The sequence below is a fragment of the Nicotiana sylvestris genome, chromosome 11 (genome assembly GCF_000393655.2).
Source record: "Nicotiana sylvestris chromosome 11, ASM39365v2, whole genome shotgun sequence".
Taxonomy (NCBI): domain Eukaryota; kingdom Viridiplantae; phylum Streptophyta; class Magnoliopsida; order Solanales; family Solanaceae; genus Nicotiana; species Nicotiana sylvestris.
In genome coordinates this window covers 101,289,306-101,411,201 of record NC_091067.1, presented here as the reverse complement: position 1 = coordinate 101,411,201, position 121,896 = coordinate 101,289,306, and the positions used below count along the sequence as shown (strand labels likewise).

The following is a 121,896-nucleotide window of genomic DNA, read 5'->3' as shown; positions in this document are numbered from 1 at the left end:
TGTTGTAAGAATCCATAATCTTCAAATCCTGAATTCACCTCCTTGTTGCACATGTCAATATTTCATTCATGTCAAGTTATTTTTCCAAGGAAATCGTATTATCATATAATGCAACATTTTTTAAATTATAAATCTTACCTCATACCATCAAGCGGCAAAATAATCAAAGAATATGAAATTTATGAAACAAGATGTTCGACCACTAGTCACAAAAAAGCCCTATGTAACAACAAAAAGAGTAACTTGGATCAAAGCTTTCAACTGAGATTATGGACAGAAGTTTGTGCAATTACACCATTTATCCTTGACATAGAAAACTCCCTCACCCACCAGGTAGCAACATAAAACAACACTGACATTCTGCAATACTCACAATCACACTTACAACATAGTTGAAAGATAACGTATAGAAATAATAAAACCGTGATGGGTGATTGGGATGTCTTCATCAGCTGCTGCCACCACCAAAGAGATATCCCAGAGAAGATCCACCACCAGGGGCAGCATGGATTTTGGTAGATGGTCGGTCCTATAACAAGGCAATAACTCAGTTAAAACCAGACAATATTTCCCTAACAAATGACATATGATTATAAAAGCAAGAAAAAGGTCTACTCAACTGCAAAGTAAAAAGAATTACACCATCATAATTCAATGGTGACAATCAATAAGGTTTTCTAACCAAAATACTTGTTTAAGTTTCTTGACTGAAAGGAGTCACGCAGGCCTACCCCTTAAATCCTCAACAATTCCTTACAAATCAGTCACAAAGATCAATCACTTAAATTTCAAGCTAACAGAACATTCTCACTACTTAACACTACCAAACAGGCTATTAGAGAAGTACTACCTCATAGTTATATTTAGTACAAAGAGGGGGCTTGTGAAGATGTCTTAAGTTCACCTAAGCTTAGTTTTTATCGGTAACTTTCTTGGCATTACCAGACACCTTATATTTACTATAGGAGAATGCATGTTATCCGTGGTTCCCTGAGTCCTCCCTTATACCCCCTTTTGCTTCCAAAAAAACCTCTCCAGCAAAGCATTATAAGAATTGTGCACAAGTATGTACCGTGATAAAGTTGCCCGTATTTTGACCATCTGCCCTGATACTCTGAATACCTGCGGGAATCTGCTTAGTAGCATCAGCAGGAGGAGCAGCAGCAACAGGCTTTGGAGATGGTTCTTTATTTATTGGCTGAGCTTCACTTTGAACAGCCTGGGGATTTGTTGGGGTTGATTTTGGAGCCTCACCACTCCCAAACAAGTATCCTAATGAGCTCTGACCTCCTCCACTGCTGACTCCACGACCCATATCTTTGCTTCTTACTTATTAGATCCAACGATACCTGATTCAAGCCAGATGATAGAATTGAACCATGAACAGCAAGGATAACATAAAGATCCTCAAAGAAGCACAATGAAAATTAAAAGCAGCATAACACAAGAAGAACTAGTACAAGGACAACAGGTCAAAGCACAGAAATAAAGTACGCTAACAAATATGACAATTTTGTATAGCACTGATCAATCTATAATAGTATAATAAAGAAAAATCATGAAAGAAACTCTAAAATTTAACTGCAAATATATAAAACTCAACCATCATGAGAGTTACATGCTTTGGAAGTCCACATGCACCTATATATTATCTAGAACCACTTCGAAGAAAGATGCTTATGCTTCGAGCACTCATCAGAAAAGGCATGAATCATTTTGACAACAGCAACACTATGCCTCAAAACCATAGTGTCTGGAGGGTAAATTTCAGAGCTATATCCATATGAAAATAGGAATAATGATCAGGATGTATTATGATTAAAGTGTGATGTTTTTGTTGGTAGTAGGAAGTTCAGGCGTATTTTTATATCGATACGGTAATGCGGATAATGGTCAGGGTGCATTATGATTAAAGTGTGATTGTTTTAGTTGGTAACAGGAAGATCAGGTGCATTTTCTCGAGGCTCAGAGCACCTTATGAACCAGAAAAAACAGCTACAAGAAGAAGAAAAATGACAAATTGAGCTTCCATTTTGATCCTTTAAGTTACACTCTCAACTTTGGTAATGGAGATTTTGGCTTCTTTAGGTTGTAAAGAGTACCCTTAACTCTGCCTCCCACTACCCATCACAAGCACTTGATGTTTTTCAAGAATTTGGGCTTCTAGTTAACTAGCTTACTGATTTAATCAATTATTTTCCCTTTTCTAAATCCACCCTATCTCTTAGTTTCCAAGTGTTCAGAGGAGGCATGAAGCATTATGAGGCTAGGAAAGTGATCAGAGGAGGCATGAAGCATTATGAGGCTCTCAGTCGTTATATAGTTGATGATTTTAAAAAAAGACAGGCTCTCAGTCAGAACGACGAGTAATACTCACATGTCAGTTTATAAATCATCTTTTCCTCCTTTATATTAAATCAAGGTCAACATTGACCTATATTGACTAGAGCCGAAAGAAGAGGTATTATCACAATATGCCATTACCCTTTTCCTACGTGCTTCAGCATTTGTTAAGCTCCTTCTAGACTCCAAATTTTCTCCAAAACAACCACTAAACTTCTTGCCAACTTTCCCATTAAAATTGAAAGAGAGACCCTACTACAGATAAAACTACTTAACTAATCCCAAAAAAAAAAAAAAAAAATTGTGAATGATGGTGGTCTTCGGTGCAAAAGCTCACCAAGGTTTAGACAAATGGAAAAAAATCACCTAGTGTTTTTACCTCCGCAGAGATTTGTACCTGAGACCCCATGATTCCCTTCCCACGGACTTCTCCAATCTTTGACACCAATTATTCATCAAACACTTCCTTAAGATGCGACATGTTAAAAACGCCAACAACTGGAGGAAAGCCCACTTTCCTTTCACTATAGGATCCTCATCACTCAAGACCTCCTTTTAACAATCAGAAATTGAATAACTATAAAATCCATCTACTGCGCCTCAATCCTAAATTAGTTAGAATCAGCTATATCAATCCTTTGTATCCGTTCCTCTATTGTTTTGAAATATACCAGAATTCCTTAATTGTTCAGAGTGAAGTGAAAATTGCTCACTGAGTGAATCAAACTCTCATAATTATATCAAAACAACTTTTTAGCACAAAAGGAATAAAATCAAAATCCAAAACCAAATTAGCAAACAAAAAAAACCACAAATCCCTAAAAAATGAGAAATCAACAGCTTAGCTTAGTGACTTTCCTCAAACCTACATACAAGCACAGTACATATACACATAAACTTGAAGTTCAATATATGTAAACGGGAAATAGAGATCTAGGGTTTAAGAAATTTGGGGTTACCTTGTTTGCTCCAATTGATTGAATGTAAACAATGAAAGTAAATGAAAGGGATGTGAAATTATATAGTCACACTTTATATTTGCTAGTTCACCGACAAGTAATTGTAAAATTGGGTGATATAATGTGATGTTGCAGCAAATGGGTGTTGAAATAAAAGGTTCGTGTGGGACAGCTTCTTTTTTGGAAAAATAGAAGGGAATAACAGAGGAAAAAATAAGAAAGGAAAATAAATCATATATTCGTATTCTTTTTTTATGGATACTAGGAAAATCATATATTCTTATTCTTAAATCAAAGATAAAGAGTGGCAGTCACGTAAGTTAGTGGGAAAGCATCACTCTTTTGTTTAATTTTTCTGTTAAATTAAAAAGGATGTTTTATAAAACATAAGGATGACAATGAACAGGAATGGTATGAATAATTCAGGATCTAAAGATTTTATGTTGAGTTTTCACTTTTTTTCATTGTAATTTGCAAAATTGACTTTTTCAATCATGAACTTTTGTTCATTTTTCATTCACCAAAACCATGATGATTGTAAAATTCCCGGTAAATTTCAAGCAAATAAGACAAGCATGTTTTTGGGGGGGGGGGGGGAACCTGATTTATTTGAGATTTTAAAAAAATAGTATTTGAAATTAAGTTAAATTTTTTTTTTTGGGTTGAAATAAGACTCTACATGGGGTATTCATGGTTCGGTTCAGATCGATTTTTCCTTAAAAAGAAATAAAACCAAGTAAGTCGATTTTCAAATATTGGAACCAAATCAAACCAATTAAGTCGTTTTTTTATCGATTCGATTTATGTCGGGTTTTTTCCGGTATTTATCGATTTTTTCTTAAATATGAGATAGACTACCAAACACATATTCGGGCGACTACATTTTCAACATAATACTATCAAACCAATTGCTCTTTGAAAAATCTATTATTTACCAAGATATATTGATGATAATTGAATCAAATAGTGATGAATAATTTAAGGATTCAATTAAAATTAATTAGATTATTTTTAACATGAAGTAGATTCTAGTAATTAGCAAAAGAAAACTATCAATCAAACTAAAATGTAAAGACAAATAACTAGATTATTATAATATCAAAGAATTAGACTAGAAGCGCAAACCTTTAACATGTACCGTTTTAGAAACTTTGTATATATAATGGGTTTGGTTCTTTTTTCGTTGTATTTTATTAAAACCAAAACCAAATCAAATTTGATATATTTTTAAAATCAAGACCATAACTAAATCAAACAAAAAAAAGTATCGATTTTTTTGTCTATTTGATTTGATTTTTCGAGTTTTTATGAACACCGTATCTCTATGTATGTACATTGTGTTTTTGGTTTACACATATCTTATAGTATTTACTTACGTTATCATTTGATGATTCTTGATCTATAAGAACTAACATATACTACGCCCAAATGAATGCATTAGAAGTGACATACAAAATATTCTTATTATTTGGAGACCACCATTGGGTTAGATTTTATTGGCTATTTGATGATTGACAAAGGAACTCAAGCATGAACAGGTTCATATACAATGTACACACACACGGGCAGATTCAAGCACAAGGCATGCACGTGAAGGAGATAAGCTTAGAGTTATATGTGATATTTTCTGAACAAAACGGTTGTATAAGTGATACGGAGAAGGACTCCTTACCCGAAGAGAACTCTATCCTAGATAAGGGAGGAGTTAGACGTTGAAGATAACTAGAACTCTTCCATCATGGAAGAGTATAGCATTAGAACTCTAGTTATTTCCTATTCTTTGGAGCAACTACTGATAAGTTAAGTAAAGAATTTGCTAAATTAATAGAGAGTGAATTTGAAATGAGTATGATGGGTCAACTTAATTTCTTTTTAGGCTTACAAATTAAACAAAATTCAAATGGAACTATGATCCATCAGCAGAAGTATGTAAAAGAGTTGCTTAAAAGGTTTAAAATGGAAGATTCCAAAGAAATTGACACTCCTATAGCAACAACCACAAAATTGGATGTAGATGAACCTAGTTCATCTGTTAATCAAAAGTTGTACAGGAAAATAATTGGCTCTTTGTTATATCTCACTGCTAGCAGACCTGACATTGTTTTCAGTGTAGGTCTTTGTGCTAGATTTCAAGCAAATCCAAAGGAGTCTCACGTGAATGCTGTCAAGAGGATCTTGAGATACGTAAAAAGCACCATTGACCTTTGTCTATGGTATCCAAAAAGTAGTAATTTCAACTTAGTGGGATATGTTGATACTGATTATGCAGGTTTTCTTGTGGATAGAAAGAGCACTTCAGGTATGACACACTTTTTTGGCTCATGTCTTATGTCTTGGGCCACCAAAAAGCAAAATTATGTGGCCTTATCTACTGCTGAAACTGAGTATGTTGCTGCTGGCCTCATATTGTGCTCAATTGTTATGGATCAAACGACAATTAATGGACTTTGGAATTGATGTAGGTTGTATCCTCATCTTTTGTGATAACACCACAATTAGTATGACCTAGAACCCAGTTCATCACAAAAGAACTACGCACATAGATGTTAGGCACCACTTTTTGAGGGACAACTATAAAAAGGGTTTGATCACTGTGAAATATTGTGCTACTGACAAGCAAATAGCTGAAATCTTCACAAAAGCTCTAAGTAGAGATCACTTTGAAAGGAACATGCTAGAACTAGGGATGATTAAGATCATCTAAAAAGAACCAGTTCTAACACAAAAATTGATTAGAAAATATGTGATTTTTGTACATAATTAGATTAGATTTTACTCAGTCTCATACTTTCACTAGTATACTCTTGTGCCATGTGCTAAAATGTCTCATTAATCTCTAATGATATTATTTTTATTTTCTTGGAAAATTTAGACTTACATTAGAGATTTCTCAGTGAAGAACCTGGTTCATTAAGATTACATGGTACATACTCTCCACTCTGCATATTTTGAAATAATTATATTTGGATCAATGATAAAAAGGAGAGTCCCATTTAGTCCTAACCTCCTTAAGCTTATCCTTTATGAAATGAACCAATTTCACCCAAAGAGAGTCCCAAAACGCAATAAATGCTTAGATATTAGGGAGAGTCCTCAACATCTTTTCAAACTCGACTCCCAGTTTGATTAGACTTCTGAGCTTCTGAAAAAGTTGTCGTTATCCAATTAAATTCTCCCTCTTTATATTGATTTAGTCTTAGTCGTTTCTTCACTTCTAAATTTCCAGCTGCCAAATAATTCTCTTTATTTTCTCTCTATCTTCTAAATACGTATATACTCAGCTTCTCTGATCCTCTAACCATCAATGACTAACATTTCTAAAAATCCCTCATCACCGCCCAAAGAATCCACATCTACACCTTCAACCACACCTATCTCTAAGAAAGAAAGATTCAAGTTGCTTGCTCGCAAAGTAGTTTCTAGAGGACAACAAATCAAGAAAATCAATGAGAAACTGAGGGCAAGTCAGGTAGATGAACCCTAAAAATCTGAAGATTCATTCAAGTTTTCAACTGAGGGGGAAGAAAATATTTCATCTAAAACAGAGCAGGCAACATCTGGTCCAAAATATTACATCAGAGATAATCTCCGATGTTGCTGAAAATCTGGAAAACAGGTTTGTTTTGGCAGGAACCATGGCTGGGGTTGAAACAACTAAGTTTAGGAAATAAATGGTAAAAATAAAAAGAAAAAATAAAAATAGAATGAGGGTGCTCAAGGAAATGTGAGGGGAATGAGAAAAGGAGCGGCCGAATCTTCACCTGCACCTGTTGATTTGGTTGAAGAAATATGAGCTATAGAAGTGTGGAGTGAGGAATCGGTTGGAGAGGAAGAAATTTTGAGAGAAAAAGGGGGTAGTGGGTCTGAATAAGTGGCAGAGGGGTTGGTTAGGTTGGGGAAGAATGTTCAAGAACCTATTCCATCAGTACAGAAACCCCTCGAAGACCTACTAAAACACATATCTAACAGCTATAATCCAAAAAGGAAGAAGAGTTTAGGAGTTAAAATCTCTGGAACTACTTGGATAAACAAGAAGAGAAAGGTTGCCTCTTCTATCCTTGTAGAGACTCCTCCCACAAGAGGAAGAGCTAAAAGGAGTCAGAAGAAGCATAGTGAGGCTGAACTTGAGAAGCCTTAAAAGAAAGTAAAAGAAATGCTGCTGCAAAGGGAAAGAAGAAAGTGAGTGATCCTGTTGAGGTAGTTGAAATTAAGGAGATGGACCCGGTCCTTCATGATGAAGAGAAGGCAGAAGAGGTGGAGGTTGTGACTCAAAAGGCAAAGAAAATAAAGACTTCCAAAAAGAAGTCTCCTTCGAAGACAAAGTCTATAGAGCCTTCTAACTTTGCAAAAAGAACCAAGTTTGCCATGAAGTCTTGAAAAGTGAAAGTAGTGGAGGAAGAAGAAAGTGAGAAGAAAAGGAATCTAATGATGAGCAGGACATGATAGTTAAGTTTGGGAAAAGAACCATCTTGAAGGGTAGACTCCTCAGGGATTTGGAGGAGGAAGACATGATTATGCTGTTGGAAAAATTACAAATGCATGGTTCAAAAGAACATGGTCCTTCAGATAGATGGAAAGTTTGCTAGAACTAAGATTGTGGAGTTCATGGCAAATTGTAAGATGAAAAATGGCAGAGTCACCAGTGTGGTAAAGGGGGTGACTGTGAGCTTTGATGAAAAGGAATTGGGAGAAATTCTAGGAGTACCTGCTGAAGGGTACAATGATTAAAAAAAGTTAAAATGGCCAAGCCTAGAAAACCTCCAGTCACGACCCGAACCGATGGGTCACGATGGGCACCCGGTACCTTACTCAACCGAGTACCAACATAATATATCTTTTTGTATCATACTATCATAGATAATTGAGCCGGAGAGGCTGCCATGAAATAGATAGAATACAACATGTAATACCAACTTATACATAAAACATATGGGCCTCTAAGCCAAAATAACCACTCGTATATTGAACATAGGCCGACAAAGCCATATAATTTTTTTACGTACATGACATCTGTCTACAAGCCTCTAAGGATACATAATTGTCATAAAGGTTGGGCAGAGCCCTGCCATACCAAACAATACACATCTAAATCATACTGACCAAACAAGCAACTCCGGAGCAAATGGAGTGCGCCAACATCTTCTGCTGAGCTGATCGCCTACTTGGAGGACCCTCAACCTGTCTATCAAGACCTGCGGGCATGAACGTAGTGTCCCCAGGAAAAAAGGACATCGGTACGAATAATGTACTGAGTATGTAAGGCACATAAATAAGTATGTAAAAGACATGGAAGAAATATAGAGTAAATGACTCAACCTGTAAGTCTGGATAACTCTGTAAATCATGAAATACTTGTAGTGCCATGCATATATGTATGAATGTCATGTCATGCATAGGTACATATGTTTATAACATTATCAAGCCTCTGAGGGCATCCCATCATATCATTTCAGTCACTGTGAGCAAAATCATCAACGTATACTAGCTGATCAGGTGGTGGTACGTATATAACGCCATAACCTTTCCCATATCCCCCATATATATATATATATATATATATATATAATGACATATATACATATAATGCATATATAATGCCATCTGGTCATGGGTCAATGTGCATATGTAAATGCATGTAAAAATATGTTAATAAAATCTGCCGGTACGTCATAAGACCATTATGCCTCTAATTAATAACATGAAATAAACTTTACCAACTTACGTATTTTTGAGAACCATGAACAGATGATAGAGTAATATAACACATGGGAAATCAAGAACATAAGTATCTCTAGTATTTCTATGAATAGAGTCATTTATGGAAGTTGTACATTTTCTCGTTTTGTTTGTATCGTATGGATCATGCCAAAAGAAAGAAGGGATAGCCTTAATATACCTGAGTTGATTCTTTTGACAATCCCTCTAACATACGTCAATTGTGACAAATCATGTAACGGCGAATCGAAGTAGAGAAAATTCGTATGATATTCTTGAGAAAGATTGCACCCGTACTCCCTTAGAATCGCAAATCTCACGCTTTATCGTATTATGAAGTTTCAAACGAGCTATTTGAGCTTCATCGTTAGCAAGTTTAGCATTAACGTTGCTGGTCTAATTCACATCCATAATGATGCAAAGTGATAAACATATCCAACTCCTAGGAGATTAAAGCTTCTCCATGTAAAATAAAAATATGTCTTTCCCACTTGCCAAAATATGTATCAATTTGTTTAGGCTTAAAGGAAATCTTTCAATTATATTAGAAAAGGGAGTGAAATGTAGTAGAACCCATCTACTTTAGCCTTGTGTAAATTAACATACATATGAAACTATACCAAATAAGAAACAATTCCAAGGTAATTCCAAGAATCCTTACGTGTAAACAAGGCATCATATGTCTTGTGACTCATTATGCACATTGTTGCCACTTTGGCTTAGTTTAATACCATGTGACAGCCCCAAAATAATCCTTGTCCACTTAATTATTATAATTGATACCATAATTATGAATTATCTTAATTGTGGTAGTATTTAATACCATAATTATCCCCACAATTAATCAATTATCCACATAATTAAGAATTATCTCAAATTACTTAAAATTCTACTTATTTTTAATACCCTTTTATATATCATACTGTCATGGTCATATGGTACCTTGTATGGTATTAGTCCATAAATAACGGATTTTAACGCTCGGCCCGTATTTTATCCCAACATGCCAAACTTGGACGAAAATTCATTTTCTTTGACTTGCTTCCCCTCTCATCTTCACGAATTTACTCCTCACTTGTTTGAAATAGCATAATACTTAATCTCCAAATAATCATTTTCTTGGACTGGTGTCAATTACCTTACGACAAATTCAGCGTACAATATTACAGGGTGCAACATCGTTGTAATTTAATGCTGAGAAGCATAACATCATCGTAATGTAGTACTGCATGGCGTAACAACATTGTAATATAATACCGGGGGATGAAATATCGACATAATTGCAGGGCGTAACATCATTCCCCCCTTTGGAACATTCGTCCTCGAATGTTTACTGATGCACTTATCAGTTTCATAACCTATGTCTTTCGAATACTTTAGTACTCTTCTTGCCATCCCGGCAATTGTTCTGTAAATAAATCCAATAGCCAGGGCATTCCCCACTTTAGACCTCTTTTTCATATCATGACTTGTGGTTGGAATCCTTCCGATCTCGTAACTGTTGCTACCTTCTATCATGCAGCATGTACGATTCTGACCTTGTAAGTGCGCTTATGCGTCTCTTCTTTCCCTTTTCCTCCGATTTTAGCCATTACTGAAGTTCTTCACTCAGTATTTTTTCAAACTTACGAATATTGCTATATCTTATTTCATAGACCCGGTTATCCATCCGTATGACTTTGCTGCATCTATGTAGGTCATACTATACCATAACTCTTACCTCGATTTCTCGTTACTAAGGTCTGCTACCAAATTTCAGGTTACTTTCATTACTTATTTAATATGTATAAATCTATGTCCTTTAGTGCTTCCACATTACTGTTCATCTTAAGAATGACGGCTTAATCTCATCTAATACTTTATAATTTTTATCTATCCATTGTTGATTCACCTCAATATTGATCTATAATCTACCCTTGATAACTTAACCTTTTATGTAACATTACGGCTAGGGTTCACGTTTCATCAGGGAACATCTGAAATGATTAGATTGATCCACCTGGGGCAATACCATGCTTTCATAACCGTATCTCACAGCATCCCAATGTGATTCACCTTACGTGGGTATTTTAATCCTATCCAATTCATGAAATCTCTTTCTCTTCTTCGTCATATGATTTCTTAATCGAAGGCTCAAACGTCATCCTTTATCTCAATTACACCCTCATTGTATTACCAGGGCAGCATTCCATCTCTTCTAAATGCTATTAGTCTTAGATTACTTTGAGTTCATTCAAGCTATAGTGAGCTTTGTATAACTTAGAGGAACCATCTGCTCTTCTTGTTATCATGGGCTTAATCTTGAGGACTTATCCATTTTCGTTACCTTCTCACTCGCCCATTCTTATCCTTACTCATGTCTTCTAGAACCTTGTCGCTTCACTATACAATATCTTGCGACCTACACATATCTATTTATATTACTTGCAATCTTTCAACTTGCTTGCATCATAGATTTTCTTATGTTATTTTGGAACATCAAGCGAGCCATCATATCGTCTCTAACTCTTCTTTACTCTCATAGTCAGGATTTTCGGTAACTAGACCATAGGCTGGAAGATATGCTACTGACGAAGCCGCTATTATTCTTAGATACTGAATCCCCGCGCTTCTAGCCTTCTATATGAAGTATGGACTATTCACAAACTTCTGCCTTTGAGTATCTCGTACGTTGTTCACCTTTATCTTACTTGTGAGCACGTGATTTTTGTATACTCCCATAAATTCAAAACAAAGTAATTTCGTTTCATTATTTGCAATTTTGTGAATTTTGTGGCATTTGCTGTTATTATTTACATTTTTTTGTTTGTGCATTTCGTTTTTTAATTAATGAAAAATACAAAATATGCTGCATTTGCATTTAGGATTTAATTTTTGCATGTTTGAAATAACTAGTAATTTAGTGTTTCTAAAACTGGAAAATCACAAAAAAATAGTTCATTTTTGCATTTTAATTTTAATTTCTCGAGTTTTGTTAGCTTTCTTTAAGTTGGTATTTAATTAGTATGGTAATTATTTTTAGAGGTTAATTAGTTTAATTTGATAGGATAATATTAGTTTTAATAATTAATTTAGGATTTATTTCTAATTTTGGAAAGAAAAGAAATTTGGAAATTGAAAAAAAGAAAGATTCGAAAAACAAAGGGAAATTCGATTTGGGCCATTTATGTAAACCCCCATTCAGCCCAATTGCCCCCCGTACCCTCCCAATTCTAGCCCAAACCCGCCTATACCCGGTCCGGATCCCCCTTTCAGGCGAAACGACGCCGTTTTGACCAGTGCCAATCTGAGCCATTGATCATCACCTGATCGAACGGCTCGGAACTAAAGCTGGGGGAGTATATATATGTCCGAATATGCACCCCCCTCCGTTCATCGTCCCAACATCCCCAACTTCAGAACCCTGCCCCCAAACCCTAGTAGCTGCCCCAGAATTCCCCACCATCCGGTGGCGGCGCCGGCGTCCAATCGCCACCAAATTAACACCATGAACTCCTTTCCACCTCCCCATCCCAAATCTCCAAACAGTTCCTCTCGAATCCCCTTCCTTCGCCTCGAATCGCAGATCTGAGGTTAGCACAGGAAACCCTAAAATTCCCAGATCCACCCAAAATCACACCATGCAACCCCTCATCTCCTTCCTGCCTCAAATATGTGTTTGTTTCGTTTCAAAATGGTCCGTCAGTGGTAAAGCAGAAGGCCGGATAGCCAAGTTTTTCCTTGGGTTCCTTTCTGGTTTAGCAAGGTCAAGTGAACCTAATACCGTCATTAATCGTTTGGTTTTTGTTAAGGATAACCGATTAATGACCGTCAAAGGTTCACTGTCTCCTCCAAGGTTGTTCGAGTTCATGCAGTTCTTGCCGAAGCAGGTTTGGGATAATTTCCCTTTGCATCGATTGGTTTCTGTTGATTTCTTCTGTTTGTTTGCTTGGTTGTTTGTTTTACAGCTTTCCAGAATTTTCGTCTCTTGATTAATTGCATTATGTTCTGATTGCAAGTTTGTTAGTTAGCTTGTTTGTGTAGTTGTCGATGACAATCGGCTTCGTAAGGTTTGAGTTTAATTTGGTTTCAATTCACGAGATTTTCTTTTTCCGCTGGGTTTCATTTCACATTTTGTGAATTAATTTTGGAAATGAGTCAAGTATAGTTCACCGTTCGCATTAATTCTTGTTTTAAGAACATTTTCTGAATTCATGTTTATGTGTGAAGGGTATTCAAGCTAGTTTCTCATAATTTCAATAGTTATTTTGGATTTCAATTTGTTTGAAAGTGTCAGCCCGTTTGCTTACTGTTATTGAGATTGTGAGCATTCAGAATTTAAGGGGGGTAAGTGAATAATGGGGAACTTTAGGGGGTAATTTGGAGATGGTTTCAACTTAAAGAATCTTTAATAACTGATGGGAAGCTTCCTAAATGGACAACTGCCCAAAATGGTTAGGGAAAACAAGCTGTAAATTGAAAATATCTAAAGGGAATGGACAGCTGTCCAAAAATCAATTTTAAAAGATGCCCTATGAGGGTATTTTGGAAAAAAAGTTTGACTGCCTTGCCTTGGAAGGCACACAGCAGACCCTCAGCCTTTAAAAAGAAAGCCTTCTTCTCATTCAAGAGAGTTTTTTACACCTTAGAGAGACCAAAAAAGGGCTGAAATACAGGAGAAATCAGAACCACTAAAAAAAACAGAAACCACTGTTCCATTGAAAGTTTTCTATAATTCTTGAGGCTATCACTTCCGGAATGATCTCTGAACAATCGAGGGCTAAAATGGCTTGAGACTTAGTCATTAAGGATAGGTGTTGGGTGTTTGCTTGTGTGATAGTGTGTTTGACACTACAATTTGGTCTGCTGAATTGTATTTTTTGGGGTTGAGCTATTTTGGTACACTGTTCCATTGGATTTGAGGTTCACTTTGCTGCTTGTTACTGCTGCTGGGTTTTTGATTATCTCGCTGTTGCTTTCTTCACATTTTCAGGTACACATGTTGTGAATTTAGAAGCTATGCATGAAGCTTTGACTTGCAGAATGAAATGAAATAGCTCCAATATGTCTGGGCTCTTTTGATCAGTGCTACTGTTTCCGTGTCTCATGATTTGGTGTATAATTATTGTAGTGATTGTTTATTATGATGACTGTAACTAATAGGTTGCTAACATGAAAATTAGCCGCAATAATTACTGTTTGATTAGTTGCGTAGTAGTTTAACAGGACTGGGAAAGACAATCAGCTGAATTGTGTGGGTAAAACAGTCATGCAGTTTTGTGCTTTTGGGTATGAGTTTCGCTGCATCTGCTACTTTGTTGCTTCTGTTTTTGCAAATTATAGATTAATCTCAAGTTGACTGTGATGGGTTAAGCATATACACTGTCCAAATGTTTAGGGGATGAAAATTGGTAGCTGCAGTTTGTCAAATTCAGTTCAGTGGTGTTTGTACTTGGTCGTTTCATGCATTATGGTCTGTCTATAGACGTTAAATCTTATATTTGTTTGCCCATTTGTTTGATGATTTAAAATGTAAAAATGCCAAAGATCAATCTCTTATTTGGTATGGTGAAATGCGAAATTGGAAACGTGAAATGCCCATTTGGGCTCTATTGAGCCTAAACTCATAGGGCTGGTATGGGATGAGAATAAGGCATTAAGCCTTGATCCTGAATTTCTCCTTTTCCGCATAGTGTGTACAAGTTGGGCCCGTTAACGAGTGTGGCCCAAATTATTTCAATTCTTAAGTGTTGTAATTGTAAATGCATCGTGGGGTTTAGACTCAAAAGGGACGGACCCCTTGTTTATTTATCCCCTTTTAAGCTTAGTTTTAAGTTGTCATCTTTGAGTTCTTTTGGGTTTCCTCTTTATTTGAGTCAGGGCATTCCGAGTAATTAAGAAGTGAGCCATAATTAGACACTTAGTAACAACTGGCTTCTTGTGCTAATCTCATAATATAAAGGTACAATAACAAATATTCGTAGAGAAACCTTTAGGGCCGTTTAAAATACAATTGTGATTGTGTACACGTTCGCGTGACATGATTACAATTCTAAAAACCAACTCGGAGTATGCATTCGCGCAACTTCAAGCAAACATTCTTAATAATAAAAATGGGTTTTCGTCGGATTAATTAAATTAGCTCATATAGTCCGAGGTGCGCCGTCTACCATTTAATCATACGAAACGTCAGAATGTTTGCAGTTTGCTTTAGACACGCACAACTTTAGCCAAACCTTTTTCTTTATAATAAAGTGTTAGTAATTGTGGACACGTTCGCATGACATGATTTTTGACACGCCAAACAAATGGGTACACGTGCGCGTGACTTGTTTTTGAGATAATTTTCTTAATTAAAAGCGGTAAAGGATAAATGCACATAGGTTCTAAAATCAGTAACTAGACAATTTTAATAAGCCAAGTATGATCAAAGCGACCGTGCTAGAACCACGGAACTCAGGAATGCCTAACACCTTCTTCCGGGTTAACAGAATTCCTTACTCGGATTTCTATATTCGCAGACCGTAATTAGAGTCAATTTCCTCGATTCGGGATTTTAACCGGTGACTTGGAACACCATAAATTATACCAAGTGGCGACTCTGATTTTAATAAATAATCCCATTTCAATTGTCACTTAAATTGGAAAAAACTCCCTTATGCCCTTTCGGGTGTAGGTAAAAAGGAGGTGTGACATTACTTACCTTAAAATCTCGCATCATATCTTCTATCTCTTTCATGACCTCCCTTCCACATAGGTGTAATTCACGTTCATAACTTGAAGCTCTATTATAATACTTGCACCTCTGGTGCATACACAATCCGACGGGAGCTTCATACTGACTTTTTATGAGGCCGGTACTCTTCAGTTGGCTTCATCGTAGAGCCGTTATGAAATATGGCTACTATACTATCTTTTTTATACCTCTGCTATTTAAGAGTGATCGCGAGGTCTATAATTCTCATGGTCCACTCCTGTTTTACTTAGTCGATGTAACTCTTTAGTTTCCTTTTATTTTCTGATCAGCCTTTATGTAGGCATAAGTTATCTTCCGATCTACGGCTCCTGGTATTAGTTATTACTTCAGCCTTTCATAGGTGCTGAGGGATATTCATGATAAAATCCTTTAACAATTCAATCCTTCGTCTATGACCTGGGCTCAATTCTTTCCTTTTACGTATACTGAATCTTCTACGGCTGTATATGCTACAGGTATAAAATTCCAAACTCTTAAGTGTGTTCATAACATCACCAACTCGGGATCATTGATCGAATAATTCCTCTTGTTCCTTCTTAGCTTTCTTTAACATAAGCTATTACTTTCCCTCGTCTTTTTCCCCTTTGTTGTGTGTATACTTAGCTTATCTTAGTTCCCACGCATGCCAGAGTTTTTATGCAACTCATATGATCTCAAATATTACTTTTAATTTTACTTCCTGTTCATTAGCCACGGTAGGTGACACTTTCCTTTGGAGTGCCTACAATGTTGTTGTGAGACTGTTGTTACACGACCATTTCCTCTTTAGGTAGTTGTGCTTAGGTTGAAGCCTTCTTCCTTATTTTCTCAGCTAGTTTTTCGTTTGTAGTACTTAGGGAGAACCCTTGACTCTCGTAAAGCTGCGAGCTTATTACATACATTTTTATGTCCTTCCTTACCTATAATCATCCGTAGTTGCTTACCTCCGTTTCCTTATGCTTGTAGGGTTGCTTCTGAACTGATATCTTGACTGTTTTCCTAGTGGCACTTTCTTTTATTCCCGTAACACTTATACGGTACCTTTAACTACCCCGACTCCTATTTGAATTATCTCAAGTATTATAATGACATTAATACGAGGCATAATTCTCCATGTTGGGGTTTACTACGTTTATCTTGCATGATCTGCTGATTTGTCTGTAACTTCTTGTCTAGTCATGACTAGGCTCTTCCTGAATCAACTACTAACTACTCATTGGCCCATTCTCATATCTATATTCCGCATAATCTTTCTTGGGTTATTTCCTATGTCTTAACTCACCTCTCGCATTAGCTCCTTATTTATCAAAAATATCCCGGGTAGGAACCCTTACTTCCTTTTCTTGGTGTCGTGCTTACATAATGTTCTGCAATCATAGTATATTTGTAACGTTTGGATATGTGCAATCTCATCCCTTTCTCATTTTTATCGTATTCTTCCTTTATCATTCCATATTCCCCCTTTAGGGGAGTACTAAGACTTGGAGCTATGACGACCTGCCTATAGATGTTTTTCCTCTTCATCTTTGGGGTCCTTTCACATCGTCAATGACCCTTACTCACCTTGCGATAATCCTTCTATACTAAGGATAACAAAATTCCTTACTCACGAGCGTGACACTTAGTATAATGGGCACATACAGTCCCTTAAGATGAACTTTGCTCACATTGCTTATTTAGGGAAGCGTCTTCCTAAATGACCATTCTCTGAATTTCTTATGAATCTTCTTTTGTTGTCCATTCTATTATCGTCGGAACAAAATTTGAAATTCTCATGATGCCGACTATCATCAATCACTCAGCCCTTAATCATGTTTAGTTTATCTTGTTCACCAATTCATACTGGTTCTATTACTCTGGGGTCTAACTTTTCCTTTTGGTAATCACGTTAGAGCTGGGAACTTATTTCTCGAAATGCGGACATGACTGTATGGCCTATGCTCTTTTGTTGTCCTAAGGCTTGTCACCTATCGTCTATTGCTTTATTTTACTATAGATTCTGTAATACTATCATCTTTTGATCTACCGTTGTCATCCATATATCATATCTTACTCATAATGCTTCATTTACTTTTTTCTTATTTCCCGCTAACATTTATGCCTATCATTTTATTCTAAAAACTCGAACAAGACATTCTTTTGCTTTTACCTCCCCTTTACTCCATCTAGTGGCTCTTTGGGTTGCTTAACGTTCTCGCTTTACTAGGGACGCGAGCCATACTAAGGTAATATTTATCCCTTCAAGGATTCCGGTGTCTATCTTTATAGTACTCATATCTAGATGCACTATTTTAGAGTGCGCCATCTGGGTGTCTCAAAAGGAGATCTATTAGCACATTTGCAATATCCTTCGAAAATGTCAACTAACGCAAACAATAAATTCACCATTTTAAGTTACTCTAGCCCTTGCCGGATCCTGATATCCCGTCCTTTTCTTAATCTACACATGTTAGCCCCCAATAGGGTATAACTGAGATAGGTGTGACCAATTATACATACCTCTATTACTGTTGAGGGTAACTCACAATGCTTATATTTTTTTGCCGGAACTGTAATACTGATAATCTTCATTAACTGGGTGACTCGTATCCTTCTTCACCTTGCTTCTTTTACTTGTTGAAACTTGTGTCTCCCTCCTTATTCCTTTTTACCGTAAGAGCGGATAGGCATTCTTGCCTTAGAGATCCTTATCAAGAAGCTTACACATCTTAGTATACACATGATTTGCTGAATACCTATTGAGTTCCTTTGACTCAATTCTTCCACAACTATATCTCTTGCCAACTGTCTTTCTAGATGTAGGTATCGTCGTACTATAGGTAAGATAGAGTATAGAAAATTGAGTTCTTACAACTGAGCTCTACCACACGATCTAGAGTAGGAAGAAATAGTGACAATACTAAATGCCCTGTAGCCTCCTGCTTATAAGTGTGGTGCATGACAGACCCATAAACAAGACTCTACTAGACACAGCTTAAAGACTCCCTAGAACAGAACTGCTCTGATACCACAACATTTGTCACGACCCGAACAGATGGGCTGCGACGGGCATTTGGTACCTTACTCAACCGAGTACCAACATAATGTATTTTTTCGTATCATACTATCATAGATAACTGAGCCCGAAGAGGTTGCCGTGAAAGAGGTAGAATACAACATGTAATACCAACTTATATATAAAACATATGGGCCTCTAAGACCAAAATAACCACTCGTATACTGAACATAGGCCAACAAGGCCATATAATTTTTTTACGTGCATGACATCTGTCTTCAAGCCTCTAAGTATACATAGTTGTCATAAAGGTCAGGACAGAGCCCCGCCATACCAAATAATATACATCTAAATCATACTAACCAAACAAGCAACTCCGGAGCAAATGGAGTGCACCAACATCTTCCGCTGAGCTGATCGCCTACTTGGAGGACCCTCGACCTGTCTATCAAGACCTACGGGCATGAACGCAGCGTCCCCAGGCAAAAGGAACGTCAGTACAAATAATGTACTGAGTATGTAAGGCACATAAATAAGTATGTAAAAGACATTGAAGAAATATAAAGTAAATGACTCAATCTGTAAGTCTGGATAACTCTGTAAATCATGAAGTACTTGTAGTGTCATGCATATATGTATGAACGTATACTAGCTGATCAGGTGGTGGTGCGTATATAATGCCATAACCTTTCTCATATCCCATATACATACATACATATATATATATATACATACATATATATATATATATATATATATATATATATATATATATGTATGTATGTATATATATATATGTATGTATATACGCGTATATAACGCCATCTGGTCATGAGTCAATGTGCATATGTAAATGCATGTAAAAATATGTTAATAAAATCTCCGGTACGTCATACGACCATTATACCTCTAATTAATAACATGAAATAAACTTTACCAACTTACGTATTTTTGAGACTCATGAACAGATGATAGCGTAATATGACACATGGGGAATCAAGAACATAAGTATCTCTAGTATTCTATGAATAGAGTCATTTATGGAAGTTGTGCATTTTCTCGTTTCGTTTGTATTGTATTATCATGCCAAAAGAAAGAAGGGATAGCCTTAACATACCTGAGTTGATTTTCTTGACAATCCATCTAACATATGTCAATTGCGACAAATCACGTAACGGCAGATCGAAGTAGGGAAAATCCATATGATATTCTTGAGAAAGATTGCACCGTACTCCCTTAGAATCGCAAATCTCACGCTTTATCGTATTATGAAGTTTCAAACGAGCTATTTGAGCTTCATCGTTAGCAAGTTTAGCATCAACGTTGCTGGTATAATTCACATCCATAATGATGCAAAGTGATAAACATATCCAACTCCTCGGAGATTAAAGCTTCTCCATGTAAAATAAAAATGTCTTTCCCACTTGCCAAAATATGTATCAATTTATTTAGGCTTAAAGGCAATCTTTCAATTATATTATAAAGGGAGTGAAATGTAGAAGAACCCATCTACTTTAGTCTTGTGTAAATTAATATACATACGAAACTATACCAAATAAGAAACAATTCCAAGGTAATTCCAAGAATCCTTACGTGTAAACAAGGCATCATATGTCTTGTGAATCATTATGCATATTGTTGCCACTTTGGCTTAGTTTAATGTCATGTGGCAACTCCAAAATGATCCTTATCCACTTAATTATTATAATTAATACCATAATTAATAATTATCTTAATTAGGGTAGTGTTTAATACCATAATTATCCCCACAATTACCAATTATCCACATAATTAAGAATTGTCTCAAATTACTTAAAATTTTACTTATTTTTAATACCATCTTATATATCATACTATCATTGTCATATGGTACCTTGTATGGTATTAGTTCATAAATATCGGGTTTTAACGCTCGGCCCGTATTTTATCCCAACATGCCAAACTTGGACGAAAATTTATTTTCTTTGACTTGCTTCCCCTCTCACCTTCACGAATTTACTCATCACTTGTTTGAAATAGCATAATCCGTATAATCTCCAAATAATTCTTTCCCTGGACTGGTGTCAATTACCTTACGACAAATTCAACATACAATACTATAGAGTGCAACATCGTCATAATTTAATACTGAGAAGCATAACATCATCGTAATGTAGTACTTCAAGGCATAACATCGTCGTAATATAATACTGCGGGATGAAATATCTATATAATATTGCGGGGCATAACACCTCCCCACTTCACTTGCCATTACAAGAAAGTTTGGTGACAATGAAGAAGAGTTTCAGCCCAAGGCCATATACGAAAGTGAGATGAAGCCACCCCATAAAGTGATGTTTGAATTTGTTAACAAGTTTGTGCTGCCCAAGTAGGAAAGAAGGCATATTGCCACATTTATGAACCTGGTCCTTACGGAATGTCTCAACAATGGGAGACAAATCAATTGGACTGGGTTTATCATCCAGCTTCTTGATAGGATTCTAACTAGCACCAAAACTCATATCATACCCTATGGTTTCATTCTCACGGTCGTACTTGCTCACTTCAAGGTTCCCATCAAGAAATGGGAAGTTGGTACTAGCAAGGATCACTTTGGGGAAAGCACTTAGACAACATGTGACTATGAATTCCACACTACTCCCAAAGAACCTGGTTCATCCAAGAAGGTACGTATGAACAACAAAGTGCGAGCTTTGGTATAGGAGAGTGAAGCTAAGGATGATGAGATTGAGAGGCTAAATAAGAGGCTGGCTGAAGTAGAAACTGAGAGGGATGCTCAGGGCTGAGCTTGCAAATGAGAAAGAGAAGAATGAAGACATTCTTCATGATATGCTGAAACTACTTCAGGCCAAAACCTAAAACCTGGTCCTTCCCATCCTTGAAACCTTCCTAGCTTAGTGAGACAAACCAGTGACTCGGATGGGATTTCTTTTTGTTCTTTTTGCTCATGATCCAATATCTTTATTTTTCTTTATGTTATGTAGATGAATAATATCAATGTTAATCAACTATTTTTATGCTTAACTTTGTTGATTCTTCTTAGATAGCTAATATCATTAGATTGATATATGATGCTTGATTCCATGATTACATTTGAAGTAGCCCCAGTGGTAATGAGTAATATCTATTAAAATCTGGTTATCTAACATAAATGTGCAACTTTTCGATGATGCCCAAAGGGAGAAGATAAGTTGTGCTTTTTACTTGAACTGTGATGTTTATAACCTAATAAACCTGGTACTTGATAATTTGTGACATTAAAATAGAAAGTTTTCTAACATTGTGTTGATGTTGAGCTGATTTGCGACTTTAAAATGGAAAGTATTCTAATATTGTGTTGATGTTGAGCTGAGTTAAAATAGGGCTTATGCTTATGAATAGCATAGAGTTTGTCATCATAAAAAATGGGGAATTTTTTGGCCTAAGTGAAGTTTGTTTTGATGATTGGAAAGGAACTTATCACGACCCAAAACCCAACCCGTCGTGATGGCGCCTATCGTGAGACTAGGCTAGCCTCAACTCAACAATCAACACGATAATAATAAGTTTGAAAATATTTACGGAAGCTTTTAACAGTTAAAGAACTATTTGAAACATAAAAAATTCCAAGAATAAATACAATCCAGCCCAAAACCGGGGTGTCACTAGGTGCATGAGCGTCTAAGAAAAATATATAGTCTAATATAATGTCTAAGGAAACTATTGAAATATAACTGGAAAGTAAGGTGGAGAGCCAAGGCCTGTGAACACTGTGCAGATACCTCAATAATCTCCTACGTTAGAAGCCTCGATCAACCACTGCCACTGGATCCAAAATGCCTGAATCTGCACACGAGGTGCAGGGAGTAACGTGAGTACACCAACTCAGTAAGTAACAAGTCCAACCTTTGGACTGATAGGTAGTGACGAACTCAACCTCATCAAAAGTAACAGAAAAAATATACATAAACGTAGGCATGCTTTTAGTTAACTAAACAACTCGAGCAGTAAAACAGAGCAGGTAAATACAGGATAAGGAAATGTAACTCTACTACGTCTACATGCTAATGCACATGCTATATGAAATGCACCATGCTGCGTGCCTCATGTGCCTACAAATCTCAAATGCTCGTTCACTTAGTACTGTATATGGCTTATACGGCCCAGGGAAGATCCATCCCGGAATATATACATTCCTGACAGCAGTCACTCAGTATTGAGGAAGGCCATTCCAGCCTATGGAGAAGATCCATCTCCAGATAATAACACTAGCAACCTCACAACCACTCGGTACTATATATGGCTCACAAGGCACAGGGAAGATCCATCCCAGAATATATACACATCACTGACAATAGTCATCCAGTACCGAGGATGGCCATTCCAGCCTATGGAGAAGATCCATCTCCAGATAATAAGTACTTTGGACAAGATCCATGTCCAGGGAAGATCCATCCCTCAATAATATCAACTGCACTCACTAGGGGGTAAAGACTCCTAAGGGGATCCTTTCAGCCCAAGCGCTAGAACAAGCAAATGAAGGCATAGTCAACATCCTGCTGCGGCGTGCAGCTTGATCCCATCCTGTCACTCAATATCAGGCTCTCGGCCTCACTCAGTCATCACTCTCCATTCTCACATATACGGTCTCAAAATGCCATGATACTAGCCTGAAAGAATGATATGATATCCCAATCAATAATAATCGAGACCGAGACATGATATAATATGAATGAACAGGACTGAGTACAGAATATCAATGAAGCTAATGATATAGCAGCAAGAAACAACTTCTCAGGTCTCAACAGTATCGGCGTGAAGCCTTAACATGATAATTAGCATGATTTACAGCTCATTAACTTAGTCACATAATCATAACACAAATATCAGTAGGAAGGAGCCACTAAGTGGTGCCATGGAATGATCCAGGCCATAATTCTCACGGTGCACGCCCACACGCCCGTCACTTGGCATTTGCATCACCTCAATAGTAATCATAGAACACATAGTTCGGGGTTTTAAACCCTCAGAACCAAGTTTGGAAGCGTTACTTACCTCAAGCCAAGCCAAACTCTAGCCCGCGATGCCCTTGCCTCTCAATTCGGACTCCAAATGCTCTGACTCTAACCAAAATCAGTATATTATAACCAATATACGCTAAAGGAATGAAACCCATACGAAAATTATCAATTTAGACCAAAAATCCCAAATTTGCGCAAATGCGGCCCCCAGGCCCATATCTCGAAATTCGATAAAAATCACATCACAAGAATCCTCATCCTCCCACGAGTCCATACAAACTAAAGTCATCTAAATCGGACCCCAAATGGCCCATCAAATCCCCAATCAAAGCTCTCCAAAACTCAAGCCCTAATCCTTTAGCTTCACCCCAAATTCCCAACTAATTTCACGATTAGGTAGTGAAAAAAATCATCACAAACACAATAAATAAGACCCAAGTAGCTTACCTCACTAAAACCCCTTGATTCCCTCTTGAAATCACTGCTTTGAGCTCCTAAATCGCACAAAAATGATGAAGAAATGATTGAAAATTGCGAAGGGGCCTTTTTATACATTCTGCCCAGCACTTTCACACCTGCGACCCATTTCACACACCTACGGGCCGCTTCGATGGTCAAGATTACCGCATCTGCGGTTTCCACTTAAGTCACAAGGACCACAGCTGCGCCCAGGCACCGCACTTGCGGTGCCGCAGATGCGTCCAAATAATTGCATTTGCGGTTCTTCTCCTGAAGGCCAAACTCGCATCTGCGAACTCCTCATCGCTTCTGCGGCCTCGCACCTGCGGTCCCCAATCCACAGGTGCGGAAATGATAGGAATAGCAAAATCTGCAGCACAACTCAAGTTCCAAACTTCCCGTCAACCACTCAAAACCATTTCGAGGCCCTCGAGACCTCAACCAAACATACCAACAAGTCACATATCACTATTCAAACTTATTCCAACCTTCAGAACACTCAAAACAACATCAAAACATCAAATTACTCTCGGATTCAAGCCTAAAGACTTAGAAATTCTCAAATTCCACCAACAACGCGAAACCTATCAAATCACCTCTGAATGACCTGAGATTTTGCACACACATCACATATGACATTACTGACCTACTCCAATTTCTAAAATTCCATTACGACACCGATATCAAGATTTCCACTGCCGACCGGAAACTCCAAATTTCCAACTTTGCCAAATCAAGCCTAATTCAACCATGGACCTCCAAATTACATTCCGATCACGCTCCTAAGTCTAAAATCACCTAACAGAACTATCTAAATCATAAAAATCCAAATCCGAGATCGAATACTAAAAAGTCAAAACTTGGTCAAACTTTCAAATTTAAAGTTTCAAACTGAGAATCATCCTTCCATATCTATTTCGATTAACCTGAAAACTAAGACCGACGACTCACATAAGTCATAATACATCATACGGGACTAGTCATGCTGAAGATCTGGCTAGCGAAGTGCAAATGCTTAAAATGATCGATCGGGTCGATACATCCTCCCCCACTTAAACGTACGTTCATCCTCGAACGTGCATATAGTTGTTCCAAAAGCTAATAAATTGTTGTATAACCTTACCATGCATACCTAGGGGTGATCCCACATCACCCCATCCCATATAGGTCTGATAATGCAACATGATTGAACTTCGCAATCCAACCAAGCACATGAACCTTAGAACCAAATTTCCATTTCCGAACTTATCTATAAGATCAGAATCTCTCATCTATACGTTATATAAGTCTAAACAAGCTGTATCAAACCATATCCGTAACCCAAGATGTAATCACATGATATACCACATAACTCAACCACTTGTAGCAATAACTTCTGATCATAGCAGCTGCTCAAACAACCCAACATCGGTAATAAACCTCATATCAAACAAAGCCTCATTCTAACACTTTCATATACTGCCCATGATGAAAGAAACATGCAGAAATCATAACCATTCTTCATATCAACCGTCATGGAGTTCCCTCTCCTCCGGCAAGGACCATAGTAAATTTCTAAGCCGAATCTCGATATTATCCTTCCCACATGCTGAAAGCAAATCCGATATTATTCATTCAAGATCCCAACGACCTCATCTCATCCAATACGGCTACTCTAGTGACATGACACATCGATACAATCTCAAGCCACAACCCGTGCACCAATAAGCAACAGTCCACTTGTCCTCAAATCATGGAAAGTCACTCAAATGAAATTGCTGTACCGCCAACTCACCAGTACCACCAAAACACAATGCTGAGAACCCATCACACATCGTAGAACCAGAACATACAAATCTAACCTGAAGGATCATACCTCCACATAACTTCGCTACAATGCGCGACCCTATCCAAACACTGGTCCACATGAAACACCTAAAGTCACTATGCTCAAAATCTACAACCACGCACAATTTGATGTCTAGTACCAAAAACAAATCATCATAACCACGGCGAAGCAAATGACATAACACCACACAAACCTAAAAGGACACAACCGATACGCCATCCACCGAGCAATACCCAATACTCTTCCCGCTCAAATTCCAATATGAGACCCCAATAGAACAGCACCATATGTGCCTATAACCAACAAATCATAACGCCTCGCAATATGGAAAGGTAACTCATAGATCACCCTAGAACACTAATAAGCTCAATAAAAATTGAATCAACACATCCCTCAACAATAGAAACTCGGAGTCAAAAAAGCTGACTCGATGTAGAACACACATCCATATTGGCCTGCCAATGAACCCCTTATCAAGGAGTTCCTGAAGTTGCTCCTTTAATTCTGCCGGTGCCATACGATACGGTGCTTGGTCACCAAATCAATGCTGAAATCAACAACCCTATCCGATGGCATGCCCGACAGCAGGAACACATCCGGAAAAATCCCTCACCACCGGAACTAAATCAATGGTAGGAGTCTCTGCATTGACATACCTCGTGAAGGACAAATAAGAATGACAACCCATTCCCAACCATCAGCTGGGCCTTCAAAAATGAAATCACTCTACTAGGAACATAAATCGTCGAACCTTACCACTCAATCCGTGGAATCATCGGCATAGCCAATGTCACCTTCTTAGCGTAACAGTCCAGAATAGCACGACACAAAGACAACAAATCCATACCCAATATCAAATCAAAATCCACCATGCTAAGCAACAATGGATCCACTCGAGCCTCCCAACCTCCAATAGTCACCACACAAGACCGATATACGCGGCCTATAACCACGCCATAACCTGTCTATGAGAACTCTCGATCTCCAAATCCATGAGGCACGCGAATCACCATATCCAATCTCAACTCCACCGCTCAAATACATAACACACCTCTAATACTCAATCATTCCATGAGGGATACTCCTAAAATTCTTCTGGGCCACCAAGCATACTCGAATATCAGTAGTCGATCAAACAAGAGAGTGCCGCAATGCCAAGAAAGTACCCTTAACTCAAACACATTGCGCTTTCTGAAATGTTTACCCTCATCAAGCCGCACCAATTCGTAATATCATTTACCTAGTTATCTGAATTTGTCCGTGCTACCTAAGAATTTATGACCTTCCTTTCATAACCGAACCATGACCTTACACATGCAAATTTCAACCCTACACAATATACCGCATATACCATGCCATCCTATGACAAATATGAGAACTTCATAATCTATTCCGAGACACAAGCAACTACGTACTCCACTAGCCAAGAACTTTCCATTTGATCCAATCTAGAAGAAAAATTGTTATACATCACATGCTCTTCAAGCTAGTAGAAATTATACATCTCTAACCGTGGTAGAACCATCACGAACTCTCCGAATTCCATTTGCACAAAACCAAACCGTCAGGACTAAATCCTTCTAACTCAACCGAGCTACGCGAGTCACCAAAAACCTAAGATCATTGGCACGAAAAACCTATAGAAACTCATCACCTCATAACCACCCAAAGAACTAATCATATCCCTAATCATGCCGATCTGGCCTACTACCGAGTTGTCCTATTTATCCAAGTTATTTCTAAATTTCCTTCAAATTGATATTTTCCCTTGCCATATTACTGCAATCCTCAATCCAGACTCACTATACGAGACTCAAGCATGAAACCGCACGGTCTAAGGCTTACAAGCCATTGAATACTCTTTTAAATATTCCCAAAAATACCACATTCAAAATATTTACCCTGAAGAGACTTCCCGATACTGATGTGTAGAATCCCTAATGATATAGAGATGCCACAAGTCTTGACACCTTCCAATGTAAACTTGAGTTTCTGGCCAAATACACCTCCTGAAGGTCTCCAATTATTACATATAAGCCTTAAACCCATTAAAACCATTTTTGGGAGTCATCCACTCTACTCGGGTTTCAATTACACTAATCAAACAAATCGAACGACCTGTGCCCCATTAGAACAACAACACCTATGGAAGCAACCCCACCTTAATGCAACCAAATAAATTCCTACTCTACGCGCCATACATCTTTCACCATTAACAATTCAAGTCATTCCATGATTCTCATTCACCCATAAAGCATGCCATAACCTTTTATTAAAATTTCTTTTACTCGAGCCATCCTCGATCTCAACCCCCGCAAGCCACAACTGTTTCACTAATATACCTCAAACTGAAACAAATACAACACATAACCGTGCAATCAACTAATCAATAGCAGACTCCCACACTTGACTCAAAGCCATAGGTCAAAACACGTAGAGCTCACAATGCCCATACTCTGCTACTGCCATAATACCATGGTGAGTTTAAACTAAATCTTTCATAAGTTTGTGCAACACAAACCATCTAGTACTTCAAATCATCTGCAAATCTCACATTTATCCTTGTAACAGTCAAGGCAACTCTCACATTCGATCCAAACTCAAACTGCAACGCATATAATTCACTGGTAAAAAGGACTTTTGACAAACAACATAGGAATCACACCACTTCAGAATACTCTGCAGGAGATAACCCACCTATTTCGCCTTAAACTAACTTCTCTTTATACCCTTCCACTGCTATAAACATCACTCAACCACCAAATTTTCCTGAGTTTGAACTCAAATCGCGATATAAAATCCACCTCACTCCCTAAATAACAACATGAAAAGATCCTTCAATACACCCTAACTCATGCTATACATCAAATCAGGATAGAAATCAAGCACCAAATAGTTCTTTCTACCCTTTAGCAAACCCTTCTCGTCACATTCAAATCATATAAACACATCTTGCAGTCACATCATACTTATCACATAGCTATCTAGTCATCACTTCCACTAATAAAGGCACTACCAAAAATATAAATCCAGAATCACGTGCCCACACAATCAACACCTCAACGCTCAAGCTATGGGCAAAACCCGGCCTCAAGTCCTCCAAACTAGCCCAACATCAATACACAGAAATCACATCTCACACTTTAATCAGGGAATCACAAGCCATCAATGCACTGATACCGAACGCTCATGTGCGTATATGAACGCGTGGAAGGAATTCAAAGAGTTACATTTCAACCTGAATCAATGTCGCATGATATGAATTCAAGAATGTGAGATTTCCTAAAGGTTATGCAGCCTCTTGAAGATAAGTACAAAAATCTCCGTGCTAATCTGCAAGACTATACTAAACCTGCTCATGACTCGTGACACCTATGTAACCTAGGCTCTAATACCAACTTGTCACGGTCCAAAACCTGACCCATCGTGATGGTGCCTATCGTGAAATTGGCTAGCCTCAACTCAACAATCAACATAATAATAATAAGTTTAAAAACATTAACGGAAGCTTTTAACAGTTAAAGAACTATTTGAAACATAAGAAATTCCAAGAATAAATACAATCCAGCCCAAAACCGGGGTGTCACTGAGTGCATGAGCGTCTAAGGAAAATACATAGTCTAATATAATATCTAAGGGAACAACTGAAATACAACTGAAAAGTAAGGTGGAGAGCCAAGGCATACGAATGCCGTGCAGATACCTCAATAATCTCCTACGTCAGAAGCCTCGATCAACCACTGCCATTGGATCAAAGTGCCTGAATCTGCATATGAGGTGCAGGGAGTAACGTGAGTACACCAACTTAGTAAGTAACAAGTTCAACCTTTGGACAGATAGGTAGTGATGAACTTAACCTCGTCAAAGGTAACAGAAATAATGTACAGAAACATAGGCAAGCTTTCAGTTAACTAAATAGCTCGAGCAGTAAAACAGAGCAGGTAAATACAGGATAAAGAAGTGTAATACTGCTACGTCTACATGCTAATGCATATGCTATATGAAATGCACCATATTGCGTGCCTCATGTGCCCACAAATCTCAAATGCTTGTCCACTCAATACTGTATATGGCTCATACGGCTCGGGGAAGATCCATCCCGGAATATATACATCCCTGACAACAGTCACTTAGTACTGAGGAAGGCCATTCCAGCCTCTGGAGAAGATCCATCTCCAGATAATAACAATAGCAACCTCACAAGCACTCGGTACTGTATATGGCTCACAAGGCCCAGGGAAGATCCATCCTAGAATATATACACATCACTGACAACCGTCATCCAGTACCGAGGAAGGAAATTCCAGCCTATGAAGAAGATCCATCTCCAGATAATAAGTACTTCGGATAAGATCCATGTCCAGGGAAGATCTATCCCTCAATAATATCAACTGCTCTCACTGGAGGGGGGTAAAGACTCCGGAGGGTCTCCTTTCAGCCCAAGCACTATAACAAGCCAACGACGGCATAATCAATATCCCGTTGCGGCATGCAGCCCGATCCCATACCGTCACTCAATATCAGGATCTTGGCCTCACTCAGTCATCACTCTCCAGTCTCACACACACGGGCTCAAAATTCCATGATACTAGCCCAAAATAATGATATGATATGCTAATCAACAATAATCGAGACTGAGACATGATATAATATGCATGAACAAGACTGAGTACAGAATATCAATGAAGCTAATGATATGACAACAAGAAATGACCTCTCGGGTCTCAACAGTATCGGCGTGAAGCCTTAACATGATAATTACCATGATTTACAGTTCATTAACTTAGTCACAAAATGACAATACAGATATCAGTAGGAAAGAGCCACTAAGCAGTGCCATGGAATGATCCAGGACACAATTCTCACGGTGCCTGCCCATATGCCCGTCACTTGGCATTTGTGTCACCTCAATAGTAATCATAAAACACATAGTTCGGGGTTTCGAACCCTCATAACCAAGTTCGGAAGCGTTACTTACCTCAAGCCAAGCCAAACTCTAGCCCGCGATGCCCTTCCCTCTCGATTCGGCCTCCAAATGCTCCGACTCTAACCAAAATTAGTATATTATCACCAATATGCTAAAGGAATGAAACCCATACGAAAATTATCAATTTAGACCAAAAATCCCGAATTTGCGCAAACCCAACCCTCGGGCCCATATCTCAGAATTCGATAAAAATCATATCACAAGAATCCTCATCCTCCCATGAGTCTATACACACCAAAGTCATCAAAATCGGACCCAAATGGCCCCTCAAATCCCCAATCAAAGATCTCCAAAACTCAAGCCCTAATCCTTTAGCTTCACCCCAAATTCCCCACTAATTTCATGATTAGGTAGTAAAAAAATCATCACAAACACAGTAAATAAGACCCAAGTAGCTTACCTCACTGAAACCCTTGGTTCCCAATTGAAATCACTACTTGGAGCTCCAAAATCGCACAAAAATGATGAAGAAATGACTGAAAATCGCGAAGGGGCCTTTTTATACATTCTTCCCAACACTTTCGCACATGCGGCCCATTTCACGCACTTCCAGGGTGCTTCTGCGGTCAAGATTACTGCATCTGCGATTTCCACTTAAGTCACAAGGACCGCATCTGCACCCAGGCACCGCACCTGCGGTCCCGCAGATGCGTCTAAATAACCACATCTGTGGTTCTTCTCCTGAAGGCCAAACTCGCATCTGTCACACCTCCTTTTTTCTACCTGCCCGAGGGGGTATATAAGAAAGTTTTTTCAATTAAAGTGATATAATTCAAAATAGGATTATTGTATTATTTTTATCAAAGTCGCCACTTGAAATAGTTTATTTGGTGTCCCAAGTCACCGGTTTATTTTAAAATCCCAAATCGAGAAAATTTCGACTTTATTTTAAAAGTCTGCGAACCAGAAATTCTAAGTAAGGAATTCTGTTAACCCGGGAGAAGGTGTTATGCATTCCTAGGTTCCGTGGTTCTAGCACGGTCACTTAAACTATTAATATTGGCCTGTTATCTGATTTACTACATGTTTTAAATCTAGTGTACATTTTTAGATTTTTAAAACACTTTTAATTATTTTATGGAATTATTATGGAACAAGTTACGATTGTCGTACACTTGTTTGTTTGATACACATTATGAATCGTGTTACGGGAACCGTACCTACGATCTACAACATGTTTACTTTATTAGAGTTATTAGAAGTTGTGGCCGGGTCACATAAATGTACCCCTGGATTTGGAAATTAGGTATCACAACTACGTCACGGGAACCGTACCCGTAGCTATGATGATTTTATAATTGATCGCGCCTAAAGAAACTGGCACAGTTGAATTATTTTCCTAATCTCTAAGATTGTTGTGATGCCAAATTTATGGACAAGATATTACTACTAACGAATTTTTCTTTATCGACTAGAAAAAAAATCAAACTTGGAGAAATATAAGACTTTTAAGAAAAAAAAGAAACAAAATGGATGAACATCAATCGTGAACCAAAAAGATGGGATAAGGAGATCAAATGGGCAATAGAGCAGATGGAAGGCAATGGAGCTAAGACCATGGTGTACAGGCTAGGTATGACTGGAGCAATGTATTACATATGGTTGGAAAGAAATAGGAGAATGTTTCAGAAGATTAAGAGAAGTAGTGATGCTATTACTAAATAAATAGTTAGAGACATTCATTGTATAGGTGATAGGCATGGTAGACTAAGAAATAGTATGCAAAAGCTCAACTATTATCCTTAGAGTAGGCATTGAAGAAGAGATGTTACTAAGTTTGGGGATGAATGTCCAAACTTAGAGATATACGTGTATATATTTACGTGGAAATAAAGTTAATTAACAAAAAAAATTATTATAGTACATGCACATTAATCAGGCAAAAGAAAAAAAAATAATTTTTGACAAGAAAAGTATCAATTTCTCCCATCCCAATCAAATATTAGCAAAAATAAAACTATAATTTTGAATTTAAACAGAAAGAAATATATCAAAGCTCTATCAAATGATTTATCAAATGATCAAGCAAAATTTGAGGTGCAACAAAAAGTAAAGGTAATTCTTTTATGAGAGAATAGATGCACGAAATTGATTATTCAATTAAAAGACTATATATATCACAATCGAAATAAAAATTAATTAAAACAATTTAAACGAAAACTTAAGACATGCTATTCAAACAACGTAGAATCCCAAATCAACACGCGCACCAAGCTATTATAACATAATGAAATGAGAATAAAAATTGAGAAATGGACCTTTTATTGACGAACAAAGCTGAAAATTGCAAATCAATCGGGCTAAACATAGCAACAATCCTTGGACTGAAACCCCGAAATTACAAATCGGAACCTCGAATCGACACCGGAAAACCTTCTAGAACATGATGAAAAAATCCCACTCGGTCTCAGCAACAACCACAATAATCGCAATCACCACTGCATAACAACGGAAAATTCCATCAAATACGTCATATCCATTCTTAAAAGATCTCACGGCAGAGTAAACATTAACAACAAATTGATTAAGGGGAAAAATTGTAGCTTCCAATTGATTCATCGGTTGACAACAAGAACGAGGCTGCTGGGCTACCTTATAGGCTTATAGTATTAGTAAATGGGTCTGATTTATGCAGTTTTGCACTCAATATTTAATGCTAAAGCTGGATCTATATCCTATTATTGTTCTTCTCCACGAAAAGAAGACCCCTCTTCTCCGGTTTCGTTTCTTCGTTTACGTCATCCCTTGAAGATGCTGCGCTGCGCCAACTTTTTCTTTTGTTCCTCTAGGGATTTTTTGGTCTTAGCTAAGTCTAGGTCTAGGTCCCCTTGATTTTTAGGAGTTAGTATTATTTTATAGGGGTAGGAACTAGGTTAGATTAAATTGGGAATGAGTATGGGCTCAATGTTTTGGGTTTGAAGGGATTTGAGTCATGAATTTGGGCTAATTAACTTTGGGGTAGGAAGACTAAATCAAAATTTCTTTTTTCATTTTTCTTTTCTCTTATTTTAAAATCTAATAAAATCCTAAATTAATCCTAAATCAATTTAATTTGTAAAAATTAATTTTTTTTATCTATTAAAACAACTAATTAACTTAAAACTAAATAAAAAAACTACTTTCTAAAGACTAAAATCTAAATATGTAAAAATGACCATTTTTGTGATTTTTCTTAATAAAATTAATTCCTACATGCAAATTGGACATAAGATGACATGAAATTAAAACATGATATTTTTTTATCATTTTTCTATGATTTTAAAATATTAAAAATGCATGAAATGCAACTAAATAAAGAAAAACTTTTAAAATCCCTTAAAAATCATTTTTGGTTTATTTTTAGGAGTTATTTTCATGCAGGGCAAAAATTAGGTGCTCACAGCTGCCCCTCTTTGCTCGGAAACATGAATAGTTTTCGGGCAAAGATAAAGTGAGCAATTATGTGAGGTTCCGTCGAGGCTCCAGTCCGCGGTCCTGTTATTACATCAAAATCAAAATGAAAAAGACTAACTAAACCTATCAGCTACGAGTTACAAGATTCTTATCTATAAATCTTCTGAAGCTTGCTTGAGTCTTGGATGGTTCTTCCTGCAGACTCTGATCTGAATCTTGATGCTCGTTAGCTGCAACCGCTGGTTCATTCTTCTTAAGTTTTTTGGATCAAGGCGGGACATGCAAAGCTTGCGACGTCAATCATATCTTGATCAGTCTGCATCTTTTCTCCGCTTCTGCACCTTGAGTTCAAATTCTTTTCTTGTTTCTTCTTTTCTTTTATTTGGGTTGAGACTTCATCTTCTGGTCATCTCGAACCTTGTGCGTCACGGTGAAAACATGTTCAGGCACCAAAGCAAACAAATGAACGAAATTTTCTGTCCCAGTTTTCACTCGAAAAATTTCATGAGCTATTTGTAACAAAAAAACTAAACTATTTCTTTATTGTAAAATCAGGATTGTGTATCCTTGGGAAAAAGAGATTAGGGAGTGGAGCCCTATATCTATAATGAAATCAACCAGAGAGTGAAAACCCTATGTCGGAAAAGTGACTAGGGAGAGGAGACCCTATGTCTAAAATAAACTCAACTAGGGAGTGGACACCCTATGTCGGAAAGGCGACTAGGGAGTGGAGACCCTATATCTAAAAATAAACTCAACTAGGGAGTGGAGACACTATGTTAGAAAGGCGACTAGAGAGTGGAGACCCTAAGTGGAGACCCTATGTTGGAAAAGCGACTAAGGAGTGGAGACCCTATGTTCAAAATAAAATCAACTAGGGAGTGACGACCCTATGTTGGAAAGACGACTAGGGAGTGGAGACCCTATGTCTAAAAATAAACTCAACTAGGGAGTGAAGACCTTATGTTTGAAAGACGACTAGGGAATGGAGACCCTATGTCTAAAATGAACTCAACTAGGGAGTGGAGACCCTATGTTGGAAAGGCGACTAGGGAGTGGAGACCCTATGTCTAAAATAAAATCAACTAGGGAGTGGAGACCCTATGTTGGAAAGACGACTAGGGAGTGGAGACCCTATGTCTAAAATAAAATCAACTAGGGAGCGGAGACCTTATGTTGGAAAAGCGACTAGGGAGTGGAGACCCTATATCTAAAATAAAATCAATTAGGGAGTGGAGAATCTATGTCTAAAACAAATGTTGGAAAAGCGACTAGGGAGTGGAGACCCTATGTCTAAAATAAATTCAACTAGGGAGTGGAGACCCTATGTTGGAAAAGCGACTAGGGAGTGGAGACCCTATGCCTAAAATAAATTCAACCAGGGAGTGAAAACCATATGTTGGAAATACGACTAGGGAGTGGAGACCCTATGTCTAAAACAAACTCAACTAGGGAGTGGAGACCCTATGTTGGAAAAGAGATCAGGGAGTGGAGGCCCTATGCCTAAAATAAACTCAACTAGGGAGTAGAGACCCTATGTTGGAAAAGCGACTAGGGAGTGAAGACCCTATGCCTAAAATAAAATCAATTAGGGAGTGGAGACCCTATGTTGGGAAAATGACTAGGGAGTGGAGACCTTATGTCTAAAATAAATTCAACTAGGGAGTGGAGACCCTATGTTGGAAAATCGACTAGGGAGTGGAGACCCTTAGCGCATTAATCAGGCAAAAGAAAAAAACTAATTAAAACAATTGATTATTCAATTAAAAGACTATATACATCACAATCGAAATAAAAACTAATTAAAACAATTTAAACAAAAACTTAAGACATGCTATTCAAACAACGTAGAATCCAAAATCAGCACGCGCACCAAGTGTTGATACCCAATTTTTTCCTATATATTTTTCAAAATACCTTCAAAATAGCATATGTACGCATATATAAGTATGTCCAAATATTATTTTTTTCTTAATTTTTAAAGGTTTTTAAATTAATTTATTTCCCCATTTTATCCATAAAAATCCAATAATTATTTTCAAAATTATTATTTTTGGTAATTCATTTATTGGACTTTCACATTTATGCTAAAATATAGCTAATATAATTTTTGCATATTTTTACAAATGTATTTAGTATTTTTAAAGGCTAAATTGCATAATTGCTCTATTAGCTTCTTTTAGGATTTAATTGCGTTTATATTCATAGAAATTAAGTCCAGCATTTTTAAATTGATAATTATATGTTACAAACCATTTTAGTACTTTCAATATATTTTCAGAAATTAATTTACTATTTTTATAATTTAAAAAAGGGAAAGTTGGCTATTTAAACAATAGCCCAATTTCATTTCAATTGTAGCCTAATTTGAACCCCAAATCAGACCCAATTCCCCGGGCCCAATTTTGTTTAAACCCGACCCCTAACCCAACTAAACCGACCCAACCCAGATCCCTATCGAACCCCTTTAATCCTAGCCATTGATCATTTAGATCAACGACCACTATATGCCCTTTCCCTTTTTAACCCTAAACGACCCCTAAACCTATCTCGTTTCTCACCTACCGCCACCTTTGAATCCCTCTTCTCTCTCAACTCCCTATGAAACTCCTACAAACCCTAGCCGCCTCCATCAAACCAAACCCTAATCCACCTTGATACCTACCTAATTCATGGCCTTTCATGGTCATTTGAGACCTGTACCAGCCTTCTATGGCTCCTATGTGTTTGGTTCTATGGTTTCACGACCAGACTTCGAAGGAGTTTGGTCCAGTCCTTGCTCGACTGGTGTTCATGGCCTTTCTCCGACCATCCACGACCTTTCCTGGCCATTCATGGCCTTTCAAGGCGGGTCCTTGGGATTTTCTAGTTAGATCGTTAACTTTCGAGATCTTTCTCGTTTTCTTTTGGGTTTTTTGAAACCCTAATCTCTAAGATTCGATTTGTTTCAGATCTACCTTAGATCTGTGCTTACCATGAACTTTTAAGCATTTTTCTCGAAGGTTCTTCAACGTTGTTTTCAAAACGACTCTTCATTATTCTGATTAGGGTTTTCCTTTAAGTTATTTCAAAAATCTTTTCTTTGATTCTCGATGTTGTTTTATGACTTTATATGTTCGAACTGCTTGTTATGTTTTCCTTCCACTTGAGTCAGCATGTTGTAAACCCTAATTTCTTTTGGGTCTAATTCGAATCCTGAAGCTGTTTGTTTAAATGTATACTTGTTTAATTAAGTTCCTCGTTCTTGTTTGATTTGTTTGTGTTACCATTTTAAAACTCGATTATTGTTGAAAAGCCCTAGGTCTTTGGGGCTGAAATTGTTTGTTTGAGTACTTGACTCGACTGAAAGCTTTTGTTTTAGACTTTCTTTTCTTTATGTGACTGATCTGATTCTGAGTTTTACTATCTTTCTTACTCAACTTTTGTCGAAAACCCTAACTTTTCAAGAGTTTCCTCACCTGCTACTGTGAGACCTTTGCATGTTTCTGATACTTTGTTTTCTTCACTGTTGAATTCAATGTGACTTGACCTACTTGATTACTATGCTTCGAATATTTGCTTTACCACTGAACCCTAGCTTATTTCTGCCACTACTGCATGCTTGTGATTATCTCTTTTGCCAATGTGCTTGGCCTCGCATGTCTAATGACCCTGCTCACTTTACTTATATACTGAAGTGCAGAAGCATGTTTCTTCTTTGATTGATCTTAATCGTGTGACTGATTTCAAAAACTTTTCTTTTATGACCTCTAATTTCACTCGCCTATTAAAGTTAATTGATTCCTTTCCTTATTTTGCCTTACTGAATCTTTTCCCAAAATAAGCATATTTCTGTGCTTAGACTTAATTACTTACTCAATGCTTTTACTACTCCTTTTATGGCAATAATCAGTTTGTCTCTAAATTGATCTTCTTTCCTTATTTTGAATATGTCATTACCCGTTAAACAGTGACTCCTTAATTAAAAAGAGTCACTTGTGTAATTGATTCTGACTTGTGATTGTTTCCATGTTTGTGGTAGAACTTTACTTATTACCTTATTCCTCATCCGTTTTCAAAACTATAAATACCCTGCACCACTCTTCTTTCAAAAACACGAACGAACCACTTGAGTTCAGAACACACTTCACTCAAAGCTCTCTCTCTTTTCTCTGTTACTACTTGTGTTGCTACTTTGTCTAGCCGGCTGAAAGCCAAGGCTAGGCTGTGGAAATTTGCTTACTTTTCTTTCTGCATTTGCCTCTTTACTGGTATGTTCTAATTAATCTTCCAGCATCAACAACAACACGTTTCTTTACTATTTCCTTCACTCTTGCCTATTTCCTGCTTGCATTTAATCCAGTTACATTACCAAGCATGCTGTAATCTGCCCCTTCCTCTTCTGAATTAATGTATTTTTCTTATGTATAAACTCTGTCAGTCACTTATTATGACTTATGAATCCCAAACCCCCATATCCCCTATGTGTTTGTGTTCTTTGGTTGGTTTGAGGGCATGTCAGCATTAGACATTGCTGTGCATGACCCAAACCTTACCATCCATGGGGTCATATGCTTCATATCTCCTTTATGTGTTGTGTTCTCCGGCTGGTTTATGGGCATGCCAGCACCAGCTATTGCTGTGCATGTCCAAACCTGACCCCTCTTAGGGTCATATGCTCCATGCAATATATTCCAAAACCCTTGACCCCTTTGTATAGAAATGTTGATTTTGTGTAGTGTTAGCTTTACTATTACTATTTTCAAATTACCCTTACACCTTACTATTCTCAACCCAGTTTTAAACAAAATCCCTACTCCTACACTTCCACTATACTCTTAGACTTAGGTTCTGCCCCTCTTGTATGAGCCTTGCCATGGGACCCATGAGCTCCCTCTGAATTTGGACATATAAGGGCTGGCCCTTCCACTTTGTGCTCACCTCTATCTGGTTATGCAAACTTGGGTATAAGCACTGCCCGGGGTCCTTTGAGACCCTTAGGGAACTTTGACACACTCAAGTCTGAGAAAGGCTTTGAAACAAATGGCATTTGAGGTGGTTTGTTCCATAACTCAGAGAGGAAGTCAAGAATCAGGTTTCCTCTGGTTGTAACTTCTTCTTTTAAACTATTCTGATGTAATTCATTATTCAGTTTGTAATAATTTGTAATAAACATTGGGGTTGGGTAGTGAAAAGGGCTGGGTAAATGTGCATGCTTAAGGGTAGATATCATGCCTATAAGATCTGTTGTTTTAAATTCTGCATGTTTAACTCTGCATTTAGATGTCATGCCTATAAGATATGTTGTTTTGCACGTTTAACTCTGCATTTAGATATCATGTCTATAAGATCTATTTTCTTTAAAACTCTTCATGTCTAACTCTACATTTAGATAACATGCCTATAGGGTTTGTCTTCAATTCTGCATATTTATTACCACACTTAGACACCATGCTCTTAGGATCTAAGTGGTTACGATCCGACATCATTAAAATCAGTACCTTTATAGAAATCATGCCTATAAGATTCAAGTAAATACTGCCTACTTCATTTCACGTTCGATTAGATATCATGTCTATAGGAATTAAAATTAGCAATAATAGATATCAACGTCTATAAAATTTAAAACCAGTCCAATTTAAAATCAACCTAACTCGTATTGTTCTGAATTAGTTTTAAATAGCCTTACTCCTTTATTCGACGCAGTTTAGAAAGCATGTCTATAGGATCTCAAATCATTTGTTGTAGAACTATTATTGCTTTACTTCATTCTGAATCAGCAATAGATATCATGTTTATAGGATCTCACCCAAACACTTAGGCGAGCTTTAGGTGATAATGACAATAAAAAATGAATCCGCCTTTGTTAATCAGTAATTGCTACAACCAGCAGGTACGCCTGATTGCCTTAGTACTTTAAATTCATACCCTAAATGTGTTTAAGTCATGCTATTTATGTGCTTTGTTTGAGGAGGTATACATGAGCCTTTTAGTTGTTTACATGTTTCCCCTAATATGCAGTCCTATGTGTTTTTTTTGTATGTCGCCTTAGCTTTTTCACGTTTTGAAACCTAAAAGTCATCCTAATATCCCTCCCCTTTAGGAATAGTAGTCCTAAGTTCCTCTGGAACTGATAGGAGTGGGACGTGTAATAGCATGCAATAGTGGTCGAGACCAATCCGCGCTTTAATACCTCGACGGAGTGGGAAGGGTAGAAATGAATATGATGACCGGTGCGCTAATACCACGTGTATCCCCTCTTCTGAGGAGTGTCATACCAGGTATCGCATTGATGTGATCCATATTATAAATAAACCTAGGACCCCCTCCTTTTATATTCTCAAGTATTTGTAGAATTGTAACTTCTTTTATCAAAATCCGCCTTTTAATAGTTGCTTTTTTTTTCCCGTCAAACTCTTAAGTGTTTAAACTTAAATCCCCTACTATTTGAGCCTACACTTGTCTATTTTCTAAATTGCACAAATTCACAAAAAAGTATCTGGCCGGGAACCACACTAGTAGATCTTGAGGGGTGCCTAACACCTTTCCCTTAGGACAATTTCAAGCCCTTACCCTATCTCTGGTTATCAAGCAAACTTAGAAATGAACCTTATATGTGTCCTAATCCACCTTAAATCATTAGGTGGCGACCATGCAAAACCCAGTTCCCAAAAGGAATGAGTTGTCTTATACACATAATGTCATAAACCCGATTTCCGATGCAAAGAGGAAAATAGGGGGCGCGACACCATGACGACTCTGCTGGGGATCTTTAGGTTTTTACCATTTCAGATTGTTCTTGTGAATTTGTACCTCCCTTATGTGCAATTACTTGTTTAAATTCCTTTAAGCGTTTAATTTCTTTTCAAAGCAAAATTGACTTGTCTTCTTCGTTTCTTTCCTTTATTACTGCTTTAAATTATAAAACTGCTATATTTATTGCTTTATTAACATGCAAATACGTGCCAACATGCTTTTAATTATTGCATAATCATGCTCAATATCATACTCCACTCGTGCCAAACAAATACCATAGCAACGCTATACTGAGTGGTTGTGCTCTTTCTATATCATTAACCCCTACATTCGGAAAGGCATATTTGCAGTAAAACCAGTCGATCAGCGGTGCAGTCGACAGTTTCGTGCCTTCCCCTATGAGTTGTCCGCTCAAGGGTACCGTCTAAAACCTCATAGAAACCTTCAAATTGTGCATGCATCATGGTCAAACCTAGCCGGGTCAGTTATGTTGTCCACATAATGATCCTTTAAGATAGCCTTGTCCAAAGTCCATCGGGTTTCCCTGAACCCAAACGGACACCACCACGTTTTGTGCATTTATTTGGAGAACTAAATACTTCATGCTAATTGTTGATATTAATAGTCAAGTCTGATGGGGGTAAGGGACTAATCTTGTTTACCTTGCAGAAATATGAAGAACAGGGTCCCCAACTTCGGTATGGTTAGCACACCCTCACTCTTGCTAGACTGGTGGAGGAATCTTCCGTCAAATGACCAAATCAATGAATGGAAAGAGAGGGTTGCCAAATCCAGCGAAAAGCTGGAATATAGCCTGTTGGAATTGGAAGGAACGGTGAGGAAGAGAGTCGCCGATTGCCAAGATGCTAAGGGAAATGAAGGAGAACATTTGGCAAAGGCATTTTTACTGGTGAACCTACGCGAACTGGAGGATTTAATCAATGAGAACATTCAATCTGGGGAAGGTCCTTCTGGGACCAAATAGATAGGAGTTTTTCTTTTTGCTCTATAAAATGTAATAAGGCCAATGGCCATTAGTGATTTTCATTTCCTGTTCATTTAGTGTCAATTTGGGATTCATCTATCTTTATCAATAAAATGAGGCATTTAGCTTCCTAAGTTCTCCAAATCAATTTGTCGCTAGGCCCACCTCAGCCATAAAGAGGTCCCCAAATTAGGACACTATCTAAATTCTTGCACTATGTGTTTAAATACTGCAATACTTCCTATTATCCTCACTAACTTGGTTACCTTTTATTTTTATTATTCCCCTCCCCAAAGGTTAGTTCGCGTACTCTGGCAACATCATCCTATTCTATGAGATCCAGGGGCCCTCCACCCACTCCCCCTCTTAGTCCTATCAAAAACAAGAACAAAGGCAAGATGGAAGACTTGAACAACGTTAGAAATGAGAATTCAACTGAACGGGTAGAGGCCCAAATGGCCATGGTACTCAGGTTCCTAAGGAGAATGTATCCCAACTTGAACAAAAGCTGTTGAAATTCCAAGAAGAGCTCGATCAGGTTCGGAATCTGGCAAGCCTGTCATTTTCCCCCAGCACCCCAGATATCACCTTTCCCAATACTAAAAACCCTACACTACCTCAAAACATCCCAAAGCAATAGAATCATCCCGCTCCTCACACTATTCCACCAAAGACCCAATGCAACACCTGCCATACCCCAAATAACACTTCACTACTTATCCCAGAACCCCAAAACTCCACAAATTACCACTTTCACACCCACCATAACACCCCATCTATGTGGAGACCATGCCACACTCCACCCAACCCATCTTAAGCACACCCGAGTCTGATGAAAAAGACCTGCTCATCAGGAACCTGGTTGAGGAACTTAAGAAGTTGACCAGCTGGATTCAAGGTGTTGAAGGAAGCAAGGGAATTTAGGGGCTGAATTATGAAGATCTTTGCATATAGCCCGATGCCGAAATTCCCGAGGGGTACAAATCTCCAAAGTTCGAAATGTTTGATGGTACAGGGGATCCAAGGGTCCATTTGAGAACATACTGTGACAAGCTGGTTGAAGTAGGGAAAGACGAGAGAATCCACATGAAGCTATTCATGAGGAGTCTGAAAGGAGATGCGTTGTCCTAGTACATCAGCCAAGATCTTAAGAAATGGTCAAGCTGGGTAAGCATGACGTCCGACTTTATGGACAGGTTCAGGTTTAACACAGAAAATGCCGGGTGTGTTCTATATTAAGAATCTAAAGAAGAAACCTACATAAACGTTTCGTGAGTATTCTACTCGCTGGAGGTCCGAAGCTGCTAAGGTCAGACCTGCCTTAGAGGAGGAACAGATGAACAAATTCTTTGTCCGAGCTCAGGACCTGTAATACTATAAACGATTAATGATGATGGAAAGCCACAAATTTTCTGACATTATCAAACTGGGTGAAAAAATTGAAGAGGGTATCAAAAGCGGTATGGTTACAAACTTCGAGGCCTTGCAAGCTACAAATAAAGCTTTACAGTCCGGTGGTGTGTCCAAGAAAAGGGACGTAGGAGCCGTGATGGTTGCACAAAGGACCAAATCTCCTATCAAATACCAAACTTACCCAATACCTCCACTCACATATCAGCCTACTCCGAACTATCAAGCACCCTCACCCTCCTATAAAGCTCCACCACCCACTTATCAATCACCTCCACCTCCCACGTATCAACCTACTTCACCCAGATACTCCCAACCCACTCATGTCTACCAGACCTATAATACTCAACCATCCTACTATCAATCACCCCCTGCATGCCAAAAACTTCCCTAGACCGCAGCCAAATTTTGATTGCAGACCTCTAAAACAATATACAGCCATTGCTGAGCCCATTGACCAACTGTATGAAAAACTCAAAGCTATTGGTTATGTCACCCCTATCCCTGCTGCAACCCCTGAGAACCCTTCTCAGTGGGTTAACCTAAACAAATCCTATGCATACCACTCCGGTATGAAAGGGCACACCATCGATGAATGTCATTCTTTGAAAGACAAGATCCAAACTTTAATTGATAACAAGATTATTGTGGCAAAGGAACCCGCTCCAAATATAAGCAATAACCCTCTGTCGGACCATAAGGGTGGAGGCATTCACATGATTGAAATAAAGGATGATTGGGATCCCGAGGGATCAATCTGGTTGATCGCAGAAGGCGATGACCCAAAGAAGCCAATAGTTACTCTTAATCCAATCGTAGTCCAGATTCAGCCATCTAGGGACGCTGAAGTAAATATGTCTGTGCCATTTGAATTTGAAGCGACATCGTCTGCAAAGTCACCAGCACCAATTGAGGTCGAATTCTTTTCTCCGCAACCACACCGTTTGAAGTTGCAGTCTTGCCACCTAAGGCACATGCTCAATTCGGAATAAGGATAGCCACGCCGATCCCAGTGGTGATGTCTACCATGACACCATTCCATACAAAGGCTGTACCCTGGGACTATACAGCCGAGGCAAGAAGGAAAGGGAAGGTTAGGTTCAAAGAGACTGTTGCCATACAGGGTATGACAAGAACTGGTAGAGTTTATACCCCGAAACATATAGCCTAGTCAAGCAAGCAGGCCTCCAACCGGCCACCCATCATTGAGACAAACGATCTTTGGAGAAAGATACAGGCCAAGGAATACTCGGTCATCAACCAGTTGAACAAAACACCAGCGCAAATCTCCATTCTTGCTTTGCTACAAAATTCCGAAGCACACAAGAATGCTCTGCTGTAGGTGCTGAGTGAAGCATACGTACCAAACAACATCACTGGGGGGGGGGGAATGGCTAACATGGTAGGACAAGTATTGGAGAGCCACACGATCACTTTTCATGAGGACAAGCTGCCACCTGAGGGGCTAGGGCACAATAAGGCACTGCACATTACCATGCAATGCGAGGACTATTTTATCACCAGAATCCTGATCGATAGAGGGTCCAGCCTCAACATCTGTCCACTAGTAACACTCAAGAAGTTGGGTAAAGGACTACACGAGATAATGGACGGAGCTATCAATGTGAAAGCTTTTGATGGTTCTCAAAGGTCCACAATTGGGGAGATTATCCTATGCTTGCAGATGGGACCAATATGGTTCGATGTCGATTTCCAAGTGATAGATGTACCAGCATCTTACAACCTGTTGTTGGGACGACCATGGATTCATGCTGCTGGGGCCGTAGCATCAACACTGCATCAAGAAGTAAAGTTTGAATAGAATCATCAAGATGTGATCATTCACGGTGACGATAGCAACCCTATATACATTCTCCAGACCATTCCGTCAATCGAAGGAAGAAGGAAGCTAGGTGGAGAGACTTACCACCACATTGAATGGGTAAATGCTATTGACAAAGACAAATGGTGGGATAATAAAATCGAGAGTATACTGAATTGGAGTGGGTACGAACCTGGCAAGGGGCTCGGCAAGAATCTCCAAGGAATCGCTAAGCCCATAAAGCTCAAGAAACATGGCACTACTTTCGGTCTGGGATATGAGTACACCTGGGAAGAATTCAAAAATTGGTCACCACCATGGCATGGTCCTTATTATCCACTGGAGCAACCAATACCGCATTTGGAGCAGACTTTCCAATAGGTTGACATTGTTTATGGGTCAGAAGAAGAAGAAGAAGCGCTTGCGGCGGTGAAGAATTTGTTCCTAGAAGACAATGACATGGACTGTTGTGTTGTTCTCGAGGAGGAGGGGGAGGAAGGCCCTTTTCCATACAGACTGTGAGCAGAGGGGAACGCCTCAATAATTGGACCATCAGGACAACCAGAGCCCGACGAACCTCGGGGTAGCAAGGCTAAAACAAGCATCATGCACTGTTTTTTTACTAAATGATTTTCTTTTCTCATTTTTATTCCCGCAATAAGATCTCCAATGTTCAAAACAGTTATGCAATTTATCAAAGCATTTTGACTTTTCTAATGAATCAACACTCATTATTATTTTTCTCTCATTACTTTACTTATACAGCATTACTATTACTTTATCTTGATGAACCAATGACTGTGACATGCAATGAGACAACACAACAAACGGACATTGATTCAGAGGAGGATGACATACCAGATGAGATCGTCAAATAAGTTGAGAACTTTGAGAACAGACCTAAGTCCAACCTGGACGAGACAGAAATTGTCAACCTGGGAGATGCAGAAAACATCAAGGAAACAAGAATCAATGTTCACTTATCGCCATCAGAAAAGAAGGAATGCACAAAATTTCTAAGGGAGTATGAGGACATATTCTCCTGGTCGTATGATGATATGACTGGTTTAAGTACGTCTATTATGGCTCACAAACTGCCAACCGATCCAACATGTCCGCCGGTAAAGCAAAAGCTCAGAAAGTTCAAGCCTGATATGAGTTTGAAAATCAAGCAAGAAGTCACTAAGCAAGTCAAAGCTATGGTTCTCAGGGTAGTAGAATACCCGACATGGCTAGCCAACATTGTGCCAGTGCCAAAGAAGGATGGGAAGGTCAGAGTCTATGTCGACTACCGGGATCTCAACCGGGCTAGTCCAAAAGATGATTTCCCTTTGCCGAACATACACATTCCGATTGACAATTACGCCAAGCACAAGCTATAGTCATTTATAGATTATTTCACAGGTTATCATCAGATCTGGATGGATGAAGAAGATGTTGAAAAAATGGCTTTCATTACGTTGTGGGGAATATACTGTTACAAGATGATGCCGTTCGGCCTAAAGAATGCAGGGGCCACCTACATGAGGACCATGACTACCATTTTTCATGATATAATACACAAGGAGATTGAGGTAAATGTAGATGATGTCATCATCAAGTCCAAGAAGGCCACTGATCACATGAAAGATTTGAGGAAGTTCTTCAATAGATTGCAAAGGTATAACCTAAAACTAAATCTCGCAAAGTGCGCATTTGGGGTTCCCGCTGGAAAATTGCTGGGATTTATTGTGAGTCGCCGAGGAATAGAATTGGATCCATAAAAATTCAAAGCTATTCAATAACTACCACCACCAAAGAACAAGAAGGAGATGATGAGTTTCTTGGGAAGACTTAACTATATCAGTCGGTTCATAGCACAGTCTACGGTTATCTGTGAGCCAATATTTAAGATGTTGAAGAAGGACGCCGCCACCAAATGGACCGATGACTGCCAAAAAGCCTTCGACAGAATCAAGTAGTACTTGTCAACACCACTAGTCTTGGTCTCGCCTGAGCCAGGTAGACCCTTATTACTCTACCTTGCAGTATTGGATGGAGCTTTCAGTTGCGTTCTGGGGCAGCATGATGAAACGGGGAGGAAAGAGCAGGCCATATATTACCTCAGTAAGAGGTTTACCCCGTATGAGGCCCGGTATTCTCTGTTAGAGCGCATCTGTTATGCTTTGACTTGGGTAGCTCAGAAGCTGAGACACTACTTCTGTGCCTATACCACATATCTCATATCAAGGATGGATCCGTTGGAGTACATCTTTTAGAAGCCCATGCCCACTGGCAAACTAGCCAAGTGGCAAATCCTGTTGAGTGAGTTTGACATTGTGTACGTAACTTAGAAAGTGGTCAAGGGACAAGCACTGGCATACCACCTTACCGAGAATCCTGTGGATGGAGAATACGAACCCCTAAAAACGTATTTTCCTGACGAAGAGGTATCCTTTATAGGAGAAGACATTGTAGAATCCTATGACGGTTGGAGAATATTTCTCGATGGAGCGGCAAACTTTAAAGGAGTTGGCATAGGAGCAGTCCTAGTATCAAAAACCGATCAGCATTATCCAGTGTCTGCCAAACTCAGGTTCCCATGCACCAACAACATGAACCAGTACGAGGCCTGCATCTTAGGGCTCAAGATGGCCATTGAAATGAACGTTCAAGAGTTGCTAGTGATTGGAGATTCAGACCTACTCATACATCAGGTACGTGAAGAATAGGCAACCAATAACTCCAAGATACTCCCATGTTTGCATGATGTACAGGAATTAAGAAAGAGGTTCACGAGGACGGAATTCCGGCATGTTCCCAGAGTCCAGAATGAGTTCGCCGATGCATTGGCTACCCTGTCGTCTATGATACAGCATCCAGACCAGAATTTCATTGACCCCATCCTAGTAAAGATCCATGATCAGCCAGCTTATTGTGCCCACGTTGAAGAAGAAGCAAACGGAAAGCCTTGGTTTCATGATATCAAGGAATATTTGACAAAAGGAGAGTACCCAAAACTTGCAAACCCTACTCAGAAATGCACACTTCGGAGACTGTCCAACAACTTCTTTTACAGTAGAGGAATCCTGTATAGGAGGACTCCTGATTTGGGATTATTAAGGTGTGTCAACGCAAAGGAAGCATCCAGGCTACTAGAAGAAATTCATGTTGGGACCTGCGGTCCGCATATGAATGGTTTTGTCTTAGCAAAGAAGATACTCCGAGCTGGTTACTTTTGGATGACTATGGAAACGGACTGCATCCAGTATGTCCGAAAATGCCACCGCTGTCAGATACATGCGGACATGATAAAGGTACCTCCGAATGAGCTTAATGCAACAAGCTCGCCATGGCCATTCGCCCCCTGGGGAATGGATGTTATTGGACCAATCGAGCCTGCCGCTTCCAACGAGCACAGGTTTATCCTAGTAGCAATCGACTATTTCACCAAATAGGTCGAAGCAGTATCTTACAGAGCAGTAACTAGGAAAGTCGTGGCAGACTTTGTCCGCAACCACATTGTTTGTCAATTCAGGGTTCCAAAGTCGATCATCACTGATAATGGCTCCAACCTCAATAGTGACTTGATGAAAGCTATGTTTAAAATGATGGATGTAATTTATTCATACATTTTTATATGTAAATATTAAATATTTTAAATAAAATATGAATAAATATATCATATTCTCCCATATTTTCTAACATACTTCCAGGAGAAAGAGCATATGAAAATCGAAAAAAGAAGCAAAAAAAGTGGGAATTGAGTAGTCAACTGGGAATGAAGAAGCAAATGGACTAAAGCACCATAGTTGCGACGATAAGAATGAGGAATCATGAAGGAAATAACATAGTTGCAACTAGAGAACTATAGTTGAAACTATAACCTTTCTCTACAAAAGGAAGAAATTGATAAGGCTATAGTTGCAACTACAATTTCCATAGTTGCAACTATGAAGAATCTTAGGCAAAAAAACTCTATAAATAGAGAGTGAATGTTGGAAAGAAGACATCGAGTCTTGAGCAGAGACGAACTATTATTGGTCTCTATTTTGTCTTTAATAGTCCTAAGTCCTAGTAGTTATCCTTTTGTGAAAAATAATATCTTTGTACCAATTCTTCGTATTTCTAAATTAGGTTCTTTTTCTTACTTCATAATGGAGTAATCTTTTTTTTGTTGGGATAATTGATGAAGCTTGATATATATATATATATTATAATACTATCTCAGTTTTAATACATTCTTGGTTTGGAACTTTCTATTTATATTTTATATAGTGCTATAATAATAGTTTTTAACTAATCATTGTTAGCACTTCTATATATTTTATCTTTAAGTTACTCTTATATTAATTTTGTAATTCTCACGGAGCAAAATTAATATATAGTAACTATTGAATAAAATAGTAAAGTGAGAGTAATTATTAGTAAGCTATTATTAAAAGTCTGTAATCTTGCTTACCTCAATTTTAATTCTTACGGAGGAATTGTAATCGCAGGAGTATTGATTTAGTAAAAATATTCTCACGAAGTTTTTACTATCTTTATCACAATTCAGACCAGAAGATATTTCGATTTAACCGTCATCAGTTTTAAGCCAATTAATTACATAACCTCACGGAGTGTTATTAGTTGATTAATTCTTGGTGAGATAAGATATAATTGTATTAGCAATAAGCAATTATCCTTTATAGAAATACATGTAGAAAGTGAGATTTTATTATAATATATTATCAAGTGAATTCAACGATTCTCAACTCTTTTAAATCACAAATCTTTCAAAAGTTGTTTAATTTTGTTAAGTATTTAACAAGTTTTAATTTTACAAACTTTCCATCAATCTGATTCTCTCAAATAGTAGTTGAAATTTTTAAAAGTCTGTAGTATAGATGTTCCAATCTCTATAAGATGATATCATAAACTATACTAGAATTTAACAAAGCACGAGCAGGAAAATCCTATACACATTGGCCTCGTCAAATTTTTGGCGCCGTTGCCGGGGATTGGCATTAATCTACTTTAGATTAAATATTTTGTTACTAATTTGAGAATTTATTACTGTTATTTTTGTTTCAGTTAATATTTTCACTAATCAAGTGCTATAACTACTACTGTGATATTAATCCTAATGTTTGTTTATGTTCATAATGGTATTGTAAAAGTTTTTTTTTTCTTTTTTGTATTATTTCTTCCTACTAGTTCCATCATTAATTGTTTTTAGCAAATTATACATACTGCTATTAGTACTCTCTCCTTTATCATAATAATAGTGTTATAACTACTATTTACGGTTTTTATAACTTGTATATTTATAACTATTATACTATTGTTAGTTCTTTCACATTGAAGTTTTTTTACTACTGAAAAATATTCTTATGACCATTCCAACTAAATGTACTATCACTCATTACCTTTTCCATATATAATAGTATTATAGTATTGTTTCTTGTCATAGTTCACTATTGCATCATTTTGTTTTTCTTTATAACTATCTTGTTATAAGTTTGGGTAAAATATTATTATTCTCTATAGATAATAAAATTATTGTATAATTATTTTTGCTTAGCACCTACTATTTTAATCATTTTTGTAATTTTTATATACTTATTTTTTTTCATTGTACTTTCTTTAATTAAGAATTTTAAGTAGTTTATGACCCGCTCTTCTACAAAAGAGTTGATCAGTTACGATCCTGAAATTGAAAGATTTATTCGATTGCGCAGGAAAGAACAAACATCGTCTTCCCAAGGAGCATCTTGTAAAGAAATGGAAAACCAGGAAGTAGAGGACATTAACCCACTTGGGATCCCACCACCGGTCCATGTAGAGGAGCAACTTGATGAAGTGGCACCAAGGCCAGCAGTGGTAGCCAACAACTTTGAAATCAAGAAGCCCCCAGTGGCAGCCAACAACTTTGAAATCAGGACCGACCTGATTCAGACAATTCAACAATCTTGTATCTTCACTGGTGATACAATTGAAGACCCACATAGTCATTCAATTGATTTTCTAGAACTTGTAGAAACTGCTAAGTATAATGGAGTACCTCCTGAAGCTATCAAGTTAAGGCTATTTCCTTTTTCTTTAAAAGGAGATGCCAAGACTTGGTTGCGAAGTTTGCCTCAAGGGTCCATTACAACATGGGACCAGATGACTCAGAAGTTTTTAAACAAATATTTTTCCCCTGCTAAAACAACAAAGTTAAGACAAGACATATCTAATTTCTTGTAGACTGACACTGAGTCAGTTTATCAAGCTTGGAAAAGATTAAAAGCAATGTTAAGAAAATGCCCACACCATGACATTCCTGAACATATGAAATTATATATTTTTTATCACAGGCTAAAACCCTCTGCTAGAAATGTGATAGATGCAGCTGCAGGAGGTTCTGTAATGGGCAAAACCACAGAGGAAGCATTGCAACTATTGAATGAAATTTCTGAGAACGCTATCCAATGGCCATCAGAGCGTGTAATCATTAAAAATGCTGCTATGGTAAATCAAGTCGATGCTTTAAATACACTAACGCAACAGATTGTTTCTTTGGAACAAAAGTTTGAATCTTTTCAGGTGAATACACAACAATCAAACCACTCTGAGGCTTGTGACATGTGCGGAGGAAACCACCAGAACCATGAATGTCAAGCGACCAATCAAACGGATGAACAGGTTAATGTTATCGGTTACAAGTCACATCCTTTTGGGAGTCCAATGGCACAGAAGCATCCAGGATTTCAGTGGAGTAACCCAAATGGTGCAGAAAACACTCAAAGCTTCCAAAAACAACAGGTACATGGTCCACCAGGATACCAAAGTCAAAATCATGGGTAGCCGAGTTACAGACCTTATCAGAAAGCAGGACCATATCAACAAACAGGGTCATACCAGCAGAGTCCCCAACAAGCTCATCCAAGTCTTGATGACCTTTTGTACAAGTATATTAAGGTCACTGATGAAAAGATGGAAACCCAAAATTCATCCCTCAAAAATCTGGAAACTCAGTTAAGCCAATTGACAGCTCTTATGTCAGAAAAGATTCAGGGTCCCTTACCAAGCAATACAGAGAAAAATCCAAAGGAGCACCTTAAGGCCATCACTTTACGGTCAGGTAAGGAACTTGATAAACCTTATGCAGACAGACAAGAAAAGAACCAGACAAAACAACAAGTAGACAAGGGTAAGAATTTTAAAAAACCATCTGAACCATCAAAGGAAAAAGAAATAAAGAATAAGGAAGAAAAAGTTTCTGAAAAAATGGTTGACCCACCTGTGACAATTCCTTTTCCACAAAAAATGAAACGAAAAAAGCTTGATGGTCAATTTGCAAAGTTTTTGTAAATCTTAAAACAGATTCATATTAATATTCCTTTCACTGATGCTTTGTTGCAAATGCCTTCATATGCTAAATTTTTAAAAGAAATTTTGTCAAGTAAAAGGAAATTGGAGGAAGTTTCTGTGGTAATGCTTACTGAAAAATGCAGTGCTATACTTCAAAATAAGCTACCACAAAAACTTGGTGATCCTGACAGTTTTACCATTCCATGCACTTTGGGAGGCGTATATTTTGAAAAAGCACTTTGCGATTCTGGAGCTTCAATAAATTTGATGTCATTTTCTATCTTTAGAAAATTGGATCTTGGTGAAATGAAGGACATAGGTGTTTCTCTTTAGTTTGCAGATCAAAGTACTAAGAAACCTAAGGGAATAATTAAAAATGTGCTTGTAAGAGTAGATAAGTTTGTTTTCCCTGTAGATTTTATAGTACTTGAAATGAAAGAATGTCCTGATGAATCGATAATTTTGGGTAGACCATTTCTTGATATAGTAAGAGCAATCATAGATTTTTATCAAGGGCAACTTATCTTGAGAGTTGATGAAGAAAGAGTCATTTTTGATATGCAAAAGATACTAAGATTTTCAGGAGATGAGGCATCATCTTCATGCTTTTCTATTGACATGATTAGTGATCTTGCAGATGAATTCAAAGATGATCAATTAATTTTAGACTCAATGAAAAGATGTTTGACCAAATCAGGCACCACACAAGATGATGATCCCGCAATTAGGAGAGAAGCTGAAATACTGAAAAAAGATTCTAAGGATAAGGAGATGCAATCAGAAGAAGTTTAACCAAAAATTGAACTCAAAGTTCTTCCTTCTCATTTAAAATATGTTTATCTTGAGCAAGAATTATTTTCAATAATTATTTCATCTTCTTTGACTGCAGAACAAGAAGAAAGACTAATTCAAGTCTTAAAAGCACACAAAGGAGCCTTAGGATGGACTGTAGAGGATATCAAAGGGATTTGTCCAGCAATTTATACGCATAGAATCCTCATGGAAGATAGCTACAAGCCAATAATCCAACCCCAAAGGAGATTGAATCCTGCAATACAGGAAGTAGTAAAAAAGGAGATTGTCAAGCTTCTAGCGGCAGGTATTATTTACGCAATTTCAGATAGCTCTTGGGTAAGCCCAGTTCAGGTAGTACCAAAGAAACGAGGTATGACAGTTATAAAGAATGAAAATAATGAACTTATACCTACGAGGACTGTTACAGGATGGAGAGTCTGTATTGATTACAGACGCCTCAATAATGCTACCAGAAAAGACCATTTTCCTTTACCATTTATTGATCAAATGTTAGAAAGAATTGCAGGATATGGTTTTTACCGTTTTCTTGATGGCTATTCAGGTATAACCAAATACCAATTGCACCCAAAGATCATGATAAGACAACTTTCACATGTCCTCATGGAACATATGCATACAGGAGAATGTCATTTGGTCTGTGCAACGCCCCTGCTAGATTTCAGCGTTGCATGTCAGCAATTTTTTCTGACATGACTGAAAAATTTCTTGAAATTTTTATGGATGATTTCACTCTTTGGCAAAACATGTGAAGATTATCTTTACCACTTGACTTTAGTTCTTAAGAGATGTGAAGAGAAAAACTTGATTCTGAATTGTGAAAAATGTCATTTTATGGTTACAAAGGGAATTGTTTTAGGACATAAAATCACTGCTAATGGGATCGAAGTTGATAATGCCAAAATTAATCTTATAGCAGGATTACCCCCTCCCACAGCTGTTAAAGGCATTAGAAGCTTTCTAGGTCATGCAGGTTTTTACAGACGGTTCATAAAGGATTTTTCAAAGATTTCAAAACCTCTGACTAACCTCTTGATGAAAGATGTTAAGTTTGATTTTTCAGGTGATTGTATGATAGCTTTTGACACCCTTAAGGAAAAATTATCAACTGCCCCTATAGTTGTGTCCCTTGATTGGAGTCAACCTTTTGAGGTTATATGTGATGCTAGTGATACGACAGTTGGAGCTATTTTAGGCCAAAAAAAGGATAAGATTTTTCGTCCCATTTACTATGCTAGTAAAACACTAAATGAGGCTCAACTGAATTATGCCACAACAGAAAAAGAGTTACTGGCGGTAGTATTTGCATTTGATAAATTTCGTTTTTATTTGATAGGAACAAAAGTGACTGTTTTTGCTGACCATGCAGCTTTAAAATACCTCTTAGCCAAAAAAGATGCTTGACCTCGATTGTTTATATGGATTTTACTTCTGCAAGAATTTGACCTTGAGATAAAAGACACAAAAAGAATAGAGAATTAGGTAGCTGACCATTTGTTTAGACTACAAGACCCTCCCCTTGAGTTCAGCGAGATAAAAGAAGAATTTCCTGATGAACACATTTTTTCAGTTGACTCTGTTGTGACTCAACCATCCTGGTTCGCAGATATTGCTAACTACTTGGTTGGAAGATGGACACCCCAAGATCTCTCTTACCAGCAGAGAGAAAAGCTTATTTCTGATGCTAAGTATTATTTGTAGAATGAACCTTACTTATTCAAAATTTGTGCAGATAATATCATCAGGAGGTGTGTACCTAAAGAAGAGATGACCAAAATTTTGTATCACTGTCATGATAGAGCAATTGGAGGTCATTATGCTGCAAACCGTACGACATTTAAAGGATTGGAGGCCGGATTTGTCTGGCCAACACTCTTTAAAGATGCCCGAGCATATGTTTCACAATGTGACAGGTGTTAGAAAACACGTAATATCACTAAGAGAGATGAGATGCCATTACAATCAATACAGGTATGTGAAATATTTGATGTTTGGGGAATAGATTTCATGAGTCATTTTCCTTCTTCTCATTCATTTGAATATATCCTTGTGGCTGTGGATTATGTATCAAGATAGGTTGAAGCCATCCCCACAAGGAATAATGATGCTCATACAATGTGTAATTTTCTTAGAAAAATTATTTTTACTAGATTTGGCACACCTCGAGTCATCATTAGTGATCAAGGAACTCATTTCGTGAATAGGCAATTTTCTGCCTTGCTATCAAAATATGGTGTGAATCATAAAACTGGAACACCATATCATGCTCAAACACAGGGGCAAGCTGAAGTTTCCAATCGCGAGTTAAAAAGAATTCTTGAAAAGATGGTTGGAATTTCAATAAAAGACTGGTCTTTAAAATTAGATGATGCATTATGGGCATACCGAACGTCGTTCAAAACACCAATTGGAACATCCCCATATAAATTAGTCTTTGGAAAGGCTTGCCATTTTCCAGTTGAATTAGAACAAAAGCTTTTTGGGCACTGAAAGCATTAAACTTTGAATTAACCTCTGCTGGTAAAAAAAGATTTTTTCAGGTTAATGAATTAGAAGAACTGAGGTTGGAAGCTTATGAAAATGCTAGAATATTCAAAGAAAAAATAAAAATATGGCATGACAATTTGATCCGACAAAAAAGTTTCAAAATTAGAGATCAAGTACTTCTTTATAATAGCAGGCTAAGGCTATTTCTGGGGAAATTAAAATCCAGGTGGACAGGTCCTTATAATGTTATAGATGTTACTCCATATGGGGCAATTGAAATTCAACAGATCAATGGAGGAGACAAATTTAAGGTAAATGGTCACATGTTAAAGTTGTATTTTGGAGGCCATTTTGAGCAACAACCATCTATAACCTTGATAGCCTAATACATCCCACTGTTAATAAGTCGAGCTGACGACATTAAACTCAGAACTACAATTTCTTTACCCGTATCCATTGAGGGTGAAGCAATGGAGCCTCATAAGCCCAATATAATTTGTATGAATAAATGCTTAACCAATTGATCTGGTTAATATCCAGATTATTGTACAACCAGGACATCCCATGCAGGCCTCTACAAAAACAGAGCCATCTATATATGAGTAACTTGTCACGACCCGGATTTCCCAACCTCGGGGGTCGTGATGGTGTCTACTAATGGGAGCTAGGCAAGCTAAACCTTAACTACTTCCTATGCTTCCATATTGCTTCATTTTAACAAACACAAGGCGATAACATGATAATAATAGAACTTTAAATAATTAAGCAGAAGTCAACAATTAAATGTCTTAAGTCTACGTCTATTATAACTTTTAAAACCTCAAATACCCAAAACTTGGTGTCACAGTATCACAGACTATCTAAGATTTCTACATACAAGGTCTGAAGAAATAACAGTACTCTATTTACGAATAAGAGAGAGTGAAATAGGAAGTGGAGATAGAGGGAGACGCCAGGGCCTGCGGACGCCTGCAGTCTACCTTGGGTCTTCCTTCAGGACTCCAACTACTGTCCGAAAGCTGCTCCTGGATCTGCACATAGTGCAGAGTGTAGTATCAGCACAACCGACCCCTGTGCTGGTAAGTGTCTAGCCTAACCTCGGCAAAGTAGTGACGAGGCTAGGACCGGACTACCAAATAAACCTATGCAGTTCAAATGTATATACAGCGGGAAAGAAATACAGAAAATAACCAATCAATGTGGGAGGGAAAAACATGTTGTAGGGAGATAACAACTCCGAATAGAAAGCATCAAGTAAAGAAAGAAACCACATAACTCGAATATCAACAAAGAATCAGAAATCAATAATTTGCATGGCATCACCCTTCGTGCTTTTACTTTCGTCCTCTCCAAAGCAATTTTATAATAAAAGTGTACACGACATCACCCTTCGTGCTTTTACTTTCATCTTCACCAAATCAATTATATAATAAAGATGTGCATGACACCAACCTTTGTGCTTTTACTCTCTTTCCTCACCATATAATCAATGAAAATCGGTACGGAATGGTACATCGTATGGCACAGCATCACCCTTCGTGCTTTACACTCTTTCCTCACAATAGCAAACGATGCACGACATCACCCTTCGTGCTTTAACACTCTTCCTCACCCAAACAACAATCATAAGCAAAGGGGCAAGGGAATAAACAAAATAGTAATAGAGATCTCGGCAAGGGAACAATAGTTAAATAATTAAATCCCGGCAAGGGACAACATCAATAATCTCAACATCCCGGCAAGGGAGATAATCAACAAGGCAACAATATCCCGGCAAGGGGACAATTTAATATCTCTTTCTCTTTCTTTCATTTTTATTTCATAACTCACTTTACCACTTGTGTCAATGCTCCAAAGGGTTCAATTGTCTTATGTACTTTCACAATTCATAATATAACTTGAGCCAATGCTCCAAAGGGTTCAATCATCTCATATATTTTGACAATTGATAATATAACTTGAACTAATGCTCCTCGATGTTCAAAGGTTACAATTCCTTCCACAAACTTTCCACAACACTTAGAAATCATCACCAAGGTATGAAAGATACAACGAAATCAAGATCTTCAAAATTTAAAGACTCACAGTCATGTTAGACACCAACGTATAGATACTCATCACCATGCCTATACGTCGTACTCAATAATTATCAAGTAGCAAATAAAACTCAATTCCTAATCCCTCAAGCTAAGGTTAGACCAAACACTTACCTCGATGCCTCAAACACAACTCAAGTTTCAATTATAGCTTTACCCCTCGATTCCTCCACCAATTCGCTCGTATCTAGCCACAAGTTACTTAACTACATCAATAAACGCTAAATGAATCAATTTGAATGCATGAAAATAAGTTTTCCAAAGTTTTACCCAAAAAGTCAAAATTGCCCCCGGGCCCACGTGGTCAAAACCCGAGATTCGAACCAAAACCCGATTACCCATTCCCCCACGAGCTCAAATATGTAATTTGTTTTGAAATCGGGCCTCAAATTGAGGTCCAAATCCCCAATTTTTGAAAAACCTAGGTTCTACCCAAAACACGTTTCCCCCATGAAAAATAATTGATTTGAAGTTGAAATCATGTTAAAAGATGTTAATGATTGACGAAAACTAGTTAAACGACTTACAATTGATTTGGAGAAGAAAGGTTGTTTGAAAAATCGCCTCTTATATTTTTGGGGTTTTTGAAAAATGCAAAATAACTGAAAATCTCGTCTATTTATACCCCTCTCAAACCCCCTGTGCGGACCGCACAAAATGGACTGCGGCCGCACAGGTCTTCCTGAGGTACTGCGGTCCAGTGCCATGTGCGGACCGCATGAAATGGACTGCGGCCACACAGGCCTCCATCGCGCACCGCCCGAAACCGACCGCGGACTGCACTGGCCCCCTTCCGCGGTCGCACACGATTTTGTGCGGACCGCACTGGCGGGTTCAGAGACCTGCAACTTCTGGTTTTAAGTCTAAAACATCCCGAACCTACCCGAAACTCACCCGAGCCCTCGGAACTCCAAACCAAATGTGCATACTAACTCAAAAACATCATATAGACCTACTCATGTAATCAAATCATCAAAATAACATCATGAACATCAAATTAAGTCTCGAAATCAATGAAATTTTCTCAAAACTTCTTTAAACATAAATTTTTCGATTTAAGTCTGAATCACGTCATATGACATCCGTTTTTCACCAAATTCTACAGAAATATCTTAAATCATATATAAGACATGTACCGAACGCCGGCACCAAAAATACGGGCCCAATACCATCATGTTCTAATCAAATTTCATTTCAAATTTCTTTAAACAATTCCAGAAAATAATTTCCTTTGAAAATTCATTCCTCGGGCTTGGGACCTCGGAATTCGATTCCGGGCATATGCCCAAGTCCCATAATTTCCTACAGACCCTCCAGGACCGTCAAATCACGGGTCCGGTTTTGTTTACCCAAAACGTTGACCGAAGTCAAATTAGCTCATTCTATAATCAAAACTTATCATTTTTCATAGATTATCATATTTAAGCTTTCCGGCTACGCGCCCGGACTGTGCACGCAAATCGAGTTGATTGTAAATGAGGTTTTCAAGGCCTTAGAACACGGAATTTTGTTTTAAAATAAGTGATAATCCAAAACAAATTCCATGGTGATCGGTATGCCTAAGTTACAGGTTGGTTAACCATCTAATTGTGTAAATTAATTATTGGCTCAAGTAAATTTTCTGGTTTATATCAATATCCGGACCCCATGACTGATGAGGTTTAAAAGCTAGTCCAGTCTATTACACATAGAATATGTGTGGTCACAGTTTTTTTCAAGCTTTCTTTTGTGACTGTAAATTTGAAAGCTAAAAAGATTTTTAATTTATTTTTTCAAAACATTTTTTAGTACTTCATGTATATATATATATATATATATATATATATATATATATATATATATATATATATATATATATATATATATATATATATATATACTTTTTTTCTATAATTTTATAATAATTTTTCTCTTCTTAAATGATTGTATCATTGTAGGTTTTTAATTAGTAAAATAAATTCTTTCTATTGTGCTCAAATATTAAGTCTTTGTTTCATTATCATATCAATTCCATGCCTATGACTTTAATTTTGTGAAGGCAAAAACTAGCGTCTCCAACTCACGAGATCGAAAGAATTAAGAAAAGTTATTATCACAAGAAGGTATACTCAATAATTTTTCTAAAACTTGCTCTAAATGTTCTTCGAGGCAAAATAATGGATGACACTGATTCTTGAAAGATGAAATTAGGCTTTCTTTGATACACCTTTTAGCCTCTTTTAGTTTATTCTCTCCAAGATTTTTTTTACCTCTTAGAACCTATCTTTGAGCCTTTATCCTATTTATTTTTTTAAAAAACACCATGGTCTATAACCCTCCAAAATAAAGAAAAAAAAAGAAAAAAGAGATGTATATTACTATTATAGTTATTACTTCTTCCAACCATGATAAGTAATGTTTGTTAGAAAAAGAAAAGAAAGATTGTGCAAGGCACGAAACAGAAAAGAAAAAATAAAGGAACAAGAGATAGATATAATATTTAAGTGTGTATATTATTATATCTCTCTATGTTGATGAAAGCATATATACAAAAAAAAATACTGGAAAAAAATTGAATAATTAGTATCACGGAACATTTGCTCCAAGCTGGAAGAAGAAAAGTCACTACAAAATATCTTTATCCTACCAGCCTGAAGCTTGACATTATAAGCCAAAAAAAAGTCCTAAATAGATTTTAAAAATCAGTGTTGAATCTACATTAGTGAAGATTAACATGAAGACGAAGCCTATGGGCGAACAATTGTGATATTCAAGACTTGTGATCATAAAGTTATCAATTACGAAAAATTCAAGAGGAAAAGAATGCAAATTTTGTTTTTTTCAAAAGTAAAATCAGAGGCAAGGTAAAAGATTTGGTAAAGCTTAAAAGATTAATCATCTGGCACAATGAAAGAAGTTATTTTGAATAAATTTTCTATCCTACAAAGACCAAACGTTTTGAAGAAAATGTTATACAAAAAAAACTTTTATCAATAGAAATGCTTTTCCTCGAGGACGAGCAAAGATTCAAGTGTGGGGGAATTTGATGGATGTAATTTATTCATATATTTTTATAAGTAAATATTAAATATTTTAAATAAAACATGAATAAATATATCATATTCTCCCATATTTTCTAACATACTTCGCAGGAGAAAGAGCATATGAAAATCGAAGAAAAGAAGCAAAAAAGTGGGAATTGAGTAATCAACTGGGAATGAAGAAGCAAATGGACTAAAGCACCATATTTGTGACGATAACAATGGGGAATCATGAAGGAAATCACATAGTTACAACTAGAGAACTATAGTTGAAACTATAGCCTTTCTCTGCAAAATGAAGAAATTGATAAGGCCATAGTTGCAACTACAATTTCCATAGTTGCAACTATGAAGAATCTTAGGCAAAAAAACTTTATAAATAGAGAGTGAATGTTGGAAAGAAGACATCGAGTCTTAAGAAGAGAAGAATTATTCTTGGTCTCTATTTTGTCTTTAATAGTCCTAAGTCCTAGTAGTTATCCTTTTGTGAAAAATAATATCTTTGTACCAATTCTTCGTATTTCTAAACCAGGTTCTTTTTCTTACTTCATAATGGAGTAATTTTTTTTTTGTTGGGATAGTTGATGAAGCTTGATATATATATATATATATATATATATATATATATATATATATATATATATATATATATATATATATATATATATATTATAATACTATCTCTGTTTTTAATACATTCTTGGTTTGAAACTTTCTATTTATATTTTATATAGTGCTATAATAATAGTTTTTAACTAATCATTGTTAGCACTTCTATATATTTTATCTTTAAGTTACTCTTATATTAATTTTGTAATTCTCACGAAGCAAAATTAATATATAGTAACTATTGAATAAAATAGTGAAGTGAGAGTAATTATTAGTAAGCTATTATTAAAAGTCTGTAATCTTGCTTACCTCAATTTTAATTCTCATGGAGGAATTGTAGTCGCAGGAGTATTGATTTAGTAAAAATATTCTCACAAATTTTTTACTATCTTTAGTACAATTCAGACCAGAAGATATTTCGATTTAACCGTCATCAGTTTTAACTCAATTAATTACATAACCTACAGAGTGTTATTAGTTGATTAATTCTTGGTGAGATAAGATATAATTGTATTAGCAATAAGCAATTATCCTTTAGAGAAATACATGTAGAAAATGAGATTTTATTACAATATATTATCAAGTGAATTCAACGATTCCCAACTCTTTTAAATCACAAATCTTTCGAAAGTTGTTTAATTTTGTTAAGTATTTAACAAGTTTTAATTTCACAAACTTTTCATCAATCTGATTCTCTCAAATAGTAGTTGAAATATTAAAAGTTTGTAGCATAGATGTTCCAATCTCTATTGGACGATATCATAAACTATACTAGAATTTGACAAAGCACGAGTAGGAAAATCCTATACACATTGGCCTCGTCATAAAACCTTCAAAATCAAACACAAAAATTACACAGCCTATAGGCCGCAGATGAATGGAGCTGTAGAGGCCGCCAGCAAGAATATCAAGAAAATATTGAGAAAAATGATAGAGAAGCATAGACAGTGGCACGAGAGGTTATCATTTGCTCTATTGGGGTATCGCACCAAAGTCCGCACATCAACCGGGCCAACCCCCTATATGTTGGTTTATGGTACAGAGACAGTCATTCCCGCTGAGGTAGAAATTTCTTCCCTAAGGATCATACAAAAAGCTAAGCTCAACGACGCAGAATGGGTAAAAAGCCGTTATGCGCAACTAGCCCTTATAGACGGAAAGAGAATGAATGCAGTCTGCCATTGTCAACTCTATCAGAATAGAATGTCCAGAGCCTTCAACAAAAGAGTCAAGCCGAGACAGTTCACACCGGGGCAGCTGATGTTAAAGAAAAATTTTCTGCATCAAGATGAAGCCAAGAGGAAATTCTCTCCCAACTGGCAGGGTCCATACATGGTCCATCGAGTTCTGACAGGAGGAGCCCTTATACTTGCAGAAATGGACGGAGAAGTCTGGCCAAAACTAATCAATTCAGATGCAGTCAAGGCGCTACTATGTGTAATCTTTATGCCTCCCTTATATGATGTAATTTGAACTACGCCTGACCTGATTCCCGTTTAAGAGGGGATACGTAGGTAGCCCTACGGGTTCGATCACAATTCAATAAAAAATTCATTTCCCCTGCAATTGGAAACTGGGGTAGAATTTTGAGGAGGACCCTCAAAATTTCGAAGTAATTTCAGCCGATCGTCGCAAGCAACAGCCAGAAGCATCAACCCATTAAACTGGGGCAGAATTATGAGGGGGACCCTCAAAATTCTGTAGCAAGAGAGGTTGCAATGTCCCAAACCATGTCACAGTTGTTGGTTCATCTAAAAAATTATTATATCATATTTTTACAAAATCATGCATATTAGTGAAATTGCTTTATTTAGCAATGCTACCCCAATAACACATACAGTATCACCAGATTAGAGCCGAGCAGGTCAAGAAAAGGCCAGCAGGGATGCGAACTAACCTCCCTTTACAAAACTCATGATTTTTCTTTGGATGCAGGCACTTGGATTACGAAATCATCAAATATACTATACACTCACGAGACAAACATTGTTCGGGAATACAACTCTCAGAATTGTTGCACTTACAACATTTGCTATTCACACACTCTAATGACATTCCGTGTGTCACAATGTCCCCAGCAGTCACAATATCGCAATCTGCTATCAGCTAAGAAAGCTCTATCACCATTTGCCATTTTATTTCTTGCATAAGGCTACCATTCTGCCTTCCGAGAGTAAACGTTGTTTCCATCTGCATTTCTGCATTGCATAAGGCTACCATTCTGCCTTCCGAGACTAAATGTTGTCTCCATCTGCATTTCTACATTGTATAAGGCTACCATTCTGCCTTCCGAGACTAAACATTGTCTCCATCTGCATTTCTGCATTGCATAAGGCTACCACTCTGCCTTCCAAGGTTAAGCTCTACCTCTATCTGCATCTCATGGGCTGAAAGATTACTTCATACTACATTGCATGGCTGAAAGATCGCCGCATACTGCATCTGTATGACTGAAAGATTGCCGCATACTGCATCTACATGGCTGAAAGATCGCCTCCGCACGGCTGAAAGATTGCCTCATACTGTATCTACATGGCTGAAAGATCTCCTCCGCACGGCTAAAAGATCGCCACATACTGCATCTGCATGGCTGAAAGATCGCCTCCGCACGGCTGAAAGATAGCCTCATACTGCATCTACATGGCTGAAAGATCGCCGCATACTGCATCTCATAGGCTGAAAGATCGCCTCATACCGTGTCCGCATGGGCTGAAAGATCGCCACGTACTGCATCTCATGGGCTAAAAGATCGCCAAATTATCCAAAGGCGTCGTTTGGAGGTACCATTTTCATAGCCCGAGAACACCATGTCATGGCCCGAGGATCCCCTTTTAATCTTTTGCATATCATTATTCAAAGGCATCATGGTTCGAAGGCACCATCCTCATAGCCCGAGAGCATCATTTCATGGCATGCGAATCCTTATTGCACACTTCATGGCCCAGGACATCATGGTCTAAAGGACTTCATCCTAACCGTCCAAAGACAACATTCATGGTCCGACGGGAATTTGCATCATGTTTAGATTTATCGCTTGTATTATTTCTAATTGCAGGTACACCGATGAGAAACAGCGATCCCGGCAAAAGCAAGCCCGCACCAGTTCCCACAGCCATATCTAACCTTAACCATTCTCACAAGCCGCCCACTCACCCCGTCCGGGATAGTGTGTCCGTTCTTGGAAAGTCTCCATCGACATACTCCGCCGATGGATTTTGAACTACATATGGCCTGATTCTTAAAATCCGAGGATATGTAGGCATCTCAGCAACCAGGACGTGGCCTAACGTCTTCAAACCATTTCGTTCGGTCAAAATTGGTCATCATATCCTTACCAAACAACTCTTTCATCCTTTCCGGATAAAGAGGGGCAGCTGTTGATACCCAATTTTTCCCTATATATTTTTCAATATGCAAATACCTACAAAATAGCATATGTACGCATATATAAGTATGTCCAAATATTTTATTATTTTTTCCTTAATTTTTAAAGGTTTTTAAATCAATTTATTTCCCTATTTTATACATAAAAACCCAATAATTATTTCCAAAATTATTATTTTTGTAATTAATTTATTTTACTTTCACATTTATGCTAAAATATAACTAAAATATTTTTTACATATTTTTACAAATGTATTTAGTATTTTTAAAGGCTAAATTGCATAATTGCAATATTAGCTTCTTTTAGGATTTAATTGCATTTATATTCATAAAAGTTAAGTCCAATATTTTTAAATTAATAATTATATATTATAAACTATTTTGGTACTTTTGATTTATTTCCAGAAATTAATTTACTATTTTTATAATTTTAAAAAGGGAAAATTGGCTATTTAAATAATAGCCCAATTTCATTTCAATTGTAACCTAACCGGAACCCCAAATCAGACCCAATTCCTTGGGCCCAATTTCGTTTAAACCCGATCGCTAACACAACTAAACCGACCCAACCCAGGTCCCCACCTAACCCCTTTAATCCTAGCCGTTGATCATTTAGATCAACGACCACTATATGCCATTTCCTTTTTAACCCCAAACGACCCCTAAACCTATCTCATTTCTCACCTACCGCCGCCCTTGAATCCCTCTTCTCTCTCAACTCTCTCTGAAACTCCTACAAACCCTAGCCGTCGCCATCAAACCAAACCCTAATCCACCGTGATACCTACCTAATCCATGGCCTTCCATAGTCATTTGAGACCTGTACCAGCCTTCCATGGCTCCTATGTATTTGGTTCTATGGTTTCACGACTAGACTTCTAAGGAGTTTGGTCCAGTCCTTGCTCGATTGGTGTTCATGGCCTTTCTCCGACCATCCACGACCTTTCCTGGCCATTCATGGCCTTTCAAGGAGGGTACTTGGCATTTTCTTGTTAGATCATTAACTTTCGAGATCTTTCTTGTTTTTCTTTTGGGTTTTCTGAAACCCTAATCTCTAAGATCTTTCGATTTCTTTCAGATCTAACTTAGATCTGTGCTTACCATGAATTTTAAGCATTTTTCTCGAAGGTTCTTCAACGTTGTTTTCAAAACGACTCTTCATTGTTCTGATTAAGGTTTTCCTTTAAGTTATTTCAAAAATCTTTTCTCTGATTGTCGATGTTGTTTTATGACTTTGCTATGTTCGAACTGCTTGTTATGTTTTCCTTCTACTTGAATCAGCATGTTAAAAACCTTAATTTCTTTTGGGTCTCATTCGAATCTTGAAGCTATTTGTTTAAATGTATACTTGTTTAATTAAGTTCCGTTCTTGTTTGATTAATTTGTGTTACCATTTTAAAACTCGATTATTGTTGAAAAGCCCTAGGTCTTTGAGGCTGAAATTGTTTGTTTTAGTACTTGACTCGACTGAATGCTTTTGTTTTAGACTATCTTTTCTTTATGTGACTCATCTGATTCTAAGCTTTACTATCTTTCTAACTAAACTTTTGTCGAAAACTCTAACTTTTCAACAGGTTTCCTCATCTGCTACTGTGAGACGTTTGCATGTTTCTGATACTATGTTTTCTTCACTGTTGAATTCAATGTGACTTGACCTACTTGATTACTATGCTTCGAATATTTGCTTTACTACTGAACCCTAGCTTATTTCTGCCACTACTGCATGCTTGTGATTATCTCTTTTGCCAATGTGCTTGGCCTCGCATGTCTGATGACCTTGTTCACTTTACTTATGTACTGAAGTGCAGAAGCATATTTCTTCTTTGATTGATCTTAATCGTGTGACTGATTTCAAAAACATTTCTTTTATGAACTCTAATTTCACTCGCATGTTAAAGTTAATTGATTCCTTTCCTTATTTTGCCTTACTGAATCTTTTCCCAAAATAAACATATTTCTGTGCTTAGACTTGATTACTTACTCAATGCTTTTACTACTCCTTTTATGGCAATAATCAGTTTGTCTCTAAATTTATCTTATTTCCTTATTTTGAATCTGCCATTACCCGTTAAACAGTGATTCCTTAATTAAAGGGAGTCACTTATGTAATTGATTCTGACTTGTGATTGTTTCCATGTTTGTGGTAGAACTTTACTTATTACCTTATTCCTCATCTGTTTTCAAAACTATAAATACCCTGCACCCCTCTTCTTTCAAAAACACGAACGAACCACTTGAGTTCAGAACACACTTCACTCAAAGCTCTCTCTCTTTTCTCTGTTACTACTTGTGTTGCTGCCTTGTCTAGCCAGCCGAAAGCCAAGGCTAGGCTGTGAAAATTTGCTTACTTTTCTTTCTGCATTTGCCTCTTTACTGGTATGTTCTAATTATTCTTCCAGCATCAACAACAACATGTTTCTTTACTATTTCCTTCACTCTTGCCTATTTCCTGCTTGCGTTTAATCCAGTAACATTACCAAGCATGCTGTAATCTGTCCATTCCTCGTTTGAATTAATGTATTTTTCTTATGTGTGAACTCTGTCAGTCACTTATTATGACTTATAAATCCCAAACCCCCATATCCTTTATGTGTTTGTGTTTTTTGGTTGGTTTGAGGGCATGTCAGCATTAGACATTGCTGTGCATGACCTAAACCTGACCATCCCTGGGGTCATATGCTTCATATCCCCTCTATGTGTTGTGTTCTCCGGCTGGTTTATAGGCTTGCCAGCACCAGCTATTGCTGTACATGTCCAAACCTGACCCCTCTTAGGATCATATGTTCCCTGCAATGTATTCCCAAACCCCTGACCCTTTTTTATAAAAATGCTGATTTTGTGTAGTGTTAGCTTTACTATTACTGTTTTCAAATTACTCTTACACCTTACTATTCTTAACCCAATTTTAAACAAAATCTCCGCTCCTGCACTTCCACTATACTCTTAGACTTAGGTTCTGCCTCTCTTGTGTGAGCCTTGCCTTGGGACCCATGAGCTCCCTCTGAACTTGGACACATAAGGGCTGGCCCTTCCACACTGCGCTCACCTCTATTTGGTTATGTAAACTTGGGTGTAAGAACTGTCTGGAGTCCCTTGAGATCCTTAGGGAACTTTAACACACTCAAGTCTGAGAAAGGCTTTGGAACAAAAGGCATTTGAGGTGGTTTATTCCATAACTCAGAGAGGAAGTCAAGAATCAGGCTTCCTCTAGTTGTAACTTCTTCTTACACTTTTCTGATGCAATTCATTATTCAGTTTGTAATAAACATTGGGGTTGGCTAGTGAAAAGGGCTAGGTAATTGTGCATGCTTAAGGGTAGATATCATGCCTATAAGATCTGTTGTTTTAAATTCTACGTGTTTAACTCTGAATTTAGATGTCATGCCTATAAGATCTGTTGTTGTTCACGTTTAACTCTGCATTTAGATATCATGTCTATAAGATCTGTTTTCTTTAAAACTCTGCATGTCTAACTCTACGTTTAGATAACATGCCTATAAGGTTTGTCTTCAATTCTGCATGTTTATTACCACACTTAGACACCATGCTCTTAGGATCTAAGTGGTTACAATCCGACATCATTAAAATCGGTACCTTTAGAAATCATACCTATAGGATTCAAGTAAATATTGCTTGCTTCATTTCACGTTCGACTAGATATCATGTCTATAGGAATTAAAATTAGCAATAATAGATATCAACGTCTATAAAATCTGAAACTAATCTAGTTGAAAATCAACCTAACTCGTATTGTTTAGAATTAGTTTTAAATAGCCTTACTCCTTTATTCGGTGTGGTTTAGAAAGCATGTCTATAGGATCTCAAATCATTTATTGTAGAACTGTTCTGCTTTACTACATTCTGAAATCGACATTAGATATCATGTTTATAGGATCTTACCCAAACACTTAGGCGAGCTTTAGGTAATAATGACAATAAACACTGAATCCGCCTTTGTTAATCAGTAACTGCTACAACCAGCAGGTAGGCCTGATTCGGGCTTCTTATCTGAGTTGTGTAATAAACTGGTCTGCCTCGACAATTAAAATTCTCCTTGCCTTAGCACTTTAAATTCAGACCCTAACTGTGTTTAAGTCATGCTATTTATGTGCTTTGTTTGAGGAGGTATACATGAGCCTTTTAGTTGTTTACATGTTTCCCATAATATGCAGTCCTATGTGTTTTTTTTGTATGTCGCCTTAGCTTTTTCACCTTTTGAAACCTAAAAGTCAGCCTAATATCCCTCCCCTTTAGGAATAGTAGTCCTAAGTTCCTCCGGGACTGATAGGAGTGGGACGGGTAATAGCATGCAATAGTGGTTGAGACCAATCTGCACTTTAATACCTCGACGGGGTGGGAAGGGTAGATATGGATATGATGGCCGGTGCGCTAATACCACGTGTATCCCCTCTTCTGAGGAGTGTCATACCAGGTATCACCTTGATGTGATCCATATTATAAATAAACCTAGGACCCCCTCCTTTTATATTCTCAAGTATTTGTAGAATTGTAACTTCTTTTTCAAAATCCGCCTTTTAATAATTGCTTTTTTTTCAAACTCTTATGTGTTTAAACTTAAATCCCCTACTATGTGAGCCTATACTTGTCTATTTGCTAAATTGCACAAATTCACAAAAAACTATCTGGCCGGGAACCACACTAGTGGATCCCGAGGGGTGCCTAACACCTTCCCCTTAGGATAATTTCAAGCACTTACCCTATCTTTGGTTATCAAGCAAACTTAGAAATGAACCTTATAGGTGTCCTAATGCACCTTAAATAATTAGATAGCGACTCTTCAAAAGCAAAATCCAGTTCCCAAAAGGAATGAGTTGTCTTATACCCATAATGTCATAAACCCAATTTTCAGATGTGAAGAGGAAAAAAGGGGGTGCGACACCAAGCTATTATAACATAATGAAATGAGAATGGAAATTGAGAAATTGACCTTTTATTGACGAACAAAGCTGAAAATTGCAAATCAATCGGGCTAAACAAAGCTACAGTCCTTGGACTGAAGCCCCAAAATTACAAATCGGAACCTCGAATCGACACCGGAAAACCTTCTAGAACTTGATAAAAAATCCCACTCGATCTCAGCAACAACCACAATAATCGCAATTACCACCGCATAACAGCGGAAAATTCCATCAAATACGTTATATCTATTCTTAAAAGATCTCATGGTAGAGTAAACATTAACAACAAACTGATTAAGGGGAGAAGTTGTAGCTTCCAACTGATTCATTGGCTGACAACAAGAAAGAGGCTGTTGGGCTACCTTATAGGCTTATAGTATTAGTAAATGGGTCTGATTTCTGCAGTTTTGCACTCAATATTTAATGCTAAACCTGGACCTATATCCTATTATTGTTCTTCTCCACGAAAAGAAGACCCCTCTTCTCCGGTTTCATTTCTCCGTTTACGCCCTCCCTTGAAGCTGCTGCGCTGCGCCAGCTTTTTCTTTTGTTCCTCTAGGGATTTTTTGGTCTTAGCTAAGTCTAGATCTAGGTCCCCATGATTTTTAGGAGTTATTATTATTTTATAGGGGTAGGAATTAGGTTAGGTCAAATGGAGAATGGGTATGGGCTCAATATTTTGGGCTTGAAGGGATTTGGGTCATGAATTTGGGCTAATTAGCTTTGGGGTAGGAAGACTAAATCAAAATATATTTTTTTTCATTTTTCTTTTTCTCTTATTTTAAAATCTAGTAAAATCTTAAATCAATCTAATTTGTAAAAATTAAAATTGTTTATCTATTAAAATAACTACTTAACTTAAAACTAAATAAAAATACTACTTTCTAAAGACTAAAAGCTGAATATGTAAAAATGACCATTTTTGTGATTTTTCTTAATAAAATTAATTCCTACATACAAATTGGACCTAAGATGACATGAAATTAAAACGTGACATTATTTTTATCATTTTTCTATGATTTTAAAATATTAAAAATGCATGGAATGCAATTAAATAAAGAAAAACTTCTAAAACTTAAAAATTATTTTTGGTTTATTTTTAGGAGTTATTTTCATGTAGTGCAAAAATTAGGTGCTCACAGCATCTGCGATCTCCTCATCGCTTCTGCGGCCTCGCACCTGCGGTCCCCAATCCGCAGGTGCGGAAATGACAAGAACAACAAAATATGCTGCACAACTCAAGTTCCAAACTTCCCGTCAACCACTCAAAACCATCCTGAGGCCCTCGGGACCTCAACCAAACATACTAAAAAGTCACATATCACCATTCAAACTTATTCCAACCTTCGAAATACTCAAAACAACATCAAAACATCAAATTACCCTCGGATTCAAGACTAAGGACTTAGAAATTCTCAAATTCCACCAACAATGCCGAAACCTATCAAATCACCTCCGAATGACCTGAGATTTTGCACACACGCCACATATGACATTACGAACCTACTCCAATTTCTAGAATTCCATTCCGACACCGATATCACGATTTCCACTGCCGATCGGAAACTCCAAATTTCCAACTTCGCCAAATCAAACCTAATTCTACCACGAACCTCCAAATTACATTCCGAACACTCTCCTAAGTCCAAAATCACCTAAAGGAGCTATCCAAATCATAAAAATCCAAATCCAAAATCGAATACTAAAACATCAAAACTTGGTCAATCCTTTCAAATTTAAAGCTTCAAGCTGAGAATCATCCTTCCATATCTATTTCGATTAACTTGAAAACCAAGACCGACGACTCACATAAGTCATAATACATCTTACGGGACTAGTAATGCCCAAGAGCTAGCGAGCTAAGTGCAAATGACCAAAATGACCGGTCGGGTCGTTACAAAACTCAAGCATGAACCAGGTCCATACACAGCGTACACAGACAGTGGTAGATTCAAGCACAAGACATGCATGTAAAGGAGGGTTATATCTGATATCTCCTGAAAAAAAAGGTTGCATAAGTGATAAGAAGAAGGACGCCTTACTGAAAGAGAACTCTATCCGAGATAAGGATGAGTTAGAAGTTGAAGATAACTCGAGCTCTTCCATCATGGAATAGTATAGAATTAGAATCTTAGTTACTTCCTATTCTGCTAACTCTATATATTGTAGGATGTTCTCATTTTATAGGTACGGACAATCGCTTAAGATAAACATGAGTTGAGCAAATAGCAAGGCATTTTTTAAGCAATTCTTGTGTGATTCAAGTATGCGAACCTGAAGCTATATGAACAGATAGAAGAACTAGTTTCAAGTGTCTGTCTTTTATTCTAGTTTTATTGTAGTAGGTCTTTTGAGTTGTACCTTTCAGCTTTATCTAGAAGCAATTGTACTAGGTACTCTGAGTGTTGTATTCATGTTAGAGTTAACTTGAAGTTGTCGCAATAGCTAGAGGTTGGTTGCCACAAAGGGTTAATCCTTAGGTTGACAAGAGTTTTGTAAATGCTATTTTTGGCTCAGTGATTTAGTGAAGTATTGGAAAAAATCCTACTAGGTAGTAGGTTGTGGTTTTTTTCACCTTTTGAGCCAGGTATTTTCCAGGTAAAAATACTTGTGTTCGTCACTTTTCGCATTTATTATTTCGCAATAGTAGTATAAGAAACACATAGAAGAACCAAGTCCTTCTATAATCTGTGCACGCGAAAAATTGGATAATATACAAATCATCCTCTCTTGAGTGGTATTGAAGCACAAAACATCAGATTCCCGAAATTGAATGTCATGTAGTATGGTAATGACTTCCTAGATCCCGAACTAGTGGGTATTGTTTGAGCAAAGTGCTAAACCAAGTAATGATGAGTTAAAGGGCGAATCTTAGTTAAACTTAATAAATTCTAGACCGAATAAAAAAGAGCACTTGTATAATGAATAGAGCTCAAGAGCGTCAAATATCGAATTTAATGTTCTATGATTGACAATAAATATGATAGCATAAATGTATAATAACTGTAAATAATGACAAGGAATGTAATGGGAAAGGATATACCAATCAATTATTATATGATTGGGATGTTCCTTTCCTCTGACGGCGACATGGAAAAGTTGGAAGTCAAGATGGGTATGGAATCTTGAGATTTATGGATAAAGATTGAACAACGTGTGCTTGAATAAATCAATGAATAAGACAATTTCTTCGTATATTCTTCTCTTAACCTTTACAATATGTTCTAGTCCAAAAAGCAGATCCCCTTTTTTATCCCTACCTCTTCCTATTTATAAGGGATATTCCCAGAAACCCTAAAAGGTACAACATAAAGAATATCCAAAGGAATTTTCCTTATGTCCACTTCTGAACCTATGCTACCGTTACTTTCTTATCTCAGCTGCCAGGTTTTGGCATCAACCTTTGTGAGAACAATCTTCAGTTGTTATATCTTGGTCGACCCCATCCTTTGTCCCACTTATCCATTACTGTGGACACCAAATTTGGACCTATACAATTAGTCCCTCCGCTTGTTGAGGTCGTAGACCTGCACGTCCTCGGTAAGCGGACATCATTTGTTTTCATCTTGGGAGAATTTGGCTATTGAATTAACCCAGGTTGACCAAGATCGAGAGAATGACACAATCAGCGGAGTCATGATTGATGTGCTTACTATGGGGTGACGTTACAGCCATGCGCATCATCATGACGCATCTTCCCAAGACAGCATCTGTGTGCCTGTCGCTTTAGTTTTAGTGCCATTGACAATCCTTTGCTTCGATTCTCGCACCATCCAGCCCTATAAATAGATGAGGGTTTCATTTTTTCAGAAGTTTCCACCATTCCCCTCCATGCATGAACACTATTTTCCTTTGATCTTCTTTACCAGTTCCTGTTATTAACTTTATTTTTACGATTCCGTTTCTCTCCTTCTTACCCAGTCATCACCTCTTTCTTTAGGTTTAGTATCATACCTTTCATTGTCGAGATGTCACAAACCCGTCGCATTCATGACGAAGTTTCCACTCCTTTATCGGTGGCTCTTCCTTCCGGCGGTGAGGATCTCGTGGCTGAAGAGGATGAGAGTTTTCCTACCGTAGAGGAGATAGTTCCCAGAACACCTTGTCTAGAAGCAATTTCCACAAGGAACCCGCTCCTGCTCCCGTTTCGGTGATCTCCGAGACCGGGCCATCTCATATAGCTGAACTCCAATCTACATATCATATCCTTTCTTACATCGAGATGGTTCCAGCTGGTGGTGACATCGTGGAGGTCCATAGACCATGGTACTGTGCCTTTTATACTTACTCTTTCTTAATTGGTTATACTCTCCCTCTTCTTCCGCTGGCGAAGGAATTCTGCCGATTTTGCAACGTCTACCCGACACAGCTGTCTCCGTATTTGTATAAAGCTTTCCTGATGCTAACAAAGTATGTAGAGTTGGCTGGTTACGAGGTCGACATCCGCCACCTCTTACTCTTATTTTCACCAAGTTTTTATAGAGGCACTATTATACACCTGTGATATCGCAGGACTAGAAGGCTGATAGTTGGAACGGATGATAGGACGAATCAGAAATTTTGGCATAAGTACTTTTTTATCAAAATCGAGCACTCAGTGTCAGTTGATGTCGGACCCTGCTGAATTTCCCGATCAGTGGAATCATATTCGTAGGTGTTGATGGAATACACTTGTTATCTTCTTTCGTCCCTTTTGATTTTCATTCATTTATGGTTTCCTTGTGTTGTGTTTTTTAGCTGAGAGGCTTGCATCTTTTCTCCTCATCGGCATTGAAGACTGTGTGGATCACGTGTTACCTCACATGGTGGGTATCCGAGATTGGGCGATCTTCTACAAGCACTTTAAATCGAAGGTCCCGTCTAGTAAGTATTACTTTTGTTTTAGCCTTCTGTTGTTTGTCGTCATTTATTGATACGACCTCTTTGTGGTAATAAGTCGATTGGTTTCCAAAAGGAAGCTCCAGTGATGGCATTTCGCTAGGCCATTGCATCGGCAGGGATGCAATTTACTTTGTCTAAGTCCGCCCGTGGAGGTCGTACTCAAACTTTGTCAACTAGGGACTTCCACAAGTGAAAACAATCACCAAACAGCCCAAACAACATCAATGTTAATCATATTGAACCTCCCAAAACAGTCCACCATCCGATAACGTTACTACCAAGCCTTTCGATATATATTCCACAAGTTCTAGCTTCAATGACTTAGCCGCAACTTGGATAATCTCAAATGCATATAGAGTAAGAGGTTCCTTACCTTTATGCAGAAAGAACAACTCCAATTCGACCTTAATTTTTCATGAAATATCCCTCCAATGCTGCCACAACAACAAGAAAGCGAAACTAGCAATCAATTAGTGTTTTTCGACACTAAAATCAATTTAGAAGGCTTAAAATCTCCTAGGGTTGATATTAAGAACTTGAGGGAGTATTTACAGAACATAAACCTTTTAAAAGAACCTCCCACACGAGCTGGAACAATACAAAAATGAACAACAACAAGAAGAAAAAGAAACTTACTAGCGCCACGGGATTCCCGACACTTGATTTGTGTTGTTTGCCCTTTGTTTGGGTCTTGAATCTTGAGAGAACCTTGAGAGGGTGTTCCTAGGGTTCTAAGGTCTGAATATCGTGAAAAACATAACTTAAAACGGGTTGGAGGCATCATATATACACCCAAATGTCTTAAACCGCCTAAGTGAGCCCCCATAGAGAGGTGTTTGGCGCAGTCTCACGAAAACGCAAATATCTCTCTACTCCGAGATTGTATCTATGAACGGTTTAATGCGTTGGAAACTAGACTCATAGATATTCAATTTGGTGGGTAGATTACCCCATAATTCTAAGTAAATTGGTAGAAAAGTTTAGTAAAATTTGACCTAATGTTTAAGTAAAATTATGAACCTAAGTTGTGACAACTTTTGTTGACTTTTGTCTCATAACTTGTTTGACTTCAAGACTTATAATACGGATATTATATAATTCAAATACCTTAAAACACTACCTCTTGAGTGTATTAAGCACCTCTAGGTTTATTCGAAAATACGGCTGACGACATCCTTGATTCGTTTAACTTCTAATACTTGTTAACCACCCTTATATACCTTTGTATCATTTAAGACCAATAGGATTAACTTCTTATCATCTTAAAGATAATCTCTTCATGGGTTTACATTGACTACCTTATGGGATAAGCTAACATACGTGAATATGGGTTGTAACAACTTCACCTGTCTAAACCTCAAGTACGAGTCCCAGTCTAGATCCTGACGCGTTGGATGCGCCTTCGGTGTAAAGGACCCACAGGTCAGTTTCTCGGGGGGTACGAGAAGCTTCCTGGTCGACCTCGGGAATTATTTTGGCATTGAAATTGGCGACGGTATTGGAGCTTACCTGCAATTTTATCATTATTCGCGACTGATATGTTATATCGTGCTCGCTCAATTCTATGGCCTACTTGTCCTGTCTTCCTGACAATTCAGGTTTATGTAGGATGCTCCACAGGGGGAAGGTCATCATCACCGATATGGGGTGTTACTGAAAATAGGGTCTAAGCTTTCATGAAGTTATAACCAATGCTAAAGCCAATTTCTCGACGTGGGGGTTCCTCATTTTGGTATCGGCCGGGGTTTTGCTAATATAATAAATTGGAGACTGTGTACCTTTGTTTTCATGGACCGACACTACACTTACCGTTACTTCTGAGATGGCCAAATATATTAGGAGGCATTCACCAGGTTCTGCTTTGGCAAGTAGTGGGGGCGATGACAAGTATGCCTTTAGTTCTCTTAAGGCATCGATGCATTTTGAATTCCACTAGAGCCGGTTGTCTATTTTCAGCACGTTGAAGAATTTGTGGCATTTGTTGGATGACCGCGAGATGAATCTCAACAGGGAGTCTATACGACCAGTCAGTTTTTGCACCTGTTTCTTGCTGGTTAACACTTTAGGTATCCCTTCAACGGCTTTGATTTGATCTGGATTGACTTCAATGCCTCTTTGTGATACCAAGAAATCGGGAAATTTTCCCGAGGTTACACCGAAGACACATTTTTTGGGGTTTAGTTTCATGTTGTACCGCCTTAATATACCGAAGGCCTCTTTCAGGTGGTCGATGTGGTCTTCTTTTCTTTTTGATTTGACCAACATGTCGTTGATGTAAACTTCCATTGTCTTGTCGAGTTGATCTTTGAATGATGCCTTTTTGCACGTCGAGTCATGTCCCCGACTTTGGTAATTGCTATGCTTCTGCGTCTGTTCCCTTTAGCTGTTGGGTGTACATTTAATCCTGGGCGATACAATAGCATTCTTGGGTGGTGCGTTGTTCGCCTTAGATGCTGAATATTCCCTATAGAGTAGGGAACTTGATTGCTTGATATAGGCTTGATGGGATGACCCTCATGGCATGTATCCATGGCCGCCCTATGATGGCGTTGTAAGCTGTGTCTTGGTTCATGACATGGAATGTTGTTTCTAGCATAACTCCCCCAGCCAGAACGGGTAGCGTTATCTCCCCAGGGGTTCACTCAACTACATTATTAAAACCTATTAGTGTTATGCAACGCGATACTATCTTGTCTTCGATTCTCATTTGTGTGATGACTTGAGGGTGGATAATATATGTGCCGCATCTATTATCTACCATTATTCTTTTCAGATTAGTGTATGAAATACGTAAAGTAATAACAAGAGCATCAAAATGAGGGAAAGTCAAACCATCAGTATCTGATTTATCGAAGATGATACTGTCTCCAAGGTCGTCGTACCGTTCGTGAGTGAATAACTGCTTTAGTTTCTGCAAAAGTGGTGAACTTCACATGGTTGATCACTACTTCATCGCCTCCTCTTATGATCATTTAGATGGTGCGGGCGGGGGAGGGTGGCTTTGGAGGTCCTTGGTGTTGTTCACGTCCCCGACCAAAGTTGGCTCATCCGCAGTCGCTCATTAGTTCCCTCAGGTGCCCTTAGTTCTACATGTTTACTACCTCTTGCCGTAGAGCTATGCAGTCCTCAGTTTTGTGACCTCACTCCTGGTGAAATTCATAGAGGATGTTCGACTTTCGAGTACTTAGGTCGGACTTCATCTTTTGTGGCCATTTCATCTTTGTGCCAAGCTTCTCTAGTGCATACACTATTTCTGAAGGGGAAACACAAAAATTGTGAGTAGATAAGAGTAGAGGCATACCTCTTTCATTTCACTGAGTCCTTGCGTGCGGCCTGAGCGGCCTTTCCGCATGTCGAGGAGACGGTGGGACGACTGTTCTGACGTAGGGTTTCATAAGTGATAAGGAGAAGGACGTCTTACTGAAAGAGAACTATATCTGAGATAATGAGGAGTTAGAAGTTGAAGATAACTAGAGCTCTTCCATCATGGAATAGTACAAAATTAGAATCTGAGTTATTTCCTATTCTGCTAACTCTATATATTGTAGGATGTTCTTATTTTACAAGTACGGACAATCGCTTAAGATAAACATGAGTTGAGCAAATAGCAAGGCATTTTTCAAGCAATTCTTGTGTGATTCAAGTGTGCGAACCTGAAACTACACGAACAGATAGAAGAACCAGTTTCAAGTGTCTGTCTTTTATTCTAGTTTCATTGTAGTAGGTCTTTTGAGTTGCACCTTTCAGATTTATCTAGAAGCAATTGTACTAGGTACTCTGAGTGTTGTATTCAAGTTAGAGTTAAGTTGAAATTGTCGCAATAGCTAGAGGCTGGTTGCCACAAAGGGTTAATCCTTAGGTTGACAAGAGTTTTGTAAATGTTGTTTTTGGCTCAGTGATTTAGTGAAGTATTGGAAAAAATTCTACTGGGTAGTAGGTCATGGTTTTTTTTCACCTTTTGACCAAGGTATTTTCCACGTAAAAGTACTTGTATTCATCACTTTTCGTATTTATTATTTCGCAATAGTAGTATAAGAAACACATAGAACAACCAAGTTCTTCTATAATTTGTGCACGCGAAAAATCGGATAATACACAAATCATCCCCTCTTGAGTGGTATTGAAGCACAGAACATCAGATTCCCGAAATTGAATGTCATGTAGTATGGTAATGACTTCCTAGAGCCCTAACTAGTGGGTTTTGTTTGCGCAAATAAGTGTTATACCAATTAATGATGAGTTAAAGAGCAAATCTTAGTTGAACTTAATAAATTCTAGACCGAATAAAAAAGTGCACTTGTATAATGAGTAGAGCTCAAAAGCGTTAAATAGAGAATCTTATTATCAATGATTGACAATAAATATGATAGCATAAATGTGTAATAACTGTAAATAATGACAAGGAATTTAGTAGGAAAGGATCTACCACCCAATTATTATATGATTGGGATGTTCCTTTCCTCTGACAGCGACGTGGAAAAGTGTGAAGTCAAGATGGGTATGGAATCTTGAGATTAATGTATAAAGATTGAACAACGTGTGCTTGAATAAATCAATGAATAAGGCAATTTCTTCGTATATTCTTCTCTTAACCTTTACAATATGTTCTAGTCCAAAAAGCAGATCCCTTTTTTGCTCCCTACCTCTTCCTCTTTATAAGGGATATCCCGAGAAACCCTAAAAGTTACAACATAAAGATTATCCAAAAGAATTTTCCTTATGTCCACTTCTGAACCTATGCTACCATTACTTTCTTATCTCGCCTGCCAGCTTTTGGCATTAGCCTTTGTGAGAACAACCTTCAGTTGTTATATTGTGGTCGTCCCCATCATTTATCTTACTTATCCATTACCGTGGCCACCAAATTTGGACCTATATAGTTAGTCCCTCCGCTTGTTGAGGTCGTAGCCCTGCATGTTCTCGATAAGCGGACATCATTTGTTTTCATCTCGGGAGAATTTGGCTACTGAATTAAGCCGGGCTGACCAAGATCGAGAGAACGACACAATCAGTGGAGTCATGATTGATGTGGTTACCATGGGGTGACGTCACATCCATGCGCGTCATCATTATGCATCTTCCCGAGACAGCATCTGCGTGCCTATCACTTTGGTTTTAGTGCTATTGACAATCCTTTGCTTCAATTCTCGCACCATCTAGCCCTATAAATATATGAGGGTTTCATTTTTTCAGATGTTTCCACCATTCCCCTCCATGCATGAACACTATTTTCCTTCGATCTTCTTTACCAGTTCCTGTTATTAACTTTGTTTTTACGATTCCGTTTCTCTCCTTCTCACCCAGTCATCACCTCTTTCTTTAGGTTTAGTATCATATCTTTCATCGTCAAGATGTCACAAACCCTTCGCATTCATGACAAAGTTCCCGACGCCACTCCTTTATCGATGGCTCTTCCTTCCGGCGATGAGGATCTTGTGGCTGAAAAGGGTGAGAGTTTTCCTACCGTAGAGGAGATAGTTCCCAAAAACACCTTGTACAGAAGCGATTTCTAAAAGGAATCCGCTCTTGCTCCCCTTCCAGTGATCTCTGAGATCGGGCCACCTCGTATAGCTTAACTCCAATCTACATATAATATCCTTTCTCACATCGAGATGGTTCCGACTGGTGGCGACATCGTGGAGGTCCATAGACCTGGGTACTGTGCCTTTTATGTTTACCCTTTATTAATTGGTTATACTCTCCCTCTTCTTCCGATGGCGGAGGAATTCTGCCAATTTTTCAACGTTAGCCCGGCATAGCTGTCTTTGTATTTGTATAAAGTTTTCTTAATTCTAACAAAGTATGCAGAGTTTGCTGGTTGCGAGGTCGACATTAGCCACCTATTACACTTGTTTTCACCAAGTTTTTATAGAGGCACTATTATACACCTGCAATATCGCAGGACCAGAGGGCTGATAGTTGGAAGGGATGATAGGACGAATCGGAAATTTTGGCATAAGTACTTTTTTATAAAAACCGAGCACTCAGTGTCGGTTGGTGTCAGACCCTGCTGGATTTCCCGACCAGTGGAACCATAATTGTAGGTGTTGATGGCATACACTTATTATCTTCTTTCGTCCCTTTCGATATTCATTCATTTGTGGTTTGTTTGTGTTGTGTTTTTTTAGTTGAGAGGCTTGCACCCTTTCTCATCGTCGGCATTGAAGACTGGGTGGATCGCGTGTTACCTTACATAGCGGGTATCCGATATTAGGCGGTCTTCTACAAGCGCTTTAAATCGAAGGTCCCATCTAGTAAGTGTTACTTTTGTTTTAGCCTTCTGTTATTTGCTGTCATTTATTGATACGACCTCTTTGTGATGACAGGTCAATGGGTTTCCAAAAAGAAAGCTCCAGTGATGGCATTTTGCCAGGCCATTGCATCGGCAGGGATGCAATTTACTTTGGTTGAGCCCGCCCGCGGAGGTCGTACTCAAACATTGTCAACTAGGGACCCCCTCCTCGGAATAAAGCTGTACGGGATGAGATCTCTTCCCTGCCTATCTACCACCTTGTAGATGAGTCCTCTAATGGAAAGGAGTCGCCGTCGAGAAAGAGGAGGAGAATGGAGCTTGAAAAGACCATTGCCACCAACGTTGAAAAGAAAAAGGTTGTTGCCTTGAGAGCGGTGTCCTCACCTATGCTAGATGCAGGGATCATTTTTATGGTGAATTCTATTATGGTGGGGAGGTCTCCTAGGGCCGAGGGGGTATACCAAAGCGGGGAACCTACACAGGCCACTGAAGGTGGCACATCATCGGCGGACGGAGGAGATGGAGCGGTGCTCGCAGAGGATGATGGTTCAGGCTTGGACATCGATCCTGAAGAGGTGCAGGCTTTTTTGGAGAGAAATACCCGTGTGGAAGTGAGTACGGAGGTTCCTAACCGATATGTAATCATTCTCGTGGGTTACGATCTTTTGGCGAACTCTGAGCAGGCAGTGTCGTCCTTTACCCCCTTATGCACCGCTTCTGAGAACACAACGTCTCAGGTGATGAGTGATGCAAAGCTATCGCGGAGAATTTATAGCATGGCTTTGCGAGTAAGTGTTTTTTCTTTTAGTGTTAGGATTTGTTTCGCATGTGTCTTCTGCTTATGCCAAATTTTTTTCCTCTATATATTAGACTCTCATTATGGAGATCGAGCGCGACCGTAGGGATGAGCGGAGGGCGACCGTTTTTAAGAAGGTGACCTCAAAGTACAAAGAGTACCGTACCAAGCACCATGCGTTGGCCGGTGTCTTCACTCAAGATAGCGAGTTTCAGCTATTTCGCAATGTGCTTAAACAGAAAGAGGAAGAGCTAGTGTAGAAAGTTGATGAGCTGAAGGAGCGGGATGATGAGTTGATGCATGCCATAGGTCGATGCAACAAACTTGAGATGGCTCTTAAGCCCAAGGATGATGAGATCGAGGTGAGCAAAGGGGTGATGGCAAAGAATGTAGATCTTCAGGTACGGGTGGCTTCTTTAACTGCTGAGCTTGGGCAAAGGGAAGCGGAGGCTGTCAATCTAAGAAGCGAGTTGAGCATTAAAGTCGATGAATTGGCTTATGCCGAAAAAGGTAGGGTGGCCGCCATATCTAAATTAGTAGCCTTGGATGATGCCCTACGTGTTTGTAGGTCCGAGTGAGATAATGAGGTGGAGATATTGGCACTCAAAGTAGCGAGGTTAGAAGAGCGGATCCAAAATATGGAGGCGAAGTTGTCCGGATTGAATGAACAGGTTGCCTGAGGGAGAGCGACGGTAGTCGCAGTCGTCTACATCTCATACTTTTGTACATCCCATCGTGCCACGAGAGTTGTATGAGATGTGGGTTCATGCTGAGGCTCAGCTTCATGTGTACAAGTCCCTGAAGGCCGACGAGAATGTTTTCGAGGCAGAACTCGAGGGTGTTCGTATTAAAGCACGTGCGGCCCGTGAAGGCTGTAGTTATGATCCCAGTACGCCTGGCGGGGATGATGTCGATGACTATGCGGATACGCTTGCCTCCGATTCTTGGTATAACGAGGAGTATGCCATAGCGGATGATGTGGCATAGGGCCATTCTATTTATTTTTGTTTTGCCTTGCTATTTTTGTAAGGGCATCTTCGAGCCCTTTGTAAAAAGATTTGTTAAGTAACAATTGTAACGGAATGATTACCTTTTTGCTGTGTATCTCCAAATTGTTATTTTTGTTTGTTGTTCGGTGAAGTCCCTGGCTTTTCGGCCACTTGTATGTAATGTTTTGGCATGGTCGATCGTAGATCTTAAAGTAACTCAAGAAAGGTTGAGTTGTAAAGTAATTCTAGCGAGGTCGAATGTTAAGTAATTCGAGCGAGGTCGAGTGTTAGATACTGAAAAAAGACACTTTATGGAGAGTAAAATGTTGCTTTATTTCATTCATTGAAGAAAATCTTGGTGGAGAGTACAAAATGCTGCTTTATTTCATTTACTAGAGAATACTATACATATCCATTTCATACATATATTGGAGAAGTTTCCATGTATCTAGTCCCTTCATCGTTCGGCCTGGAGAAGCAGTCGGTAGGCGGGGCGATGAATCATACTTGAACTTTGAGACGTCCCCTTCATCGCCTCGTTAAACCTCCCCGAGAAAACCCAATTGGGACAAAACTAGGGTGAGGAAAAAAGCGTACGACTTGAGCGGCGTCCTTTTTCAAAGGTTGAAGTATTTGAGGTGGGCGACATTCCAATTGTTTTGTAGTAGTTTTCCTTCCATTGTTTCTAGTTGGAATGCTCCTTTGTTTGCTGCTGCCGTAATTTTGTATGGCCCGTCCCAATTGGTTCCCAGTTTGCCTTCTTTCTAGTCTTTGCTCGCTTGTGATTTGGCCTTGAGAACATAGTCTCCGACTTTGAGCGGTCGTATTTTGGCTTTTTTGTTGCAGTACTTTGCTGCTTGTTGTTTTTGGGATACCATTCTTACGTAAGTCATGTCTCTTCGTTCTTCTGCCTCATCGAGGTCTTGTTTCCTATTCTTGTCATTCTTTTGTCCGCTTTCATTACAGTATCTAAGGCTAGGCTCCCCGACCTCGACATGTATCATGGAGTCAGTCCCGTAGACTAGTAAATATGGTGTTTCGCCTGTGCTCGTTTTTGGCGTGGTGCAGTAGGCCCATAGTACCTCTGGTAGCAATTTCGGCCATAACCCTTTGGCGTCCTCGAGCTTTTTCTTTAAGATGTTCAATATTGTTTTGTTGGAGGATTCGGCTTGACCGTTGCCGATGGGATGATATGGCGTGGAGAGTATTCGCTTGATGTGACATTTTTCGAAGAACTCTATGGTCTTTTTCCTGGTGAATTGGGGCCCATTGTCACATCTGATTTCTTTAAGGATGCCAAAATGGCATATAATGTTCCTCCATATGAATGTGATGACTTCCTGTTCACGTAATTAGGTGAACGCACCTGCTTCCACTCATTTGGAAAAGTAGTCAGTTAAAACCAAAAGAAAGCGTATCTTACCTCGCCCCGCTAGGAGGGGTCTGACGATGTCCATTACCCATTTGATGAACGGCCATGGCAAAGTGTCAGAGTGGAGGTGTTCGCCCGCTTGATGTATCATAGGTGCATATTTTGGCACTGCTCGCATCTCTTGACATAATTTGCGGCTTCCTTTTTCATAGTAGGCCAGTAATATCCTGTCCGAATGAGGCATTCGACGAGGGCTCGTTACCTGTATGGGCACCACAATGACCTTCGTGTACTTCTTCGAGCACATGCCTTGTTTGATTTGGCCCTAAGCATTTCACCAAGGGTCCCTCGAACGTTCTCTTGTATAGGTCGTGATTTATGATGTTGTACCTGACTGTCTGCATTCGAAGCTTTTTGGCTTTTTTTGTCTTGTGGGAGTACTCCCTCCTGAAAATATATCATGATTCGGTTGCGCCAGTCCCAAGTCAAATTTATGGAATGTACCTCAAGTTGGTCTATTGATGAGTGGAGGAGGGTGACCACGTTTTTTTAGTGATATTTTTGGTGGCTGCTGCTAATTTGGCGAGGGCATCTGCCTCGATGTTTTTTGCTCGAGGTATCAGGTCGAGTTGACATTCATCGAATTGTGGCAGTAGTTTATGAATTTATGCCTGGTACTTTTGTAGCCTTTGCTCTTTGATTTGGAAAGTCCCTGTAACTTGGTTGACGACGGGTTGTAAGTCGCATCTGAGGATGACTCGTCGTCCTCTGTATTTGAGAGCAAGCTTTAATCCTGCAATTACAGCCTCATACTCGGCCTCATTGTTAGTCATATCGGGGTACCGTATGGATTGGTAGATAACTTCGCCTGTCTGGACCTCAAGTACGAGTCCCAGTCCAGATCTTGACGCGTTGGATGTGCCTTCGGTGTAAAGGACCCATAGGTCGGTTTCCCGTGGGGTACAAGAAGCTTCCTGCTTGACCTCGGGCATTATTTTGGTACTGAAATTGGCGACGACATCGAAGAGTACCTGCGATTTTATCGCTATTCGCGGCTGATATGTTATATCGTGCTCGCTCAATTCTATGGCCTACTTGGCCAGTCTTCCTGACATTTCGGGTTTATGTAGGATGCTCCGCAGGGGGAAGGTCATCACTACCGATATGGGGTGGTACTGAAAATAGGGTCTAAGCTTTCGTGAAGCTATAACCAATGCTAAAGACAATTTCTCGACATGGGGGTACCTCGTTTCAGCATCGATCGAGGTTTTGCTAATATAATAAATTAGATATTGCGTACCTTTGTTTTCGTTGACCAACACCGCCCTTACCGTTACTTCTAAGACGGACAAATATATTAAGAGACGTTCGCCAGGTTCTGCTTTGGCAAGTAGTGGGGGCGAGGACAAGTATGCCTTTAGTTCTCTTAAGGCATATGCATTCTGAATTCCACTGGAGCCCGTTGTCTATTTTCAGCACGTTGAAGAATTTATGGCATTTGTCGGATGACCGCGAGATGAATCTCAATAGGGCGTCTATATGACCAGTCAAATTTTGCACATGTTTCTTGCTGGTTAACACTTCAAGTATCCCTTTAATGGCTTTGATTTGATCTAGATTGACTTCGATGCCTCTTTGTGATACCAAGAAATCGAGAAATTTTCCCGAGGTTACACCGAAGACATATTTTTTGGGGTTTACTTTCATGTCGTACCGCCTTAATATACCGAAGGCCTCTTTCAGGTGGTCGATGTGGTCTTCTTTCCTTTTTGATTTGACCAACATGTCGTTGATGTAAACTTTCATTGTCTTGCCAAGTTGATCTTTGAATGACGCTTATTTGTACGTCGAGTCCTATCCCAAAATTTGGTAATTGCTATGCTTATGCGCCTGTTCCCTTTAGCTGTTAGGTGTACGTGTAATCCTGGCGATGCAATAGCATTCTTGGGTGGTGCGTTGTTCGCCTCGGATGTTGAATATTCCTCATGGAGTCCGGAACTTGATTACTTGATATAGGCTTGAAGGGATGACCCTCATGGCGTGTATCCATAGCCGCCCTATGATGGCGTTGTAAGCTGTGTCTTGGTTCATGACATGGAACGTTGTTTCTAGCGCGACTCCCCCAGCCAGAATGGGTAGCGTTATCTCCCCAGGGGTTCGCTCAACTGCATTGTTAAAACCTGTTAGAGTTATGCAACACGATACTATTTTGTCTTCGAGTCTCATTTGTGTGAGGACTCGAGGGTGGATAATACACGTGATGCATCTGTCATCTACCATTATTCTTTTCACATTAGTGTCTGAAATACGTAAAGTAATAACAAGAGCATCAAAATGAAGGAAAGTCAAACCGTCGGTATCTGACTTATCAAAGATGATATTGTCTCCGAGGTCGTCGTACCATGCGTGACTGAACGCCCGCTTTAGTTTGTGTAAAGTGATGAACTTCACATGGTTTATCACTGCATCATCGCCTCCGCTTATGATCATTTTGATGGTATGGGGGAGGGTGGCTTTGGAGGTCCCTGGTGTTGTTCACATCCGCGGCCGAAGTTGGATCATCCACGGTCGCTCATTAGTTCCTTCAGGTACCCTTGGTTTAGCATGTTTACTACCTCTTGCCGTAGAGCTATGTAGTCCTCAGTTTTGTGAGCTGACTCCTGGTGAAATTCACAGAGGATGTTTGACTTTCGAGTACATGGGCCGGACTCCATCTTTTGTGGCCATTTCATCTTTGTGTCAAGCTTCTCTAGTGCATACACTATTTCTGAAGGGGAAACACAAAAATTATGAGCAGATAAGAGTAGAGGCATACCTCTTTTGTTTCTCTGAGTCCCTATGTGTGGCCTGGGCGGCCCTTCCGGATGTCGAGGAGACTGTGGGATGACTGTTTTGACGTAGGGCTGATGTCTTTCTCGGTTGATCCCTAGGCCTGACTGATCTCTTCGGCCATCGTTACAACGATCTTTTCTCGACTCTATTTGAACTGATGTCAACCATTAGGTAGGACCGTTAAGGTCGTCCTTCGTCGGCTCTCACCTCGTCATAGTAGGCATTGTGGATTTCCTCCAAAGTGGTGGGAGGGTATTTCATGAGTCTGCTTAATAGCTTTCTGGTTGCTCTTGACCCATTCCTGTTCAACCCATTCTGGAAAGCCGCTATCGCCATCCCTTCTAATATATTTGGTAGGCTCATTCTCACCCTGTTAAACCAGGCAAGGAAGTCCCTAAGTCCCTCGCCATGCGACTGCCTAACGACGAATATGTCATTCACCTCGGCCTCCGCCTTTTTAGCCCCTACATGGGCGGTGACGAACTTGTTGGCCATTTCCTCGAACGTTGCTATTGACCGCACCGACATTTATGAATACTAGGTTAAGGCTCCCCATGCTAAGGTTTCGCCGAACGTTTTTAGTAGCATTGATGGTACTTGCTCCTTCGAAAGGTCGTTGCCCTTCACCGCTGTGACGTAATGGATGATATGATCTTCGGGGTCTGTAGTTCCATCGTATATCTTCAAGTACGGTGGCGTTTTTAAGGTTTTGGGAATGGAATGTGGAACCTCTTCCTCATTGTACGGTTGTTTGACGAACCGACCAACGTCTCGTTTTGGTAGCAACTTTGGGGCGCACGGTATCTTAACGACCCTTTCTTGATGCTCTCTCATCTGGTCGCGGAGTGCCTTGTTTTTGTTTTTCATTACTTCCATTTTCTTTAGAATGGCTGCGAGTGCATCATTACCTGCATCAACAGTGGCGTAAGTGTTACCTGTTTGAGGGACGGGCTGCTCGCCAGTGATTGTCGTGATATCTGCTTGCGTGGTGTTTCTGCTCTCCATTTGAACGGGTTTGTCGAGTATGTTGTTTAGAGTGCTTGTCAGCCACTCTTCTAGTAATTTTTTCACTACTGGTGGTGCTTCCTCAACTGTAGATGTGGAGGCTCCCCTTTCGTATGAAGCTATTACGCTTTCATGAGGGGGAGGTGAAGCACTACGCCTGGGCGTAACGTTTGGTGTCACGTTCTTGTTGTCTTCCCTGCCATCTTTGTTGATGTTGTTCAAAATGTTGGTAGTGACGCCTTCTATCGCTTTCAGTCTTGCATCTCCTTTTCCTGCCATCGTTAGTTTGTGCAAACGAAGAAAAGGTGGCTATCTTTTTTATGATCTAGAAGGAACTATAATTTCAACTAAAACCTCCCCACAGATGGCGCCAAATTGTTTGAGCAAATAAATGCTAAACCAATAATGATGAGTTATAGGGCGAATCTTAGTTGAACTTAATAAATTCTAGACCGAATAAAAAAGAGCACTTGTATAATGAGTAGAGCTCAAGAGCGTTAAATAACGAATTTAATGTGCAATGATTGACAATAAATATGATAGCATAAATGTATAATAACTGTAAATAATGACAAGGAATGTACTGGGAAAGGATCTACCACCCAATTATTATATGATTGAGATGTTCCTTTCCTCTGACGGCGAGATGGAAAAGTGGGAAGTCAAGATGGGTATGGAATCTTGAGATTTATGGATAAAGATTGAACAACGTGTGCTTGAATAAATCAATGAATAAGACAACTTCTTCGTATATTCTTCTCTCAACCTTTACAATATATTCTAGTCCAAAAAACAGATCCCCTTTTTGTTCCCTATCTCTTCCTACTTATAAGGGATAATCTCTAGAAATCCTAAAAGGTACAACATAAAGAATATCCAAAGGAATATTCCTTATGTCCACTTCTGAACCTATGCTACCGTTACTTTTTTATCTCGGCTACCCGCTTTTGGCATCAGGCTTTGTGAGAACAACCTTCAATTGTTATATTGTGGTCAACCCCATCCTTTATCTTACTTATCCGTTACCGTGGTCACCAAATTTGGACCTATACAGGTACATCGAAGAAGATTGGACGGAAGCCCGACGAAGGCATGTGATGCTAATTCGCGTTACATCTCGGGGTTGAAGAATTTTCAAGGATCGATTCAAGTGGTTAGTGAAATGGTTTATAGCTTTGAAGCAATTTGATTCATACAAAACTACGATTCATTTAGATTTTATTTAATCGAATAGATTCAAACAAGTGGGATAAGCAACTTGATTTCTTTTTTATTTTTGTAGAATTTCAATGAAAATCAAAAACATCCTCTTGCAAAACTTTAAGGTAAGATTGTGTTACATAAGATCCAATATGGTCTGACCCATAGAGGCGGATCCAGGAATTTAAGTTTATGAGTTCCTACAGAAATCTCAAGTTAATATACAATAATCTAATTAGTGGACTCTCCTCTTTGACTTGAGCACAAAATCGACTCTACTTCCATAGTTTTTAAGGTAATATTGAATTCAATACAATTCGTTTCGTGGTTTCACTGTTTCTAGAATTCTTTAGGTTTACAGAAGGTTTCGGAGTCAATTGGTTCTGTGGTCCATTATAACTTATTTTAGTTTTTTTATCAAATCTTCCAACAGACCTTTATGTTGTAACAGTTCTGAAAATAAAAGAATCTTTGTAGGATCATTGTTTTCTATTCAAATCGTAAAGGGCTATGTTGGAATTCTTTGATAGTTCCATGCAGTTAGAATTGCATGACAGTTCTTCGATAATCTAGGTTTATATATCACGACATTATTTTCTTCGATCTTACTCTATTAATGAGTCATTTTCGTTAAGTTACTATTCTAAACCTATTAATTTTACTTATTAGTACGTGTAGTTATCCAGTCTAGGTATGTAGGTCACAAATCACATCCATCACTATTTGAATTTAAACTTTACGTTGATGGATTATAACCTGAAAAGGACTGCGGTTTAACTGAAATTCTGAATAAAATATAAGGTCTGATGTTATCATCATATCATGGATGTTATTAATTACCAATAGAAGTTTTAACACATAAGAAATGGGAGTGGGAGGATAAAGAATGGCTTTCTGATGTACAAAACTGATTCACTCGATCATAGTACAACGGGACTTCTCTCTCTTTTCGTTAACCAGAAAATAATGAAATAAATTTTAAGACATCAAAATGAGAGCTTGCTTTCAATGATCAATGTTTAGCGATCTACATATATCACATTTTCTTGAAGAAATATCATATGTGCTGATGTCCATTTTAGCTGGACAATTTAACAGAGTTCATTTTAGAGGAATCTTTGAAATTTCCACTAAAATCTTGTGTAGCGCTTGAGGTTTTGACAGACACGGCGAATGGTCGGAGCCTTTCATCTGGAAAACTTGTTCAGGTGGATTTGAATCTATCATAACCTCCTGAAGGGAAACTGGAATGGCGAAATCTTCAAGTGTTTTTACATAGAATCTTGGGATAGAACCATAATTTGTAGCAGAAAGGAAAAGCTTCTCTGTCAAAGGTGCAAAAGGGATTGGCCTCATCAATACAGATGCTAATTCAACATCCTGAAATAAAGAAAAAGTGTCAAATTGGCTATCTCTATGAGAAAGTAAACAACTTGGAACAGAAAAAAAACTCTGTTCTACAATGTTGATTACTACAATACATACCTTAGCAGGGGTTTGATTGAACAAAACATCTTTCAATAATGATTTGTCGAAATCAATTGCAGTTGGAGGATGGTTCTTGCCATTTGCATAGAGAAACATTTGAGCTTGTTGACAAAGATTATCCGAGCCAAGCTGCAGAAACATAGGCAATAAAATTTGTTATCATGTCCATTGGATTACTACTATTGTAATTACTACGTCGCGAAATTTAAACCTTCATAACCAACCTGCATTGAGAACATATCAAGTATGCTTTGCTCATTCATCAACATTGCTGCAGCAATAAAAACCGCCTTAGAGATTTTTGATCGATGCAACTCCATTGCATAAGAAACACAAGCTCCTCCAATATCGTGGCCAACCAAGATGACCTGGATCAAGAAACAACCAATTTGCATGCTTTCAGCTTTTAAGTTTGAGAAAGCACCAGCACATTGTTTAATTGAATAGAAACAAGGAGAAATTGTTCAAACCTTATTTCCAACGGGGAGCTTTTCAAGGAAATTTGTGAGGGGTTTCACATATTCAGACAAAGTGGTAATGCTGTTGGAGTCCAAAGAATGAGCACCAGAACCAGTTAAGTCTATGGCATCAACCTGATATCCATTTTCTTTGAGTAGAGTTGAAGTTTTATACCAACACCAAGCACCAAAACCACCTCCATGTACAAGAACAAAATGCTTAGTCTCTAATTCTTCGAGTTCTGTACCCTGAGAAGGTCAAAACATGTCACCCAACTATAATACTAAGAGATTATTGCTGCAGAATCTTGTAGAATTGATTCTTACGTTTTAGATTAGTAATTAATTTGTTTCGAGAAAGAGGTAACAGTATCTTTACTGGGAGTTACAAAAAAAGTTCATCAGCCAAACTATCAAAGAGTATTCACATAAGGAGAAAGAGATGAAGTACAAAACTAGCGTTTGAATATTCTGCTACTACTAGCAAGGCTTAAACACCAAGACCATATGAGTATTGAGACTTCAACTCTGCCCCTTTGCTTAGTAAAAACATTATCTTTTAGTCTCTTGTACACTAATTTGCTCTTCAGTCTCAGTTCTCAAAAATCTACTCTGAAAGAAAAAGATAGCAAGTATGTTTCTCAAAACTACAACAACAAAAACAACATACCCAGTATAATCCTATAAGTGGGGTTTGGGGAGGGAAGTGTGTATGCAGACCTTACCCCCATCTAGTGACGTAGAGAGGTTATTTCCGATAGACCCTCGGCGCAAGAAAAGGTGAATATATTTCTTAAAACTGATTAAATAATATTTCTTGGTGAGTTTTCAGTACACATGAAATTCCACTGTATAAGACTTGACAAATCCTTAGGACTCTAAAGATTTACTGCAAATTGCTACTTCATGTCTTCATGAAAATAATTTATAAAGCATCTATATATGTTAATGTTAATCCTCTTATTTAATGAAATCTCAAAATAGCTCTTAGAATTAATTTGAGGGCAAGAAAAAAGCAAGACCTGATTAGGAATCTCCAGATGCTGGGGCAGAGAATCAGACAGTAAACTCGGACGAGAACTTGAACTTCTGGGAATCCTCTTTTGCCTTTTAGATGCTGCTAAAGGGTCCCTTACAGAAACGGAGCGTTCAAACTGAGTAAGTGTTCCATTTTGTTGGTGGTGTTGGAGAAGCAAGGCTGCAGCAACTCGAGCTTGTTCTTTTATATAATCAGTGTCAAGATTAGTTTCCTTTGGATATATTTTATCTGATCTTTGACTAGCTGATGAGCTAGGAAAATATGGAGGAGGAATACTTTGTGATGATTTAGCTCTACATTTGTTTCTTTTGATAGCTTGAGTTTGAGAGAAACATGACAACGAATTCCCCATTTTCTTTGAATATGTTTGAGAGACAAGTTTTCAACATGAATGCAATTTATATATGTTTGAGAAGAAATAGAAGGTGTTAGAGAAATGAAAGTTCCAAGAAATTGTTTGATTAATTGTAAAAATGATTTGGAAGCTACTGTGAAGAAGTTGAAAGTTGAAGTAGTACAATGTTGACCTTCTAATTAATCAAATAGTGTCCAGAAAAAGTCCAACTAATACTTGGCTACAAGAATTTTTTTTTTCTTCTTCTTCTTCTTTGTTTAATCCGTTTGGCAATTAATCGATATTTCAGTATTTGCAAATGCTAAGCAAATGCATACTAGTTTGACTATGAAGTTTTAAACTTCAAGGTGAAATGCTAGTTTGAAGGTGTATTTTAAGTAAAATAATACTTTATCAAAAGAAAAATGTGGCTACTGTTTGACATTTATGTTGGAGCGTGGTAGGTCATGATGGGTTGACACCTTAATTATTTTAAATAAATACCATTTAAAACAATTATATTCTATAGATACATTTTAAGGTTTATAGCAAAATATTTAATTTTGGTTACCTCCTAGCCCTAAGCCACTAAATACGCTAATTAGTTACACTTTTTTCTTTCTCTCTCTACTTTGATACATCCCATTCTCTTCCCCCATCCCATTAAAATTTACGATGGCGGAAGGGAAACAATCTTTGCTTGAATATTACGGAGTTCCAGTTTATCAATCTACGGATAGCTTGAAATCCAATAATAGCATATTTTGGGGTTCTACAGTATTGCTTCACATGTCATGAATGTATTCTCCTGGTTTGATTCTTCTCTTGGTTGCTTCGATTCACCGGGCAAATACCCAAGGCAATATGCAGTTTGAGATGGCTGGTGCCTGGTTTGAACACGTTAGCTACTAACAGATCTAAGAAGTACGATTTCGTCGCGCAAAATGACAGTAACGTTGTGACATTGAAGACGAAGATTGTGAAGATTACCGGAACTCTAATTGATGAACAGCCGTTGGCTATTTTTATGGTTTGTTGAACTCTAATTCGCCGGAAATTAGGGTTTGCCCTTGAACAAAGACGATGGAGTTTGGGTTGAGCACCTTGATTTTCTGTCAATATATTTCAATGTATTTTTATGTATTTCATTGTATTCATTGTCTTTTTTTAATTGTAATTCAATGTATCTCGTTGTATTCCATGTATTTCGTTGTATTCACTATCTTTTTTTCTCATTATATTTCAATGTATCCCGCTATATTCTATATATTTTATTGTATTCACTGTCTCGCTATATGCCATGAATGTATTCATAAGTTTTTTTTAATTAATATAATTTATGTATTCAGATGTATTATATAATTTCTCTGAAGATTGCTATGTTTTTGGGGTATTTTTTGGTTGAGAATCTTTTTTATAACTGAATCTCATGTTTCACTCCATGAATACAGTCAAATACACTCGAATACAACAACTGATTAGCTGGACTTCCCTGATTCACGCCTATTTTTACTACTATATTCATGAATTCAACAGCTTAAATACATCAAATACATCTTATAACCACATAAAAGGTATCTATAATCCGTAATATAGCAAATGGTATCTATAAATGACTAATTATTACTAAAAGATAGTGCTTTATGAAAATTTCTCTAACTTATAATGGAGGGAGAAATTCAAAAATAGCCAGATTTACAAGTGGTCGTTCAAAAATAGCCCAGTTTCAAAAGTAATCAAAATTTAGCCAATTTTTATGTAAAGATAAATCTGAATGAAAACACTGTTCAAAATTGGAAAAAATACTACAGTCTAATATACTGGAGTTCCAGTATAATATACTGGAGTTTGGAGCACCGGTGCTCCAGTCTCCAGTATATTATACTGGAGCCAGCAAAGTATACTGGTCTAGCATAATATGCTGGACGTTCATACACAGGTACACCAAACTCCAGTATATTATGCTGGACCGGTCTCTGTTGCAGCAAAACAGTGGCTATTTTTTATTGCCTTGGTAAACGCTGGCTATTTTTGAATGACCAGTCCGAAAACTAGCTAGACCGTGCTATTTTTACTATAAGAGAATCTTACTGAAATATCCCAAATAAGTCCCAACTTACCAACCTCTAGTCATTAATCATAGACTTACCAAAACTAGTCAAACACATATAAAAATTAAAAATCCAATAAAATAAGGTTCTTTCTCTCCAAGAATCACACGCACAGATCTCCTTCCATATTTTTAAACGTGATTAGCAACACTAGATGCAAGATGGAAAGAAAATTTCATGGATGAAGAGCAAATAAGGTGATGAAATACAAAAAATATATCTACAAGATTCCAAAAATCTAAGCAAAGAAGGACCTTTTTCAATGGGTAAGGTTGAAATTCATTAACAACATATAGATGAGTCAACATATAAAATTTGAGGAAGATTGGAGGTAATTTGGACTGATTTGGTATCAAAATTCGTAGTTAAAATCGAGTTCAAAAAACTCTTTTGCGACACATGCATCATGCATGTATCTCACACAGAGGTATACATAAATATACATGTGATACATATTTGATACAAATATGATACATATGTGATACACAAATGATACATAATGTCATACATATATCATTTTTTTATGTTCATCTTCTACTTCGAATTCTCAATTCAAACCACCTCAAAACTCCACCAAATCATCCAAAAACTGAGATTCAAGCTCCTTAATATTTACCCAATCTATTCTAATAATACCCACTCAAATGAAAGCAAAAATTTGACCTTTTTAGCTACAAATAGATAATTGGCTAATATTAGTAATATTTTATGAATTGACCAATTTTTGTAATAAGCTACGTATAAATGGACATAGCTAGTAGTTTCAAGTTATAACTCCATATATAACTATTCCATAACTTACTATATTTATGTAAGTTGTAACTCCAACACATAACTCCACAGTAATAAAAGAAAGTCATGAAACTCTTGAATGAAATGAATTAGAAGTTACATTGTTCACATATAAAAAGGAGTGACTTGAGACCATTCTCTGCACCAAAAAAAGTTTTGACTGAAAATATTTATGCAAAAGACTATAGTTGCTGTGAAGAAATTACAAGACTCCACTAGTGATCTTGTAGGAAACAGCTAAGGCGATTGGTGGTGGTAACACACAACCGATCTTAGAAGAAGATATATCTAATTTTGCATAATCTTCAAATTTTAATTCCTTTATTGGTATCAGAGTAAGGTTATTTTTTTTAGAGATATATGGCTTGTACACATTAGAAGCCTGAATAGGGAGAGAAACAGATAGAAAGTCTTGCGTTCATGCTAAAACTTTCAAATGCTTCTGTTTCAGACAGTTAATTTCGATACTCATATCTCCTTCTGTAGATATCAAAGTTTTACAAATATTAGATCATTAAAAATCTCTCCAAAAGATATTTCTAGAGATATATGGCTCGCCCGACTATGGAAGAAGAAAATACAGTAGAAAGTATGAATGTTAATCATATTTTTTCACAAATCTTTTGTCATGCAAAATATTTCAATGAAAATACCGTTATTCACCAAATTTTAATTATACAATGGTGGAAGATAAACACATATAACCTTGCTTTGATACCAATGAAGGAATTAAATTAGGCGATTTATGCGAAATTAGATATACCTTCTTTTAAACTCGGTTGTGCGTCCTACAAGATCACTTGTGGAGTCTTGTAGTTTCTTCACAATAACTACACTCTTTAAGCTAAAAGTTTTCGCTCCCAATTTTTTTGGTGTAGAGAAAGGTGGTGAACAATATAACTTGCAACTCCATTTCATTAAAGAGTTTCATAACATTTCTTTTACAATATCTGTCTAAGCATATTCAAAATTTGACTAATTGAAATGCGGGGTTTTAGTCCCTTTTCATAGGAAATATGCTATGTTGAGGCCTTAGAACGATATCACTCTCGAAATATTGAGTAAAAGTACCAACTCAGCACTAACATATCAGTAGTTACAAAAGTCAGCAGTCAACAATCTGTTTAATGTACAAAATACGAAAGTAAAGGATAAAGTATATATACTGCTAGCTTGTTTGGCCAAGTTTCTGAAGAGGCGAAAAGTCTTTTTTTTTCTAACTTGAGGTGTTTGGCCAAGCTTTTTGATGTATGTGGGTGGGGGGTGGGGGGTTTGGGTAGAAGCAAAAACACTTTTTGAGAAGCAGAAAAAAGTAGTTTCTTCCTAAAAGCAGAAACAGAAGTAGTTTTAACTTTTCTTCTTACCAAAAATACCCTTAACAAAATATATAGCCTGTTTGGCCAAGCTAGAGAAATCAACTTATTTTGAGAAGTGCTTAGAATTATAAGAAAATACATTTGATATCACACCATAACAAAAAATGGCCCATGTTTTTAAGTTTTATCTGACCTAGCCTATATCGCACATATTTTGAAAGCACTAGCAAATTCAAAATCTATGGAGTTAAATTTGTGTTCTCACAACTATTGCTTTCACTCTCTTTTCTTCTCACATCTTCTATATATGCTTCAAGTGACAATCCGCTATTACTGCTTCTCCCCCTGTGTCATCTGGTTGTAATGTAAGAAAATTGAAGAGTAGAAGGCTACCATTGAAGGCTATTCAAAGCTTTGCTTTCGAAAATAGGATTTTTTGAGTTTGTTAGTTGTTTGGATTGGGTGTTGTTCTAATTGATTGAAAATATCAAAATGAGTTCAAAATTTCAATTTGAAGTGATTTTGAGTAGATTTGAACAACATTTGAGTTAAATTTCAGAAAAGACGCAAGGAAGAAGACACAGTCAGTTTTTTGTATAATTATGTATAATCTTGTATAATTGTGTATATGGGTGTATAAACATATTTTATACACTATTGTACACTTTTATACACATTTATACAAGCGTCTGTAGACGAACTCTTTTCACGATTTTCAATTACAGCTCTTATTCAAAACCAGTCCAAATCTTCATTAAATGACTTCAAATTTTATATACAACCTCCTTATACTATTTCTAACAATTCCAAATAACACTCACTCCAAATTTCTCACAAAATCAAATTCGGGATCTAAACCCACATATTTAAGCTTGTAAAAAAATCTAATTTTCACCATTCAAATGGATTTAGTTTGTTGAACTAATATTTGAGTTATAGTTGATGATTCGAAAATTAACTTAAAAGCTGGAGCAATTTTTTTTTAAAAAATTAAATAGTAATTTTGAGAATTTATTGGAGTTGGAAATCTTAGCCTATTATTTTTGGGATAGTTAGTTGTAAATTAAAATATGGGCTATCAAGTTGAAAAGTAGGGATCTCAATTGTTCCTATGTGAAATTTTTCTTTTTTAAAAGTGCTTTTGAAAAAAGTACTTTTGGAGAGAAGTAGTTTGTGTTTGGCTAATCACTCTCAAAAGCACTTTTGAGCAATAATTTGTGTTTGGCCAAACTTTTCATAAAGTGCTTTTAAGTATTAAATTACGAATAAGGACATGAATAGTTTTACTTAATAGTTAATATTATAAGTAAATAAATAATCTTAAAAATTTATTATTATAGGCAATAATTAAATCTTTTCATTTTATTTAACTAAAATATGAAAATGAAATTTAAAAGTACTTAATTCTTTTAATATAAGTTAAATATATTAAAAATCATTCAACAAATATAAAAGCATTCACCTCTAAAGTCACTATATATTAGAAAGCTATCCTAAAAATAATAAGAAATATTTATACATTAATATCCTAAGTATTAGGTTTAACGGTTATATTGGTTGTAATCACATTAAATACTACGATTGTTGTAATCTGTCAACGCTGGTTGTAATCAGAGGATTCATAGAGATTGTAAACTCATATTATTTGAAATCAAATACTACGATTGTTGCAATATTTTCGGTGTTGATTTTATTTTATCAACACAATTTATTGCCAGAATTTGCTATTTAGCTTTGTGCACTCTTGTAGAAAAATTCACATCTCGAGCTATGGGTGTTGGAATCACGAGCCGTCGGTGCCATTGGAAAGAAAACTACGATTCCTATAACGCTTGAAAATTTCATAGCAGGATTCCTTTTAGAATGGCTGCAATAATATTCTGAAGTTGCTCTTGATGTCTACCGCACTTGCAATCCAGCTTTGTACGCTCTAGCCGACAAATTCATATCTTGAGCTAGGGGCATCAAATTTTCAAGTTATTAGCACCACCGGAAAGACAATTCAGAGATCTGCAAGGCCTAAAAATTTATTGGCAAATTTCCTTCCTCAATGGCTGTAGTAATTTCTGGAATTTAGACTAGACGTCAGCCTTGCTGCATTTCAACTTTGCGTGCTACTGTCGAAAAATTCATATCTTGAGTTAGGAGACTCTAAATTACAATTTGTTTGCATAATTAGAAAGTGAACTCATAGTGCTATATCACATATGAATTTCATGGCAAAACTCCTTTTGGGCAGGAAACAGAAAATTCTCAAAATACGACCTAGCTGTAGTAAACTTTCAGACTCGCATACTTTAAGCTAAAAATAATGTGTCTTGAGCTAGGAGTATCAGAATTGCAATCTGTCTGATTTATCAGAAACTAAAATTCAAGGTGTACAACATATCTGAAATTTAGAATTAAACACTTTCAGTATCATTCTAGATGATATTTTAAAATCGGCTCTATATTCTGACGCGCCAACAGTTTCAAACTATCGCGGCTTCACCAAAACCTTTTTATCTCGATTCTCGATGTTGGAATGTCGGAATTGAAAACTGTTTTAATTGATAGAAACTAGACTCAGAAAGATTTGTTCTCACTAAAAATCATGGCCCGAATCATGTCAGATTATTCTAGGCAATACTTTGAACTCAATTTTTGAATCTGACGCGCCTTAGTAGGTAACTATCTTTCTTGTACTTGATTTTTTTGCTGCCTTCTTTTTTTTGTTGTTGCAGGCAATGGAGATATCTTCCTCAACAAGGTTAGACGCACATAAAAGGAAAAATTCATGGAAAAAAATAGAAGGACAAATCTTCAACATCATATGAAAGGATAAATCCATGACAGCATATGGAAGTATCAAATCTTTGACAACATATAGAAGTATCAAATTAATAACAACATATAGACGGATCAAATCCATGAAGAGGCTAACTTAAGGTGCAAAGGGACTTAAATATCCATCTTAAGATTGGAAAATTATAGTTCCTTTTAAGGACAAACCTGTAAAGAGGTTAACTTAAGGTGCAAAGGGACTTCAACGTCCACCTTAAGATTGAAAAATTATAGTTCCTTTTAAGGACAAACCCGCGAAGAGACCAACTTAAGGTGAAAAGGGACTAACATGTCCACCTTAAGATTGGCAAATTATAAAACTTCAACTTGAATACTTGGTGGACTTTGATGAAATCAACTTGAAGACCAACAAATATGAAGATTTGACGGACTTGAAAATTTGGTGGACTTTGATGCTTCAACTTGAAGAGCGGTGGACTTTTAAACTTCAACTTGAAAAATTAGCAGACTTGAAGACTTCAGCTTTAAGACTTGTAGGGCTTAAATAATTCAACTTGAAGACCTTTGAATTTGAGGACTTCAAATTGAAGACCTACGGACATGAAGACTTGGAGGGATTGAATACCTCAACTTAAAGTTTGGTGGACTTGCAGACTTCAACTTGAAGGGCGGTGGACTTGTAAAATTTAACTTGAAGGGCGGTGGACTTGCAAAATTTAACTTGAAGATTTGGAGGGCTTATATAATTCAACTTGAAGAACGGCGAACTTGAGGAGTTCATATTGAAGATTTGGCATTCTACTAAAAGTCTGCATCCATCCATTGGAGATGCCAATTTGCTATGGAGACTTGCCCCCATTGAACCACCAATCCTTGATAAGGCACAAAGTTCATGTAAGCCCAACTTTTAAGTTCCAATCAAGTGGATTATATTCCATCATTCTTCCTTCAGATAACGATTGGGGTAATATGTTTCTTTTGAGCTTATGCGACTGAAATTAGAATAAAACTCTAAGATACCTACATACCTCGGTGAAGAGGATCGAGTCATACCGTAGTTCAGAATGGGTGATTTTTTATTTTTTATTTTTATGTTTTTATGTCCTAACTTTTACCTAGGCCGCCTCTTTCGAGATTTTCAACCTAGCGAACTTTTATTTTGGGTGTGGGCCGTACACAGTTTATACTCTTGTGGGCTAGGAGTAACATGCAGTTTATGCTCTTGTGTTAAGGAGCGTTGCAACTTGAAGGTTTAGCTTACAATTTGAAGTTCAACTCGAATTTGAAGAGCTTTGTGACTTGAAGATTTAGCTCAAAGTTGAAGAGCTTTGCAACTTAAACACTTTGCTCGAATTTGAAGAACTTTACAACTTGAAGACTTTACTGAATTTGAAGAGATTTACGTCATGAAGATTGGCTCAAATTCGGGAAACTTTGTGATTTGAAGTCCTTGCTCGACTTTGAAGTGCTTTTGACTTGAGTCTTTGCTCGTATTTGAAGAGCTTTGCAACTTAAACACTTTGCCCAAATTTGAAGAGCTTTACAACTTGAAGACTTTGCTCGAATTTGAAGAGCTTTACGCCTTAAAGATTTAGTTCAAAATTGGGGAGCTTTGTGACATACAATGTATACTCATGTACCACGAAGCATTTTAACTTGTAGTTTAGGCTCGTACGTTGAGGAATATCATAACTTGCAGTTTAGGCTCGTGCGTTAAGGAGCATTACGACTTGTAATTTAGTCTCATGCGTCAAAGAGAATTACGACTTGCAGTTTAGGCTCATGCGTCAAGGAGCATTACGACTTGCATGGACTCTTCAGTTTCATCTTTGGATGAATACTTTCCCCCATTCTGAGCATCGTCTGCTTCTATTTCATCATGAGGCTCAAAGTCAGGAAACCTTTGATTTCCACTTGTATCCATACTCAATTCCATATCATGTGCACGAGTTGCTAGTTCTTCAAATGTTTGGGGCTTTATGCCTTGTAAGATATAGAAAAGACTCCAATTCATGCCTTGAATGCACATTTCAATGCTAGAAGTTTTGCTAAGGCGATCTTTGCAGTTGAGGCTTAAGCTCCTCCAGCGGTTGATGAAATCAATAACTTGCTCATCCTTTCCTTGATGAGTGTTTGTAAGTTCGATCATGCTTACGATGTGTCTTGTGCTATAGAAATGATTGAGAAACTCTTGCTCCAACTGATCCCAACTATCGATAGAACCAGGTTCGAGATCTATGTACCAATCGAATGAATTACCTTTGAGAGAACGAATAAACTATTTGACAAGATGATCACCATAAGTCCCAGCGTTGTTGCATGTCTCGACGAAATGTGCCACATGTTGCTTGAGATTTCCTTTTCAATCAAATTATTGAAGCTTTGGAGGTTGATATCCAGTAGGCATCTCTAAGTTATCAATCCGTTGTGTGTATGACTTTGCATATGCGAGGGAAGATTTAATCGGAGGATCAATTTTATCTTTAATTGTCCCCATGATGAACTCCTTCAATTGATCAACATGAATTAGACCTTCTAAAGAAACTTGGATCTCTCTGACCACGTTCATTTTCCTCGCAGCGGATTCTCCCCCTTCTTTATTTTCGGAAAGCTCCACAGGTGCTTGAATTGATTTTGCTTCTGCTAAGCTCTCGATCTCACTTGCTATCTTTTCGAGACGAGTATCTTGATCCTCCATATACTCGGTCAACTTCTCAAGTGCTTTGGTCAAATTTTCAAGTTGTTCTCCCATGGTCGAATGGATCTTATTCTTGAACTTGAAAAAGAAGAGATAAGAGGTAGAGATCGTCCCACTGGGCATGCCAGAATTTGTAGATAATAAATTTGCGTTGAGAAAATAAAATCAAGACCGAAAATGTCACGATTCTAACCTGGACCCGGTCGTGATGGCGACTCTCATGAAGACAAGGCCAGCCGTCACTTCCCATTTTCTAATTTTTAACAGTTAAGCATTTAAGACACGGTCTAAACATGATAAAATAAATCTGAAAATAACAACGATAACATAAATACGTGGAAGAACACCCATACATAGCTTTAACCAGGGTGTCACTAGTCATGAACATCTATAAGTCATCATACAGTTTCGCTAAATCCATAACTAGTACAACTGTTTGAAAGGAAATAAAAGCAATAAAGGAGTAGAAACACGGGGTTGCGGACATCAATAGCTACCTCGTAATCTCCGAAAGCCCGCCTGAAGTTGGAGGAATCAACACTCGGGAGCGGAACCAACTGTCACACCTCCTTTTTACGCGCCCGAGGGGCGCATGGGAGTTTTTCCAATTAAAGGACAATCGAAACGGGATTGGTTTAATTATTTCAGAGTCGCCACTTGGGAGATTTAGGGTGTCCCAAGTCACCAATTTTAATCCTGAATCGAGGAAAATAATGACTCTATATTACAGTCTGCGTACCAGAATTCTAGATAAGGAATTCTGTTAACCCGGGAGAAGGTGTTAGGCATTCCCGAGTTCCGTGGTTCTAGCACGGTCGCTCAACTATTATATTTGGCTTGATTATCTGATTTTATACAAGTATGAACTTATGTGCAAATTTTGACTTTTAACCGCTTTATTATTATTATTTTTACAAAATGTGAACATCGCTTAAAACACGTCTTTGGACTGCGTCACATGAAATGCACCCACAATCCGGAACGCATTTTATTTGATGTTTTGAGATTTGGATTTGGGTCGCATGAAATGCACACCCGAGCTTAAGAAAGTAAGTTATTAAACACGCGCCTAAAGAGACTATCGCGTTATTATTTTGGGAAGGCCACGAAATTCACTAAGCGGCCCTCCTGAATTCTAAGTAGTTTTAAACAAGTATTTACTGAGGGCCCCGCAATTTGTATTTTTATTCGGCGAGGCTCATCTCATTCTTATTTTTTTTAAAGAATTTGCAACGTCATGGAAATGCATCTCGGGCCACGCCACAATCAATGCGCCCGTGACTAGAGACATATTTCGACTTCGTTGAGATTTGGATTTGGGTCACATAAACGTGCACCCGAGTTTAGGGAGATAACATTATTAAAGGCGCGCCTAAAGCAACTAGCGCATTATTATTTTGGGTAGGGCCGTGAAATTTGCTAAACGGCCCGTCCCGGAATCTAAGTATTTAATATATACATTTAGAGGGCTTCGCAATCTGTACGTTTTTATTTGGCGAAGCTAGTCTCGTTTTCTATTTATTTTTTTTATTTTATTATTATTATTATTATTATTTATTATTATTATTTTTATTATTATCTTTTTTTATTTTAAAAGGGATGCCATTTTTACGCCTTTAGCAATACTAAATCTTACGGCTTCTTTACAATTAAAATCTTATAGCTTGTCAAAATTTACTAAAATGAGTCTAGTGAATGGGTGTTTCGGGCGTAGTAACAAACATATACTAATACTAATTTTTGTCCAAATAAACTGAGACAACGAAGGGACGAGCGACTCAACGTCAAACTGTGTCTTAGGACTACTAATACAACTAAATCAAGTGATATCAAGTAAACAACAATAACATAACACAAAAATGAACTAAAAATGCATACGATGAAACATAAGCAAAAAATCATCGTATCAATTTATATATTGCATCTTCGAACATTTAGTGTAAGGTTCCTTTAACTAATACATCGAGGTTTACTAACCTTTGAACCTCGGCCAACTCAGGACGACAAACACGACCCCGACGGAATTCAAACCAGACCTCACTGGACGCGGAACAACGACGAAACCTCGGACTAACACCTCGACAAACCAAAGATGACCTCGATGGAAAGCTTGGAACCCAAAACTGTCAACGCCCAAGAATGTTGGTGGCTACTGTATATTTTGACGCAGCAGTTGGTACGTGGATATGAACCAAATGGGTCGTTCGGACAGTAGGGTGATCGTTTGGGTGGTGGCTACGGCGGACTGGTGGTTTTGGGTTAAGGTCGAGACGGTTTGGGTGGTGAACGAGATGCGTGTGGAGCTGGTTTCAATGGAGGGATCTGGTGGAGGCAGCCATGGTGAGTTCACGGAGGAAGATGGCGATGTCGTTCGGACGTAAGGTGAGTGCCACGACTGGTTTGGTGGGTTACGCCGGGAAGGTGAGGACAGTGGCGAGGAGGCAGTGAAGGTGGCAACGCTGCTGCTACTCGTCGGGCTGGTAGTTTAGACGACGCAGGCGAGACGCTGTTGGACTGGTGTTGGGTTTGGACGCGGGGAGGTTGACGATGGTTTTGGGGTATGTTTGGTGGTGGTTTAACGTTGGAAAGGCGACAGGATGGGGGTGGTGCCTGGGTGGTTTTTTCTGCTGGCTTTCGTGAGGACGGTGGTTATGGTGTTTGGGCGATGGTGTTTGGACGGGGGTGATGGAGGAGGAGGGTGGTCGTGAGACAGTTTGGGAGGAGACCGGGTTGGGCTGGTTGTTTGGTCGTGGTGTTTGGGTAGTGACGGGGTGGTTGATGGTGGTCGTAACGATGAGGAAGAAGGTGGCGAACAGTGGTGACGAGGGGAGGGGAGCTCGATGGTTTCACTGGTTTTCCTAGGGTTTTCCTTTCGTTTTCTTCAGGAAGAAGACGGAGGAACAGTCCTCCTTCTTCAAATTTTTCCAGTTTTTCTTTCCTTTGTTTTCGTTCGTTCTTCTTTATGAAGAAGAAAAGGGAACAGTACCCCTTTTTCCCATTTTTTTAAAAAGTCCCCCCGTCCCTTTTCGTTGGTCCGTGTTTTGTAATGCTTTGCCCATGAAAATGAGCCCCACGCGTGGTGGGGTTCGAGGCATATGTCCCCCACGCGTGGTGGGGTTCCCCACGTGTCCTGGACACGGTTAATTATGGTCTAGGTCCGAAAATTAGGCCTAAAACCGGGTAGTTTAAACCCGAATATTATTCTTTTGCCCGGACCCGAGAAATAGGAACACGTTGCTTAACTAGTCCTATGTAAGCAAAATAACTACCAAAAATAAGACTAGTATTTAAACAAAACTATATCTTTTTAAATATTTTTCAAGGTTTAAAAATAGCTACAAAATACTAATAAAACTATTTTTTGTAATTTTCGTTTTTAAATATTAAGATAAAATATGAGGTAATATTTTTGTATTTTTTTCAAAGTTAAAATGACTATAAAACCTTAATAGAACTATATTTTATTTATTTTTTGTAATTTTCGAAATTATATAAAGTACAAAAGTAAAGTGCAATTTTTGTATTTTTCAAATTTATGAGAGATACATAAACTAAAATTTATATATATATTTTTTGAAATTTTTCTTTCTGCAACGAAATAAAGTAAAAATAGTTAAAATGGCTATACTAGTCCTAAATTAGATATTTAAGCTTAAGAACGTAAAAATTCCCGGGGAGGGTCAAAAATCACGTGCTTACAGCTGCCCCTCTTTGACTGGAAACACGAAGAGTTTTCCGACAAAGAACGACTAGACGTGTTTTTGACCCGACCATTACTTGGACGGACTACACTTAAGGAAAGGGAGGGATTGTGACCGAGCCCTGGTATCTGAGCTGCCTACATATCCTTGGTTATACAGGAATCAGGCCACGTGTAGTTCGGGAATGAGAGAGACAACGAAGTGTACCGAGGTGAAGAGCCGATCGAGGTGCCGTTCTGTTGAGGTTCCGGTCCGCGGTCCTGTCATTACAACAAAAATGAAAACTGAAAAAGACTAGCTAAGCCTATCAGCTACTAGTTACAAGGATTCCTATCTCTTAAGTCTTCTGAAACTTGGTCTTGAGTCTTGAATGGTGCTTCATGCAGACTTTGGATCTGAACCTTGATACTTGCTAGTTGTAGGTGTTAGTTCTTGAGCAGACCACATTCGTTCTCCACTTCCGTAATTTGGGTTCTTTTTTTTTTCTCTTTTCCTTCTTGTTTTTTTTTTTTTGTGTTTTCTGGTGACCAGCTTTTGTTGATCATCCCAGACTGTTGACTTGCATTCTTGGGGCGAGCTTCTTGTTGCTTCTATCTCGGATTGAGTGCTGGGGATTTTTGTTGTAACCTTCTGCTTTCCAGTGGGTCACTGCTTGATCTTGAAACATGCTTCTCCGTTCTACAGGCGGACTCCTGACTTCTTCTATCTTCGACACGCAACAACCTCCGTTCTACAGGCGGGTCCCTGACAATCAAAACAAACAAAACAAACAAAATTTTCTAACCCAGTTTGTACTGGGAAGATTAGTGAGTCGTTAGCAAAATTGTAACTCACTTACACTACTGATTCAATGATGAGAGTAAACTAAAGACTAGGATGTGCATCTCCTATGAGTAAAACCAAAACTCTTGCTAGCAAATGTGTCTGCTAAAATAAAAACCTCAATGACTCAAACTAGAAAGTGTGTCTTCTATGGTTGAATCGGAATGAGCTAAACTAGGAAGTGCGTCTCCTAAGGGTGAAAATTTCAGTGACTAGAACTAGGAAGTGCGTCTCCTATGAATAAAATCTCGACTAGGAAGTGCGTCTCCTACGGGTAAACTTCAAAAAACTGGACTAGGAATGGTGTCTCCTATGGTCGAACTTAAAATGAATCAAATTAGGAAGTGCGTCTCCTACTGGTGAAGCTTGCTTAGGAAGTGCGTCTCCTATTGGGAAAACTGTTCTTAGGAAGTGCGTCTCCTACTGGGTAAAACTTGCTTAGGAAGTGCGTCTCCTATTGGTGAAACTGAACCTAGGAAGTGCGTCTCCTATTGGTGAAATAAACTTAGGAAGTGCGTCTCCTATCGGTGGAATTAACTTAGGAAGTGCGTCTCCTATTGGTGAAACTTGCTTAGGAAGTGCGTCTCCTATTGGTGAAACTGAACCTAGGAAGTGCGTCTCCTATTGGTGAAATAAACTTAGGAAGTGCGTCTCCTATCGGTGGAATTAACTTAGGAAGTGCGTCTCCTATTGGTGAAACTTGCTTAGGAAGTGCGTCTCCTATTGGTGAACCTATTCTTAGGAAGTGCGTCTCCTAATGGTAAACCTGAACTTAGGAAGTGTGTCTCCTATTGGTAGAACTAAACTTAGGAAGTGCGTCTCCTATGGGTGAAATGAACTTAGGAAGTGCGTCTCCTATGGTGAAACTTGCTTAGGAAGTGCGTCTCCTATTGGTGAAACAAACTTAGGAAGTGCGTCTCCTACTGGTGAAACTTTTTAGGAAGTGCGTCTCCTACTGGTGAAACTTTCTTAGGAAGTGCGTCTCCTATGGGTAAAGACGTGGAATATATGCCTCTGTTATCTGGGCGGGCTCCCAATTTCAACACCTGAAATAAAAAAAACTGAATGTATGCCTCTGTTATCTGGGCGGGCTCCCAATTTCAACACTTAAAATTAAAGACTGAATGTATTCCTCTGTTATTATGGGCGGGCTCCCAATTTCAACACTTGAAAGTAAAAACTGAATGTATGCCTCTGTTATCTGGGCGGGCTCCCAATTTCAACACTTAAAAAATAAAAAGACTGAATGTATGCCTCTGTTATCTGGGCGGGCTCCCAATTTCAACACTTAAAATAAAAGACTGAATGTATTCCTCTGTTATTATGGGCGGGCTCCCAATTTCAACACTTGAAAGTAAAAACTGAATGTATGCATCTGTTATCTGGGCGGGCTCCCAATTTCAACACTAAAAAAAAATAAAAAGACTGAATGTATGCCTCTGTTATCTGGGCGGGCTCCCAATTTCAACACTTAAAATAAAAGACTGAATGTATTCCTCTGTTATTATGGGCGGGCTCCCAATTTCAACACTTGAAAGTAAAAACTGAATGTATGCCTCTGTTATCTGGGCGGGCTCCCAATTTCAACACTTAAAAAATAAAAAGACTGAATGTATGCCTCTGTTATCTGGGCGGGCTCCCAATTTCAACACTTAAAATAAAAGACTGAATGTATGCCTCTATTATCTGGGCGGGCTCCCAACTTCGACACTTGAAAATAAAAAGACTGAATTTATGCCTCTGTTATCTGGGCGGGCTCCCAATTTCAACATATGAAAAATGATATGCCCGCATTATACTAGTGGGTGACCTAGAACAGAAATGAAAAGACAGAAATGTATTCCCGCATTATACTGGTGGGTGACCTAGAACAGAAATGAAAAGACAAAAATGTATTCCTCTCGTTATTCAGGTGGGCGCCTGTTTTTAAAACTTGAAATAAAAAGACTGAAACCAACATATCCTATTTGAGGGCGGATGAACCCAACAGATCCTATTTGAGGGCGGATGAACCCAACATATCCTATTTGAGGGCGGATGAACCCGACAGATCCTATTTGAGGGCGGATGAACCCGACAGATCCTATTTGAGGGCGGATGAACCCGACATATCCTATTTGAGGGCGGATGAACCCGACAGATCCTATTTGAGGGCGGATGAACCCAACATATCCTATTTGAGGGCGGATGAACCCGACATATCCTATTCGAGGGCGGATGAACCCGACATATCCTATTTGAGGGCGGATGAACCCAACATATCCTATTTGAGGGCGGATGTACCCGACAGATCCTATTTGAGGGCGGATGAACCCGACAGATCCTATTTGAGGGCGGATGAACCCGACAGATCCTATTTGAGGGCAGATGAACCCGACAGATCCTATTTGAGGGCGGATGAACCCGACAGATCCTATTTGAGGGCGGATGAACCCGACAGATCCTATTTGAGGGCGGATGAACCCGACAGATCCTATTTGAGGGCAGATGAACCCGACAGATCCTATTTGAGGGCGGATGAACCCAACATATCCTTAAGACTTGAAATGTCTTACCTCGAATACTTGCTGGGGATTGAGATGAATTTTCCCCCTTTTTTTCATTATTATCTTTTTTATTCTTCTTTTTTTTTTTTATTCTTTTTTTTTTTTTTACATAGCTTCTTCCTTCGAAGACTACCTCCCCTGATTTACTTACCTGTTAGGGGTAAAATGTTATCAGCTGAGGGTACCTGACTTCCAGAAAATTTTCTAAATGAAAGGAAAATTTTCTGCCCCAGTTTGATAATATCCCTTGTGGCATGCGTTTCTGCATCAATGCCATTTCCTTTACCTGTTTCAAATCAAACAAAATTGTTAGTTTAAAACATGGTGGTTGGTTGTGATACTCCTGCTGGGATGATGTTCCCTTTCTCCCTCCTTTCTCTGTGTTCCACAACTAGTTGGGGATGATATTATGTGCTGGGGATAATCCCTTCCTGCTGGGGATATCCATCTTCTTTTGTGGCATAGCTCGGAAACTGGCATTTTCCCGACCTTTTAGTTTAGTATGGATTTCGCCAAATTATGCTCACTGTTCTCCTTGCTTTGTTCACGGGCCTTGTCTTTGAGGTTTATACCCTTGGTTTTGGCAAGGATATCCCTCTTGATGCTCGTCAATCCTTTTGTCAATTCCCTTTGCTGGGGATATCTTTTTTGACACTGGCCTCGCGCTTGTTCCTTGCTGACTATACCATTTGGATATACTAGTCAGATCTCATCTTGGAAAGCTGATGGCATATTTTTGAAGTCATTTCATACTTGTTCTGACCGGACAGACTCTATTGGGGAAATTTTTGTGAAAGGAAAAAGATAAAAGGGAACAGAATAAAAAGACAAAGGAAAAAAATGACTCTTTAACAAAAGAAACTATAAATAAAAACCTATCAAATGCAGATACCGACTCTAATGGCCATGACATGCGTATGTGGCCTATCCTCTACCGTCAATCATCTTTCAAGATCTTCAATTGGCGATTCCCCATCTGATTCTCAATCTTATTCGACTTGTAGTGCCCGAAGGGTTTTCACTATCAAGTCTCTCTCATTTCTGGTTTTTCTCTCAGCTTTCATCGCCTTATGGTGCCTGTGAAGGTTTTCACCGATAAGACTCTCTCATTTGTATCACTTTCCAGCTGGGGGTTTGGAGTGTCGCGGGTATGACTCTTTCCGCTGGGGATTAGAGTCCTTTCTACTGTGGAACAGAATGTTATGTTCGCCGGTAAGACTCTTCATTTGTCTGACTTGGCATCTTTCGAAGACTGATCGGAAGGTCTTTCTTTGGACCGTAATGTGGGTTTTTGGATAGGGCTAGAAAGAAAGGGTATAAAAGGCTCAAAAATACATTAATTTGGGTTATTAATTACAACCTTCGGAATTAGATTTATTTACATCAAACGCAACATCTGCCCCAGTTTCTCTCTTGGGGATATTTTAATTGATTTTTTTTTCTTTTTCAAAACTATGACCGAGCCGTGAAGCGCCTACGTATCCTCTTTGAGGAATCAGGTCAAACGTAGTTCCCAATTCCTCTTTTTCATTTGACTTTCCTTTTTTTGCTTTTTGTTATCATTTTTCTTTTCTCTTTTTCTTTTCTCATTTTCTTTTGTCGTTTTTTTCTCTCTTTTTCTTTTATTCTTCTTTTTCCATTTTTTTGTTTTCTTTTGATTTTTTCTTTACCTTCCAGGCTCGTATTTCCTAGTCGTTGCTATTGATTCCGAACGAGGGGTATGAAAGAAAATAAATAAGGCTCAAAAGGGGTAACGAAGGATAAAGTGTTTAGGTAGCAGAATAAAATGCCTTCGTCATTCCAGTCTTCAAAACATGCCAAGTGCAAACAACACAATTGAACAATAGATTTATAGTCTCTTCCGATGGTGCTGGACTTGACAATTATATTCAACATCTGTTTGTTCATTTGTCACTTCTAAAGCACCGTTGGGCGACACTCTCATTCTCATTATTATGAACGACCCTCATGCCAATTTAGGCGAATCTTTCTTTAACGATTTTCTTTGTGTTTAACTTGCCCCAGTTCCACATGACTCGGGCTCTGAATAATCTCAAACCGTCCTTATTTTCTTTAAATGGTCTGATCGCCTTTCCAGGGTTTTATGATTAACTTTAAAATTAGGCCCAAAGTGTGTGCGTATGTCATGTCCCTAGAATCGGCATTGAACAGAAAATGGTAAAAGGACAAAAGAATGACTGGAAATAATGAAAGACCGAACTTTGTATTAGACTACTGGTGAAATGGTTTAAATAACAAAGCAAAACAATCCAGAACAAAATCCTAAAAACAAACTGGACAAGACAACATCCGACTCATAACCCTAATAATCCGAACAACAGAAATGACAACAAAATGAGCCACCACAAGCTTCTCTCTTGCTGACCCAGGAACAAAACGTCCTCCCACTTTATCAAAATTGGCATTTTAGCCACTGAGCTTTGCATCAATACTGCCGAGACCATTACCAGCTTCAACCTCATCAACCTCCGTCGGCAAATTCTCGAGGAGGTTCGAGTGCTCCATGTCACTGTTATTAATCGCAACCCGCCCTTCTCGGATCATTTTCTCTACTTCCCTTCTCCAGCTATGACAGCTCTCAATGTTGTGCCCTACGACATTGGAGTGGTAGGCGCATCGTGCTGCCGGATCAAAGCTCCTTGCAAGCGGATTTATAGTACATGCGGGGAGTGGCTCAATCGAACCAGCATGCCTTAGCCTTTCAAACAGACTGGCATAAGATACCCCGATGGGGGTGAGAGCCTCTCCTCGTTTCAGCAACCTCTTCATTCTTGCCTGTTGACAGGGCCGGAAACCTGACCCAAATGGCTTTTGGTAGGCTTGTGTCGGTGGGTAGGCATTTTGTGGAGCCGGGTGCCTGGAAAGTGAAGTATGGCGGGGAAAGAATTGGTGTTGGGGAGTGGAGAAGCATTGAGGAGTGATGGAGCTACTCGGGTAGCTGGGAAAACTGTCATAAGCGGGTCGGGATGGTGAGTATGGGGGATCTTCCGCTATGGTGTTGGGTGCTTGGGAAGCGACAGAGTTCAAGAAGCTTGGCGGTGGAGGGGGTGGTGCTTTTCCTGTTATCCATGCCTGATACATGTCTGCCACATGCTGTCTCAGCATTTTCACTTCTTCTACCAACCCGTTGTTCCGTTCGACCAATTGTTGTCGGTCATCAGTACCGACCCACTCGGTTCTGCGGTTCTGAGCCATTGTCCTTTGATTTTGCTTTGCAGGGAGGAGTTACCACAACCAACCACTCTCTATATATGGACACATCAAAGGGAAGTCATCACGTTAGTGTTAGGGCATTGGACAGACAATCATATATCAAAAATGTACCCAAGCAGTTAGGCAATTGTGCCCCCTGAAAATCTTCCACACTTTCTTTTATTTATTTATTATTATATTTTTTATTTTTGTTTTTATTTTTTTATTTTTTATTTTAGTGGTGGTCGAATCTTATGGAGATTGCCTACGTATCATGTCCCCGCATGAATCAGACCTTGCGTAGTTCGGACCAATAAAAGATAAACAATAATGAACATTTTTTCAATTTTCATATTGAAACAAACTGGGTTTCAAAGGTTTAAAGATGACCTACCAACTTGAAAATCAAACAAACCGCATGTTCTAATCAAAAGATTGGTAGACTCAAAAACAAAATTCCAGCTCCCTTTCTCTGTTCGACAAATGCAACCAAATGGTTATTTTTTTGCAAATGTGGCCCCTTCCGAATTTCACATGAATTTTGAGGCCGAGGAGGATTATTTATGACACTTTACAAACTTGTCCGTTCTTTTACGAAAATAACTTTTTGACAACTGAAAGATACTCTAAGGCTATTTCGGCAAGAACGGTTTAAGACGCGGCCGAAGCTGGCTCGGCTTATTATGACAAAATTCAAATGGTATTCACCTGACCGCTGACTCTTTGTTTTTTTTTCAAATTATAATGAAAACTTAGTGTTGCAAACACGGCCTGTCAACGTCTCGGGGACGAAGATTTTTAAGGCTGTGTGGGTCAACTGGACCAAATCTTAAAATGACCCAAAGGTGGCTGTTTATGCAAAGTCAGCCTTCCGGCGTCCCTTTCGGGAACATTCGGCTATGTCTTGATAAAACAGCGTCACCCGACTTCTTTATGACAAAAACTAAAATTTGTCAAATTAGAAAACTCAATATTGCAAACACGGCCTTTCAACGTCTCGGGGACGAAGATTTTTAGGCTGTGGGGGTCAACTGGACCAAGTCTTAAAAAGTGACCCAAAGGTGGCTGTTTATGCAAAGTCAGCCTTCCGGCGTCCCTTTCGGGAACATTCGGCTATGTCTTGATAAAACAGCGTCACCTGACTTCTTTATGACAAAATTAAAATTTGACATATATTTTTTATTTATTTGTTTTTTGGCTATTTTAGCAAAAGGTGGGTTGGACATCACCCGACTTATCTACGTATCTCACATCCGGTGAGAATCAAACCCGCGTAGTTCGGTCAAATAAGAATAAGTAGGCAAATAATAATAAGAAGAGGAACTAACCTTTTTTTTGAATTTTCGTTTAAAAGAACTATTTTAAAAGAAGAGAGGAAATATTATTTTTTGATTGATTTTCTTTTTAAAAGAAAGACTAATATTTTTTGAATTTTCATTTTTTTTATTCTAAAGAAAAGAAGAAAGTATTTTTGAATTTTGAATTTTCTAAAGAAGAATCAAAATATTTTCGGATTTTTATTTACCTATTTTATCTTTTTGAATTTTGAACTTTCTTTTGATTTTTTTTTTGGATTATATATATACTTATTTTTGGAACAAATAATAAAATCACATTCAACGCCGGACTCTTTTCATTTTTATTTCTGGCATTTTCATAGACAAGCAAAATAAAATAAAATAAAACATTTAAAAAAAGAACCAAACTCTTTTTCATTTTCATTTAATGGCAAAACAAACTATTTTCTTTAATATTTTCAAAAACCAGATAGAACAATGATGGTCTTTTTTTTTTTCCTTTGCTTTCAATATAACAAACAAACAAGACATTTTTTCATTTTCGAAATTTCGTCAGAGTTTCGCCTCTACTAGACTTCTATGCTGTTATTTTCTCCTTTTTTCACGATTTTCTTATATGTGGAAAATGATGACAACATACAAAATCTTTTTTTGAATTTTCATGCTTTGTTTTTATTTGTAATTTTATTTTTTATATTTATTATTTCTTTCAAAAATGTGGCATGGGAGACATAACGATTTCCAAGACTTTTTGGATTCCGCAAATGCTCCCCATGCGCTTTTCCCAACCTATGAAGCGTGGGGGACATATGGGAATTCCAAGACTTCTTGGATTCCACAAATGTTCCCCATGTGCTTTCCCAAAAAACAAGCGTGGGGGACATAGGGAATTCCAAGGCTTCTTGGATTCCACAAATGTTCCCCATGCTTTGATTAAAATAACATCATGCTAGAAATGACCAAATGACCCATACGCCCTTGACTAAATACAACATGTAGCACATAGGATGCTAAAGATGGTCTATTATTTTCAGGTTGCTTGTCCTAGACGGACCCAACCCCTGTGTTGAGTCCCCTAAGTCAGATGCACATGATGCAAATAAACGTTCCTACTAGGGATCCGGCATGTGGCTTTGTTATACTAAGTTCAGAACCTGGGTGTTTGTTCTAGACCTGGCTTACCCGAGCGGACAACTCGAGCCAAGGATGGGAGCTGTGTACCGGTAACCAAAAGGCCATCCGATTTTGCAACTCCTCCGAATCCTCGTTCTATTTTGGCATATGACACTAACAGAAAGAAGCCACGACCAGCGTGCGCTCCTCAAGAGAGAAGAGAAGGGTTTCGGCACAGTTTATATGTACAGTTCAAACAATATCAAAGCAGTAAAAGCAGCATTTAGCACATTAGGCTCAAAACATGTAATAAAATCAGATAATAAATAAAGCCAAATAATAACAATTATACTAAGCTCGAATTCTTAACCCTGAACCAGTGGTTCTGGGTCTAAATAATCCCCAGCAGAGTCGCCAGAGCTATCACACCTCCTTTTTACGCGCCCGAGGGGCGCATGGGAGTTTTTCCAATTAAAGGACAATCGAAACGGGATTGGTTTAATTATTTCAGAGTCGCCACTTGGGAGATTTAGGGTGTCCCAAGTCACCAATTTTAATCCTGAATCGAGGAAAATAATGACTCTATATTACAGTCTGCGTACCAGAAATCTAGATAAGGAATTCTGTTAACCCGGGAGAAGGTGTTAGGCATTCCCGAGTTCCGTGGTTCTAGCACGGTCGCTCAACTGTTATATTTGGCTTGATTATCTGATTTTATACAAGTATGAACTTATGTGCAAATTTTGACTTTTAACCGCTTTATTATTATTATTTTTACAAAATGTGAACATCGCTTAAAACACGTCTTTGGACTGCGTCACATGAAATGCACCCACAATCCGGAACGCATTTTATTTGATGTTTTGAGATTTGGATTTGGGTCGCATGAAATGCACACCCGAGCTTAAGAAAGTAAGTTATTAAACACGCGCCTAAAGAGACTATCGCGTTATTATTTTGCGAAGGCCACGAAATTCACTAAGCGGCCCTCCTGAATTCTAAGTAGTTTTAAACAAGTATTTACTGAGGGCCCCGCAATTTGTATTTTTATTCGGCGAGGCTCATCTCATTCTTATTTTTTTTAAAGAATTTGCAACGTCATGGAAATGCATCTCGGGCCACGCCACAATCAATGCGCCCGTGACTAGAGACATATTTCGACTTTGTTGAGATTTGGATTTGGGTCACATAAACGTGCACCCGAGTTTAGGGAGATAACATTATTAAAGGCGCGCCTAAAGCAACTAGCGCATTATTATTTTGGGTAGGGCCGTGAAATTTGCTAAACGGCCCATCCCGGAATCTAAGTATTTAATATATACATTTAGAGGGCTTCGCAATCTGTACGTTTTTATTTGGCGAAGCTAGTCTCGTTTTCTATTTTTTTATTTTTTATTATTATTATTATTATTATTTATTATTATTATTTTTATTATTATCTTTTTTTATTTTAAAAGGGATGCCATTTTTACGCCTTTAGCAATACTAAATCTTACGGCTTCTTTACAATTAAAATCTTATAGCTTGTCAAAATTTACTAAAATGAGTCTAGTGAATGGGTGTTTCGGGCGTAGTAACAAACATATACTAATACTAATTTTTGTCCAAATAAACTGAGACAACGAAGGGACGAGCGACTCAACGTCAAACTGTGTCTTAGGACTACTAATACAACTAAATCAAGTGATATCAAGTAAACAATAATAACATAACACAAAAATGAACTAAAAATGCATACGATGAAATATAAGCAAAAAATCATCGTATCAATTTATATATTGCATCTTCGAACATTTAGTGTAAGGTTCCTTTAACTAATACATCGAGGTTTACTAACCTTTGAACCTCGGCCAACTCAGGACGACAAACACGACCCCGACGGAATTCAAACCAGACCTCACTGGACGCGGAACAACGACGAAACCTCGGACTAACACCTCGACAAACCAAAGATGACCTCGATGGAAAGCTTGGACCCCAAAACTGTCAACGCCCAAGAATGTTGGCGGCTACTGTATATTTTGACGCAGCAGTTGGTACGTGGATATGAACCAAAGGGGTCGTTCGGACAGTAGGGTGATCGTTTGGGTGGTGGCTACGGCGGACTGGTGGTTTTGGGTTAAGGTCGAGACGGTTTGGGTGGTGAACGAGATGCGTGTGGAGCTGGTTTCAATGGAGGGAGCTGGTGGAGGCAGCCATGGTGAGTTCACGGAGGAAGATGGCGATGTCGTTCGGACGTAAGGTGAGTGCCACGACTGGTTTGGTGGGTTACGCCGGGAAGGTGAGGACAGTGGCGAGGAGGCAGTGAAGGTGGCAACGCTGCTGCTACTCGTCGGGCTGGTAGTTTAGACGACGCAGGCGAGACGCTGTTGGACTGGTGTTGGGTTTGGACGCGGGGAGGTTGACGATGGTTTTGGGGTCTGTTTGGTGGTGGTTTAACGTTGGAAAGGCGACGGGATGGGGGTGGTGCCTGGGTGGTTTTTTCTGCTGGTTTTCGTGAGGACGGTGGTTATGGTGTTTGGGCGATGGTGTTTGGACGGGGGTGATGGAGGAGGAGGGTGGTCGTGAGGCAGTTTGGGAGGAAACCGGGTTGGGCTGGTTGTTTGGTCGTGGTGTTTGGGTAGTGACGGGGTGGTTGATGGTGGTCGTAACGATGAGGAAGAAGGTGGCGAACAGTGGTGACGAGGGGAGGGGAGCTCGATGGTTTCACTGGTTTTCCTAGGGTTTTCCTTTCGTTTTCTTCAGGAAGAAGACGGAGGAACAGTCCTCCTTCTTCAAATTTTTCCAGTTTTTCTTTCCTTTGTTTTCGTTCGTTCTTCTTTATGAAGAAGAAAAGGGAACAGTACCCCTTTTTCCTATTTTTTTAAAAAGTCCCCCCGTCCCTTTTCGTTGATCCGTGTTTTGTAATGCAATGCCCATGAAAATGAGCCCCACGCGTGGTGGGGTTCGAGGCATATGTCCCCCACGCGTGGTGGGGTTCCCCACGTGTCCTGGACACGGTTTATTATGGGCTAGGTCCGAAAATTAGGCCTAAAACCGGGTAGTTTAAACCCGAATATTATTCTTTTGCCCGGACCCGAGAAATAGGAACACGTTGCTTAACTAGTCCTATGTAAGCAAAATAACTACCAAAAATAAGACTAGTATTTAAACAAAACTATATCTTTTTAAATATTTTTCAAGGTTTAAAAATAGCTACAAAAGACTAATAAAACTATTTTTTGTAATTTTCGTTTTTAAATATTAAGATAAAATATGAGGTAATATTTTTGTATTTTTTTCAAAGTTAAAATGACTATAAAACCTTAATAGAACTATATTTTATTTATTTTTTGTAATTTTCGAAATTATATAAAGTACAAAAGTAAAGTGCAATTTTTGTATTTTTCAAATTTATGAGAGATACATAAACTAAAATTTATATATATATTTTTTGAAATTTTTCTTTCTGCAATGAAATAAAGTAAAAATAGTTAAAATGGCTATACTAGTCCTAAATTAGATATTTAAGCTTAAGAACGTAAAAATTCCCGGGGAGGGTCAAAAATCACGTGCTTACACCAACCACGCCTGAATCTGCACACAGGGTGTAGGGAGTAAAGTGAGTACTCCAACTCAGTAAGTAACAAATGTAAATAACGACTGAAAGTAAGAAAACACGTAAGGCACAAGGCATTCTATAATGAAACAGTAAAACCATTTAAAAGCAGTAAAACAGTGGAAAGTCAAGTAAAATCCTCTTTCAACACATAAACAAGAAATTGACAGGTAATTAAGGTAAAGTAAACAAATAGAAGTTCTCCCCTCGGGCACAGTATCACCACATCCGCCCCTCGGGCAACATCTCAGAATAATAACAGCCCCTCGGGCTCAATCTCACATCACAATGGGTACCCGCGCTCACTAGGGGTGTGTAGACTCCTGGAGGGGCCCCTTACGGCCCAAGCGAAATAACAAGTCATCTCGTGGCATCAAACTAGGCCCTTGGACTCATATCAATCAAGCCACCTCGAGGCGTGCATATCTCAGGCCCTCGGCCTCAAATCAGTATTAGTGTTTCCTCACAACATAGGCCCTCGGCCTTACTCAGTCAAAAATCCTCACAAGCCCCTCGGGTTATAGTAAAACAGTGTCTCTCAGCCCAAACATCATTTAAAATGTCATTTAAGTATGAAAACTGAGTAAACAGGGCTGAGTAGTAAAACAGTGGAAAATAACATGACTGAGTTCAAGTATAAAGTCAAAACAGTGAGGAAATATCAATAAAAATCCCCGAAAGGTTCAAATAGTTGGCACTAGGTCCAAATATGGCATTCAACCCAAATAATGATGATAGTAAATAGTTTTCAATCAAATACGCGGTAAAATCATCAATCGGGACGGATCAAGTCACAATCCCCAATGGTGCACGACCCCGCGCTAGTCATCAAGCGTATGCCTCACCTCAATATAGCACTACAATGTGCAATCTGGGGTTTCAAACCAAACATCATTTACAATCATTACTCACCTCGAAGCGGCTAAATCTCAAGCTCGCGACGCCTTTGCCCCTCGAATCGGCCTCTATACGCGTCGAATCTTTCCAAAATCAGAACGAGGACATCAAAATATGTTAAGGGAACAAAGCCCAAGAGAAAACAATCAATAAAGCGCACAATCCCGAAATTATCAAAACCCGACCCCCGGGCCCACGTCTAAAAAATAAGAAATTTTCACACCAATAGATTCCTTATCTCCCCACGAGTTCATACATATCAAAAGTTCTCAAATCCGACCCCAAATGATCCTTCAAATCCCAAATCAAAAGTCCAATTTCTCAGGCCCTAGTTCTTCAATTTTTAGGCTTAGCTTTCATGATTTTCTAGGTGGAATTTGCATAATAATCGAGTTTTTAGTCCAAGAATCTTACCTCCAAACGATTCCCCTTGAATCCCTCTTCAATATCCTTCAAAAATCTCCCAAAATGGCCAACTATGGAGGAAATAAACCCAATCCTCGCTGGCAAGACAAGTTTAAAAACATTTTTGCCTAGACATTTTTCTTCATTGCGATTGCAGAACATCCCTCGCGATCGCGAAGAACAAATCTTCAGCTCCCAAAATTTACTCTATGCGAACGCGACAAAGCCTATGCGAATGCGATGCCCAGATGACTTAACACTACGTGATCGCGGACACACCTCCGCGTTCGCAATGAACAAAGACCAGCCAAGCCCTAGGTCCATTTAACTCTATGCGAACGCGACTACCTTCCCGCGTTCGCGATGAATGACCTTCGCATGATATGGGATCGCGAGCCTCTCTTCGCGAACGCGAAGAACAACTATACATCCTCCTCAAAACCTTCTACGCGATCGCAGGACTCCCCTCGCTATCGCGAAGGGCAAAGTTTTGCAACATCTGAACCTGCAATTTCTGCTATCTTTTCAACTCCAAAATGATCCGAATGACCACCCGAAACTCACCCGAGGCCCCCGAGACCTCAACCAAAGGCACCAACATGTCCTAAAACCTTATTCAAACTTGTTCCAATCATCAAAACACCTCGAACAACACCAAATCACCCAAAACACATCGGATTCAAGCCTATGTTTCTAAAATCTTCCAAATTACGCTTTTGATCAGAAACACAACCAAACCACGTCCGAGTGACTTGAAATTTTGCACACACATCCCAAATGACACAACAGAACTACTGCAACTCTCGGAATTCCATTCCGACCCCTATATCAAAATCTCGCCTATCAACCGGAAATCGCCAAAATATCAACTTCACCAATTCAAGCCTAAAACTCATTCCGATCACACTCCTAAGTCACAAATCACCCCCCGAAGCTAACCAAACCATCGAAATTCACTTCTGAGCCCTCTAACACATAATTCAACATCTGGTTGACTTTTCCAACTAAAGATCCCTCAAAAGAGACTAAGTGTCTCAAACCTTGCCAAAATCATTCCGGGCTCGATCCGACCAATTCGATACCATAAAACACGGATAACGAAGCATAAAGAAGCAGAAATAGGAAAAAATGGAGCAGTAACTCATGAGACGACTAGTCGGGTCGTCACATCCTCCCCAACTTAAACAAACGTTCTTCCGCGAACGAATCAAGAAATATACCTGAAGCCTCAAACAGGTGAGGATATTTGCTCCACATCTCCCGCTCGGTCTCCCAGGTAGCCTCCTCCACGGGCCGACCTCTCCACTGCACTTTCACTGAAGCTATATCCTTTGACCTCAACTTTCGAACCTGACGACCCAAAATAGCTACTGGCTCCACATCATAGGTCAAATCATCATCCAACTGAACCGTACTGAAATCCAGGACATGAGACGGGTCCCCAATATACTTTCGGAGCATAGAAACATGAAATACCGGATGCACACTCGACAAGCTGGGTGGAAAAGCAAGCTCATAAGCCACCTCCCAAATCCTCCAAAGCACATCAAAAGGCCCAATGAACCACAGACTTAATTTCCCTTTCTTTCTAAATCTCATAATACCCTTCATGGACGAAACCTTCAATTGAACGTTTTCACCAACCATGTAGGACACATCTCGAACCTTCCTATCAGCATAACTCTTTTGCCTCGAATGCACTGTACGAAGCCTCTCCTGAATCACCTTCACCTTTTCTAAGGCATCATGCACCAAGTCTGTCCTCAATAGCCTAGCCTCGTCGGGCTCGAACCAACCAACTGGAAATCTACACCGTCTCTCATACAAAGGCTCATATGGAGCTATCTGAATACTCGACTGGTAGCTGTTGTTATAAGCAAACTCTGCAAGCAGTAGAAACTGATCCCATGACCCTCCAAAATCAATGACACAAGCACGCAACATGTCCTCCAATATATGAATAG

At 38.4% G+C, this 121,896-nt stretch overlaps 5 protein-coding genes and 1 non-coding gene across 6 annotated transcripts; 3 read left to right on the top strand and 3 right to left on the bottom strand.

The window, feature by feature from the left end:
• Positions 1-243: 243 nt before the first annotated feature.
• On the bottom strand, positions 244-3,565 carry LOC104220177 (protein SPIRAL1-like 1). Its single transcript, XM_009770994.2, has 3 exons — positions 3,303-3,565; positions 1,073-1,349; positions 244-529 (listed from the first exon to the last, which is right to left on the bottom strand). The coding sequence occupies exons 2-3, from the start codon at positions 1,313-1,315 to the stop codon at positions 449-451; spliced, it is 324 nt and encodes a 107-aa protein (XP_009769296.1). The 5' UTR covers positions 1,316-1,349; positions 3,303-3,565; the 3' UTR covers positions 244-448.
• A 1,693-nt stretch (positions 3,566-5,258) lies between these two features.
• Positions 5,259-7,679, top strand: LOC138881406 (secreted RxLR effector protein 161-like). The gene is made up of 2 exons (XM_070161628.1): positions 5,259-5,601; positions 7,435-7,679. The coding sequence occupies exons 1-2, from the start codon at positions 5,259-5,261 to the stop codon at positions 7,677-7,679; spliced, it is 588 nt and encodes a 195-aa protein (XP_070017729.1).
• A 37,244-nt stretch (positions 7,680-44,923) lies between these two features.
• On the top strand, positions 44,924-45,346 carry LOC138881405 (uncharacterized). Its single transcript, XM_070161627.1, has one exon. It carries the CDS (start codon positions 44,924-44,926, stop codon positions 45,344-45,346), a length of 423 nt encoding a protein of 140 aa, XP_070017728.1.
• A 5,631-nt stretch (positions 45,347-50,977) lies between these two features.
• LOC138881404 (uncharacterized) lies at positions 50,978-53,455 on the top strand. Its single transcript, XM_070161626.1, has 6 exons — positions 50,978-51,552; positions 51,667-51,820; positions 51,896-52,114; positions 52,271-52,594; positions 52,676-52,982; positions 53,079-53,455. The coding sequence occupies exons 1-6, from the start codon at positions 50,978-50,980 to the stop codon at positions 53,453-53,455; spliced, it is 1,956 nt and encodes a 651-aa protein (XP_070017727.1).
• On the bottom strand, positions 51,524-51,630 carry LOC138882432 (small nucleolar RNA R71). Its single transcript, XR_011404036.1, has one exon. It is a non-coding gene; the product is annotated as a small nucleolar RNA R71 (small nucleolar RNA).
• Positions 53,456-90,199: 36,744 nt separating the features above from the next.
• Positions 90,200-92,702, bottom strand: LOC104220176 (putative methylesterase 11, chloroplastic). Its single transcript, XM_009770993.2, has 5 exons — positions 92,288-92,702; positions 91,278-91,514; positions 91,032-91,175; positions 90,805-90,936; positions 90,200-90,699 (listed from the first exon to the last, which is right to left on the bottom strand). Exons 1-5 carry the CDS (start codon positions 92,654-92,656, stop codon positions 90,421-90,423), a joined length of 1,161 nt encoding a protein of 386 aa, XP_009769295.1. The 5' UTR covers positions 92,657-92,702; the 3' UTR covers positions 90,200-90,420.
• Between the last annotated feature and the right edge of the window lie 29,194 nt (positions 92,703-121,896).

Coding starts and splice junctions, on each gene's coding strand:
- LOC138881405 (XM_070161627.1), top strand. CDS start 44,924: ATGGTAGGACAAGTATTGGAGAGCCACACGATCACTTTTCATGAGGAC.
- LOC138881406 (XM_070161628.1), top strand. CDS start 5,259: ATGGAAGATTCCAAAGAAATTGACACTCCTATAGCAACAACCACAAAA. Junction 5,602..7,434: donor GGATAGAAAGAGCACTTCAG/GTATGACACACT, acceptor GAACTTGAGAAG/CCTTAAAAGAAAGTAAAAGA.
- LOC138881404 (XM_070161626.1), top strand. CDS start 50,978: ATGACCCGCTCTTCTACAAAAGAGTTGATCAGTTACGATCCTGAAATT. Junction 52,595..52,675: donor AAAAAATGGTTGACCCACCT/GTGACAATTCCT, acceptor ATCTTAAAACAG/ATTCATATTAATATTCCTTT. Junction 52,983..53,078: donor TGGTGAAATGAAGGACATAG/GTGTTTCTCTTT, acceptor TTTTCCCTGTAG/ATTTTATAGTACTTGAAATG.
- LOC104220176 (XM_009770993.2), bottom strand. CDS start 92,656: ATGGGGAATTCGTTGTCATGTTTCTCTCAAACTCAAGCTATCAAAAGA. Junction 90,937..91,031: donor TTGATATGTTCTCAATGCAG/GTTGGTTATGAA, acceptor ATGTTTCTGCAG/CTTGGCTCGGATAATCTTTG. Junction 90,700..90,804: donor TCAATCAAACCCCTGCTAAG/GTATGTATTGTA, acceptor TCTTTATTTCAG/GATGTTGAATTAGCATCTGT.
- LOC104220177 (XM_009770994.2), bottom strand. CDS start 1,315: ATGGGTCGTGGAGTCAGCAGTGGAGGAGGTCAGAGCTCATTAGGATAC. Junction 530..1,072: donor ATACGGGCAACTTTATCACG/GTACATACTTGT, acceptor GCCTTGTTATAG/GACCGACCATCTACCAAAAT.